The sequence below is a fragment of the Apodemus sylvaticus genome, chromosome 21, assembly GCF_947179515.1.
Source record: "Apodemus sylvaticus chromosome 21, mApoSyl1.1, whole genome shotgun sequence".
Taxonomy (NCBI): Eukaryota; Metazoa; Chordata; class Mammalia; order Rodentia; family Muridae; genus Apodemus; species Apodemus sylvaticus.
In genome coordinates this window covers 50,219,708-50,363,886 of record NC_067492.1, presented here as the reverse complement: position 1 = coordinate 50,363,886, position 144,179 = coordinate 50,219,708, and the positions used below count along the sequence as shown (strand labels likewise).

Genomic DNA, 144,179 nt, shown 5'->3' with positions numbered 1-144,179 from the left:
TGCTTGTTTTTTTTTTCCAAAAAGAGAGGGAGAAGACATGACATTGGATGGGTGGGGGATGGGGGATGCTGAAGATCTGGGAGAAGACGAGGGAGGGGAAATCTTTATTGGAATGTATCCTATGAAAGAAAAAAATATTTTCAATTAAAGAGAAAAGAAAAATGCTTCCAGACATTTATTTATCTTCTAGTGTGTAAATTTTAAGATTTCAGACAAGACTGGCTGGGGAGATCAATGCCTGATGAAGAGAGGCAGAGGGGGGAAAGATCGACAGGCAGAAGAGCTACGGTGGGGGTGGAGCTCTGTGCTCTCTTCTTCTAGTCCTGGGCCAAGAAGGTGCCTGGTATCCCCATGTTAGAGAGACTGCGCCCTAGCAACACTTGTACGATTGCGATTTCCTGTTTAATGTTTCTCTTACTGTAAAACTCAACTCTTCCTCTCCTAAATAATCCACCCAGCCCAACTGATGTTACTCATATACTCAGGGGTATGGGGCTGTCCACTGAAGTGAGGTCTACCAGGAGCCATACTCTTAGAAAAACACCCAGTCCAACTGATGTTACCCATATACTCAAGGGTATGGGCTGTCCACTGAAGTGAGGTCTACCGGGAGCCATACTCTTAGGAAAACACCCAGCCCAACTGATGTTACCCATATACTCAGGGGTATGGGGTTGTCCACTGAAGTGAGGTCTACCGGGAGGCATACTCTTAGGAAAACTTGATTTCTCCTCTCCCCTGAAGCCATCTATTTCTGACAGGTTTGGGAGCTCCTGTGAATAGCCAATGCAGCAAAGCAACATTGAAATCTGAAGCTGCAGAAACGTGCACTTCCTTTTGAATTTTCAAAATACATATTTGCGTACACCCTCATAAGTGTACACTAAGGTTGCGAAGCAGAGAGGCATAATTCCAAGAGAAAAATAAATACATTTATTAACCATCTAAATCCATACATCATTTTATGAAATGAAAGCAATCTTCGGAAGTTTCTGCTTCTCAGAGAGAGAGACCACTCAAACAAGCAGAGAGCCATTCAAGTTAGCCGACTTTGGAGGGACGTGGGCATTTGCATCCTTCTGTGTGGGATCCAAGGAAAACAGGCACACAGAGCAGCAACAACCGAGCCTAAAAACCCTGGACAGCAGCGGGACTTTTGGTCTCCTGTATCACTGTTCCCATGACCCAGCTCTCCTCACTGCACACTGCCCCCTCTTCCTATCTTGATTTTGCTAAAGCCTCTTTCCCCTGCATCCCACCACCTCAGTTTTGGCCAATCAGATTGCCATTAGGTCCAGTAGTTATTTTTATAACTTTCAATTCTTTATCTGTTTGGTTTGTTTAGTTTGCTCTACAACTATACTTTTTGTTTGTTTGTTTGTTTGGGTTTTTTTGTTTTTTAATATTTTTATTTTCTATATTCTTTGTTTACATTCCAAATGATTTCCTCTTTCCCCGGATCCCCCCTCCCCATATGTCCCATAAACCTTCTTTTCTCCATCCCTTACACATAAAATAAATAAATATCCCTTTACAACTATACTTTTATCATGGAAAAATACAAACATCAAACAAACAAAAAATGTAGTGTACGTGCCTCATAAGAAAGGTGAGTCAACTGGCCCGTAGCTTCCTTCTTTTCTTCATCTTAGTGCCTCAGAGAAAAGTAACAGAGTTTCTCTCTTATTCTTAAGCAATGAGTTCTGATCATGGCATCACTCGAGTGATTAAAAAAAGAAGGAAAGATAAATAAAACTATACCAGTTATCTATACCTCTTGGTTTTCGGGTTTCTCTTAGTTCCCTCTCATTTCTCCTCTTCTCTCACTCCCCTGTCCCTCCTCTCATGGCCTGATTTGGTCTACTGGCCATGTCTAGTCTGCCACTTTCTCTCCCTGCTCTGGACCCTTCCAGATGTTTCTGGCTGTGTTCTACCTGGTGTCTATAATAAAAACCTTCTCCTCAGCTCTGCCGTGGAGCAGTCAAGTCCTCATTTTCATCCCATCAGCAGTAAACACAGCATCAAATGGTTGCAGCGGGTTGTATTTACAAATTTATAGATAGTACATGTAACCATTATCACTAAGGAATAAGAGACCATGAATTTGAAAAGGACAAGAGGAGAGGGAGAGAAATGATGTAAATTCAGGGCCTTTTTCAGGCACAAGCAATGTACAGACAAGGCCGGGAAATGTCTAAGAGAGAACTTCTCCCCCCGCTTCATTTCTACTTTGAATAAACTTCACAGATGAGTCAAGTCTACCAATCTTAAATAAAAGCAAGGCAGGCTGCATGTGCCCTGCCAAAGAATCCACCAACAGAGTCGCATGATGTGGCATCCCATGGTGTCTGGATCACAGCTTAGGCTCTCTGAGTTTTGTTGCTGGTTTCCTGTCTCCTTCCTTGTTACTCTGTGGTTTCTGCCTCTTAAGAAAACACCAGGGCTTCAACTCATGTTGTGATTCTTTTTCAGTATGTGTGTTAGTTAGTTCTTGTCAGCTGGATACACACTAGCGACATGTGGGGGAGGAACACTTAACTGAGGAATAGCTTCTATCAGACTCAGCTGAGATTATGTCCATGGGACATTTTCCTGATTGATGGTTGATATGAAAGGACCTAGGCTATTGTGAGCAATGCCAACCCTTGGGTAGGTGGTTCTGGGTTTTAAAAAGGAAAACTGAGCAAGCCATGGGGTTGCCAATAAGCACCATTCCTCCATGGTCTCTGCTTCAGTTCCTGCCTCTAAATACCTGCCTTGTGTTCCTGCCTTGACTTCCCTTGAGGATGGACTCTGAGTTGGAAGATGGAATAAACCTCCTCCAAGTTGCTTTTGGTCAGCAAACTCCAATACTATGCTTCTGCAGTGTTGTTTCCTTTGATCCATAATCCCATTATTTCTGAAATTTCCTAGAAATTTAGAAATACTAAGTAAAGGAATGGGTTGGCATAGCCTATATTCTAGAGTGGTATACATGGCTTGTGGTACCTTGTCCCCAGCATGGGGATCTAGGTGCTCTGCTCTGTGGGCAGAGGGCAGGAAACAGCTGCATCCACTCTCCATAGCACTGTCTGAACTCAGGCTAGAGAATTTCTAGGGATTTTGCTCTTGAGCATTGATTGGTTTCCCTTGGACAGTAATTTCCACACCTGACAGATTCTCAGATTTAATACAAGATCTTGAGAAACTTGGTTCTAACCTTTCAAATTCTATTTCCCTAAGTTTGAGGAAAAGCTGGGTTTTGAGAACCTGGGTTTTACTATGAGTACTAAGGGAAATGTAAGATTTACTGTGGTTTGGGGACCACTGGGTTAGTTAATCTCTCCATTCTTGATTCTAAAATGGTGTTGGTGACTATTCTTTCTTCAAAGACCACAGCTCCCATTCACTGAACACTTGGACCACTATTTACAGGAAATACTAATTAATATAATAGCAAAGGAAAATGCTGAATGTTCAATCCTCCTTCTGGATACTAACTCCATGTTAGTAGATTTTAGATTGAGAAGCCCTCTTATAAAAAGGTCACTTTTTGTGATTTTTTTATTCGATATATTTTTTATTTACATTTCAAATGATTTCCCCTTTTCTGGCCCCCCCACACCCCGAAAGTCACATAAGCCCCCTTCCCTCCCCCTGTTCTCCAATCCACCCCTTCCCACTTCCCTGTTCTGGTTTTGCCCTATACTGCTACACTGAGTCTTTCCAGAACCAGGGGCCACTCCTCCGTTCTTCTTGTACCTCATTTGATGTATGGATTAGGTTTTGGGTATTCCAATTTTCTAGGCTAATATCCACTTATTAGTGAGTGCATATCATGATTAATCTTTTGAGACTGGGTTACCTCACTTAGTATGATATTCTCCAGCTCCATCCATTTGTCTACGAATTTCATGAATTCATTGTTTCTAATGGCTGAATAGTACTCCATTGTGTATATATACCACATTTTTTGCATCCATTTTTCTGTTGAGGGATACCTGGGTCCTTTCCAGCTTCTGGCTATTATAAATAGGGTTGCTATGAACATAGTGAAGCACGTATCCTTATTACATGCTGGGGAATACTCTGGGTATATGCCCAGGAGTGGTATAGCAGGGTCCTCCAGAAGTGTCGTGCCCAGTTTTCTGAGGAAACCCCAGACTGATTTCCAGAGTGGTTGTACTAATTTGCAACCCCACCAGCAGTGGAGGAGTATTCCTCTTTCTCCACATCCTCGCCATCTGCTGTCTCCTGAATTTTTAATCTTAGCCATTCTGACTGGTATAAGGTGAAATCTCAGGGTTGTTTTGATTTGCATTTCCCTAATGACTAATGAAGTTGAGCAATATACAGATTCAACGCAATACCCATCAAAATCCCAACTCAATTCTTCATAGAGTTAGAAAGAGAAATTCGCAAATTCATCTGGAATAACAAAAAACCCAGGATAGCTAAAATTATTCTCAACAACAAAAGAAATTCTGGGGGAATCAGTATCCCTGACCTCAAGCAATACTACAGAGCAATAGTGTTAAAAACTGCATGGTATTGGTACAGCGACAGGCAAGTGGATCAATGAAACAGGATTGAAGATCCAGAAATGAACCCACACACCTATGGCCACTTGATCCTCGACAAAGGAGCTGAAAACATCCAATGGAAAAAAGGTACCCTTTTCAACAAATGGTGCGGGTTCAACTGGAGGTCAGCATGCAGAAGAATGCGAATTGATCCATCCTTGTCTCCTCGTACTAAGCTCAACTCCAAATGGATCAAGGACCTACACATAAAGCCAGACACTCTGAAGCTAATAGAAAAGAAACTGGGGAAGACCCTTGAGGACATCAGTACAGGGGGAAAGTTCCTGCACAGAATACCAATAGTGTATGCTCTAAGATCAAGAATTGACAAATGGGACCTCATTAAATTACAAAGTTTCTGTAAGGCAAAGGACATCATCAAAAGGACAAATTGGCAACCAACAAATTTGGAAAAGATCTTCACCAACCCTACATCAGATAGAGGGCTAATATCCAATATATACAAAGAAATCAAGAAGTTAGACCCCAGAAAAACAAAAAACCCTATTAAAAATGGGGTACAGAGCTAAATAAAGAATTTTCACCCGAAGAATTTCGGATGGCTGAGAAGCATCTTAAACAGGTCACTTCTTAAACACTGAATTAACTTATTTGCAAAAAATGTCAACATTGTCTCAGGCAGCCTATTGAAACTCCTTCAAATAGCAGGTCTTTCCACAGGATTTGGAGGCTCCACCTCTGCACACTGTTTCATGTGGAGTAAATTCTCAACAAAGCTACTGATCGACAAAGGACTAGAAGAGGAAAGGTAAACTATAGAATACTCATGCCCCAGGCTGGAAAGATGGCTCAGCAGTTAAGAGAACTGAGTGCTCTTCCGAAGGTCCTGAATTCAAATCCCAGCAACCACACGGAGGCTCACATCTACCCTTAATGAGATCTGATGCCCTCTTCTGATGTGTCTGAAGACAGCTACAGTGCACTTACATATAATAAAAAATAAATAAATCTTAGGCTGGAGCCAGTGGGCCAGAGCGAGCAGAGGTCCTGAATTCAATTCCCAGCAACCAAATAATGGCTCACAACCATCTGTACAGCTACAGTGTACTCATATACATAAAATAAATAAATCTTTTTTTTAAAAAAAAAAAAAAGAATAATCATACCTTTGTTTCATTCATTGTTAGCAGCTTGGGTCAAGGGTTTGATAAAGAGGCCAGAACTAATTGTTCCAGTGAGTTCTTAGTATTCATCTTAGTTTTCAGTGTGTTTGATTAATCTATTCCTTCCAAAGAGAATAAAAAACTTTGTTCCCATGCCATATGATGGTGGAACAGAACTAGAACACGCCAGCATGGACTGTAGACGCCTCAACAATCTTTATAACTTCTTTTGTATTGCAGAGCTTCAAGATGGTGAAATGCATCTAGTTGATCAAATGCACCCGCAGGCAGTGCTGGTGAGCACCCAGAGATTAATGGGGCACAGATGCTTCTTTCCTCTCAGCATCTTCCTTCTCAAGCACACCTAAGTCAGATATTGCAAGCAACTAGGTGAATTTCTTTCCTGATCTAAGGAAAAGGAAAAGACTGTTTGTCAGAAGTTGATCTTTGTCTCGGGTGGATTAACCACAGCGGAGGTCAAGATGAATAAATCAATGTCCTCGTTACAGTTCAAGACGGAAAGAAAACAAAGGAAGTTAGAGGGAAGAAAGAGGAAGGAAGTGAGAGACTTTTCAAAAGAAAATACAGATGTTCTATGTGCCCCTTACTGTTACAATAAGACTTTGTCAAATGTCCAGTTGAACTGAGTGACGGTTGGTCTTAATCAACAACACACACTGTTCTGCTAACTCTGTAAAAGAGAAGAAACTGCCAAGGGGTCAGCCTTAAAAATTACTGTATTTACTATGAAAAGGAATATGCATTTTTAATGCCCATGTATTTTTAATGCTTGCACATACATGTTGCAAGTACTCATACATATGAATATTACATAGACACATTCATACAAGTTGCTTCGATTCTTGTTCTTTTCTATAGAAAAAATAGAAGTGTTCCAAATATTGTCCTTTGAAAAATTTCATGCTATTGTTCTTCAAAATAAACCAGCGCAATGATTTGCCAAGTTTTACAAAAGTCTCTGATTTAGGTTTAAAAAAAGAAAGACAAAACAACAACAACAACAACAGTTTCAATGTTGAATGCTCACAAAGTGCTTACAATATGCTAATAAGGATAGAAGCCTTGTTTTACGGGGCACCCCACGGATGCAGATGCTCACACTACTGGAAATGGGAAAACTGTTGCCACATGGTCAGTCACTTCATCTCTGACTATCCTGACCCATCAGTCCAGATTACTCATTCAAAAGATTGTCTAGTCTCAGTGCCCACTGATTTCAAATAAATGGAGGTGGAAATTTTTCTTTTCATAAAACTTCTAGCCTGGGTGTCTAGCTAGAGTGGTGATAAGAATCATATAAACACAGGGGGATGGAATTTAAGTTACCTTTATCTACGCCTGCTTTCATGTACAGTATGTGTGATAGACAGACACCAGTGTCTCATTACATGACCACCCACAGAACATTACCCAATGTGACATTCTTCAGGGGAAATTAGCAGAAATGTTTCACCACATCAGTCTCTTCCAAGAACAGTGATTCAATAACAGTACTTAAAAACTGACCAGATGCCCATGCAAGCTTCTCTTCTCTGGTGTTTTGACTGGAGGGCATAATAAATACCTCACATTCTAAGGCTTCTTCAGGCAGAATCTGGATACAAAAGGAGGCACATTTAAACAAAGAAATATACACCAAACATACACATACCATACATACACACACACACACTCATACACACCACATACACAAGCAAACACATACACACAATGCACTCAATCACATGCTGCCTAAGTGAGTTTAATGTACAGTTGGAATTCTCTTTTTTAAACTTTCTATTGACTCTTTGTGAGTTTCACATCATGCGCCCAGTCCCACTCCTCTCCCTGCCTCCTCATATCTGCCCTTCAACCTTGCAAGCCTCACCCCCCTCCCCGGGAAAATAACACACACGCAAACAAATAGCAAGAAGAAGAAGAAACCCAAAGCATAGGAAACATCTCAGTGGAAGCTGTAGCGTGTCACGGTGGCTCCCAAAGTGTGCCCCTCTGTCCACACATCTTCACTTGCAAATGTTCATTGGCATGAGTCACTGGTCTGGTTCGAGATCTCTGATGTCTGTGCCGCCATCAATACTGGATCCGCATCAGGACTCATCCTGGATATCCTGCTGTGTCCCTGTGCCACGGAGGTCCTGCAGCTTTGGATCAGCGGGACTGGCCCTTTCATGTGCACAAATGTCGCAGATTTGGTGTTGGACTGCTTCAGAGTCCTGGATATGGACCTGGGTGGTATCTGTGCTTCAAAATTCTCTCCTTATAAGCAGATAGCCATGCTTTCTCTTAGATTAGCCTGAAGATCCCTTAGTCATTATTGTACACAGTCATAGTCAGCGTTTAAGACTAGTTTTTCCTGTCCCTTAAATCAATAAGAAAATAATTCCCCAGAGTCACTGGATTTCGATGAAAAACTGAAGCTCTAGGCTAAAACTGGTCAAGAATAGAGTTAGCATTAGGAATTATAGAAAATTTAGTTTTTAATAACTTGGTGTTTCTCGGACAGTCGATGCATATAAATATGTCTTTATGTGCACTTCATTGTCATTGGATTCTCAGTGAACACCTGGCATACACTTTGATGCATTTGTTTTTTTCAGAAAAGCCAAACTGATCTGAGGGCTCACATTAGGCTGTGATGGCAGACATGAAAGATCATCTCCAATCCCCTTTGGTTTATTGTAGCAGGAGGGTAACTGCACCATCATTGTTTACCAATAGTGTCTGTAGAATTTGACAGTTTTAAGGAATTGGAAACAATAAGGGATAGAAAATAACAGGGAGGTTCTATAAAAAGAGTATAGAACAGCAGAGATTCAGGAGTCAGAATGAAGAGGGTTATGCAATGGATATGGATAGGGTATAGATCATGGATATTTTCAATGTGTGTGTGTGTGTGTGTGTGTAAGTGGTGTGTGTGTATGGTGTATGTGTGTGTATGTGTGGTATAGGTGTGTGTATATTTGGTATATATGTGTGTGAATGTATGTGTGTGCTGTATGTGTATGAGTGTATGTGTGGTTGTGTGTATGGTATTTGTGTGTGTGTATGTAGTATATGTACATATAGTATATGTATGTGGTGTGTGTAGTATATGTATGTGGGTATGTGTGTGTGTGTGTGTGTGTGTGTGTATATATATATATATATATATATATATATATATATTGTGTGTGTATATATATATATATGTGTGTGTGTGTATGTGTGTGTGTGTGTATCTGTGTGTGCTGTATATGTATGAGTGTATGTGTGGTTGTGTGTATGGTATTTGTGTGTGTGTATGTAGTATATGTACATATAGTATATGTGTGTGGTGTGTGTAGTATATGTATGTGGGTATGTGTGTGTGTGTGTGTATATATATATATATATATATATGTATATATATGTGCGTGTGTGTATCTGTGTGTACATGCATATATGTGTGGTATAGGTGTATGTATATGTCATATATGTGTGTGTGAATGTGTCTGTGTGGTACATGTGTGTATGAGTGTATGTGTGGTTGTGTGTATGGTGTATTGTGTGGGAGCTGTATGTGGTGTGTGTGTGTGTGTGTGTGTGGTATAGGTATGCGTGTATGTTGTATTTGTCTGTGTGAATGTATCTGTGTGGTGCAATTGTGTGTATGAGTGTATGTGTGGTTGGGTGTGTATGGTATATTATGTGGGGTGTGTGTGTGTGTGTGTGTGTGTTAGACAATGAGACTAAAACTGACACAGAGTCTCACATTTCCACATTTCTCAGCTGCTGTTATTTGTAAAGATCGGTAGAGCAGCCTATAGGAGACTGCACACTGATTATGCTTATAAGAACTATGGGAGCCTGGACAGCCTATTGTGTTGGATGAAGAGATGACATATACTCACCTCTCTAAATAAGCCTCTATGAACTCCATAGTCTATGGCTATCACCCATATGCTTTATCAGTTAGACTGGTTTTTGTTGTTGTTTTGGGTTTTTGTTTGTTTTTTAATTTTTTATTGAATATATTCTTCATTTACATTTCAACTGTTACACCCTTTCCCAGTTTCCCACCTCCCAGAAAACCCCCAAGCCATCACCCACCCCTTGCCTCCAAGAAGATGCCCCTTCACTCAACCCACTCCCACCTACCCCCGTCCATTTCCCCACTCTGGGGCATCTATCAAGCCTTCATAGGACCAAGGGTCTCTCCTCCTACTGGTGCTCGACAAGGCATTCCTCTGCCACACTATTGGCTGGAACCATGTGTACCCCTTGGTTGATGGCTCAGTCCCTGGGTGCCCTGGGGTGTCTGGGTGGCTGACATCATTATTCTTCCCATGGGGCTGCAACCTCTTCAGCTCCTCCAGTCCTCCCTCCAACTCCTCCATTGGGAACCCCGCACTCAGTCCAATGATTGGCTGCCAGCATCTGCCTCTGTATGTGTAAGGCTCTGGCAGGGCCCCTCCAGAGACAACCATAACAGGCTCCTTTCAGCATGCACTTCTTGTCATCTATAATAGTGTCAGGGTTTGGTGACTGTTTACAGGATGAATCCCCAAGTAGAAGAGTCTCTGGGTGGCCTTTCCTTCCGTCTTTGTTCCACACTTTGTCTCCATAATTGTTCCTGTGAGTATTTTGTTTCCTTTCTCAGAGGAACCAAAGCACCCCCACTTTGGTTTTCCTTCTTCTTGAGCTTCCTGTAGTCTGTGAATTGTAACTTGTTTATTTTGAGATTTGGGGCTAACATCCACTTATCAGTGAGTGCATACCATGTGTGTTGTTTTGTGATTGGGTTACCTCACTCAGGATGGCACTTTCTAGTTCCATCCATTTGCCTAAGAATTTCATGAATTCATTGGTTTTAATAACTGAATAGTACTTCATTGTGTATATACACCACATTTTCTGTATCCATTCCTCTGTTGAAGGACAGTTGGGTTCTTTCCAGCTTATGACTATTATAAATAAGGCTGCTATGAACATAGTGGAGCATGTGTCCTTATTACATGTTGGAGCATCATCTTGGTATTTGCCCAGCTGGATCCTCAGGTAGTACTATATCTAATTTTCTGAGGAACTGCCAAACTGATTTCCAGAATGGTTTTACCAGTTTGAAATCCATTTCTCCACATCCTTGCCAGCATCTGATGTCCCCTGTGTTTTTTCATCTTAACCATTCTGACTGGTTTGAGGTGGGATCTCAGGGTTATTTTGATTTGCATTTCCTTGATAACTAAGGATACTGAACATTTCTTTAGGTGCTTCAGAGTCATTTGAGTTTCCTCAGTTGAAAATTCTCTGTTTAGCTCTGTGCCCCATTTTTAATAGGGTTATTTGACTCTCTAGAGTCTAACTTCTTGAGTTCTTTGTATACACTGGATATTAGCCCTCTATTGGATGTAGCATTGGTAAAGATCTTTTCCCAATGTGTTGGTTGCTGTTTTGCCCTATTGACAGTGTCCTTTGCCTTACAGAAGCTTTGCAGTTTTATGAGGTCCCATTTGTCGATTCTTGTTCTTAGAGCATAAGCCATTGGTTATTTTCATTGTTAAAGGTGGAATTCTGTTTGTGTGGCTATCTTCTTTCGGGTTAGTTGAAAGAAGATTATTTTATTGCTTTTTCTAGGGTGTAGTTTCCCTCCTTGTGTTTATATTTTCTACTCATTATCCTTTGTAGAGCTGAGATTGTGGAAACATATTATGTAAATTTGATTATGTCATGGAATGTCTTGTTTTCTCTGTCTATAGTAATTGAGAGTTTTGCTGGGTATAGGAGCCTGGGCTGACATTTATGTTCTCTTAGGGTCTATATGACATCTGCCCAGGATCTTTTAGCTTTCATAGTTTCTGGTGAGAAATCTGGTATAATTTTGATAAGTCTGCCTTTATATGTTACTTGACCTTTTTCCCTTACTACTTTTAATATTCTTTCTTTGTTTAGTGTATTTGGTGTTTTGATTTTTATGTGACAGCAGGAATTTCTGTTCTGGTCCAGACTGTTTGGATTTCTGTAGGTTTCTTGTATGCTCATGGGCACCTCTATCTATAGGTTAGGGAAGTTTTCTTCTATAATTTTGCTGAAGATATGTACTAGCCCTTTAAGTTGTAAATCTTCACTCTCTTCTATGCCTGTAATCCTTAGGTTTGGTCTTCTCATTCTGTCCTTGATTTCCTGGATGGTTTGGATTATAAGCTTTTTGCATTTTGCATTTTCTTTGACTGTTGAGTCAATGTTCTCTATGGTATCTTCAGCACCTGAGATTCTTTTCTTCTGTCTCTTGTATTCTGTTGTTGATACTTGCATCTATGACTTCTGATTTCTTTCCAAGGTTTTCTATTTCCAGAGTTGTCTCCCTTTGTGATTTCTTTATTGTTTCTAATTCCATTTTTAGATCCCGGATAGTTTTGTTCAGTTCCTTCACTTGTTTGTTTGTGTTTTCCTGAAATTCTTTAAGGGATTTTTGTGTTTCCTCTTTAAGGGCTTCTACCTGTTGGCCCATGTTTTCCTGTATTTCTTTAAGGAAATTTTATGTTTCCTCTTTAAGGGCTTCTACCTGTTTACCATGTTCTCCTGTATTTTTTAAGGGAGTTGTTTATGTTCTTGAAGTCCTTTGTCAGCATCATGAGATGTGATTTTAAAGCCAGGTCTTGTTTTTCTGGTGTGTTGGGGTATCCAGGATTTGTTGTTGTGGGAGAACTGGGTTCTGATGGTGCCATGTTGCCTTTGTTTCTGTTGGTAATGTTCTTGCATTTGCCTTTTGCCATCTGATTGTCTCTGGTGTTAACTGGTCTTGCTGTGTCTGACTGTGGATTATCTGTCCTGCAAGCCTGTTTATCTGTACTCCTCGGATTCCAGTTCTCTGTGTGCACACAGGTATGTAGGCACTCCTGCGAGACCGGCTCTCCTGTGGTGGTGTTTGTGTATGTAGCTTTGTGGCCCAGGATCAGCCGTGCACTCTCAAGCCTCTCCACAGACCTGGGATGTTAGCTATCTCCCTATTCCACCTGGATATGGAGCACTGTGGCAGAAGATGGTCCCCAGCCAGAGACGGAAACCAGAAGGCTACAGCATGAAGGTTCCTCTGAGCAGCAGGGCTGGTCTTCCCTGTGCTTCCAGGCCTCTCTGCACTCCTGGGGAGGGACCAAATGCTCTGAGTGCAGCAGATTCTTTAAGATGTATCAGCAGACAGTGTCTTCACTCTGACAGACCCTGAAAGAGTCTGTCCCAGCAGAGAGGATAGGCAGCAGAAGGGGTGGAAGGAACGGAAGGAGAGTGGTATTCAGGAGGGTGTTTTTTGGTGGTTACTGGGTAGCGAGTCCAGCTGGACCCCCAGCAGCAGTTCTGGGCCTTCAGAGATGGGAGTGAGTTCTTCCCAAATGCCCTAAGTGCAGCTGCTTCTCTAGGATGTATCAGGAGATGGTGAGAGCTGGCAAGAGTCTGCCCCAGCAGAAAGGGCAGGCAGCAGAAAGGGCAGAAGGAATGGAAGGGTCTTTCTTTTTCTTTTTCTTTTCCTTTTTTCACTCAGGGTGAAAATGCAAGAGTATACAGGAGCTATAAAAGGCATTTTTTCATTATCCTTTTGGCCATTTGAACTAAAAAGTGATTGATAACCTCATGATACATTTTCTTTTAATTGGTGAAGCTGTTGTTACTCTTCTTGTTTGAATCTTAAACTCCACTGGGGGTAGGAGAATGCCAGCAGGAAAGTATTTTGGCCATGTGTTCAGAGTCGCTCCCTCCATGTGAGTTAAGTTGTCCCTAGAACAGGAGGTGCTGATAGAATAATTGTATTTATTCTTCCCACTTCATGATTTCTCTCTTATAAACATTGTTGTGCATTATTGGCCTCCATGTTCCTTTTTCTCATCTGATGTTTAACAAATATTTTTCTAATTGCCTGAAACAGTGTGGTCCAATAAAGTGAAATTGGCTTTGGCTTGAACTTGCCTGTCTGATCTCTTGCCAGGGGTTAGAGTCACCCATTTGAACTGACTTTCACTCTGTTTCTTGCTCTGTCTCTCTCTCTCCCTTTTATGTCCTTTTACACTCTTTCTCCTTGTATTCTCTCTCTTTCTCTCTCTCTCTCTCTCTCTCTCTCTCTCTCTCTCTCTCTCTCTCTCTCTCTCTCTCTCTCTTAATATGCAATCCACAAATCAATGCTTCAGATGTGTATAAACAGAACATGGCTTTAAGAGTCTCTCTCTCTCTCTGTCTATCATCCGTTTAGCTATGTGCCTATCCATGTTCCATCTAAATTCTTTAGGCACCTAAATCAACAGACCAGAGTTTCAACCCAAGTTGAAACTTGGGAGGAGGGGGTGCAACCAATGCTTAGAAAACAAGAGTGCTCAGCGTAACCCAGTTGTTTGCAGTCTGGAAACACTTTACACGCAATCTCCAGGAAAATAACCAAGTCAACAGTGCTGGTCTACCACAATGGAATGGAGATGCTGTGTGATCAGTTAGCTACGACCTGCAAATAGACACAGATTGCAAGCTATCAAAGGGAAACCAAACCTCCTCACTGTCCATCACAAGCTGAAGCTTTTAGAGGAAATGTACAGCCTCAGATGTGTGTTTCTCAACTCTGAAAAGAAGGTTAAAAGCTTCAAGGATCCTCTTCGTTTGGTGTAGTAAGCTCCTGAGTTTCCCATAATCCAGAGCAGCAACATTTATTTTAGCATCTACCCACTTTGACCACAGCCTCAGTCTTGGGAGACCTCATTCCTGTAGTTGCTTGAACTGTGTAGCATGCATACCCCAACCTCCCAGGGGTGGGCTTGTGGTTCCTTTGTCACGTTTCAAGCAATTGTTCTAGGAAGAGCCTGCCAAAATGGTTCCATTTCTATACATTCTACCACAATTCTACATGAAATTAAAATGTGTTTCTCTGGGCAGCAGCTTCTGTTTCCACTGGATATTTAATAAACACAATTGATTTGAAAATTCTCAACAAATTTCCATCCTTTCAAGAATGTTATAGAACCTGTTACACTTTCTTTACTCAGTCTGTAAGGACAGATAGCCATCCTCAACCTGCATCATAATCCAATCAGAAATGAGAGTGGCTTCAGAAAGGGGAGTGACTTCACTTCTTTTTCTTTTCCGTAGTGAAACTTCATCTTTGAGGAGTTGGCCATCATCAGGATCAATGAGAGAACTGTTTTGGTTTGGCCTAAAGCTATGATAACTATAGAATATACATTATTCAAGTTCTCATTGATTAAAGTTTGAGTCCCTCTGTTTTCCCCTGGGCCCTACATGTTTATTATTTTTGTGTTCTGGATTGGGATCACATTTCCAGATTAGGCTAAGGAGGTTGGATCAATGTTGTATTTAGACACTAAAGAGAAGGGGGAGGGAACTTATTTTGATGACAGCATGAGATGATCTGGGTCCTATGATTAAGATTAAAAAAAGAGTACAGAGCAACTATCAAATTTTGTTCAGTTGAAGCTAGATGGGGACATCGGGCTCAGCATCCAAGGCATTCATGTGTCTTTATGATGCTCTTAAACAAATAAATAAGCAAACAAACAAATTGGAAACTATGCTGTGGACAAAAGACCAGTGGGCAGAAATCATCCAGAGAGAATAAATTCCACATAAACTGCCCTCTGGCCACCCCTGTTTTTGATCTAAAAGCAAATAGCATTCTATTCTTCCTGTATCCATAAACTTACTAGAATATAGCAAAAGAATTCAATCACAGCTCATGTCATGCTTGTTCTAGCAAAGGAAAAAGACATTAAAAGCCAGTATAATTCTTGATTGATGCCACCAGTCTCCAGAGAGAGGAAGAAACAACCCAGGAATCATTAGATCAATTATAAGAAACCATAAAGTCTATTGAGAGGGGACAGAGTTCTGTAAATAAGAGAATTCTCCTTTATTCAATATATTGTTGACTAAAGTAATACTTAACACTTGCCTCTAAAAGGCATGATTGTTAATTAGTTTCCATCAAAAGCCCAGGAGGTCTACCCGTCTTATTGGTAGGAAGATCTGGAACAGTAATGGGATTCCATACTCAGCATTGCACAACAGATGCCTGGTACCCACTACTAACTGAGTACTTTGATACAAAACTTTAAAAGTAAATCTGAGTGATTATCAACTCTCACCCTGCTAATGGCTGGGATAATAATCCACTCTTACCAAGAAGTGAGAAAAACTTCTTCAAGGGTGAAGGGACAGTGGTATGGTAGGGTTGTAAATTAAAAAGACCAGAATAAAGAGCATCTAATGGATTATGCTAAAGCTGAGGGCAGGAGGGCCTGGTAGGAAGAGGAAGGAGCCTGGCCTACCTCCCCAGTCACGTGGCTGTCACCTGCATCTTAGTCTCACTGTGAGCTCCTTCTTCATCTGTGTCCCAATGTTGACTCCCCTAGTCCCCATCTGAGACTCTCCCTCCCTCCCTCTTCCTTCCCCTCTCCCCTCCTCAGAAGTCCCACCTCTCTTACCCAGCTATTGGCTGTTTAACTCTTCATTTAAATAATCAGAAAGTGATGGAAACAATGATTTACAAAGTACTGAGTGAGGAGATGCTTCATAAAACTGACAACACCAAGTTCTGGACTGCAACCAGATCTCTCAATACGGAAACCAGCATTTGAGTACACAGTGCACAAAAACAATGTGTGTGTGTGTGTGTTTACATACCACGACATGATAGGTGATATAGTAGGAATGGCTGTCTGTCTGGCTAGCTGACCAAGGAGTTCCAAGGATCTGCCTGCCTCTACCTCTTTAGCACTGAAATTGCTGTCTACCCGGCTTTGCTTCTTTTTTAAATTTTACATTCAATTACTTTATTTTATGCATATCAGTATTTTGTCTGTCTGTCTGTCTGTCTGCATGTGTACCACATGTGTGACTATTGTCCATAGAAGTCAGAAGTTAGAACTCCCCTTGAACTGGGGTTACCAGTGGTTGTTAGACACCATACAGGTGCTGAGAATCATGTAGTCACCAATGGCTGATCCACCATGCAGGTGCTGAGAGTCAAACAGAGAATAAGAAACAACTTCTAAGCATCTCTCCAGCCCCATGGCTTGGCTGCTGCTTCCCTGCTGCTGTTTCTTCTTCTTCTTCTTCTTCTTCTTCTTCTTCTTCTTCTTCTTCTTCTTCTTCTTCTTCTTCTTCTTCTTCTTCTTCTTCTTCTACTTCTTCTTCTTCTTCTTCTTCTTCTTCTTCTTCTTCTTCTTCTTCCTCTTCCTCTTCCTCTTCCTCTTCCTCTTCCTCTTCCTCTTCCTCTTCCTCTTCTCTCTTTCTCCTCTTCTCTCTTCTTCCTCCTCCTTCTCATTCTTCTGCACTGATTCCAGGGATCAAATTCAAGTTCTCACACTTGCAAGGCAAGAGTTTACCAAGTGAGCTGTCTCCTCAATGGTGCAGATATATCAACTTTATTGAGACAAGGCCAATTCCTTTATGGTCGCTAGTCTGTCAAAGTTCTAGATGCAGTGTGAAAGAAAATAAAAAAATCAACCAGATTTCTGTTTACCCTGCATTTCTCTGTTCTTCTGAAACTCTTGTTGCCCTAGAGGACAAGATAGTATTATCCTAGAGTTCAGCGTGTCAGCTGAGCTGTATGGAACTGGTGGGAGGGGCTTTAGTCCATTTCTCTGTTCCCTCAAAGCTCCTACTGGCCACTCCAAAGTCACACACAAATGTAAGGATGTTGCGCCTTTTCTTCAAATGTAACTTCAAGACTGATACCTCTCCCACGCCATTTTTTTTATCAGCTTTCCACTTCCTGATCTCTAGGTGTATGGGGGGAGGGGAGGAGCTTTTGGGCCCCAGGAGAAAAGATCCACTGAGTAACGGTGGAGGCACCTACTTCCTTGCAGATATCAGAGACGACCCAAGCGCAAACATTTAACATCCATTATATGTCTATACCAACCATTATTAGGTTGGCTGGAGGCACAAAAGCTTTCGTCCTTGAAAAACCTGCAGTGCAACCAACCTAGGGAGCGGGGGATATGTGAAGGGTAGATGGAGTAAGTAGAGGCTGGGTGGCACGTCTGCGTGCAGTAAGGACCGTGGAGGTAAGGCAGCCCCAGACTTAGATTAGGGTTCAATTCCTTAAGTGACAAGGAAGGAAGGCAGAAAGAGTAACAAGTCCAAGTGTGAAAAGAACCCCATAGCTGTGGCGTGGAGTTGACACTCAGCCTAGGAGCCAGGCAACACCTGGTTTCCATAGTTGCTACTTTGTTACTCTCTGAAATAAAGGAGAAGCGTGGAGGGGGGGAGGCGGCGGGGGGGGGGAGGAGGGAGAGTGGGGGAGGGGGCAGGGGGAGGAGCCGGGGCACTGATTAGCACTGATTAGATGGTTTTCTGTTATAAACCCAAATCTAAGAAAAACAACAGAAAAAGGAAAGAAAAAAAATAGAGGAACGACAGAAGGATTTTGCAGTTTCTGGTTGAATTACCCTAAGGATACTTATCATTTTCATACAAAGAACTATTAAAGAATCCGAGCCTTTAACAAATACTAATCCACTTTAAGTGCCACATGTCTAAGGAGAAAGGCTTTCCAATACCAGCGTTGCAGCTCTGAGGGGAATACCACAAAGTCACACCACCCAACAAACCTCACACAGATGTGCTGGGAGAGACAGTAGAGGGTGCCTACCTCTGCCCATGAGAAGCGGCAGGGGACTGAGCAGGAGGCAGGCTAATGTGGGGTTTCTTGAGTGTGGAGTAGAGATGGGTGAGATTTCAAGCCAAGCTCAGGGATTGGTGGAATTTCACGCTCAGGGGTTGGTGGGCTTTGGTGGGTTTCAAACCAGGAAGTGGCTTGGACCTTGTGCTCTACAGTAAGAACATTCTAGTATCTAGAGATGCGGCTCAGTGGTAGGGTATTTGTCTAGTACGTGTGAGGCGCTGGCTTCAATCCCTAGACCAGAAAGGAGAAAGAGCACGATACTACTGAAACCTTTTCTAAAAATCAAAGTAATTAATTTTTAAATTAAAATGATTTCTTTGCCATGTTTTTAAGTTAAATTCAAAAGTTAAACATAGGTTTCTGTCTTTTTTGTGACTGTAACAGTTAAAATGAAGCAAAGTAATCCAATATCTTAGGTCAATGGTCGATAAACTATGGCCTGCGAGGGACTATGACTTCTTGCCTGTTCTTGTCTTTGTGAGCTCAGGATTGTTGTCTTCATTTCAAAATTATTGAAATATGGAAATAGTGGTTTGTGATGTGTGAAAGTTACATTCACTTTAAATCCCTGAGTCCTACTCAAGGCTTTATGAACTTCCACTTGCCTAAGGTCGCTTCTGTTGTGTGTCAGAGTTGAGGTGTTAGAAAAGAGAATGTGTGGTGTGAACCCTAGAAACTGGATGATCTCCCTCAAAACAAAAAGCTTGGTCCCTGGCCTTAATTAAGAGGTTGTAATGCACCTCCATATGTAATGCACCTCCATAGAGTAGGTTCTTTAAAATAAAATTCCATGTTACCTTATTTTACATATATGGGTGTTTCCTGCACACTCATGTGTGTGTGTGTGTGTGTGTGTGTGTGTACCACATGTGTTTCTGACAGTTACAGAGCACAGAAGAGGACACTGAATCCCCTGGCACCGGAATTACAAGTGATTGTCACTTGTTTTACTTGTAGTTGAACCCATATCCTCTGCAAGAAGAATATGTGTCCTAAACTGCTGAGCCGCCTCTGTAGCACTGTATGTAGAGGAGGTTTTACACTTTGTATTTTTATCTACTCTGGTTGTGTTCTGAGTTTTCCCCTTCTCTCTACCTTTGAGGCACAGGGAGGTGAAATATAAAAATGAAATCTGTGGAGCAAACTCTGTAAACTGCGTTTTATTATCTGATAGATAATATCCCTTGTCATTGGACTAAAAAGTTGTGCTCTGAGTGTAAGGATGGGTATCCCTTTCTCTGGTTGTAGCAACATCTTGTAGAGAATGTTCTGGGTCGCTCATCAGTCTATTTGCATATAACTGTGGAGGGATGCCCATCTCTCCTATTTTTCTCTGAACCCTTAAGGTGCAGTAGATGGGATACAGCATGACTGGCCCCATGGGAAGCTCTGAGCACTTACACTTCTGTGCTTGTAATGAGAAAGAGCATTTGCTCCCCCTCTCCATTGCTGTTTACAAACTGTAGGAATAAAAAGACAACAGAATAAACAAAGCACCGTGTCCATATAAATCCTGATTAGGGTAAAATTGTCTGACTGGGAGTGCTTGTATAACCGCCATGGCTGCCAGCCAGTGAGGAAGACCTGACTGGGTCTTGGGTCTCGGGTCGTCAAAGTTGGGAAAAGCTTATTTGAACGTTTTCACAAAAGCTAGATGTACCCCCCGGACAGTCAAGATTCAGTTCGTGCATTTTCACTGTGTTTTGATGAACTTGCCCTCTAAAATCCTGAGGGGCTTTAAGGCTTTAGCGTGACCTGCATAGTGCACAGGGCATCTCTAGACAAATGATCCTTGAAGATCACAGAGCAGGGTTGCTCATCCTCAAGACTATTACTATTCTGGACCAGATCGTTGCTGTGTGGGCCTGCCAGAGAGCCTGGAAGATGTTTAGCACCAGCCCCCGCCTCTTCCCGGACTATAGAACTGTCTTTCTGAAGACACCTAAAAGGTAAACAGAGAACTAGATTCGGGGAGGGCGGCGGTGGTGGCTGCGGTAGCAGTGGCTGCTCCAGCTGAAGGGCCATCAGCGGTGGAACCAAGGCGACACAGGGTCCAGTTAGGCCCTGCGCCCACGACCACTGACCTTCGCTGACCAGCCGGGCGGCAAGCAGCTGCGGTTCTGCGGAGCCTTTCGCTGCACGGAAGCCACTTCAGAACTCAGCTTCCCGCCAGTCAGGAGAGACTCACCTCCATCTTGATTCCGGGCTCCAGAGATCGGTCAGACTGAGGTACACAAACATAATCCTAGGCCCAACACCGCAGGGTTCTGAGCCTGACGGGCGTTGGCCTGCACCCAGGCCCTGGGCTGTTCGAGTGGCCATCGGGGCGCCAACCCAGCCAGGAGGTTTTTTTTGCCCCGGCCGGCGCACGCGCCGCCATTTTGCCTACAGGAGCCAGAGTGCTCGGGAGGGCAGAGACTGCTAACAAGCGTAGCCTGAGGCTAACAAAACGGGGGTCTAGGCCCCAAAAGGCACAGGACTGACCCCAAGAACTGGGCGGCTTGGTGGGCCATCTGTGTGTCAACCCGCCCAGGAGGTTATTAGCACAACAGACTCTCCCGGTGCTTTCGGGGAGCGCGGACGCGCACGCCCGACCTCCGGGTCACCTGGCGGACCCAAATAACAGTCATAGCCCTAGGGGAACTTTGCTCGGACCTTGGCCTCCCAGGCGTTTGCCTGGACTCAGGGCCCGGGCGACAAGGCTAACCTAGTGTGCGCCAGCCCGGTTGGGGAAATCGGCTGCCCAGCGGAGTGAGCAGAACACAGGGGAGGTCACAGCAACATACACCTTCGGAGCTCCCTGGGGGTGCACACGGGTTCCATCTGGCCCACAGACACAATCTGGGGCAAGGCCTCAGGCAGAAGCCCTCAGGTCAACTCTCTCCGCTTCAGATCAGCCTGGGTGGCCGCCACATCTCCAGGTCCCTCAAGAGGCTAGTGGGGGCTTCTGGGCGGCCAGCTGGGAGAAGTCGGTGTGCTCCAATAAATCCTGCGGGCCCCAGCGGGAGCCTTCAGGTGCCTGCTTCGGGATCTGAACAGCCTGGACAGCAGCACCCTGTCTACAGGCAGTGCAGAGTGTAAGCTGTGCACCAGAGGCCAACGGGGAAGGGGCAGCTTGCACTGGTGAGTCCAGCACTGACAAGACCAAGTAACACCAGTGAGAGCTAGATGGCAAAAGGCAAACGCAGGAACGTCACTAACAGAAATCAAGGCAATATGGCAACATCTGAAGCAAATTCTCCTCTACCAGCAAGTCCTGGATACCCCATCACACCAGTAAAACAAGATTTGGATTTAAAATCACTGGTCATGATGCTGGTACAGGAACACATGAAGGACATTCAGGAGAAAATGGATCAAAAGTTAGAAGCCCTTGCAAGGGAAACACAAAAATCATTGAAAGAAATCCAGGACAATACAAAAGCCAACAAGGAGGAAATGCAAAAAACACTTAAAGAAATACAGGAGAACTTTGGTCAACAGGCTGAGGTCATGAAAGACGAAACACAAAAATCTCTTAAAGAAATACAGGAGAACTTTGGTCAACAGGCTGAGGTCATGAAAGAAAAAACACAAAAATCTCTTAAAGAATTACAGGAAAGCACAAACAAGCAAGTGAAGGAGCTAAGCAAAACCATCCAGGATCTAAAATCAGAAGTAGAAACAACTAAGAAAACTCAAAAGGAGACAACTTTGGAGATAGAAAGCCTTGGGAAGAAATCAGGGGACAGAGATGCAAATATCAACAACAGAATACAAGAAATAGAAGAAAGAATCTCAGATGCTGAAGATTCCATAGAAACCATGGACTCAACAGTTAAAGAAAATGCAAAATGCAAAAAGCTTGTAACCCAAAATATCCAGGAAATCCAGGACACAATGAGAAGACCAAACCTAAGGATTATAGGCATAGATGAGAGTGAAGATTTACAACTTAAAGGGCCAGCAAATATCTTCAATAAAATTATGGAAGAAAACTTCCCTAACCTAAAGAGAGAGATGCCCATGAATATACAAGAAGCCTACAGAACTCCAAACAGACTGGACCAGAACAGAAATACTTCCCGTCACATAATAATCAAAACACCAAATGTTCTAAACAAAGAAAGAATATTAAAGGCAGTAAGAGAAAAAGGCCAAGTAACATATAAAGGAAGACCTATCAGAATCACAGCAGACTTTTCACCTGAGACTATGAAGGCTAGAAGGTCCTGGGCAGATCTCATGCAGACTCTAAGAGAACACAAATGCCAACCAAAACTACTATATCCAGCAAAACTCTCAATCACCATAGATGGAGAAACTAAGATATTTCACGGCAAAACCAAGTTCACCCAATATCTATCCACAAACCCAGCCCTAAAAAGGATAATAGGAGGACAACACCAATACAAGGAGGGAAACTTCACCCTGAAAAAAGCAAGATAGTAACCTTTCATCAAACCCAAAAGAAGTTAAGCAATCAAATTTAAAAAATAACGTCAAAAATGATAGGAAGTAACAATCACTATTCCTTAATATCTCTTAACATCAATGGACTCACTGCCCCAATAAAAAGACACAGACTAACTGACTGGATACGTAAACAGGACCCTACATTTTGCTGCTTACAGGAAACACACCTCAGGGTCAAAGACAAACACTACCTTAGAGTAAAAGGCTGGAAGACAATTTTACAAGCAAATGGTCTCAGGAAACAAGCTGGAGTAGCCATTTTAATATCAGATAAAATTGACTTTCAACCCAAAGTCATCAAAAGAGACTCTGAGGGACACTTCTTGCTGGTCAAAGGAAAAATACAACAAGAAGAACTCTCAATCCTGAACATCTATGCTCCAAATGCAAGGGCACCCTCTTTCATAAAAGAAACTTTATTAAAACTCAAAGCACACATTGCACCTAACACAATAATTGTGGGTGACTTCAACACTGCACTTTCCTCAATGGACCGATCAGGAAAACAGAAACTAAACAAGGACACAATGAAACTAATTGAAGCTTTGGACCAATTAGATTTAACTGATATATATAGAACATTCTATCCTAAAACAAAAGAATATACCTTTTTTTCAGCACCTCATGGTACCTTCTCCAAAATCGACCATATAATTGGTCACAAGACAGACCTCAACAAATATAAGAAGATAGAACTAATCCCATGCCTCCTATCTGATCACTATGGAATAAAAGCGGTCTTCAATAGCAACAGAAACAACAGAAAACCCATATACACGTGGAAATTGAACAATACTCTGCTCAATGATACCTTGGTCAAGGAAGAAATAAAGAAAGAAATTAAAGACTTTTTAGAACACAATGAAAATGAAAACACAACATACCCAAATCTATGGGACACAATGAAAGCAGTGCTAAGAGGAAAACTCATAGCCCTGGGTGCCTCCAAAAAGAAAATGGAGAGAGCATACATTACCAACTTAATGACACACCTGAAAGCCCTAGAACAAAAAGAAGCTATTTCACCCAGGAGGAGTAGAAGGCAGGAAATCATCAAACTCAGGGCCGAAATCAATCAAGTAGAAACAAAGAGAACCATACAAAAAATCAACAAAACCAGGAGCTGGTTCTTTGAGAAAATCAACAAGATAGATAAACCCTTAGCCAGACTGACCAAAGGGCACAGAGAAAGTATCCAAATTAACAAACTTAGAAATGAAAAGGGAGATATAACAACGGAAACTGAGGAAATCCAAAAAATCATCAGATCCTACTACAAGAGCCTGTACTCAACACAACTGGAGAATCTGGAGGAAATGGACAATTTCCTTGACAGATACCAAATACCAAAATTAAATCAGGACCAACTAGACCATCTGAACAGTCCCATAAAGCCTAAAGAAATAGAAGGAGTCATAGAAAGTCTTCCAACCAAAAAAAGCACAGGACCAGATGGTTTCAGTGCAGAATTCTACCAGACCTTCAAAGAAGAGTTAACACCAATACTCTTCAAACTATTCCACAAAATAGAAACAGAAGGAACACTACCCAATTCCTTCTACGAAGCCACAATTACGCTGATACCAAAGCCACACAAAGATCCAACAAAGAAAGAGAACTTCAGACCAATTTCCCTTATGAACATCGATGCAAAAATACTCAATAAAATTCTTGCCAACCGAATCCAAGAACACATCAAAACGATCATCCACCATGATCAAGTAGGCTTTATCCCGGGAATGCAGGGTTGGTTCAATATACGGAAATCCATCAATACAATCCACTACATAAACAAACTCAAAGAACAAAACCACATGGTCATTTCATTGGATGCTGAAAAAGCATTTGACAAAATTCAGCATCCTTTCATGCTTAAAGTCTTGGAGAGAACAGGAATTCAAGGCCCATACCTAAACATAGTAAAAGCAATATACAGCAAACCGGTAGCCAGCATCAAACTAAACGGAGAGAAACTTGAAGCAATCCCACTGAAATCAGGGACCAGACAAGGCTGCCCCCTTTCTCCTTATCTTTTCAATATTGTACTTGAGGTACTAGCTCGGGCAATTCGACAACATAAGGAGGTCAAAGGGATACAAATTGGAAAGGAGGAAGTCAAACTATCATTATTTGCAGACGACATGATCGTCTACCTACGTGACCCAAAGAACTCCACTAGAGAGCTCCTACAGCTGATAAACAACTTCAGCAAAGTGGCAGGTTATAAAATCAACTCAAGCAAATCAGTGGCCTTCCTATACTCAAAGGATAAGCAGGCTGAGAAAGAAATTAGGGAAATGACCCCCTTCACAATAGCCACAAACAGTATAAAGTATCTTGGGGTGACTCTTACCAAACATGCGAAAGATCTGTATGACAAGAACTTCAAGACTCTGAAGAAGGAAATGGAAGAAGACCTCAAAAAATGGGAAAACCTCCCATGCTCATGGATCGGTAGAATCAATATAGTTAAAATGGCCATTTTGCCTAAAGCACTATACAGATTCAATGCAATACCCATCAAAATCCCAACTCAATTCTTCACAGAGTTAGAAAGAGCAATTATCAAATTCATCTGGAACAACAAAAAACCCAAGATAGCTAAAACTATTCTCAGCAACAAAAGAAAATCTGGGGGAATCAGTATCCCTGACCTCAAGCAATACTACAGAGCAATCGTGTTAAAAAAAACTGCATGGTATTGGTACAGTGACAGGCAGGAGGATCAATGGAACAGGATTGAAGATCCAGAAATGAACCCACACACCTATGGCCACTTGATCCTCGACAAAGAGGCTGAAAACATCCAATGGAAAAAAGATAGCCTTTTCAACAAATGGTGCTGGTTCAACTGGAGGTCAGCATGCAGAAGAATGCGAATTGATCCATCCTTGTCTCCTTGTACTAAGCTCAAATCCAAATGGATCAAGGACCTCCACATAAAGCCAGACACTCTGAAGCTAATAGAAAAGAAACCGGGGAAGACCCTTGAGGACATCGGTACAGGGAGAAAGTTTCTGAACAGAACACCAATAGCGTATGCTCTAAGAGCAAGAATTGACAAATGGGACCTCATAAAGTCACAGAGTTTCTGTAAGGCAAAGGACACCATCAAGAGGACAGATCGGCAACCAACAAATTGGGAAAAGATCTTCACCAATCCTACATCAGATAGAGGGCTAATATCCAATATATATAAAGAACTCAAGAAGTTAGACTCCAAAAACCGAACAACCCTATTAAAAAATGGGGTACAGAGTTAAACAAAGAATTCTCACCTGAAGAACTTTGGATGGCGGAGAAGCATCTTAAAAAATGCTCAACTTTATTAGTCATTAGGGAAATGCAAATCAAAACAACCCTAAGATTTCATCTTACACCAGTCAGAATGGCTAAGATTAAAAATTCAGGAGACAGCAGGTGTTGGAGAGGGTGTGGAGAAAGAGGAACACTCCTCCACTGCTGGTGGGGTTGCAAATTGGTACAACCACTCTGGAAATCAGTCTGGCGGTTCCTCCGAAAACTGGGCACCTCACTTCCAGAAGATCCTGCTATACCACTCCTGGGCATATACCCAGAGGATTCCCCACCATGTAATAAGGATACATGCTCTACTATGTTCATAGCAGCCCTATTTATAATTGCCAGATGCTGGAAAGAACCCAGGTATCCCTCAACAGAAGAATGGATACAAAAAATGTGGTATATCTACACAATGGAGTACTATTCAGCCATTAGAAACAATGAATTCATGAAATTCTTAGGCAAATGGATGGAGCTAGAGAACATCATACTAAGTGAGGTAACCCAGACTCAAAAGATGAATCATGGTATGCACTCACTAATAAGTGGTTATTAACCTAGAAAACTGGAATACCCAAAACATAATCCACACATCAAATGAAATACAAGAAGAAAGCAGGAGTGGTCCCTGGTTCTGGAAAGACTCAGTGAAACAGTATTTGGCAAAACCAGAACGGGGAACTGGGAAGGGGTGGGACGGAGGACAGGGGAAGAGAAGGGGGCTTACGGGACTTTCGGGGAGTGGGGAGGGGGCTAGAAAAGGGGAAATCATTTGAAATGTAAATAAATTATATCGAATAAAAAAAAAAGAATGAAAAAAAAAGTAAAAAAAAAAAGGTAAACAGAGTCATAAACAAATCCTTGTTGGGGACCAGGATTAATACATCTAGTATTATAATGTGAATAATGCATGTACTCACTTTATAAGCATGAGGGCCTGAGTTTGATTCCCCAGACCATGTTAATATTACAAGATAGGGGGCTATGGCACATGCTTGTAACCTCAGGGTAGGCAGAGAGAGGCAAGCATAGGTAGCCAACCTAGCTATTTGGTTCCAAGACAGAGACTTTGTCTGATAAAAAGGTCACTAACTCCTGAGAATCAACATGTCAGGTTGTCCTTTGACCTCCACTCACATGTAATCATACTTCTTTCATACATACATATCTGCATGCATGTGAGCATGCACACATGCATGCACAAAGTTGCTTCAGTTCTGCAAAATGAACACAAGGAGCTTTGAGAACTGTCAGTTTCAAAAGCACAACTAGAATAAAAGGACCCGGAATCTGAAGTGGGTATTTTTTTTCATTTTTAAAAATCTTACTACATTCTTTATTAAAATACAATTACTTTCCCTTTCTCCTTCAAGCCCCTTCCTTCAGCGTCACTTCCTCACTTTCAAGTTGATAGCCTCTTCTTCCATGATTATTATTATTGGTGTGTGTGTGTGTGTGTTTGTGTGTGTGTGTGTGCCGATAGCCTCTTCTTCCCTGATTATTATTGTTAGTGTGTGTGGTGTGTGCATGTGTGTGTGTGTTTGTGTGCATGCTACAAATATAAAGCAAATATCTAAAATAATGGCCCCTTCATCTGTTCCCAGCACTTGGCCTGGACCCCTGTGCTCTGTGCAATGGGTATTGATCTTGGGCTGCACCAGAGTGATGATGCACAGGGCTTATTATAGGAAATGTTTACAAGTTGCTGCTAAGTTCCCTCTCTGGAGCTTTTGATGTAGTCATATGAAATAGAAATAAGAATTCTGTTTACATTTTTTACAAGTCCCCAAGTGATGAGGTGATACTGGGAAGCCAGTGACCTGGACTGAACTGGTTCATATTTCAGTCTGAGCCAAGAAACGGAAGTTTCTGGAGCTTTGGTGGCAAGAGAGATGCACAGACGTAGACTGAGTTACTTGAGATGTTCCGTACTCTCGTTTGTATCCTCTTATTTTTTTTTCCATCGAAATTGGAATGAAGCAACAAGAATATGAAGCCTTTGCCTCTTTTATTCAGGATAGTTTAAAATACACATTCAGAAAATTTGTAATTTGTTTTGAAAAATGATTTGAGTTAAAGGATGTTAATTTAATTTGAAGGTCCTCAAATTTATTCTGGGAAAATTAACACTAATAGACTTATGATGAAATTAAGTCCCTTGTCTTGGTGTCCCTTCATGAACCTGTAGAGGTTCCAACTCAGAAAATAGTGAGTCCTTAGGAATGACGAGAAGGCATTTTAAATATGTGTTCAATGTAGCACTATTCTGTTTCGAATTTTTTTTGAGAATTATATCATAAGATCAAAAATATTTAAATTACAAAGGTAGTTTAATTTGACAGAACCATTTCTGAAACTTTGATAAACTAACCACCTTACTTTTATTTCTAGAAATAATAAATGAGTTTCTAGGGCACAGGCAGTCATAATGGAAGGCTTTTAGCTTGAGGGACTTACAGAGATCCAAAACCACGAGGACTCAGAAGGCAGAATGGCATAGTATACCTGACAGACAGAAATGCAACCTCTGCATAAGTGGGCTAATACCATGCACACAGTCAATGAAATCACCAAGAATCAATGCAGCATCTTCCAATGACATTTAAAAGATGACAATCACCCTACAAAAGAAGGCAGTGCAAAGCTATGTCCATATTGCAGGAGAGAGAGTCCTCCACTTCACATAATGGAGTAACTCACAGAGTTACTGTCATCAGGTGAAAAAACCCTGTAACTGTTGACTGTGCTCTCACAGTCCAACAGAGTCCAAAGGAGTCTCCATAACAAAGTGAATTAAGTCAACCACGTAACCAAACAAGAGCAAAAGAGACAACTTAACGCCAGATAAAAAGCAACCTGTGTTTCATGTGTGTGTGTGTGCTTGGTGTGTGGGGTGTGTGTGTGTGTGTGTATGTGTGTGTGTGTGTGTGCCTGGTGTGTGGGGTGTGTGTGTGTGTGTGTGTATGTGTGTGTGTGTGTGTGTGTGTGTGGTGCCTGGTGTGTGTGTGTGTGTGGTGTGTGTGTGTGTGTGTGTGTGTTGCATGAAGGGCCTGTGGTGGTTTGAATAGGAATGGCCCCTATAGACTCATGTGTTTGAATGCTTGATCCGTAAGGAGTGGCACTATTAGGAGGTGTGGCCTAGGAAGTATGTCAGTGTGTGGGTGGACTTTAGACTCCCCTGTGCTCAGCTATGCTTTGTGTAGCACCCAGTCTCCTTCTGAGGCTTTTGGATCAAGATACAGAGCTCTCCAGCATCATGTCTGCCTGCATGCTGTCGTGCTTCCTGCCATGATGATAATGGATTAAACCCCTGAAACTCTAAGGCTGCAAGGCAGGCCCAATGAAATGTTTTTATTTATAAAAGTTGCCACGGTCATGGTATCTCATCACAGTAATGAAATCCTAGATAAACCAAGGCCCAAACAACATAGCTTGGATCCTAGGAAGGCAGATGCCAAGACAGCCTTGGAGAGTAGAATGATCAGTGTGGTAGTTGATGTTGATTGGATTACTGTCTTGGAAATACCTAGATTAGTAAAGTATATTTCTGGGTATGTATATAAAGCATCTCCTGTGATGGCTAGATCATAAGGGCTCTGACCTAGTGAGTTCAATGAACATCTCAATGGATTTATAATGTGAGATAATCCCTCGGAAGTGGTTATGGTGGAAGATGGTGTCTAGCTAAAAGAATCAGGTCTCTTGGTGTATACTGGTGGCTGTCTTGCTTGTGTTTTTTACTGTATTCTCACTTTCCCAGGTTCCTGGGCACCATGTGAACAGCTAGCTCTCTCCTAATCATGAAGTACTATGCACTGCATGCCTCACCACCAGTCTTCTCTTCCAAAATACATGAGGCCAAACAACCAAGGAATGGATCCTCTGAAGTCATGAACCCAGCACATTTTCCCTCACTTTTAGTAGTTTGTTTTAGGCATTTGTTTAAAGCTATACAAAACTGGGCTAACACTGTCAAGCATATCATCTAAGTGGGAAGCTTTGACCTGGGACACTGCTACCAATGCTCTCCCAGAAATAATGGCACTAAGTGGGACTGTCTCAAAGAACATTTGGGTGCAGGACTTCCTGGAGAAGAAGTTAGGGATAAACCTGGATGTTCCTCAGGACATAAGGATGACAGGAAAGAAAAATCCATAGTTCACCAAATTCCTGATCTTAAATCTAGTGTTCCCTCTTGTGAATCGCCTGGCCTAGTTCTTAATTGTTGTCCCCTTTTCTTCAAATCAACATTATTATTTATTTCATATTGTAAACATCAATGAGTGTGTGGGAAGCCATTGTACTTGGGGTGGGAGTCAGCCTGACCTTTTGTACTCATGCTAACCCCAGCAGGAAGTGTGATTTTCCCACTTTCTAGTTGGGACAACTGCCTCTAGCCATGCCCTCATTTGTGAAATAGAAACAACAGAAACTTTGTACCAGAATATTTTAAAGGTAAAATGATGAACGAAAGTCTTGCTATGGCACCTAGCACAGACTCCGCACTGCTTTCTGAAAACTCGTACAACCATTTAAACATGAAAAATAAAAGAAGTCATCTGTCAGTTCATCTGTCCTGCTCCACTTATGTGTTTCATAGCTATTTATTGAGTCCCTCAAAATTCTTCAAGATGAACAAAAGCTATGAAAACAGAAAACACTATCTGTAAGTCAAAGAGATTCTAGAAACATGAAAAAACAAATGAGCAAACAAATGTAAGTAAAGTCTCAGCCACTAGGAGGCACGACTCAGCTACTCCATCATGACTCAGCTACTCCACCACTCAGTTACTAAGCTACTCAGTTACTCAGATACTCCACTACTCAGATACTCAACTACTGATACCTCGATACTCCACTACTGAACTACTCCACTACTCAGATACTCCACTACTCAGATACTCCACTACTCAGATACTCCACTACTCAGATACTCCACTACTCAGATACTCAACTACTAAAACCATCTGTTGGGAAGAGGCTCAAGATGAGTCTATGACATAAAGAAACTGCCAGTTCGGATACCACCCTTTATAATTGGTGTTGACAATGTACAGGTATAAAACAGAGCACCAAGGGAAAATCAATGTATGGCTATAAAGGTGAGATTTGTGGGTGAAGAAGTGGCTCGGCAGTCAAGAAGTTCTGTTCTCCTCACCCACATGGAGTAAACTCCAGTTCCAGGGGATCTGAGCTCTCTTCAAGCCTCTGCAGGCCCCTACGTGTGCACGGTACATCTAAAACTCAAGCAGGCACATGCTCATAAACATAAATACATCTTTTTAAGGTAATGTTTTAATTCGGTGAATATCTCTGTATGCACAGGGTATGAACATTGTGTAAGCAGAACACTCCACAACCTTCCTATTTTGGACTCTTCAGAACAAGCTCTGCTGAAATTATTTGGAATGAAGACTCCCCAGTAAACTTCTACTAATTTTATAACTCTGATGATGCTTAATCTAAGTTCATATCCAGGAACAGAGTGTAGAGGATTATTTTGTTCAGTCTCGTTTATGAGTTTTAGTTCTCAACATTGAAACACAAAAATAGAGCAAACATGTGTGGAATGGAGTGTGGAGGCTCTGTGATGTAGCAATGAGGTGTGGAACAAGCAGCCTTTCCCACAGGAAAACCTAAGTTGTCAGAGAAGTGTTCTGCTAGCACCTGCCCTGCCTAAGAATCTGCTTGTAGGATGCTCATGAGCAGATCAATAGTAAAATAACAGCAACAGCAATGACAGCAACAAAGAGCCCTTGTGGTTCCATGTGTGTTCTTTGGGTATATTCCTAGGAGTGGGATAGCTGATATTGAGTCCCAGGTTTCTGAGAAACCACCATACTGATTTCCAAAATGGTTGTACAAGATTGCACTCCCACCTTATGCAGTGGAAGTTTCTGGATATGGCAGGTGATGCAGACTTGTGTGTTGTTTTCCTGAGGCATGACCCGTGGGAGGACATGTGATATTTGGAGTGAGTATAAATAGGAATCGAGGATAGTGATGGTGTTTGTATAACTAGCTTTGCAATGCTTTTTTGTTCTTCACTGATCTTCATTCACTTTATTTAGAGAGGCACAGCAGAGACTTCTGCTTCTTTACTGATTCTGGTCATTCCTGCTGACTTGTGCCAATTCAACAGAGGCCTGGACATTTCTGCTGGATCGTGCCATCACTGCTGATTCTTGTTTGTTATCCTGACACTACTGAACTAGATTGCTGGTATCCTGACACATGGAAATGGAATCACCCCCAAATAACTACTTCTAAGCAGGTCTACATCCCCTTGTCCTATTTATCTTCTTTTCTTCCCTACCTTTGGACAGTGGGCTACAATGGGGTGGGCAAAGCATTTGTGAACCCACATTAAAAATAGATTTTGACAGCCAGGCGGTGGTGGCGTATGCCTGTAATCCCAGCACATGGGAGGCAGAGGCAGGTAAATTTCTGAGTTCGAGGCCAGCCTGGTCTACAGAGTTCCAGGACAGTCAGGGCTATACAGAGAAACCCTGTCTTGGAAAAAAAAATAGATTTTGAAAAATCTAAGCCTATGCACCAGCAATGTAGGAATGTTTTTCTTGTTCTACATTGTCACTAGCAAGAACTGTCACTTGCATTATTTTATTTTATTTTATTTATTTACATTGCAAATGATTTCCCCTTTTCTGGGTCCCCACTCCCTGCAAGTCTCATAAGCCCTCTTCCTTCCCCCTATTCTTCCATCCACCCCTTCCCACTTCCCTGTTCTGGAATTACTTGCATTTTTTAATTATCTATTTACTTTACATCTTGATCACAGCTTCCTCTCCCTCCTCTCCTCCAAGTCCCTCCCTCTCAGCTCTCCTTCCCCACCTGACTCCCTAGAACTCCCTTTCTTCTCAGCAAAGGAGAGGCCAGGCTTTCCATGGATATTAATCCACCTTGGCATCTCAAATTTCATTAGGACTAGAGCATCATCTTTTATTGTGGCTAGACAAAGCAGCCCAGTTAGGAAAAGGGGATCCAAAGGCCACAGAGTCAGAGACAGCTCCTGCTCCTCCTGTTGGGAGTCCTTCATGAAGACTCAGCTGCACGACTGATAGACATGTGCAGAGGGCCTGGATCCATCACATCTGTGCATGGTGGTTCATTCACTGTGATTCTGTCTTCTTGTGTTGTCCCTGACCTCTCTGGCTCCTTGAGTCCTTCTTCCTCTTCTTCTGCAGGATTCCCTAAGCTATGCCTAATGTTTGACTGTGGGTCTCTACATCTGCTTTCATGAGTTGCTGGCTAAAGCGTCACTGGTGACAGTTATGCTAGGTTCCTATCTGCCAGCAGAGCACAGTAACATTAAATTGGATGGAGACAAGTTCTCTCATGGCATGGGTCTCAAGCTGGGCCAGTCATTACTTGGCCATTCCCTCAATTTCTGTTCTATCTGCACCTCTAGTTGGCAGGACAAATAGTGGGTCTAAGGTCTTGTGATTGGGTTGGTGTCCCATTCCTCCATTGGAAGTTCGTTTCTGGTTGTGTCACTTTTAGTTTTTGATCTTAGCCACTATGACAGGTGTCAGATAGAATCTCATGGTCATTTTGATTTGCATTTCTCTGATTACTAAGGATGTTGAATATTTCTCTAAGTATTTCTCAGTCATTTGAGATTACTCCGTTGAGAATTTATTTTTAGATCCGTGCCCCATTTTTAATTGTATTATTTGGTTTGTTGATGTCTGGCTTCTTGGGTGCTTTATATATATTAGAAATTAACCCTCTGTCAGATGTTAAGGGTTAGTGAAAATCTTTTTCTGTACTGTAGGCTGAGGTTTTGAACTATTGTTGACCTTAGCACCTGTGCTATTAATGTTTTGATTAGGAAGTAGTCTCTTATGCCAATGCATTCAAAGGTATTTCCCACTTTCTTTTCTATCAGGTTCAGTGTATCGGGTTTTATGTTGAGATCTTTGATCCAACTGGACTTGAATTTTGTGCAGGGTAATAGGTATATGTCTGTTTGCTTCTTCTACATGCAGAAATCCTGTTAGGCCAGCACCATTTGTTGAAGATGCTTTCTTTTTCACATTGTATAATTTTGTTTTCTTTATCAAAAAAGCAGATATCCATAGTTATGTAAATTTACATCTTGGCCTTTGATCTTATTCTATTGATCTGGCATAAGGACACTTGCTAAACTCTCTTCATAAAAGCTTTATTCATAATAGTCAGAAACTGGGAAAAAAGCCAGGCAGTGGTGGTGCATGCCTTTAATTGCAGCCCTTGGGAGGCAGAGGCAGGCAGATTTCTGTGTTTGAAGCCAGCCTGGTCTAGAAAGTGAGTTCCAGGATAGCCAGGGCTATACAGAGAAACCCTGTCTCAAAAAATCAAAATCCAGGAAAAAAAAGAAAAAAGAAAAAAGAAAGAAAGAAAGAAAGAAAAAAGAAAGAAAGAAAGGAAGGAAGGAAGGAAGGAAGAGAGAGAAAGGAAGGAACAAAGAAAGAAAGAAAGAAAGAAAGAAAGAGAGAGAGAAAGAGAGAGAGAGAGAGAAAGAAAGAAAGAAAGGAAGGAAGGAAGGAAGGAAGGAAGAAAGAAAGAAAGAAAGAAAGAAAGAAAGAAAGAAAGAAAGAAAGAAAGAAAGAAAGAAAGAAAGAAAGAAAGAAAGAAAGAAAGAAAGAAAGAAAGAAAGAATCTGGAAAAAACCTAGGTGTCCCTCAACCAAAGAATGGATAAAGAAAATGTGATTCATTTACACAATGAAATATTACATATCTGTTGAAAAATAGCTATCCTGGGTTTTTTGTTATTCCAGATGAATTTGAGGATTGCTCTTTCTAACTCTGTGAAGAATTGAGTTGGGATTTTGATGGGTATTGCGTTGAATCTGTATATTGCTTTTGGCAAAATGGTCATTTTAACTATATTAATCCTGCCGATCCATGAGCATGGGAAGTTTTTCCATTTTTTGAGGTCTTCTTCCATTTCCTTCTTCAGAGTCTTGAAGTTCTTGTCATACAGATCTTTCACATGTTTGGTAAGAGTCACCCCAAGGTACTTTATACTGTTTGTGGCTATTGTGAAGGGGGTCATTTCCCTAATTTCTTTCTCAGCCTGCTTATCCTTTGAGTATAGGAAGGCTACTGATTTACTTGAGTTGATTTTATAACCTGTCACTTTCCTGAAGTTGTTTATTAGCTGTAGGAGTTCTCTAGTGGAGTTTTTTTTTTTTTTTTTTTTTTTTTTTTTTTGGTCACTTAGGTAGACTATCATATCATCTGCAAATAATGATAGTTTGATTCTTCCTTTCCAATTTGTATCCCTTTGACCTCCTTATGTTGTCTAATTGCCCGAGCTAGTACCTCAAGTACAATATTGAAAAGATAAGGAGAAAGGGGGCAGCCCTGTCTAGTCCCTGATTTTAGTGGGATTGCTTCAAGTTTCTCTCCATTAAGTTTGATGCTGGCTACCGGTTTGCTGTATATTGCTTTTACTATGTTTAGGTATGGGCCTTGAATTCCTGTTCTTTCCAAGACTTTAAGCATGAAAGGATGCTGAATTTTGTCAAATGCTTTTTCAGCATCCAAGGAAATGACCATGTGGTTTTGTTCTTTGAGTTTGTTTATGTAGTGGATTGCATTGATGGATTTCCATATATTGAACCAACCCTGCATCAAAGCCTACTTGATCATGGTACAATCCTCAAATTCATCTGGAATAACAAAAAACCCAGGATAGCTAAAACTATTCTCAACAATAAAAGAAATTCTGGGGGTATCAGTATCCCTGACCCCAAACAATACTACAGAGCAATAGTGTTAAAAACTGCATGGTATTGGTACAGTGACAGCAGGCGGATCAATGGAACAGGATTGAAGATCCAGAAATGAACCCACACACATATGGCCACTTGAGCCTCAACAAAGGGGCAGAAAACATCCAATGGAAAAAAGAAAGCCTTTTCAACAAATGGTGCTGGTTCAACTGGAGGTCAGCAAGCAAAAGAATGGGAATTGATCCATCCTTGTCTCCCTGTACTAAGCTCAACTCCAAATGGATCAAGGACCTACACATAAAGCCAGACACTCTGAAGCTAATAGAAAAGAAACTGGAGAAGACCCTTGAGGACATCGGTACAGGGGGAAAGTTCCTGAACAGAACACCAATAGCTTATGCTCTAAGATCAAGAATTGACAAATGGGACCTCATAAAATTACAAAGTTTCTGTAAGGCAAATGACACCATCAAAAGGGCAAACCAGCAACCAACAAATTGGGAAAAGATCTTCACCAACTCTACATCCTACAGAGGGCTAATATCTAATATATATAAAGAACTCAAGAAGTTAGACTCCAGAAAACCAAATAACCCTATTAAAAAATGGAGTACAGAGTTAAACAAAGAATTTTCACCTGAAGAACTTCGCACGGCGGAGAAGCATCTTAAAAAATGCTCAACTTCATTAGTCATTAGGGAAATGCAAATCAAAACAACCCTGAGATTTCACCTTACACCAGTCAGAATGGCTAAGATTAAAAATTCAGGAGACAGCAGATGTTGGCGAGAATGTGGAGAAAGAAGAACACTCCTCCACTGCTAGTGGGGTTGCAAATTGGTACAACCACTCTGGAAATCAGTCTGGTGGTTCCTCCAAAAACGGGGCACCTCACTTCCAGAAGATCCTGCTATACCACTCCTGGGCATATACCCAGAATATTCCCCAACATGTAATAAGGATACATGTTCCACTATGTTCATAGCAGCCCTATTTATAATTGCCAGAAGCTGGAAAGAACCCAGGTATCCCTCAACAGAAGAATTGATGCAAAAAATGTGGTATATATACACAATGGAGTACTATTCAGCCATTAGAAACAATGAATTCATGAAATTCTTAGGCAAATGGATGGAGCTAGAGAACATCATACTAAGTGAGGTAACCCAGACTCAAAAGATGAATCATGGTATGCACTCACTAATAAGTGGATATTAGCCTAGAAAACTGGAATACCCAAAACATAATCCACACATCAAATGAGGTACAAGAAGAATGGAGGAGTGGCCCCTTGTTCTGGAAAGACTCAGTGAAGCAGTATAGGCCAAAACCAGAACAGGGAAGTGGGAAGGGTTGAGTGGGAAAACAGGCGAAGGGAAGGGGGTTGATGGGATTTTCAGGGAGTGGGGGTCTAGAAAAGGGGAAATCATTTGAAATGTAAATAAAAAATATATCAAATTTTTAAAAAAAAGAAAAAAAGAAAAATAACATCATGAAATGCAAGCAAATGGATGAAACAGAAAAAAATTATCCTGAGTAAAGTAATTAGAACTAGAAAGAAAAACATGTTGTGTACTTATGTATAAGTGATATAGCTGTAAAATAAAGAATAACCATGCTACAATCCATAGACCCAGAAAAATTTAGGAACAAGAAGGGATTAAGGGAGCTTGTGTGAATCTCCCTGGGAAAATAGGAATAGGAGGGAACAGGTGAGGGGAGGATGGAGGGAGAGAGTACTCGAAGTGAAAACAGGAATTTGGGGGAGGGACATCTTAGGGACAATCTAGAAACCTAGTACAATGGAAACTCCCAGGAATCTGAGGGTGATCCTAGCTTAGACTCCTGGTAATGGGGGCTATTTAACCTGAACTAACTATCTTCTGTTACCAGGCAAGACTTCTAGTGGAGTGGCTGGGACACTAACACAACCACAAAACCTTAGATATATAATTTGTCCTGCCTACAAGATGTGCTGAGATAAAGGTGGCACATTAATTATGGGAGTGACCAATCAATGACTAGTTCAGCTTGAGATTCATGCCAACCATGACACTATCTAGAGGTCCAGGAACCAAAGGTCAGATAGCACAGAGACCTAGGATAAAACCAAACAAAATAGGAGGGGGGGTCATTAAAATGATTCTTAATGATATTCTTCTATGCTCATAGACAAGAGTCTAGAATAATTGTCATCAAAGAGGTTTCTACCAGCAACTGATCTAAACAGATGCAGAGACCTATGGCCAAAGGTTAGGTAGAATTTAAGGAATCCTGCCAAAGAGAGGGAGGGGGTTTGTAGGAACTAGGAGGGGTCAAGAACATCAAAGAAAATATACAGAATCAACTAACTAGGAATCATAGGGCTCACTGAAACTGAACTGACAATCAGGGACCCTGTATGGGTCTTATCTAGACCCTCTGCATATATGTTAAAGATGTATATTTTCATCTTTTTGTGGGGTCCTAACAGTTGGAGCAGGTGGCTGTCTCTGACTCTTTTGCCTACTTTGGTGTAGGCTGATATTTTTCAAAACCTACTTTAATAGAGGATTTTAAATGCTTCAATCTCCCTTACAGCCCACTGGCCAAAGACAAGGGAGGAAGACAAGGCTTAGACTCCTGGTAATGGGGGCTATTTAACCTGAACTAACTATCTTCTGTTACCAGGCAAGACTTCTAGTGGAGTGGCTGGGACACTAACACAACCACAAAACCTTAGACATATAATTTGTCCTGCCTACAAGATGTGCTGAGATAAAGGTGGCACATTAATTATGGGAGTGACCAATCAATGACTAGTCCAGCTTGAGATTCATGCCAACCATGACACTATCAAGAGGTCCAGGAACCAAAGGTCAGATAGCACAGAGACCTAGGATAAAACCAAACAAAATAGGAGGGGGGGTCATTAAAATGATTCTTAATGATATTCTTCTATGCTCATAGACAAGAGTCTAGAATAATTATCATCAAAGAGGACAATGAGGTGTGTGTCTGTTTAGAAATAGTTCTTTGGGGAGATTCTAATCTTCATTGCCAGCAGTCCAGTCCACTATCAAAACACCAAACACGAAACAGCAGCAGCAGCCCGATCTAGAAGAAACTAGGAGACTCCACTGATTGGCAGGAGTCCATGGAAGCTGCAAAAAGCAGTGGGAACACCAGAAGTTCTTTGGTGCATTTCTCTCTATGAAATCACAACAAGCAAACATCATAGAAGAAAGGACAGTGAACCAGTGCCAGAGTCATCCACTGTCTGTTGGGATATATATATATATATATATGTGTGTGTGTGTGTGTGTGTGTGTGTGTATGTATGTATATATATACTCTTTTCAAACATCGTGTGTCCTCTCTAGCATCCACTCCAACAAAACATCACATGCCCTTTCACCAGGCAGCTTCCAGAAAAGCAACATGTGTCTGCTTCAGCAAAACATCCTCTAATAAGACAGCTTTCAGGAAAAAAAATCACATGATACAACTGAGTCTCCAGTGAAACCAGAAATTTCCCCTGCACTTTGGGGACCGTTTTTTTTTCTCCTGTGTTGCCTTGTTCAATCTTACTATGAGGGGAGGTGCCTAGTCTTATTGTAACTTGACACTCCATGTTTGTTTGATATCCCTGAGAGATCTGACCTTTTCTGAAGAGAAACAGAAGAGTAGTGGATACAGATGAGGGGGGATAGGTCACTGAGGGGGCGGAGGAGAGAAGAAAAACTGTGTTCAGGATGTAATATATGAGAGAAAAACATAAAGAAAAGAAAAGAAAAGAAAAGAAACCCAAAGAAGTCAGTGTTTCTTTAATGTTTCAGACAATGTGTGCCTGGATTTGGGAAGTGAATCCTACTCCATTGCCTGATTCTCAAATGTCAGGAAAAAATGATGACTCTGGAGGAAGAGTGATTTTCTTATCTTCCTTGTTGTGTCCCATGTTAAACAAAGAGTTCCCACATATAATGTGACTCAGATTGCAGTTTTCATCGTAAAGAGTATCGTAGACCAGTGTGAGGACCAATGTGCAATTGACCTCGGTGGGGAGGAGTTTGTGCATTGATTATAAACTAATGATCTCAACTAGGAAATGTGTTTTTTTTTAATTTTTTTATTTGATATATTTTTTTATTTACATTTCAAATGATATCCCCTTTTCTGGCCCCCCACTGCCCAAAAGTCCCATAAACCCCCCTTCCCTTCCCCTGTTCTCCCACCCACCCCTTCCCACTTCTCTGTTCTGGTTTTGCCCTATACTGCTTCAATGAGTCTTTCCAGAACCAGGGGCCACTCCTCCGTTCTTCTTGTACCTCATTTGATGTGTGAATTATGTTTTGGGTATTCCAATTTTCTAGGTTAATATCCACTTATTAGTGAGTGCATACCATGACTGATCCTTTGAGACTGAGTTACCTCACTTAGTATGATGTTCTCCAGCTCCATCCATTTGCCTAAGAATTTCATGAATTCATTGTTTCTAATGGCTGGATAGTACTCTATTGTGTATATATACCACATTTTTTGCATCCATTCTTCCATTGAGGGATACCTGGGTTCTTTCCAGCATCTGGATATTATAAATAGGGCTGCTATGAACATAGTAGAGCATGTATCCTTATTATATGCTGGGAAATCCTCTGGGTCTATGCCCAGGAGTGGTATAGCAGGGTCCTCCGGAAGTGAGGTGTGTGTTTTAATGATGAACATGAAAAAAAAAGTCTGTAAGTGCATCTACCTATCAAGAAAACACGAAGGCATAAATTTGGTTTTTGTGCTTGGTCCATTGGGTCTACAACAAGCTGTTATATCACTAATCATTCAACCCTGGGTAAGAAAGTTTCACTTTCCAACTTTCAACAGCTGCTGAGATTTTTGAAAGCATTAAATGAGACAATATTTAAAAACACTAGATAAGTCGGCTGGAGAGCTGTCTCAGTTGTTATGATTAGCACTTACTGCTCTTGTGGAGGGCCCAAGCTCCCACACAGTAGTTTACAGTCTTCTATAACTAATTCCAGAGGACTTGATGCCATCGTCAGAATTCTGTTGACAAGAGGCATGGATGTGGTACACACACACACACACACACACACTCACACTCATATGCATATAAAGAGATGTAAAAATTTTAAATTATATAAGAAATATTTTTCACAGTAGTAGGCACTTACACATCCGTAAGAACAGAAATAATAGGTCGAGCAAAGCACTAAGCCAGACATGGTGGCTCATGCTAAGGCTGAGAAAAAAGGACCTCCACTAGTTCAAGTACAACCTGTGCTAATAGTAAGCTCCAAGATAGCCTAGCCTACAGAGTGACCTTGTTTCAAGAAAAAAGAGAAAGAATAGAGTGTTAGAAAAACATTATTATTAAAAATATCTCTAGCTTAACATTTAATCAGGAATATACAGACTTAATAGAGAAAAAAAAACACTGTCAGCATTTGTTTTGTTTAGCTTTGTGTCCCTAGAGACTAATAGAATGCTCAGAACCAATTACATGCTCAAACAAGTGAATTCTGAATGAATGAATTCTGAATGAATGAATGAATGAATGACCCCAGCTGGAAGAACCTCCTAATTTTGTAGCTGCATGTATCCACATAATACACAAATTACCCTAATTTGAGTCACAAAGCTTTAGGAAGCTAGTCTAGTCATTTAAAACTGGATTATTTCCTCAAAGGATCTTGTGAGGACCCTTAGTATTTAGAAATGGGGACCGGGATGATCAACACCTGACGGTTTTAAACCATTGCTCTGATGAGTGTCGCTCGAATGTAGGTTAAATGTGACTCAAGATTTCCCAGACACTCTATTTCCTTGTCAGCTGCTCAGTGGTGGGGGCATCATAAGAGAAAGCAAGCACCAGCCTTTCCAGTTATGTCACATGCTCAATCGCAGTAGGACACACACACACACACACACACACACACACACACACGCACGCACGCACGCACGCACGCACACACCTCCGGTTTGTGACTCCCAGGATACTGTGTCAGCCTTTACCTGTGTGGAGGGGTCTCAGCTCCCTGCTGAGCTTGTGTCTTGTCCTGCTATACAGTGTACACAGGGCATCAGTGGTCCTGTAGTCAGACTCCGGGGTTCTCTTCCACTTTTAACCTCATCTTGCATCAACGTGGAGGGCTCCAATTAACTTCAAAGACAGCCCAGTGTGTAGAAAACTGCTGATGATGCAGAACAAAATCTCACTGCTTATTTGAAGCTTGTCAGAACGTTAATGAGATGAGATTCTGATTAACACTATATAAAAATAGAAAACTGGTGTCAAGCTGCAGTCTCACACACACACACACACACACACATACACACCATGTTTTTCCATTGTTTGTCACACGCAAATTCACTCAAGGTATGCAAAGACAAATAAATGTGTCGTGGTGAGTTATCTCCTAGGTTTATTTACAGTGAACAACAGCACATGTTTGATAACCATTCTAGGGAAATAATTGGTAACTTTTCTTCTTGTTTCACATTCAAAACACATTTGTTTTCCATTATGAAATAGTTTGTAAAAGTTTATAAAATGCTCTGAACCAGAAATCTAGCTATAAGCCAATCGTGGCTTTGCCAGTGCTGTTTGATAAAGTGTTTCGTGGGCAACTTTACCTATTGTTTCCAGATAGTACGAGAAAAACAAAACAAAACAAAATAAAACAAAAACCTTCACTCTCATTTCCCACAAGGAAAACCAACATTCTCTGGAGGGAAGGGGGCAGAGTATTAGAAGACCTTTGACCTTGAGAGAAGTTGACAATGTTGACAGACAGCACCAAGCTTTGAGAATGACTTTTCTTAGATTATTCATCTTTTTAGCCAAAAGAGGATGGGTATGAATTAAGTCATAGATAAAATGATTCCAAGAAGAAAGTCAATGGGCCAGCCTGGTCTTCATTAGTCTACTGAGTGCGGACTTGATGGTGCCCAGGATGAGCCTGAGACACAATCATCCCTTGACCCTGAGATCCTTCTTGCCTGACTTGCCTCTGTAAGCTTTCTGTTGAATTTCAGATGAGGGGCTGAGGATCTTGTTTTGCAAACCTGGCCTCCAGACATTCCCACTATCCCTCAGTCTCTACCTAGCATACCCTGCCTTCAGCCCTGAACTTTCCAAACCACCATGTGCCCAGCTGCCCTTCCCCCCAGAGAGTTCTTCCTTTTTTTGCCTCACCATGTGTGTGTGTGTGTGTGTGTGTATGGATTTTTTCTTTATTTCCATTTCAAATATTATCCCCTTCTCAAATTTCCCCCTCCCAGTAATCCTTTTTCCCATCTTTTCTCCCCCTGCTTCTACGAGGGTATTCCTCCACCCACCCACGCCTGCCTCCCCGCCCATTCCCCTACACTGGGGTTACAAACCTTCAAAGGACCAAGAACCTATCCTCTCATTGATGCCTGACAAGGCTATCCTCTTCTTTATGTGCAACTGGAGCCATGTGTACTCCTTGGTTAGTGGCTTAGTCCCTGTGAGTTCTGGGGGTTCTGCTTGGTTGACATTGTTGGTCTCCCTATGGGATTGTAAATCCCTTCAACTCCTTCAGTCCTTTCTCTAAATCCTCCATTGGGGACCTGTGCTCAGTCCAGTGGTTGGTTTTGAGCCTCTGCCTCTGTATTTGTAAGGCTCTGGCAGGTCATCTCAGGAGACAGCCATCTTAGGCTCCCTTCAGCAAGCATTTGTTGGATTTGGTGACTGTATATGGGATGGATCCCAAGGTGAAACCATCTTAGGATGGCCTTTCCTTCACTCTCTGCTACATACATTGTCTCCATATTTGTTCTTGTATTGTGTTCCCCTTTCTAAGAAGGATCAAAGCACCCTCACTTTGGTCCTCTTTCTTCTTGCGCTTCATTGGTCTGTGAATTGTTTCTTGAGTATTCCAAGCTTTTGGGCTTATCAGTGAGTGCATACCATGTGTGTTCTTTTGTAATTAGGTTACCTCACTCAGGATGATATTTTCTAGTTCAGTCCATTTGCCTAAGAATTTCATGAATTCATTGTTTTTAGTAGCTGAGTAGTACTCCATTGTGTAATATACCACATTTTCTATATCCATTCTTTTGTTGAAGGACATCTGCATACTTTCCAGCATCTGACTATTATAAGAAGGCTGCTATGAACATAGTAGAACATTTGTCCTTGTTATATGTTGGAGAATCTTTTGGCTATATGCCCGGAAGTGGTATAGGTGGGACCTCAGGTAATACTATGTCCAATTTTCTGAGGAACCACCAGACTGATTTCCAGGATGGTTGTTCCAGCTTGCAATCCCACCAGCAATGGAAGAATGTTCCTTTCTCCACATCCTTGCTAGCTTCTGTTGTCACCTGAGTTTTTGATCTTAACCATTCTGACTGGTATAAGGTATAATCTCAGGGCTGTTTTGATTTTCATTTCCCTGATGACTAAGGATGTTGAACATTTCCTTAGGTGCTTCTCATCCATTTGGTATTCCTCAGTTGAGAATTCTTTATTTAGCTCTGTACTCTATTTTTAATAGGGTTATTTGATTCTCTAGAGTCTAACTTCTTAACTTCTTTATATATATTGGATATTAGCCCTCTATCAGATGTAGGATTGGTAAAGATTTTTTGCCCAAACTTTTAGTTGAAATTTTGTCCTATTGACTTTGCCTTACAGAAGCTATGCAATTTTATGGGGTCCCATTTGTCCATTCTTGTTCTTAGAGCAAAAGCCTTTGGTGTTCTATTCAGGAAATCTTCCCCTGTGCCCATGTGTTTGAGGTTCTTCCCTACTTTTCTTCTATTAATTTCAGTGTATTTGGTTTTATGTGGAGTTTCTTGATCCACTTGGACTTGAGCTTCCTACAAGGAGATAAGAATGGGTCAATTTGCATTTTTCTACAAACTGACCTCCAGTTGAAGTAGCACCATTTGTTTAAAATGCTGTATTTTTTCCCACTGGATGGTTTTAGCTCCTTTGTTGAAGATCAAGTAACCATAGATGTGTGAGTTCATTTCTGGGTCTTCAATTCTATTCTTCATGCCTGTCTCTGTACCAATATCATAATTTTTTATCACTATTGCTCTGTAGTACTACTTGAGGTCAGGAATGGTGATTCCCCCAAGAATTCTTTTATTGTTGAAAATAGTTTTCGCTATCCTGGGTTTTTTGTTATTCCAATGAATTTTCAAATTGCTCTTTCTAACTCTATGAAGAATTGAGTTGGAATTTTGATGGTGATTGCATTGAATCTGTAGACTGCTTTTGGCCAGATTGCCATTTTTACTATATTAATCCTGACAGTCCATGAGCATGGGAAATCTTTCCATCTTCTAAGGTCTTCTTTGATTTCTTTTTTCAGAGACTTGAAGTTCTTGTTGTATAGACCTTTCCCTTTCTTGGTTAGAGTCACACCAAGATATTTTATATTGTTTGTGACTATTGTGAAAGGTGTTGTTTCCCTAATTTCTTTCTCAGCCTGTTTATCCCTTGAGTATAGGAAGGCTACAGATTTGTTTGAGTTAATTTTATATCCAGCCACTTTGCTGAAGTTGTTTATCAGATTTAGGAGTTCTCTGGTGGAATTTTTGGGGTCACTTAAGTACTGTCATATCATCTGAAAATAGTGATATTTTGACTTCTTCCTTTTCAATTTGTATCCCTTTGACTTCCTTTTGTTGTCTAATTGCTCTGGCTAGAATTTCAAGAACCATTTTGAATAGATAGGAAGAGAGTGGGCAGCCTTGTCTAGTCCCTGATTTTAGTGGGATTGCTTCAAGTTTCTCTCCATTTAGTTTGATGCTGACTACTGTTTGACTATATGTATATGGTTTTTACTATGTTTAGGTATGAGCCTAGAATTCCTGATCTTTCAATGACTTTTAAAATGAAGGGATGCTGAATATTGTCAAATGTTTTTTTCAGCATCTAATGAAATGATCATGTGGTTTATATTTTTTAGTTTGTTTATGTAGGGATTATGTTGATGGATTTTTGTAGACTGAAGCATACCTGCATCCCTGGGATGAAGCCTACTTGATTACAGTGAATGATCATTTGGATGGGTTCTTGGATTCTGTTGGCAAGAATTTCATTGAGTATTTTTGCATCAATGTTAAAAGGGAAATTGGTCTGAAGTTCTCTTTCTTTGTTGGGTCTTTGTGTGGTTTAGGTATAACCATAATTGTAGTTTCATAGAACAAATTGGGTAGTATTCTTTCCATTTCTATTTTATGGAATAGTATGAAAAGTATTAGTATTAGGTCTTCTTTGAAGGTCTGATAAAATTCTGCACTAAACCCATCTGGTCCTGGGTTTTGTTTTGTTTTGTTTTGTTTTATTTTTCTGTTGGAAGACTATTAATGACTGCTTCTATTTCTTTAGGGGTTGTGGGACTGTTTGAATGTTTTATCTGATCCTGTTTTAAACTTGGTATTTGGTATCTGTCTAGAAAATTGTCCATTTCATGCAGATTTTCCAATTTTGTTGAGTATAAGCTTTTGTAGCAGGATCTGATGAGTTTTTGAATTTCCACAGTTTCTATTGTTATGTCTCCCTTTTCATTACTGAGTTTATTAATTTGGTTACTGTCTCTGTGCCCTCTGGTTAGTCTGGCTAAGGGTTTATCTATCATGTTGATTTTCTCAAAGAACCAGCTCCTGGTTTTGTTGATTTTTTGCATAGTTCTTGATCAATCATAGTTGATGATTTCCAGCAATCTATACCTCTTGGATGCACTTGCTTCTTCTTGTTCTAGAGCTTTCAGGTGTGCTGTCAAGCTGCTAATGTATTCTTTCTCCAGTTTCTTTTTGGAGGCACGCAGAGCTATGAGTTTTCCTCTTACTATTGCTTTCATCGTGTCCCATAAGTTTTAGTATGATGTGTCTTCATTTTCATTAAAATCTAAAAAGTCTTTAATTTCTTTCTTGATTTCTTCCTTGACCAAGTTTTCATTGAGTATAGCATTGTTCAGCATCCATGTGTATGTGGGATTTCCATTTGGGGGTGGTATTTAAAACCAGCCTTAGTCCATGGTGATCTGATAGTGTGCATGGGATTATTTCAATCTTCTTGTATCTATTGAGGCCTGTTTTGTGACTAATTATATGGTCAATTTTGGAGAAAGTACCTTGAGGTACAGAGAAGAAGATATACTCTTTTGCTTTAGGATGAAATGTTTTATAAATATCTGTTAGATCCACTTGGTTCATAACTTCTGTTGGTTTCACTGTGTCTCTGTTTAGTTTGTGTTTCCATGATCTGTCCATTGCTGAGAGTGAAGTGTTGAAGTCTCCCACTATTTTGTGTGGGGAATGATGTGTGCTTTGATCTTTAGTAAAGTTTCTTTTATGCACGTGGGTGCCCTTGCATTTGGAGCATAGATGTTCAGAATTGAGAATTCATCTTGGTAGATTTTTCCTTTAACTAGTATGAAGTGTCCTTCCTTATCTTTTTGATAACTTTTGTTTGAAAGTTGATTTCATTTGATATTAGAATGGCTACTCCTGCTTGCTTCTTGGGACCATTTGCTTGGAAAATAGTTTTCCAACCTTTTACTCTGAGGTAGTGTCTGTCTTTGTCACATACAGGTGCATTTCCTGTATGCAGCAAAATTCTGGGTCATGTTTATGTATACAGTTTGTTATACTATGCCTTTTTATTGGGGAATTGAGTCCATTAAAGTTAAGAGCTATTAAGGAAAAGTGATTGTTACTTCCTGTTATTGCTATTGTTGGAGGTAGAATTATGCTTGTGTTTATTGAAAAATGACTTTCTTGCTTTTTCTAGGGTGTAGTTTCCCTCCTTGTGTTGGTGTTTTCCATCTATTATCCTTTGAAGGGCTGGATTTGTGGAAAGATATTGTGTAAATTTGGTTTTGTCATGGAATATCTTGATTTCTCTGTCTACTGTAATTGAGAGTTTTGCTGAGCATTTGTGTTCTCTTGTGGTCTGTATGACATCTGCCCAGGATCTTATAGCTTTCATCATCTCAGGTGAGAAGTCTGGTGTAATTCTGATCAGTCTTCCTTTATATATTACTTGACCTTTTTCCCTTACGGCTTTTATTATCCTTTCTTTGTTTAGTGCTTTTTGGTGTTTTGATTATTGTATGACAGGAGGAATTTCTTTTCTGGTCCAGACTACTTGAAGTTCTGTTGGCTTCTTATATGTTCATGGGCCTCTCTTCCTTTAGAGAAGAGAAAATTAGTGAAGTTTTCTTCTATAATTTTGTTGAAGATATTTACTGTCCCTTTGAGTTGTAAACCTTCACTCTCTTCTCTACCTATTATCCTCAGGCTTGGTCTTCTCATTGTATCATGGATTTCCTGGATGTTTGGGGTTAGGAGCTTTTTGCTTTATGCATTTTCTTTGACTGTTGTGTTAATGTTTTCTGTGGTATCTTCTGCACCTGAGATTCTCTCTTCTCTCTCTCATATTTTGTTGGTGTTGTCTCCCTTAGTGATTTCTTTATTGTTTCTATTTCCATTTTTACATCTTGTTTGGTTTTGTTCATTTCCTTCACCTGTCTGAATGTGGTTCCCTGTAACTCTTTAAGGAATTTTTGTGTTTCCTCTTTAAGGGCTTCTACCTGTTTACCTTTAATCGCCTGTATTTCTTTAAGGGAACTATTTATGTCCTTCTTAAAGTCCTCTATCATTCTCATGAGAAGTGAGTTTAGATCTGAATCTTGTTTTTCAGGTGTGATGGTGTATCCTAGATTTGCTATAGTCCGAGAATTGGGTTCTGATGATGCCAAGTAACCTTGGTTTCTGTTGCTTATGTTCTTATGCTTGCCTCCCACTATCTGGTTATCTCTAGTGCTACCTGCCCTCGCTATATCTCACTGGAGCTTGTCCTTTCTGTGATCCTGGTTGTGTCAGAACTCCTTAGAGTCCAGCTGTTTCTGTGATCCTGTGACTCTGGGATCCTGGGATCCTGAGATCCTGCATGTGTCAGAACTCCTGGGAGTCAAGCTGCCTCTGAGACCCTGAGATCCTGGTGGGACCAAGCTCCTGGGATCCTGGGATCCTGGGATCCTGGGGGTGTTAGAGCACCTTGGAGTGGAACTTCCTCTGGGAAGTTCTGTTGTGGGACTGACTGTGGATTTCGTACCCAAGGTCTGCTCAGGGCATCTGCTCATGGCACCTGCTGAGACTAAAAGGAACTTGTGCCACTGCTCAGGTGTGGTTCCTGGGTCCCTATATCCTGCTCATCCCAGTTACTCTCGATGTTGGGACATATGTTGTGTCCTCCTCACCTCTAATCCTATGATTCTAGGCATATTGGAGTGCCTGGAAGTGGAACTTCCTCTGGGTGTTGTGACACTGGCTGCAGAGTTCATCCAGACTGGAAGGAACGCATGCCACTGGTTGAACAGAGTTCCTGGGTGCCTGGGTTCCCTTGGCTCACCATTTTAATCATCTCTGGTTGTGCTTTCTCAGTTCTTTTGCTGTGTGCTTGTGGTAGCCTGGTACCTCATGGTGTGAAGGCATGGTAGAGGAGGCTGTTCCCCCATGGTATCTGGAAAGTAAAGAACTAGAGGAAGACACTTCAATGATGCAGCCACAGTGACTGAACTTTCTCACAATAACCCCCACCTCTTAAAGGTATCTCTGCTTCATGCTAGCACCATAGTAGAGGTTCTTATCTATCCATACAGAGGCCTGTGGAGATCATTTCAGACTCAAACTATACTTATGGAAATTCGAAAGAAAACTATGTATAATTTAAGCCATTCACTCCACAGATTTACTAGTGGGCACATACCATGTTCAAGGTTCTCCAGGCAGAAGTTTGGAAAATGCACCCTCCCCTTCAGTTTCCATAACTAAATTAGGCAGGTCCTTTTTATCTTTTCAGCCTTAGCTCATTCTCATGCACCAGAACGTTGTGAAGGTTTCATTCCACCTAAGTTTCTTGCCACTCGATATACCTTAAATTTAATTTTTCTAGCATTTTCTTATTACAATATGGATGTGTTTTCCCTGCATACATGTCTGTGCACCACATGTATGTCTGGTGCCTTCAGAGGGCAGAAGAAAGTGTTGGATCCTCTGGAAGTAGTTACAGATGCTTGTCAGCAGACATGTGGCTGCTGGGAGGTAAAAGAGGTCAACTGAGGAGCCGGAGGTGCTCTCAACCCTCGGCCATCTCTCCAGGCTCTCTAGCACTTTATGTTATAGACTTTTTCCAACTCATTTTTACCATTTGATTTCTAAAGTCTTTCTAAATATCTGTCTCTCTTAGATAGCCTTTGGGCATAACAGGCTCAGTCTTGTGCAGGCCTTATGCAAATAGCAACAGCTGCTATGCATGGCCACTTATAATATAACTGAAACAGACACGTTAATATAAAAAAAAAAAAACAGACCTCAGAATAGGAAATATAATGCAGAAAAAGAGAAGCATTATATGAAGATACATGGGGTTAATCCATCAAAATAACGTAGCAAATACAAATGTATCCTTACTTGTGGAGCTTCAAAATATATAAAGGAGGAAGCTGGTGGAGTGGGAAAGAGTCAGTGATGAGCCTTTGTACTTATGTATGAACTGTAGCCATCTTCAGACACCAGTGATGAACTTTTAAAGATAGTTTAAGAATTCAACACTTTTCCCCATAGTTAATAGTACAGTTGAAAAATAAGAAATAATATTAAAGAAGTAAAAACAACAACCAAATTATCATTTCTGATTAGACAAAACCTTCCAAAACATGAAAGAGTTGAATATATGAACTTTTCAAGTAAATATGGGATATTTGCCAAGATAGAATACATGTGGGGTCATGAATTTAAAAAAAATGAGTCAAAAGGAAAATCTGAAAGTATATGAAGCTGCATAAATATATACCAGAATGTATAGCTGCTTCTAAAGCAGGATCACAGGGAAATTGGTACTATCAATCATTATTAGACCCCAAGTTAGTAATTGAGGCTGGAGACAGATCTCACTCAGGGCAGAAGTAATAAAAGAAGTACTAAAAATAGAGATGTGTGGATCAAAGAAATAGAAACAAAAGAAGTGACAACAATCAAACTAGTGATTTGGGAGAAAATTGTACATGCAGGAAACAAAGATGCATGGTATTAAAAGGCGCAATTAACCTTAAAATGGATAATGTACAATCTGTAATGGAAGACATGTTCAAGAATATCACAGAAGAACAGTATCTGCCACTACAAAAAGGATGCTAAGTGGAACAATAGTGAGCTACCACTATACAGCTGTCAGTGCAGCTAAAAACACTGGTACACTGTTTGGTGCAGAAGAACATGCCAAATCCTCACATACTGACAGTGAGAGCTAACCGACACAGCCATTCCATTCAACAGCTTCTCACAGCAAGAAAACATGCTTCACATATGGCCAAGGAATCATACCTCTACAGATCTTTTGAAAAGAAGTGAAATATTCTTGTTCAAATAAAAAAGTATATACGTACATCCATGCGGTTGTATTTATAAACACAGAAGTATAGAGATGATCCAAGAATGCTTCAGAGGATGAATGATCAATAATGGAGGAATTTTGAACAGTAGGAAGCCACTACGTGGAAGACAGAGTCTCTGAGGTGCAGTCTGCCATCCACTTACACAGCGTATTATCCAAAGGCTACACTGCTTGTCAGGAATCAGATTCATGGTTGCTATGGAATGAGGCAGGTGGGCATGACACAGAAGCGTAGGTGTGGAATATTGGGACTTGGAAGTGTGCTGTATCCTGGTTGTGGTAATAGTTCCACAAGCATGCGCATGTAATAAAATTCATAGAACTTGACAAAAGGGTCAATTTACATGTCAATTTTAAAATAGTTAAACAGTGAGCAATGAAATAAGATGCTAAAGAAACAATTTAAAAAAAACAGAAATAGGAATTAAATGCTTGCAACAAGCACAGAGGGCAGTCTACAGGAAGATCACAGACCTTCACACAATTTCTTCCTCTCCCGGTGAGCCTAGGAAACAGATTGTTCCAAAGTCCCAGCTGGGTGTGTATGTTAATCAGCAGGAGAAGGATTTCATTTGTTCAAACTATGGATGGCTGTGATGGATAGAGCATATTGCTTAGAGATTTTTTTCCCTCTAAAATGGCTTTTGGGACAAGTATAGATTGTTTTATATTAACCTCTGCGAGCTGCTTGTGTTCCTATGAGCATGGGGCTGGTGTTGGGCATGCATGCTCTGACGAGCTGAGGAGATGAAATGTGCTGTGGCTGTAAAGGTTCGAGGACACTTTCGAGAAGCCCCCCCTGGCTCTACACGCCACCTGCGTACTTGCTGTGGAAAGCCTCTGTTCCATCTTCATGCGCTTCCTCTCAGTGAGCCAACATTGCCCTGCTCCAATTTTAGACACTTGGAATGTACAGCTGAGAAGGCCACATCTTTGGGAGTATAAGACAGAGGGGTAGGACTGGGTAGTGAGACACTCAAAGCGCTGGTATTTGAGAAGGACAAAGGCAGTGGGCACCAGGATTGTTCAGTCTTCCTCTGGGAAAGGGCAAACCATACAGGAAACCAATACACAATATTAGGTTCCCGTCATAAACTCCAGTCCTTTCCTGAGACCTAGGACCCTCCTCCCCTATTGTGTGCCAAGGGAGCAAGCGCAGGAGAGTAGATGCTAAGAGCTAGGGAGGACATTGCTGCCCAGAATCCTCCCTGGAAGCATCTGGCTGATGATGGATACAGGACCCAAAATGCACCGGTTCAAAATCATGGTGAGTGGTGGCCTCAGCCCTATGGGCAGCTGCTTAGTTCCTGTCCCCAGTTCACATGTGACACAGCTTCTAACATGCACACAAGGATTCCCAAAGGAGCTATCCACAGGTCTGAGGATTAATTGATTAGCTGACGTTTTATTGAGGTGCTGATCATCAAACCCAGGACCTTGTATAACCTAAACAAATTCCCTACTTATCCTTAGCCTACCAAGACTTATATTTTCAAGATTTATTTTTGTAGTTAAGTGTGTATGTGTGTGACTGTGTGTGTGTGTGTGAGTGTGTGAGTGTGTGAGTGTGTGTGTGTGTGTGTATGTGTGTGTGTGTGTATGCATGTGCACCTCTCTGTGTATGTACATAAGTACAATTGCCCACTAAGAACAGGTGTGAGGGCATGGGATCCTCTGGAGCTGGAGCTACAATGGTTGGAAGCTGAACTTAAATCCTCTTCCAGATCTGGACTTGCTCTTGAACTGCTGGTCCATTTCTCCAGGCCCAGGGACTTAAAGTTTAAATGGAGATGCCTAGACCTTACTTGAGATGTGTTGAGTCAGACTACCTAGAGGTGAACTCTCAAGTCTACATGTCACAGTTTAGATTCCAGACAGTTCTCACACAACATAAATATGAAATTTTAGCCTCAAGGTGGTTCCTCAGAGTTTGTGACAAGCTAAATATCTAACATTCTCCTCCTCCTCCTCCTCCTCCTCCTCCTCCTCCTCCTCCTCCTCCTCCTCCTCCTCCCCTTCCTTCTCCTCCTCCCCTTCCTTCTCCTCCCCTTCCTTCTCCTCCCCTTCCTTCTCCTCCTCCCCCTTCCTTCTCCTCCTCCCCTTCCTCCCCTCCTCCCCTTCCTCCTTCTCCCCTTCCTTCTCCTACTCCTTCTCTTCCTTCTCCTCCTCCTCCCCTTCCTTCTCCTCCCCTTCCTTCTCTTCCTTCTCCACTTTTTCCTTCTCTTTCTCCCCTTCCTTTTCCCCACCCCTTCATCCTCTTTTTCTCCTATATCTTCTCTTTTCTGTCTTCTCCCTCCTCCTGTCTTTCTCTTTCTCTTCTCCCTCACCCACTTCCCCCATTATCACCATAATTACCAACATTATCTCTGCCAGAGAAATAAGAGGGGTGGGGAGTTTTTTGTTTTTTTTTTTTTTTTACAACTGGCTAATTTAGTTATGAGTCAAAGATTTTAAAAGAACTATGAAATATGATATTGCCCAGGCCCTCCCTCTAGCCTAATTAGGGATGAAAAATTATAGGATTGCATGTCCCCAAAGAGAACACCATCTCTATAATTAGGGATGCTGCCTCCAGCTCTGCCACCATGGGAGAACCGTTTATGCACAAAGGCACAGAGCAAACTTCTGTCGCAGTGAAGAAGGTCACAGCCATTACATGAATCTGATGAAATGTGTCTGTTAGCAAGAAGAGCAGAAATTATTCAATTTACATATATTTTATGTAAAGTCATTTCATAAATTAAGTTTCATTCTCAGAAAGCATTCTTTTGACATGTACATGTCTTCTAATCTAAAACTTCTGCTTAATATTTTGGATTGGGTGGATAGAAATAGTAATGATACTTTTTATTTTATTTTGTTTTGTTTTTATAAAACACTGTAAATGTTCTATTGTGAGTGACCCAGGTTATAAACTTTGACAATATTCATGGCAGTTTTACTACATCTTTTATTTTGTGCTTCACACTTTTTAATAGTTAAAATTATCCACAGTCCTGATAGGGAAAAAAAGCAATTAAAAAAGTACATCAATTCAACTCAGAAAGGGAGAAGGGTGGTATTATTCTTCTAGATATAAAGCTTTCGGAGATCAAGTTCAATATATAAAAATATGCAATCATCCCTGTGTTCCGCTTCTTCAGAGATCCAGTTCAGTGGAGAAAGCTTACCCACATCTCTTTATGTAAAAAGTAGGCCCAGTTTTTCCTTCAGGCCCCATGCATCTAGAACTAATGCTTAGACTCCAAATATAAATACCTTGGTCATGTAGCTAGGCTGTTCTCTGATTGGATCCTAACCTAAAATAGACCATTTACCTTAATCTACGATCTGCCACATGGCTGGTTACCTGTGCTTACGTACCATGCATCTCCTCACATGTTCCCGAGAAGATCTTCCCACACCTGGTAAAGAATTACAGAATTCTTTCTCTTTCCAGATGTCCCACCATCTATTTCCGGCCTAAGTCATAGACTTTTAGTTGATAGATGATACATCCATGCAATACACAAGATATTGTTTCTCCATCTTCCGCATCTTTTTAGTTTAAAATATATTTACTCACTGTGGAGAGATGGCACCAGGGTTAAGAACATACACTATGCTTACAGAGGACCTGAGTTCAGTTCTCAACATGTACCAGCTCACGACTACCAGCAACTCCTGGTCATCTGATGTGTCTGACCTCTATGCACAACCTCAGGTCTCATTCATGTACCCTAAAATATATACATAATTGAAATAAAAAGCCAGACCCTTAAAAATATTCTTTACATATCAGAAAATGATTGTAATAGAGAATGCTGGAGATACCCATGTTACGTTAACATTGCATCCTTATGATTATAACTGACATATGTATTAATTTTCTTTATATATTCCATAAGATAACCAATCAATAAATGATTTTAAAACATATTGAGTGACAGGTAAATTGACCCTTTACAACAACATCCTAATGTTCTGTGTACCTTCATTTTACGTGTAAGGATATTGGAGTTAACAGTTCATACAAACCCTTATATGTAGTTTGTAAAGCTGATGGAAATCAGGACCCCAAAGCCTTTAGACTTTCCAGAATGTTCTTGGCTCCTCAGTCACTGAGAGAATAATGCTGACATGAATAATGCTGCCCCACTGCCGAGGCTTGGATAGCTCATTTTAAAATAAATTCCAAGCTTCTTAAATAACTTTAAATCTGCATAGATTCTCATTGTTGAATATATATATTTAAAACTACTGCTTAAAACAAAGAATATGAAAGCAGGAAAGAGCTTCCCTCAGTCTTTACTAGTTTACTCTAAAACATACACTTTAAGAGAGAGAGAGAGAGAGAGAGAGAGAGAGAGAGAGAGAGAGAGAATTTCTCTACCTAAAATTTTAAATTTTTATACCATTTAAATTCTTTTCTTCTCTCTCCCTCGCCGCACCCTGCCCCCAGCTCCGGATAAATGTATATAGTAGGGCTGGGGTTGTACACTTCTGTAGGTTAAGAGAACAACTCGCAGGGACTGGTTCTCATTTCTACCATGTGGGTCCTGGGGATCAAACTCATCGCTGTTGGCTTTGGCAGCCTTTATCCACTGAGCCATTTCTCTAACCTCATTTCTTTAATTTTTGATTGTTTTTATTTCTTCTCAACTCTTTGCATGCAGTGGTTATGTGGGTTTAAAAGATTTATTTTTTATAAATTTTACTGCTTTTCACATGGAAGATAGTTTCCTTAATGGAAAATAATGAGCCCTTCGGAGATAAGCAGTGGTGAAAAGACCTGCCCCACCCACAGAGATAGATGAGCTAGATCAGAAGCACGGATGTCTAAGAGAAGATGAAGCAAAGTTGACATGCCACAAATAAGATGCTAGACAAATGGTTCAGAATGGTGGCCAGCCATTTAAATTTTCCTTTGTAATGGGAAAGCCAGATAATCTCAAACAACATGTCTCAGTGGACTGTTAAATGGCACTAGTTTCATGGTGTAGTGTGTGTGTGTGTGTGTGTGTGTGTGTTTACACAATGTGCTCCGGTATTCATTTCTCTTTTACTAACTGCGTTGGTGTGTCAATGGCCATGCAGGAAATCTGCCCCTTGTTTATATTGCTTTGCCTACAGAAAAGACAAAGAGACAGCATTCTTTCCCTCAATTTCATATTTTTCAGACTCTTTTTATGACTTCCCAAAAATTTATCTCCGCAAAGACTTTTAAGACTTCTGTCACTTCAAAGGAGTGGCCCCTTAGCCAATTTGACTCTTTACAAAAGTATAATTGGAAGAAGCAAAGTCAGACTATGCAGTCCCGTTTAATCTGGGGATGCTTTGACCACATTCATCCATTCCACGGTTCACTCTGGAGGAGAACCACAGCGGAACTCCAGTAGAAGAAAAGGAAAGGAAAGAACATGACATTTTTTATTAATCAAATCTTCATTAAAGCATTTTTTTGCTGCCCTCGGCTTCTATGCCAGGAACATCTCTTTTTCAAATACTCCTTGAAGAACTGTGTCCTGTTAGCCTCTTGATTCCCTGCTCATTTTTGTCTATCACTAAAATGAATAAGCCATCATATTTGCCATATTTCTGTGTGTTTGTACATCTACTTCTTTAAATTTTTTTCTTTATTTACTTTTGCAGTTGTCTCCTTTATCTTTTCTTGACCTTAAAAGCGTGAACTTAGAATTTTGCCTACAGATGGTATTCTCTTGAACCATTCCAGATTACATTTTTTAAAAGGAAAGAGAAAATGCATCTTATTTTTCAAAACAACAGAAATCAGTCAAGGAAAAAGCTACCCAGCTCCCTACAAGAGACTTTATTACCTTTAATCATTGGATTGCATCTTTATTCTAATCTCATTAGATAAATGTTAGGATAGAATCTAAACAAGAAGTCACATAGGGCCAAGTTGGTTGAAGCAAATATAACATGGTAAAACAGAATCACAATGGAATCCATAAGAATTCTAATTACACACACACACACACACACACACACACACACACACACACACTGTAGTCAGTTGTGGGAGTTTATATAATATAAATCCTGCCAGGTTTGTTCTTTTCAAGATGGATAATGTGTTAGCAATGTAGCTGAGGGAATCTGCACCATGTAAACCAAGAATTCAGAATGCAAACTGTTGGACCCACAGGATAGGTTTGTTTTATCTGAGCTTGGAAGAGAGGACCAAGGAAAACAAACCAATTTGCATCCAATCCAAATTATCAACTGGAGAGATTCTTCAACAGAATACTAGAAACAGATGTGGATGCCTTTGCTCTGTGACTTGAAGCCAGCTCATGAGCCCTTGCCATTTATCCCTTTATGATAAAACCTCAAGTTCCTATCCCCACCAGGAGAGAGGAAACCCCAAAGAAATGTGATCACAGTTGGCCCCACACTGTTTTCTGGAGATACTGCATGAGTTGCCCAGCTCTTGACTACGTATTTTTCACTAACAGTGTTTTTAGGATGGGATGTTGTCTCATTAGGGAATGCTTCATCTGAGTGCAGAAGGAGCCTGCTCTCTGAGAAAGGACTGATAAACCAGACTCCTTTTAGAAGAAAAGGGAGCTCTCCTAAAATAATGATTTTATGAACAAAAAGCAATTGTGTTTTCAGGTGACATGCTCTATTTTCTAGATTCTAACATGCTAAGTTTTGTGTCTTAGAAGCATGAGTTCAAATTTGGCTTTTTGGAAGCAATCAGAAACAATATTTGGCCTGCTCTCAAACTATGCTCTGGTTTTCTGCATCATTTTACCCCACGCAAAACTCAACACCATTTACACAACTGGAAACAGCTGCTATACAGCGAACTCAGGTTTGAGTACAGAAGATCATCAAACACTCTCAGTCCTTCATTGGTAGAAAACCAAAACTTCTCACTGATGTTCAAATGCAGGCAGGAAACTGTCGGAAACTCACAGAAATTGTGGGAGCTAGCCAACAGGTTCTACGATTCTTGATAAAAAAAAAAAGCCTCTTTGTTTTTTAGCAGCTATTTGCCTACTTGGGTGGGCCTTGCTCTGAAGATAAATTCATAGAGATACAATTGTTCCAAAAAGCACATAGGTTGAAGGTTTCAAATTGGTGCAAAATGTCCTAGATCCTTATGAACTTAAATACAGCCACAGATGGTCTGGTATGCAGGAGAGGGCTGTGCTTAAAAACACTAGAGGGTGGAATGGTCACTTTCAAACTATATGGAATCACTTTCAATGAGTTTCTTGGCATGCCTTTAGCAGAGAAACAGAGGAGGGAGGGGGAGAAGGAATGAGGCAGGGAGGGGGGAGAGAGGGAGAGAGATCATCTTTGAATAATAGATTTATGGAATATTAAACTTAAGATTACTTAAAGGGACACGCATGCACATGTGCATGGATGTGTATTAGGACCAAGAAGAAGTGTGTATGCATGTGCAAGGATGTGCATGGATGTGCATGAATGTGAATGGATGTGCATGGATGTGCATGTGCATGGATGTGTATGCATGTGCATGGATGTGCATGTGCATGGATGTGCTTTAGAACCAAAGAAGGAGAAAATGAGATTCTATCCTTACCAACCTATTTTACTCCAATGAATGGAACCAACAAGCATCTTCAATAAGATAGCAGAGAAATCAGTTTGATATTTGAAGGAGAAACAGTTGAAGAAAGGAAAGACAGAACAGTAGAAAGATGGCTTCCACCAGGGCTGACAAGTCACATTCCCTTGCAGAGGTCCAATCCTGAGACCAGCTGCCACAATTCCAGTTGGAAAATGCAAAACCATACTGCCATTGGTTTGAAACACACAGAGGTAAATGGAGATGCAGAGGAGCTGAGACTCCTTTATACAGCAAGGGCTTCACACCAGAGTCTTACTGTTCCACAGTATGCCCAAGGTTGCCTTAAATAGCTGCTGGGCTAAGGATTAAACTAAGCAAGCAGATTAAAAGTGAATATGGGGAACATGTTTCCTGTAGTCCTGCCAAAGCTCTGTAAAACCCAATAAAGAGAATGCTACTTAGCAAGTCTTGGAGGGAGGTTAGGTACATGTTTGTGTGTGAGTGTGCACATGTGTATATATGTGGATATGTGTACATGTTCATGTGTGTATCAGTGAGGGGGGGCAGATGAAAATTTGGGGTATCATCCATCCCCAGGAACTGTCCACCTTGTGTTTTGAGACAGGGTTTCTCAATAGGACAGGCAATTGCTGATTCTGTCACACTACCAACCCTGAGTTTTACCTGTCTTTGTCTCCTCACACCTGTCCCTTTCTCCATGGGTCCTGCCAACTGGACTCAGATCATCATGCTTGTGGGGCAAGTGTTTTTCTAGCCAAGCCACCTCTCAGCCCTCTTTCCCAGTCTCAGTGATGGACTCTTCACCCAAAGCTAGAAAACAGAAGAGATACACCCAACTCCAGAGAGTACACCAGTCCTCTGCTCAAGATTATTCCTGTGAGCACGCAGTCAATACCCATGGTTCTGCTTCTCAAAGTTTCAGTAAATGATGTATCTGGAGTCCTACATATCATAGCTACTCATTTCTGTTTCTTTCCTGTACATCTTCGGTATGCCTGATTTCCCTAACCTTAGGAAGCTGAAGGAAACTATAGTTTTAAAAGGAAAAAAAAAAGGAGGCTGGAGACATGAGTTGACATCATTTGTTGTTCTTGTAGAAGACCTGGGTTCAGTTCCCAGTACTCACATAGTGACTTATAACCATCTGTACCTCTAGTTCTAGGGCCTGTACCTCTAGTTCTAGGGCAGCATCTTCTGACCTCTGTGGGAAATGCACACACAGTATGCATGGAATACATGCAGGCAAATGCTCATGAACATGAAATAAAAATAAATTTTTAAATAGAAAGGAAGAGTGAATACTGAAAAAATGCTTCTTCCAAAACTATTCAGTGCCAGACATGGTGCCTCAGGCCTGTAATCCCATCTCTTGGAAGGCTACGTTAGGAATTTAGTGCCAGTCCTAGCTACATAAGATTCTGTTTCAATAAATAATTTACTAATTATGAGTTTGCTGAATATTCTTTACTTAAGTTGAACTTGTAGTCAGGACAGGCAGTTTGTAACAAGGACAAGGAAAGTAACAGTCCATCCTTGAAACATTGCAAATCCCAGCAGTTACCATGACGACATGTCTGCTGCAGTTTAGAGAAGTATCCTAAAAGGTGTACGTAGGTAAGCCCTTCTCTGATATAGCCATGTAGGATGATCAGCTCTAATGAGAGACAAGCAGGTCATGCATGTTCTGCTCTAGTGAGTGAAGTGACGCCATCACAACAGTGGGCTTCTTGTGACAGGAAAAGTTCAGATCTCTTTTTGTTCTCTCTCTCTCTCTCTCTCTCTCTCTCTCTCTCTCTCTCTCTCTCTCTCTGAATGTGTCTCTTTCTCTCTCTCCTCCCCTCTTCTCTTCTCCTCTTTTTCCCTCTCCTTCTCCCCACCCCTTTCTTCCCCTCCACCTCCCCCCCTGTGGTGAGGCCTACACTGCTGACTGGAACAGCTTGTTCTTTGGTAGCTGAGTGTGTACACAAATACACTGGAGAGGAAAGGTAAGACTACCAGATCACATGACCCTTTCACTGGATAGAATGCAGGATGGCAAGCACACCACTGTCCTAAACATGTTCACAGCAAGAAAAAATCCTTTGAAGGCTCACTAAGGTGAAGCCAAGGGGATAAACATCATGAGACTCTGAGAAAACTCAGCAGTCCCTTGTCCCAAATATCTTGCCCTTAGGGAGCAATGCAATATTTCATTTAGAAAACAGGAAAATAAGTTATTGTAGACTTTACTATTAGAGCTGGCAAGAAAAAATACTAATCTTTCACTTCATATTTTTTTGCCTTCAATTTCCTTCTCCATATATAAACATAATAGCAATTTCATGATCAGCCTCATAGATATGAGTCAAATAAAATGATATGTTATCACTATAAATGCATACCAATATTTAAATTAAGATGCAATGCTGATTATCATTTGTAGTTCGTGTATTGGAGTCCAGCTGTGATTCTGTGTTTTTCATTTCCTTCCTCTCAGGGTGTCCAGACACCACTGCATACTGGGCTTTATTTGGGGTGGGTTTGTGTACATACAGGTCTTTTTTTTTTTTCAGAGTAAACCAGGGCTATCTATATGAAGTTTGGAGAGTGGGAAGGGGCTCTTCTTAGGGTGAATTTTCATTGGCTGAGGCTTAAGTTGCTGGGATTACCTCATTTGCATGGAGAAGCCTTCCAGGAAGTTGAACCTGTAATTTCCCCAGGGATTGCATGACATCCCTCAGAGTGTGAGAAGAGGAAGCCCTGCTAAAAAAAAAAAAAAAAAAAAAAGGGAATCCTCCATTTTTCATCAAGCTCAGGAAAGCTGTCCAGACATGGCAGACTCTACCCTTAGTAGTGAGGTGCCACAGTCATCACTGTTGTGGGAACCAATGAACTGTGTACACTTGTGTTTAGTAGTGAAGGAAAGGATGATTGATGGAGAAAAGAAGAAGGGTGTGTGTTGGAGCCAAGGAATGGGTGTGTACTGTAGCCATGGGTAAGCGTGTGGCCTACAAACAAGGAAGAGAGTTGCTGGAGGCAAAGAGAAGACTTTATATTGTAGCAAGAAGAATGATGTAATGTATATATGGGTATAATGTATATATAGGTATAATGTAAGCAGGGAGAAATAGGTGCTCTTTAGGCAAAGAGCAGAGTGTATGATTTAGGCAAGAAGAAGGCTGTGTCCTGCAGACAAAAAGCAAAGCTTTGGCTAGTGGCAAGGAGAAAGATGTGTGCAATAGGCAAAGTGAAGTGTTTGCATGACCGGCAAGGAGAATGTGTACTGCAGTCAACTGGAAGTGTGTGTGGCAGGAAAAGAAAAGGCTGTGTGTTTGAAGCAAGGAGAATGGCATGTGCTGTAGCAAGCTCCAGTGTCACAGGACACAGTCATCTCCACCAGTAGTGGGAGTGAGGTTGGAATTCTTAACGGGGTAACATTTTTAGTTCAATTTCAATCTCAACGACCTCAAGGAATCTATGCAGCCTGGGAATGTTTGGGGAGTATTTACAGCCACAGAAGGAGGTGTAGTCTTCCACTGATAGAACCTCAAATGTGAAGACATAGAATAGAAATAAGAAGACCTTCAATGGAGGATACAGACAAGCTCAATTTTAGGAATCTTACAACTTAAAAAGAAGTAGAAGCTTCAATCTAGCCTCAAACATTTGAACTTGCCTTGAAAAGCAAGCAGCTATGACAGTTCTCATGCTGGAGTAGAAAGGACCAGCATGCTGAAGGTGATAGGCAGGCTGCTATCTAAGACCTGGGGTTCCTAACTTGAGTAGATGCTTGAGTTAGAAACCTGGGGAGATCTTGTTCAGGTTTCATTTTTAGATGATGGGGTAAGAAGTGTACCCGGAAACCATACACAGGAGGAGATCAACGCATCAGATGATCCAAGAATGTAGAGAGGATTTCAAAAGGAGTTTCAATGTGCTTCAAATCACTTAAGAATCATTTTAAATGTCAGGAGAAGTCCCACAGTTTTTTGAGAGACAAACTCCCCTTCTGAGGCTTATAAAATGGCTCAGCAGGTAAAGGCTCTTGCCTCCAGGCCTGGTGACCAGAGTGAAATCCCCCAGAGTCCACGCTGTCAAAGGAGAAACCAGCCTCACTCAACAAGTTGTCCTCTGGCCCCATGGACACCATGACATGGTATGCTTGCAGCCGCAAAATAAATCAATACATCAATATTTCTTAAGTTAAAATCCTCTTGTCTGTGCCTATCAACTAAACTAACAAGGCATTGATATTGGAATTCTTGGGTGTATTTTTGAAATAAATGTATTTTCTCAAATACTATTTATTTATTCTGATAAAATTCTAAAGGTGTTTTTAATATCTTTCCCACTAGATGATTATTTAGAATGCAGTGGATGAAGTCAAGGCTGGCTAATGATTTTTCTAAGTCATTTCACTGAATTGAATCAACTTTTCTTTCAGTTGAGGAGAACTAGCAGCCAGACCAGCAAAAGCTCAAAGCTGGGGTGAAGATCACCAAGTCCCTGTCCTAGGTCTGTTCACTAGCTGAAAAGTCACAAGTCTTCCTGTTAGTTTCCTTGTCCCAAACGTGATGCTGTGAATCAAGTTTCTTTTAAGGTTTCTCCTTACATCATAGGATTAACCAGGAGACTGAAAGTTGTCTTCAACTTTCCTGTTCTCCAAGTACCACTTCTAAGATCTGTGGTATTGTATGAACTCTCAGCACTAGGCAGTCATAGATAAACGTCTTCTGATGTTTCTGTTATAAACCTACTGTTTATAAGAGTCTTGGAATCAGGCTTTGATTTTTCACTTTTGTATGAGACTGTTTTTCAGACATTGAAGTCAACATTAGTCAGGAAATTTGAAAGTCCATGGAATTGGCTGCTCTGAATCAACTTAGTATAAAATTCCCTTGAATTTACAGTGACTAGAGTCAACAGAGAATGATACTGAGAGGCAGTGCAGTTTGTAAAGTCTCAATCCTGTAGAGCATGTGTGGCCAGAGTCCTTGTTTCCATGAATTCTCCTCAGAAAGTACTTTTCCATCACATAAACACATGTATATGTGAGCTAAATGCCTAGACAAGAGTACACAAATGTGCAGAAACTGAACACATTCTGTTTGTGAGACAGAGACAAGCAGGCAGAGAGGAAGGGAAGGAGGGAGGGGGAGGGACGGAGGGAGGGAGGGAGGGAGGGAGGGAGGGAGGGAGGGAGGGAGGGAGGGAGGGAAAGACAGAGAGAGTACCAGGTAGTCTTCTAGAGTACTTTATTCTTGGAGATCACAAACTAGCTAAACTATTGAATAGAGAAGGGCCTAAAAAGATGGCTTAGTCATTAAGAAAACTTACTGCTCTTGCAGAAGACATGAGTTCATTCCCAGCACCCACATCAGGAGGTTCACAACAACATGTTACTCAGCTCCAAAGGATCTGATGCCTCTGGCCACCATAGGTACCTGCACACACACACACACACACACACACACACACACACACACTCACACACACACACACATACACATCCACAAGCACACACCAATTTAAAATAATAAAGTAAATATTTAGAAAAAGTGAGTGAATGTGATCAAAGTATGGTTTCTTCTTATCAGAAAATATAGTGATTTTTGCATATTAAAGTTATCATATTATATTTGCGAGTCAGATATACCTAATCAATGACTTACATTATTGCTATAGAGAGGTTCATATGTTCCCCTCATGCAGATTCTTGAGACCATATCTAATGGCTTGTTGCATTCTGTTTTGTTTGTTTTTGATCTTGGAAAATAATTAACCTGCAATTGTGAAATTATTACTGATATCAGGCTGACTTAAAATGGTTTCCTCTGTTGCTGTTTGGTCCTTTCTTGTAGAAAGTTTGTCTAATGAAACGTGGCACTAAGTCCCTAACCTAGATAGACAGTTTATAGGAGCTCAAAGGAAACTATCTAACAGTTTACCACATTGCTCTCGTGAAGTAGGCTGCTGTTCTGAGCTATCTCATGGAAGCTAATAAGATTGATTTAATCAAATTCAGAAGAAAGAGCTGCAGATGCTTGCTGGAGACTGGAGAGCAGATTATGCTGACACAGTGAGTGGTTTGTGGCAGTCTGCACACTCAGGTGTGTTCCCAAGAATCTGAATGTGGGAAACAGATAAAACTCTCTATAGGAATAGGATAAGCCATTGATGAGGTATCTGACCCCGGAATGTGGTATAACTTTAATATTCTGAGTCACTGGCTGCCCATTCTCTTGGTAGCTGGGTGTCCCCAGATGCTCCAAGAGACCACCTCAACCTCAGAAAACCTTCCACACCAACACTAATGTGCCTCCCACTGTGATCAGCACATGCTCATTTCAAAGAAGGAAGGAAGTACCTAACAATTCCATATTTGTAAGATAACTATAAACTATCAATTAATCTTCCATCTCTTTCCAAACTCCTATATATATACCAAATATATATAGGTATCAAGTAAATGTGCTTTGAGGTTAATCCTAGGAACTTAGAAATACCAAATGCCATATGGGGGAAGCAGCTGTTTTCATCCCTCCACATGATAGAGATAATGAGCCCAAATGCTTTTGGAAAATCCACACAAATATCAAATTGAGCAAAACTTTATAAAATCTAGCCTATGATGCCATACAACATAGACACCATTGAGGAGGGAATCTGGAAAGAATTAAAGGTTGTTTCTCTGACCCCCTCCAAACACCTCCCTCCAGTAGACACTTGCCACTGGGGAGATGTGGTCCAAATCCATCAAGCTTCCTCCCTGTGAGGCAGGCATGCCTCATCAGCTCGTAACTGGAGCTCTGATAGGAACTTGTCAGTGCAGCAACTGGGAGGGTGAATGTGTGCAAAGCGGTATCTTGAGTATGTAGAGCGCTTCTTAATAATGATTGCATTACAAGGGCTCACTTCCCACATCTTGCAACAGAAAGATTTATGAAGCTGTGTGGTCATGCTTTGAAACTGATGTTTCCAATGAAGAATAATTTAATTTCCCAGGGAAAAAATCACACTGTGTGACCTAAAGACGTTTCTGTTTTGTCACAACAGCATTTAATTTGAGCTGAAATTAGCCAGGATTACACCATGTTCCTGGCAAACTCTGTGATACAAAAATATCACCATAGTAACATGTGTGTTCTATCAACAACCCTCCTGTCATATTTTAACTTCTCATTCTATCAATGGTTCTGAAATGGATGGAAAAATCATTTTGGAGAACCAACTTATTGCTGTAAGGCAATGGTTCTCAACCTTCCTAATACTGCGACCCTTTAATACCGTTCCTTATGCTGTGGTGACATAGCATAAAATTATTTTTGTTGCTACTTAACTGTAATTCTGCTACTGTTATGAATTGAAAGGTAAATATGTTTGGAAATGCCAAAAGGGTCACAACCCACCGTTTGAGAATCTCTGCTATAAGACATTTCTAAGGTCTTATATGACGTGTGAGCTTGGGCTTTCTCTTTAATATTTCCATTTACTCAAGGAAATAGTTGCTTGCTTATGAGGCCAAATCAGTTTCACGGATACAGTGAGGGCACCAAGAGCTGTTTTGTATGAGCACGCACTGCAATCCACTTTCTTTCACTATGACTTTCACCACCTTCTAAGAACATAAAAGTCCATTCCAAGGAATTCAGTCTCAACGGAGCACAGACAATTTTTCAAAGCTTGTTTCTTTCAGGTAAGAGTGACGGAAGCCCCGTACATCCATATTCTCAAAGAAGCTGCAGTTGAAGCAGAAATGTCTCTTGATTGTACATATGTCACTCTACAGTTGGCCCTTCAAGGTCTGAAGCAGTTCATTTCCTCCATTCATCAGCTGTGTTTGCTAAATGTTCATAGAAGCAGCACTGCACACAGGAATGGATTTGAAAACAGTAATTAAATTTAAAAAACTCCTCAAGTTGATGTATGGATGGTTACAGGGCAAAATGGAAGAGAGAAAAGTTGGAAGGGTACATTAATATTTTTGTGTCACTGGCTCTTAGACATTGTGTACTGGACAACTGAGTTGTGAAGGGGAAAAATCATTTGTTGGCTTTCCTGGAAAAAGACCCAAAGTTATATACAATGTTGAGTACAAGTGTTTGTATGCTGAGGGTAACGGATTATAATAGAAGATGCAACGTCAGGCCTCCATCAGCCAAGTACTTGCCTTTCAAGTACAAAGATCTGAATTCCATCCACAGAATCCACATTAAAAAGTTAGGCATGCTGATGTGTACATGTAATTCTACCCCGAGACAGATGATCCTGGGGCTCACTGGCCAGCCAGCTTAACCTACAAGGCAAGGTCCAAGCCAGAGAGAGGCACTGCCTTAAGAAGCCAAGGTGGACAGCTCCTCAGGAAGGAGATCCGAGGTTGCCTTTTGACCTTCAGTACATGCCCACACATGTGCACCAACACACGTGTATACTCACTCATGCATACTCAACCTAAAACTTGGCTAAGAATTAAAGCACACTCATCCAAACACATGACCTATTTTATAATGAGCATGTGCAAATGCTTTGGCGTTCCTGTATCTAGTAAGGTTCAGCTTGATGCCATTAGGAATGAAAAAAGCGCGTTTTGTATAAAAGAATCACATTTGATTAATCGCGTTCAGAGCAGATGAGCGATGAGCTCTTCAAAGCTGTTGCCCTATCTTTATGTCCTTGTCACTGTTGGTAGATTAATGACCCAGAAAGCAAAGCAGTACATTGACAGTCGTTTATTCTTCAGTTTGACTTGAACTCCTGAACCATATTGTGACTCCATGCTAGTGTTTTCTCTTGTAACAACATGCTTCATGTGTTCTGCTGGCCTTGCTTGAGATAATTTTTTGTTTGTTGCTCTGTTTGTTATCTTTCTGGTTACTTGTATATCATTCCACTAAGTTTATAGCAATGTGGACAGTGACCCATATATTATTTCCTTTAGTAGAATTCTTCTTTATCCTTTGCTAAACAGTCATTCAGAACTTGTGGGAAATTTTGATATGGAAACCATATTTTTTTCTTTATTTAAAACTGTGATGATAGAAAAACTTCATTAGGTATAGCCTTCATTTATTCACTAAATGTCTAATTAGTAGATTTGTTGCCATAAGTATTGGATGTGTCAGGGGATATAGACACTTGGCCCTGTGTGTGTGTGTGTGTGTGTGTGTGTGTGTGTGTGTGTATGTGTGTGTATGAGGTAGACTAGACACACAGAATATAACAAAGTATATCAATAGCCAGAGCACTAAAGAAAGAACAAGGACATAGTTTAGTTTGAAGATCTAGAAAAAAATTTCCCAGGAATTCCATGTGGTATTTGAAAGGGAGTGAAATTTGGGACAAAGAAAGTGGCTGTGATGGTAGCTGCTAAATATGTGGGTCTAAATGGTGTGTGCTGTGTAAGGTGTGATGTACATGTTATGTGTATCTATGTGGTATGTGTATTATATGTGGCTGGTATGTATAGTACAGTGGTTGAGTATGTATGTCTATATAGTGTGTATAATGGTGTATGTATAGAATGTGTAATGTGGTATATATCTGTGTTCATGTAGTATGTATATTGTGGTATACCTGTTGTGTGTATCTATGCAGTGTGTATAATGCAGTCAGTGTTTGTGTGTTATGTATGTGCATGTAGCATACATTATCTGCTTGTATGTACTGCAAATAATAGGAAGTATGTGTCTGTTATGTGCATGCATGTGTATGCTTCATAGTGTGTATGTGTTTGTCTACATTGGAGTAAATGACTCAATTAACTCTACACCATAGGACTTAGGGGAAAGCAATGAGATCAAGGAGATGAACAAGTATCAGTGAACAAGGACCTACAGGCTTTACTAGGAGGTTTGCAATTCATTCTGAGAGTGACATAGCATGACTAGGGAATCTCCAGAGACACGTATGTGTTTTGTCTCCAAAGCATACTTCTTCTGGCAACTTCATTATCATTGAGTCAGAGGAAAGCAAGAGTAGACACAAGAAATATCTGTGAAGAGAGCTGTTCAAGCAAGCTGTGGTGGAGGATTCATTGGGATCGTGTCAAAGAAGACAGAGAAAAATTGACAAAGTTGGGAGTATATTTTAGAAATAAGTCAACAGGATTTTGGGACCCATTGAATGCACAAGACTACTTCTGGATTGGTTATGATGAGGAGGAGTGTCCATGATGATCTCTCATTATCTCTGCTTCTTGGTGTTCACTGCTTTTGCAAGCCTTCCCCTAGTCTGACAGACATGGTCTACGCAATCAGTGGAATATGGCAGAAGAGATGGTACGTGATTCCTGAGGCAGGATTATAGAAGGCTTGTGCCTTACTGCTGTTCTCCTGGATTACTTCCTGCAGGAAAAGCATCACAGTGAAGGGTCTCACATGTCAGATCACTGAAGACTTCTACTAACAGCTCCAGCTAGGGACTGAGGTTCTTGAAAATTCCATGAGACTGACCAGTGTGGAAACCACATCTTCCCATTCTTTAAATCTTTATTTGCATTTCCCTAGTGATTAATGATGTAGAACATTTCTTACGGTGCTTTTCATCTGAAGTTCTTCAGGTGAAAATTCTTTGTTTAGCTCTGTACCCCATTTTTAATAGGGTTATTTGGTTCTCTGGGGTCTATCTTCTTGAGTTCTTTGTATATATTGGATATTAGCCCTCTGTCAGATTTAGGGTTGGTGAAGAGCCTTTCCCAATCTGTTGGTTGCCATTTTGTTCTTTTGACAGTGTCCTTTGCCTTACAGAATCTTTGTAATTTTATGAGGTCCCATTTGTCAATTCTTGATCTTAGAGCATAAGCTATTGGTGTTCTGTTCAGGAACTTTCCCCCTGTGCCCATGTCCTCAAGGGTCTTCCCCAGTTTCTTTTCTATTAGTTTCAGTGTGTCAGGTTTTATGTGGAGGTCCTTGATCCACTTGGATTTGAGCTTAATACAAGGAGATAAGAATGGATCAATTCACATTCTTCTGCATGCTGACCTCCAATTGAACCAGCACCAGTTGTTGAAAAAGCTATCTTTTTTCCACTGGATGTTTTCAGCTCCTTTGTCTAAGATCAAGTGACCATAGGTGTGTGGGTTCATTTCTTGGTCTTCAATACTATTCCATTGATCCACTTGCTGTCATTGTACCAATACCATGCAGGGTTTTTTTTTTTTTTTGATAAAACCTGCATGGTATTGGTACAATGACAAATCAAAACAACCCTGAGATTTCACCTCACATCAGTCAGAATGGCTAAGATTAAAAACTCAGGAGACAGCAGGTGTTGGCAAGGATGTGGAGAAAGAGGAACACTCCTCCACTGCTGGTGGGATTGCAAGATGGTACAACCACTTTGGAAATCAGTCTGGCGGTTCCTCAGAAAACTGGACATGACACTCCTGGAGGACCCTGCTATACCTCTCCTGGGCATATACCCAGAGGATTCCCCAGCATGCAATAAGGACACATGCTACACTATGTTCATAGCAGCCTTATTTATAATAGCCAGAAGCTGGAAAGAACCCAGATGTCCCTCAATGGAGGAATGGATACAGAAAATGTGGTATGTTTACACAATGGAATACTACTCAGCAATTAAAAACAATGAATTCATGAAATTCTTAGGCAAATGCTTGGGACTGGAAAATATCATCCTAAGTGAGGTAACCCAATCACAAAAGAATACACATGCAATGCAACACTGATAAGTGGATATTAATTAGCCCAGAAGCTCTGAATTCTCGAGACACAGTTAGCATATCAAATGATAGCCAAGAAGAGGGAAAGAGAGGGCCCTGTTCTGAAAAGAGTTAATCCAGTATTGTAGGGGAGAACCAGGACAGGGAAATGAGAGGGGGTGATTGGGAAATGGGCAGAGGGATGGGGTCTTATGAGACTGATGGCGAGGGGGAACCGGGAAAGGGGAAAGCATTAGGAATGTAAACAAAGAATACAGAAAATAAAAAAATAATAAATCTTTAAACACAGTGACCCAGATACTCAACTACAGTCTCATAAGTGAGGAGCTAGGCTCCACTGGGTTCTTTATGCACACAACAGTGTGATCAGAAACTGTTCTTTCAAGTCACTAAGTTTTGCCAGAATTGCAACAAATAAGCAATGGTTGCGTAACCAGTCATTAATCTTTTAAAAACCGAGGAAAGGATAGATTTGTAGGGAATGGTCAAGGGTTAAGATTTTTTTAATTCATATAAAATAAAGTTTTATGATGCTAATGACTCAAGGGCCTAGCATTACAGCCCCAGTCTCAAATTAATCTGTAACTGAAAATTAAGAAAATAAAAATTGTTCATAGGATTAGTATATCAGAATGCTTCTATATGTGTTCACAGTCTATAATGTTTATGTCCAGATAAGTACATCTATTCAAATAATTATTATTTCATCCTGATGAAACTTTCAAATTCTTTTTTTAGCTTGTTGAAATGTACAGGAGATAATTTTTGCCTATAATGTTTCTAGTTCGCTGTAGCAAACCAGACCTTCTTGGTCCTGTAAGACTTAGGTTTCCACATATGGAACTGAATGGTATGTATGTCCGCTGAAGTATACTAAAGTTGACAGCATGCAGAGAGCCAAATAAGTGAGTGTGTGACACAGGAAAGTGAACTAAGCTAGCGATGTGGGGTTTACAAACTCAGGGGTCCGTAATTTCTACCATATGAGTATACAGGAGAAAACTGAACATTCTAAGAGATAGTGTCTGGGAATACACCAGCTCATGTTTATCTGCATCACCTTCTGTGTCACCTCTGTCCTCTGAAACTAGTTACAGATAGTTATAAGCTACTGCCCTGTGGGAGTGGGAAATTAACCCAGGTTCTCTGACAGAACCTCTGTCTCATCTCTCCAGACCCCAATATAAATGGTTTAAATTCCAGAAGTTGCTTGGAAAATGTTTTAGATAAGCATAGGAAATATCTTTAAAGGATTAATTCTGAATACATAACAAGATATTATAAAGTAAAGCTTTTTTTTAGTCATTAAAAGACACCTAACAAAAATTACAGAAATGCCCAGGGAAGTACTTCATTCTTACTGAAAGTTATAGGACCAAAACCATGTCATTTGAAGACTTAACTTCAGCACAATTCTAAAACGTCTAGGCTGAATCAATGAGACACCTTGAACAGCAGGATTATAATTAATGTTGGGATTTGAAATTGCCAGAGAATAACTGTTTTCACTGTCTGTATTCTGATTATTTGGAAAATTAGGATTGAAAAGGTCAACTTTACATGTGTGCTGGATCAGACCTGAGTAAAGGTAGCCAAAGGAGTTTTCGCCCTGAAGCTTGTCTACCAGGCAGAGCTCGGTCTTGTTCTAACAGAGAACAAGAACGGTGTCTCAGTTGATAGAGTGCTTGCTCTGTGTAAATGATTCTCTGGGTTTGACACCCCCCCCCAGCACTAATAACTACAAATGTCATATTCAAATCAGAGGAAGCAACTAAGGACAAATGACTGGGATATAAAGCAAAGGCGAGAAGTGTCACTTGTTGAAACCCCTGTCACTTAGGGTTCTATTTGCAAGGAGGGGTTGAGATTAAAGGAACCGTGGATGGAAATAAGATAACCAGGAGAATCATCCACAGTCTCTAAACCATGGGGGTTCAGGATATACCCACATGCACACACAAGGATGGAAACATACAAGTGACTGTGGTCCCATTCCCTCGTGAGGGGCATGCATGCTCTCCTAAACCAAGTGACCCTCCACTAAGCCCAGTGTCCCAGGGTTGGCTTCCATTGGAACACTGAAATTTTCTGATCTTAGAAAATATACAGGCCATCAGCGGCAGAGACGTCCAGCAGAACTGAGACGACAGGGACCAGGCAGGTCCTGTGCCCATTACCACTGGCTACCATGGCGGAGTTGTAGGATTTTTACCACACTGAAGCCCCATTAGACCTCTGCCTCCTACCAGCCAGTTATGAGGGGCACTCTGCCATCTTGGCTCCGGGACACCAGAGAGATCTGACAGTGCTAGATATGCAGACATAGCCCGAGGCTAATATTGCTTGGGTCTAAACCTGTCAGGCTTTTGCCTGCATCCAGGGCCTGGGCAGCTCAGTGGGCCATCTGTGTGCCAACCCTGCCAGGAGGTCGTTTGCCCTGTAGGCTGCCCAGCACTTGCAGGGGTGTGTGCCGCCATCTTGGCTACCAGACGCCAGAGAGATCTAACAGACAAAGCCAGCTAGCAGACATAGCCTGAGGCTAACATAGCTTGGGTCTAAGCCTGTCAGGCTTTTGCCTACACCCAGGCCCAGGGCAGCTAGGCAGGCTGTTTGTGCACCAACCTGGTTGAGGGATCTTTTGCCCTGCACAGGTATCAGGACTCAGAAAAGGTCCCCGCAGCATCTGCCATCATCACTCACTGAAGGAGCAAACGGGCAACACCAGGTTCACAGAGACAACTTGGGGCAGGTCACACTAGGGCTCCAAGGGCACCCAAGAGGAGGGCATCACATCAGCAATCTGTGCCAGGGAAAACCCAGTCATCCAGAGGTGCTGAAATAACCTTACAGGCTCATAGGAGGTTCAAACACCAGCCAGTGACAACAAGACCAACTAACGCCAGAGATAACAAGATGGCAAAAGTCAAATGTAGGAATGTTACTAATAGAAATCTAGGCAATATGGCAGCGTCTGAACCCAATTCTCCAACAACAGAAAGTCCTGGATACCCCAACACACCAGAAAAAACAAGATTTGGATTTAAAATCACTGGTCATGATGCTGCTAGAGGAACATAAAAAGGACATAAATAAATCTCTTAAAGAAATACAGGGGAACATGAATAAGTTAGAAACCCTTATAATGGAAACCCAAAAATCACTTAAAGAAATTCAGGAGAATATGGGTCAACAGATAGAAGCCAGTAAAGAGGAAACACAAAAATCACTTAAAGAAATGGAGGAGAAATTGAGTCAACAGGCAGAAGTCATGAAAGAGGAAACAAAATTCTCTTAAAGAATTAAAGGAAAACACAAACAAACAAATGAAGGAACTGAGAAAACCCATCCTGGATCTAAAAACAGAAGTAGAAACAACTAAGAAATCACAAAGGGAGACAACTTTGGAGATAGAAAACCTTGGGAAGAAATCGGGGGCCATAGATGCAAATATCAACAAGAGAATACAAGAGATAGAAGAAAGAATCTGAGATGCTGAAGATACCATAGAAACCATTGACTCAACAGTCAAAGACAATGCAAAATGAAAAAGCTTGTAACCCAAAACATCCAGGAAATCCAGGACACAATGAGAAGACCAAACCTAAGGATGAGAGACATGGAAGAGACATGGAAGGACACTTCTTGCTGGTCAAAGGAAAAATCCACCAAGAAGAACTTTCAATTCTGAACATCTATGCTCCAAATGCAAGGGCACCCTCATTCATAAAAGAAACTTTACTAAAGCTCAAAGCACACATTGCACCTAACACAATAATTGTGGGTGACTTCAAAACTCCACTCTCCTCAATGGACCAATCAGGTAAACAGAAACTAAATAGGGACACAGTAAAACTAATTGAAGCTTTGAACCGACTGGATCTAACAGATATGTATAGAACATTTCATCCTAAGGCAAAAGAATATACCTTTTTCTCAGGACCCCATGGTACCTTCTCCAAAATCGACCATATAATTGGTCAAAAGACAGACCTCAACAATATAAGAAGATCAAGCTAATTCAGTGCTTCCTATTAGGTCACTATGGAGTAAGAGAGGTCTTCAGTAGCAACAAAAACAACAGAAAGCCTACATACACATGGAGGCTGAACTCTACTCAATGATACCTTGGCCAAAAAAGAAAGAAAGAAAGAAATCAAAGACTTTTTATAATTTAACGAAAATGAAGGCACAACATACCCAAATCTATGGGGCACAATGAAAGCAGTACTAAGAAGAAAACTCATAGACCTGAGTGTCTCCAAAAAGAAACAGGAGAGAGCATACACTAGCAGCTTAATGGCACATGTGAAACCTCTAATTCTTCAAAAAGAAGCTAGTTCTTCAAGGAGGAGTAGAAGACAGGAAATCATAAAACTCAGGGCTAAAATCAATCAAGTGGAAACAAAGAGAATCATACAAAGAATCAACAAAACCAGGAGCTGGTTCTTTGAGGAAATCAACAAGATAGATAAACCCTTAGCCAGACTAACCAAAGGACACAGAGAAAGTATCCAAATTAACAAAATTAGAAATGAAAAGGGGGCTATAAAAACAGAAACTGAGGAAATTCAAAAAATCATCAGATCCTACTACAAAAGCCTATACTCAACATAACTGGAGAATTTGGAGGAAATGGACAATTTCCTAGACAGATACCAAATACCAAAATTAAATCAGGATCAATTAGATCTCTAAACAGTCCCATAACCCCTAAAGAAATAGAAGGGGTCCATAGAAAGTCTTCCAACCAAAAAAAGCACAGGACCAGATAGTTTCAGTGCAGAATTCTATGAGACCTTCAAAGAAGACCTAACACCAATACTCTTCAAATTATTCCACAAAATAGAAACAGAAGAAATATTACCCTACTCCTTCTACGAAGCCACAATTACATTAATACCAAAACCACACAAAGATCCAACAAAGAAAGAGAACTTCAGACCAATTTCCCTTATGAACACCAATGCAAAAATACTAAATAAAATTCTTGCCAACCGAATTCAAGAACACATCAAAATGATCATTCGCCGTAATCAAGTAGGCTTCATCCCAGGGATGCTAGGATGGTTCAATATATGGAAATCCATCAATGCAATCCACTACATAAACAAACTCAAAGAAAAAAAAACACATGGACATTCTTTTGGATGCTGAAAAAGCATTTGACAAAAACTCAGCATCCTTTCATGCTTAAAGTCTTGGAAAGAACAGGAATTCAAGGCCCATACCTAAACATAGTAAAAGCAATATACAGCATGCAGTAGCCAACATCAAACTAAATGGAGAGAAACTTGAAGCAATCCCACTAAAATCAGGGACCAGACAAGGCTGCCCTCTCTCTCCATATCTTTTCAGTATCGTACTTGAGGTATTAGCTAGGGCAATTAGACAACATAAGGAGGTCAAAGGGATACAAATTGGAAAGGAAGAAGTCAAACTATCACTATTTGCAGATGATATGATAGTATACTTAAGTGACTCAAAAAAACTCCACCAGAGAACTTCTACAGCTGATAAACAACTTCAGCAAAGTGGCAGGTTATAAAATCAACTCAAGCAAATCAGTAGCCTTCCTATACTCAAAGGATAAGCAGGCTGAGAAAGAAATTAAGGAAATGACACCCTTCACAATTGCCACAAACAATATAATGTACCTTGGTGTGACTCTGACCAAACAAGTGAAAGATCTGTATGGCAAGAACTTCAAGTCTCTGAAGAAGGAAATGGAAGAAGACCTCGGAAAATTGAAAAATCTCCCATGCTCGTGGATTGGCAGGATTAATATAGTTAAAATGGCCATCTTGCCAAAAGCAATCTACAAATTCAATGCAATCCCCATCAAAATCCCAACTCAGTTCTTCATAGACTTAGAAAAGCAATTCTCAAATTCATCTGGAATAGCAAAAAACCCAGGGTAGCTAAAACTATTCTCAACAACAAAAGAAATTCTGGGGGAATCAGTATCCTGGACCTCAAGCAATACTACAAAGCAATAGTGTTAAAAACTGCATGGTATTGGCACAGTGACAGGAAGGCAGATCAATGGAATAGGATTGAAGATCTACAAATGAACCCACACACTTATGGGTGTCAAGTATGTCACTTGATCTTCGACAAAGGAGCTGAAAACATCCAGTGGAATAAAGATAGCCTTTTCAACAAATGGTGCTGGTTCAACTGGAAGTCAGCATGCAGAAGACTGTGAATTGATCCATCCTTATCTCCTTGTACTAAGCTCAACTCCAAGTGGATCAAGGACCTCCACATAAAACCAGACACACTGAAACTAATAGAAAAGAAACTGGGAAAGACCCTTGAGGACATGGGCACAGGGGAAAAGTTCCTGAACAGAACACCAATAGCTTATGCTCTAAGATCAAGAATTGACAAATAGGACCTCATAAAATTACAAAGTTTCTGTAAGGCAAAGGACACCATCAAAAGGACAAATCAGCAACCAACAGATTGGGAAAAGATCTTCACCAACCCTACATATGACAGAGGGCTACTATCCAATATATACAAAGAACTCAAGAAGTTAGACCCCAGAAAACCAAATAACCCTATTAAAAATGGGGTACAGAGCTAAACAAACAATTTTCACCTGAAGAAATTCAGATGGCTGAGAAGCATCTTAAAAAATGTTCAACATCATTAGTCATTAGGGAAATGCAAATCAAAACAACCCTTGAGATTTCCCCTCACACTAGTCAGAATGACTAAGGTCAAAAACTCAGGAGACAGCAGGTGCTGGCAAGGATGTGGAGAAAGAGGAACACTCCTCCACTGCTGGTGGGGTTGCAAATTGGTACAACCACTCTGGAAATCAGTCTGGTGGTTCCTCAGAAAACTGGGCACGTCACTTCCAGAGGACCCTGCCATACCACTCCTGGGCATATACCCAGAGGATTCCCCAGCATGTAATAAGGATACATGTTCCACTATGTTCATAGCAGCCCTATTTATAATAGCCAGAAGCTGGAAAGAACCCAGGTGTCCCTCAACGGAGGAATGGATACAATAGTTGTGGTATATACACACAATTGAGTACTATTCACCCATTAGAAACAATGAATTCATGAAATTCTTAGACAAATGGATGGAGCTGCAGAACATCATACTAAGTGAGGTAACCCAGTCTCAAAAGATCAATCATGGTATGCACTCACTGATAAGTGGATATTAGCCTAGAAACTTGGAATATCCAAGACATAATCCACATGTCAAATGATGTCCAAGAAGAACAGAGGAGTGGCCCCTGGTTCTGGAAAGGCTCAGTGCAGCAGGATAGGGCAATACCAGAACAGGGAAGTGGGAAGGGGTGGATGTGGGAACAGAGGGAGGGAAAAGGGTTTATGGGACTTTGGGGGAGTGGGGAGCCAGGAAAGGGGAAATCATTTGAAATGTAAATAAAAATATATCTAATAAAAAATATATATACAGTGTTTTTGAAAGAAGCAAAAAATAAAAGAGCTATAAATGTAGTTGTGACCGAAGAGACGTAATAAATAGCAAAAATGAAAAACAAACAAACAAACAAATAAAACAAAAATATCTCTGGCTTAATCTCAGAGTCTGTTGCTCTATCCGTGCAAAATCCCAAAGCAGTAACAAGTTCCTTCCTGTAGACCTCCACCATTGCTCCTTAAACTTCCAGAGCAAAATGCCAATGCACAAGACAACACAGTAATGTGTCAATTCTGAGGCCCACAATACAATTAAGCCCCAAAACTATCGGTGCAAAGTTCTTAATGTGTTTACAACACAGCTTCTCTTTCTTTGGCTGATGCATAAAGTACCCAGTGTAGACCAGGAAGATTAAGGTCATTTCAACACAAAAGAAACATACATTTAGGCACCTAAAGGCAAGCAAGGGAATATGTAAGTGTAAGTTCCCAAATCAGTAAAAGTTAAAAACATTGTTAAAGAATCTATTCCTGGGTCTTTAGCCTGTCTTCTGGATTATTTTTAGGCTTTATTATTGTTTTGTTTTTGTGTTTGTGTGTATGTGCACTCCTTACTCCACAGAGAAGAGAGTCCAACTTCACAGCAAGAGCAGAGCCTTGATACAAGTGAACCTTTTGTCTCTGTGGGCTATCTTGAGTATTTCTTAACTGACAGAAAACTAACATTCATATATCATATTTCATCCTCATACCAATCATCTGAGCTATATTCTATGATTCCTACTTTATAAATAAAAATCTGCCATATAGAAGCACATATACTTGATGTCATGATAAATGTGAACGAAGGCCAAAGTGCAGGTCTCTTTGACCCTGTCTGACCTATACCCTCAGCCACTTGGGCACAAAACTTTGCAGGAGAAATGAATGAATAAAGATACTGGAGTCCAATCATAATTTACCAAAATGATCTGTCTAGAACTCCAGACTAATCCCCAGTCTCTGGCTGTGTTGGCGAGGCCAGCATCAGGCAGGTGTGAACTGACCTAATAACAAATTAACTGAATTAACAATACTTAACCTTGAGATAGAGGGGCCAGTTGACCACAAATATGTGGAAATGGGAGAGAGAGAGAGAGAGAGAGAGAGAGAGAGAGAGAGAGAGAGAGAGAGAGAGAGAGAGAGAGAGAGAGAGAGACTAGGAACAGACAAGGTCTCCAGGATCACATTGAGTTCCCTCTCAGGATCCCAGAGAACAGGCTACATCCATCAGTTACTTCATAATGACCAAGGGACTAAATGTCTACTTACTGAAAGAACAGGAGAACTGTCTGCATCCTGGGTGGCGACAATATCACTCTCATAAAAGCAGCAGCCATAAAAATGTAGTCTGTGTAACAGAGCATCATGAGTGTTTTCCATGCATGAATTTGCCTTTAGTGGGACTGTAAGTTCTCAGGTAAGATAAGCTTCTGCAGACCCAAGGGAGCAAACCATCCTCACACACGGCTCTTGAGGAACCTGCCCTGGAAACCCAAGGCCCGAAATCAGTTTCCTTTTTCCATATTGTGGCCAACCTGTGCACCTCCGCACCTTAAGAGCATCTCCAAAGCCAAAAGACCCAATACCATTTTTGACAGTTCCCTTTGTAAAACCATAGCCATGCTCTTTTCAAAAGCATGCTACACCAAAGCTTTTGCTTTCTATACAGAGACAGCTAGTAAGATCGGCTGGAGCAGTGCATGCTAGCTGCTGACACAAGCCCTGCTTTCCTGGGCATGCTCAGGATTCATTGCCAGGGATTCACTCCAGGCTCACTTGTAGACAGGGCTTCAGAGACGCCAAGGCAGGTGGGGTTTGTGGACTAAGTCCATCTGACCACAAGCAATACCTGTAGTGGCTTCAGGGTCTCAGGGTGGGTGGCACTGGCAACAGGAGCCCTTTCAATCCACTGAGCTTATCACTGTGGTGTAGCAAGCACCAGAGCAGAGAGAGGGAATATCAGTTTAAGGAATGGAGGAGAGTGAAGGGTAGTCCCAGCCTACTGGCAGCATTTGCCAAAGACAAATGGCTGAACTGGACTGAGACAACTCACTCCTACAGTCTAATGAGCGTAGCAATTAACATATTGGAGTATCTCAGTCTCTCTCATGAGGAACAGGGGGACAGAGGTCTTGTCCTGAAGCACAGAGCTCTGTTAAGCACTGTTAACCTAGATCTGCTGCCAGACGTGTTGGAAAAAGGAATCTGAAGCAGCCGTTTGCCTCCGCCGAGTATTCAAGTCAGTGTTTGATGAAAGGATAGCCTAGTATTTCTTTCAAAGGCATTTGAAAATGTATAAATAAGCTGAATTTGGTTTGCAAGAAATCTTTGTGAACTTGAATTTCATTCGTGCCTAGAGGCTGACTTGGGCTGGATTTTACTCAGTCTTCTGTTGCGGTTTAAAAGAAAGATGGATCCCAACCAGTCATCTCTCCACACTGGGGCTTGACACCCACAGGAGGTACTGGAGTTGCAAAAGTCTATTTGGCTCTGAGGCAAACGACACTCCCCCAATACATAAAAGTTCGTGTTACGTGCACGAAGACCACTTTTCCATTAGTTGATCAGTGTTTTGTAAGTTTAAATTGTCTAAAAGGTTTAAATATGAAATATCAGTATATTTCTACCAGATGGGAATCTAAATTTATCTTTAAAGCCAGCTATACTGTTATAGGATCAAGCAGGCATCATTTTCCAGGGTCTGACAAACAGTTAGGGACCTTGCTTCGTCCCCTAGGTCAGTCCCATACGCATGGAGAGTCACTCCTCGGCCCCTTGGGCGTCAGTAGTGTTTGCCAGGCCCTGCCTTGTCTTCTGTCTGGGATCCAGGGAACAGTGTACTCACCGCGCTTGGTCCCCCGCCCTCCAGCCATCTCTAATCATCTACGGAATTAATTTCAGGCTCTTCCCACTTGTTCTCCTTGCCTGCCTGAAGCATCATGAATTTCCCGTGTGTCTTTGGCGCAGGTGGCCCACCTGGCTGCATCTTTACTCTTCTTCCTCCACTTTGGCATCCTGTGTCCACTGCCATGCAGCACACAGCCTCCCAGAAAGCTAATGCTTCCTTCCCCTCATCACTGATTTCCAAGAATGGACCTGGTTGATACAATTCAAGCTATTCCATTGTCACATGGGATTCAGAGACCGACAAGTAAGTAAAACCCAAAACACACACAAAGAAACAAAACAACTCTGTTACACATCAAATAATAGCTCAAAAATCCAGAATTAAACGTTTGGAGACAGATGGCTCAGCAGGTTAAAGCCCTTGCCAAGCAAACCCGACAATGCAAGTTTGACTCCTGGAACTCACCTGAAAAGCCAGAGGACGCAGTGTGCACAGTAACCCTAGCACTCCTGTGACAAAGTGCAAAGTGGAGACGGGAAACCTGCAGAAATCTGGATGTAGTGGCACATGTCTGTAGTCCTGGCACACCAACAATGTTTCAGGAAGTAGAAACAGAAAAATTAGCCTGAGAGGTGAAGGCCGGGAAGCCTGTGGTGTGCAGCTCGTTGGCAGAAACAAGAAAGGGGGAGACGTTGCCTCAGCAGGATGGAAAAAGTAAACTGACTTCTGAAAGTCATCCCCAGACTCTGTGCATGTGCACACCACACACACACACACACACACACCATGCACACACTCATACACACATGCACATATCACACATACACACACATACACACATGCACACACACTAAATAAACTTTTGATTAACTCATAACAATATCTGTAAAGGTCAATACTGATCTGAGTGAGATATATTCCTTGCTGATTGGAAAGACAGCAAGAAGACTCCACCATATATTTTTCCAAGCCTGCCCATAAGGAAAGTTTTGTGGAGAATTCAAAGGCATGTATATCTACATAACTTAGTTAGCCTTTGGTAAGATGGTACTTTTTACTTGTATAGTGCTGAGGAGTAAACTTTGAACTATTTGCTGAGCCTGAGAAAGCACAAGAAGTTGAACTGAAGTTTCAAATGAGATCTTGTAGAGTCGTTGCCCCATTCCCAGTTCTCTAAGTGGAGAAATCTTCCAAGGATTCAGCTGAGAAAACAAATAGTAAATAAGAAGACAGAAGGAGGGCTGGTGAGGTGGTTCAGTGGTTAAGAGCACTGACTTCCCTTCCAAAGGTCCTGAGTTCAAATCCCAGCAACTACATGGTGGCTCACAACCATCTCTAATGAGATCTGATGCCCTCTTCTGGTGTGTCTGAAGACTGCTACAGTGTAATTACACATAAATATAAATAAGTCTTTAAAAAAAAAAGGAGGAAGAGGAAGAAGAAGAGGAAGAGAAAGAGGAGGAAGAGAAGGAGGAAACTCGGTAGAGGAAGTGGGGCGTGAAGACAGAAAGTGTACCATTACAGACAGACTGGATGCTGGAACTATCAAAACAGAACAATGGCTTTTATCTTTTGGTTTGTTGCATATTTGATGGAATAATGTTTGAATGTTAAATACATACAAAACATATTCAAAGTTTCTCTTAAAACTATGAACTGTACCCCAGCACAGACAGTATTTCCCTACCCGGCTGGTCCCTGCCTCAGGCAGGGATGCAGCTCTTGAGCCTGGGAGAAGGCATGAGGCAGACAGAGCCAGCACTGTGTTTTGCCACTGCCTACCTTCTGTGTTTCCAAATACTTCAGCTTTCAGTAGACACTGATAAAATATTTCGGAGAAGACAAGATGAATCAAAGCAAATAATCATAACTTCTGCCCTGACTCTGGGGTCTCTGAAGAAGGACAAAAAAAAATCCCCAGGCAGAAGGAGACAGGAAGCATCACAGACAGGTCTGGTAGGCTGAAGCAGGCCTTCCAAATTCTCTGCCATCTTCCATGGAGGGAGGGAACACCTGTGCCCTCCCAGCCTGAATCTTCACATTTGGAGTTATTTTCAAACTCTAAGTAGTGGCTCCCATGCTGAGGAAGCCAAGCCTCATAGAAAGGGCATGAGGCTCATCCTGCAGTATGCTTCCTCTCCACATCATCCCCAGCCCAGGCCCCAGACAGAAGAGTGGACAAATCCTCACATGACTCTAGCCACACCCCTCTAGGACTCCCAGGGATGGGATCCCCTACTCCCTACAGCACCCAACACCATAGGACACCTACAAGTCTTTCTATGCCAGATCCTCAGCTCAACAATTTCTGAGATTTCTGTGGATTCAAAAGCACAACTCTCACCTTAGAAAGGGGAAGGTAGAAAGGGAGAGGGTTCAACCTGGCCTGGGTAGCGATGGCCTGGGAACACGGGTTTAGCTTAGCCCAAATCCCATGGTCCAAAGTAGAAGCAAATTTTATGAGTCTTCTACAGTAACCAAAGGAAGTCCCTGAGCATTATAATCATATAATATATAGTGTAACTAAGACCGAATACATTGATGGAGACAGTTGGGAGGTGGGGATCTCTGCCATAGGCCTGTATCTGACAGTACTTTCTGCTTTCTGCTTGGTTGGAAACTAGTGTAATGTTTGTACACTTCAAATGATTCACTAAATAGTTATGAAGATGTTTGGTCAGATATAAAAGTAGGTGATAAATACAAACTCAGGGGTCTGAGGGTACTCCTAAAATAATTTGTCTCTGGTCTTGCAACATTCTAATGCTCCACGATTGTTTGAGTTCTCATCAGATAATCGTTCTAGCAAAAGGACGTTGGAAGCACTGCTTCTTTCTGGGAACTTCTATTCACATTTCAGATGGCCATATACAGTGTCAAGGCTCCTAGGGCCAGAGTTAACACAGAGTTTCCTGTTTTCTATGATCCAGATTTCTCTACTAGATAACTATGTCTATAGTTAGCATCAAATAGAGAAGCAGTATGGCTTTCAGAGCCTGTGTGCCTGCAAAAGCATTTTTTGCCCAGGAGAAAAGTAGCCTTCAAACAATGGATTAATTTTTCCTATACCTATGAAAATATTATTGGACTGTCATCAAATTAATAAAACAACCTTGCTGGCACAGCCCTGTATGTGTCCTGAGATTCGGTCTCACTCATTGGCCAGCAAGTACTGTCGTACTGTCAAATGTCTTCAACGATCTACCAAATCTCCATCTCCTTGATCCAGACTTTGCACACAACTTGTCCCTACCTACTGCAACCCATCTTGGAAATTTCTCAACTAAAATCTCAACTCTCTCCTGGGCCATCCATGTTTTTATCTTTTGAGAACCTCCTTCTTCTTGTCTCCCAACTGCCCTGTGTATTCCTGGAACCCCTGGAAGACTCCTGTTCCTGTATCCAGATCTCATATCCAGCAAAGCAAAGTTAGCTCTTACTTTTTTACTACCTCCACTTCGTTCTTTCTCAAAGCCATTTTCTAACTTTTCTCATAAAGTATCATAACTCCTTATTGGTGTGCTCCTCAGGGTAAAATGTGCCCATCAAGCCTGGTGAGGTGGTTGCCAAAATGCAGGTCCTGGTGCATCCTGAAGCTTGCGTGTGTGTCCTAACAGTATTCTCCTATATTGACACAAATCCTAGAAATAGATCTGTTTGAGGCAATAGGACATGGCAAAGAGCATTAAAAATGCATAACCTTAACCACAAACCAGTAACTTCCAGATCAGTAACTTCCAGAAAAATATTTTAGTATTTTCCACTTGTCTGATGGATAAGACTCAGTGTCCCAAGTAGGGCATAAAAAAAAATGTATAACCTTCAGTAGAGATACTATTTCCACTCAAAGAAGACTAGGCTAACCCCTTGGGGAGACACATGCTTAGTAAACACCCAGAATCACTTCCCAGGCTTTTGAGAAGTTATCTGAGCCTGGCCAAGTTCCACTTGATTTGCAACTAAACACAAAGGCAAGAGAGAGGCCAGCCAGCAGTACCTTGAGAACAAAGATGGGCATTCCAGATAAGCCCTGTTGAGATTGCTAATACAGCATCATCATCTTAAGCCACTGGTTTGTTATATAAGATGAATACTATTCTAAGCCTTCTAAGAAACAATTAGAATGGATAACCATTCTAATAAGCAATTAGAGATGTTGATGACTTAGCCTGGTGGAATTAATTTCCCATCCCTGACCTGTTGCAAGCTGATGGGGCTTGGGGAGAGTCTCTGTTCCACACAGCCTCTCGGGAGCCTCCTTTCTTCTTGAGTTTCCTCTCTTTTCTCGTTCAGTAGAGTCCTGTTCATTTGTGTCGTAGACTAGATAGAAATGGCCTTGTACCCAGAATACACTTGTAGAATGGGTCTGACTGGTCATAAAGCTTCTGCTTTCTTCTGACTGGGATGTGGTAAAGGAGATTGGAACATACACTCCACCTGTGTGACCTGAAAAAGAAGTATGGGAGTGATTCACATTGGTTGAGAAAAATGGGTCTCTGTACCCAGTGCCAGACACGAAGCCTGAATTATGGGAAATCCCCTATAAACCTCAAAGCAGAGAAGAATGAAACAACTGGAAAGCTGTCACACCATTTAAGATAAAACTTAAGCTGTCTGTCTGTCGTCTGTCTGTCTGTCTGTCTGAGACATGATATAATACAGCCCCAGCTGGCCACAAATGCACATTACAGTTGCGGTTGAACTTGTACCCTGGTCCTCCTGTCTCAGTTTCTTGATTATAAACCAGTACCATCATAGCTGCTTCAAGACGCTTCAAGAAGGATGTTTGTGTCCCCCAGCTCAATTCTGATGCACTGAGTTTACAAGGCAGCACTCACAAATAGGAAAACCAACAAGTAATGGACCCTGCCTTGCTGCACTGGGTTCCCTAATACCAAGAGTGACATAACGGTTTTCATTAGTTTGGAATTTGTAAGACCATCCAATTTAGAAGGACAAACTAGAAATGTATTTCGTGTTCAGTGTCTGTTTCCTCCGGATAGTCTTCTCTCTCTCTCTCTCTCTCTCTCTCTCTCTCTCTCTCTCTCTCTCTGTATATGTATGCAGGTGAGTGTACACTCGTGTGTATGTATGTATGTATATATGTGTGTATGTATGTAATGCAGAGGTTAATGTCAGGACTCCTTTTCAGTCACTCTCTATCTCTTGTATCTCTATTCTTGTCTCTATCAGGGTCCCTCGCTCTACCTAGAGCTCACTGATTCAGGAAGGTGAGCTGACTAGTCCGTCCAGCTCCACAGAATGTGTAGTATGTGCTTCAATTTAATATCACACTATTGGTAGCTTGAGTACCTCGTATATTAAATATGTTGCAAGTTCTACAATTGAAAAATCTAAGCACTCTAGTCTGCCTTGCTCTGTGTGATATATAAGCATAGGGAACTGAAAAGCCAAGAGACTTGGTTTCTAGCCTTGATTTCTGTTATTTATCATGTGTATTTATTTAATTTAGTTTCCTATCAGCTACAAAAATCTGGAATCCTGAATTCCTTAACACCTGTGAAATATAGAAATTCCTTATTTTCCCTACCTGTTTGTCAAACTGATTAACTACAGATAAAGTTTTTATTTGAACTTCAGAGGTTAGTCCCCCTCATGGTTTCTTTGCAAAAGGGAAGTGTAAGAAAGCAGGCTTCCGGTTTCCTCTCTGGTTGACCATCATCCAGGGGGTGGGGAGCTGATAAGCTCTAGGCAGCAGTTTATGGTGAGTAGCACAGGCTTGATCATAAGGGGGACATTTGGCATCTGGAAGCCTTCTGCTGCTGCTTGACACCATCAATACTAATTTATTTAGCATAATTTAGATGTGTTCTCTCCACACAGGCTATTTCAAAATGTACAGAAGGGAGAACTTGAGTTCATGATAGAGTTCACTTATTAGTAAAATAAATTTTTATTGTTATTTTCCCCATTTTTTAAATATGTGTTTACATGGTATACATTTGATTCTGTGTGTGTTTTTGCATGTGGGTGGATGCCCACGTGTGAGGGCACCTGTGTGTCTATATTTACATGTGGAGACACACAGTCGACAAGGCTGATGTTAGGACTCATGCTCCATTGTTCTTCTGCCTTGTTCATTGAGGCAGAGTCGCTCAGTCAACCCCTGAGCTCAGTTTTACAGCTGGCCTTACAATCAGCAAGCTCTGGAGGTCCCTGTTCTGCCTTCCAAAGTGGAGACTGCAGGCAGGCTGCTTCTGAATCTGAGCCTCATTCCTCATGCTTGCAGAGCAAGCACCCTCACCACTGAACCCTGCATGTTTTATTTTTAGATTATTGATTTGACCTCTTAGGACTTTGGAGAAAGGAATGGCTAGGGAATATGTTTTGATGGAAAAGATGAGGCATGACATAGTCTGTTCATCGCACATCACGGCCATAAAGGACCACCAGTGAGCAGTAGCTGGGAAAGCAAAGACGCCAGGAGCCACAGGCTTCTGCACCATTCTAGAGAAACTAGAACACCTAGGACCCAGTTGGGCAGAGTGCTTATCGGCACGTATACGATGGAAGGAAGGTGGGGCTGTTGACTGGGAAGATGGCATATGCAGAAAAAATGAAAAGGGGAAACAGAGTGTGACAAAGTGTGAGTGGGGCCAATCAGACCTCATGTCCGTACAGCGATCTATGGCGTTGATCTTGGGCTTTCTCACTCCACCATGACTCCTGAGATCTCTCAGACAATATTTTCTCAGCTTAAGGTACACTATACCTCTACCATCAACTTCATCCAACAGAGAAGACCTATCCTGCACACTATGGCATGGTTTATGTGAAGTCTTTGCCATCACCTGGCCAGTCTGTTTTGGTCCAGTCTGTTTGGAGTTCTGTAGGCTTCTTGTATGTTCATGGGCATCTCCTTCTTTAGGTTAGGGAAGTTTTCTTCTACAATCTTGTTGACTAAAAATCTGTGCTCTCTTCTATACCTATAATCCTTAGGTTTGCTATTCTCATTGTATCTTGGAATTCCTAGATGTTTTGGTTATAAGCTTTTTGCATTTTGCATTTTCTTTCACTGTTGAGTCAATGTTTTCTATGGTATCGTCAGCATCTGATGTTCTTTATTCTCTCTCCTGTATTCTGTTGTTGATGTTTGCATCTATGACTCCTGAATTCTTTCCAAGGTTTTCTATCTCCAGAGTTGTCTCCCTTTGTGATTTCTTCTTTGTTTCTACTTCCACTTTTAGATCCTGGATGGTTTTATTCAGTTCCTTCACTTGATTGTTTGTGTGTTCCTGTAATTCTTCAAGGGATTTTTGTGTTTCTTCTTTAAGGGCTTCTGGCTATTGACCCATGATCTCCTGTATTTCTTTAAGTGATTTTTGTGTTTCCTCTTTAAGGGCTTTTACCTGTTGACTGGTTTTCCTGTATTTCTTTAAGGGAGTTATTTAAGTCCTTCTTGAAGCCCTCTATCAGCATCATGAGATACAATTTTAAATACAACTCTTGCTTTTCCAGTGTGTTGGGTATCCGGGACTTGCTGTGGTGGGAGAACTGGGTTCTGATGTTGTCAAGTAGCCTTGGTTTCTGTTGGTAGGGTTCTTGTGCTTGCCTTTCGCCATCTGGTTATCTCTGGTGCTAGTTGGTCTTGCTGTCTCTGGCTGGAGCTTGTCCCTCCTGTGGGCCTGTAAGCCTGTGTCTGTACTCCTGGGAGACCAACTCTCTTCTGTCAGGGTCTGTGCACAGAAGGCTGTGGAGTCGCCTGGCTCCCTGGTGCAAATGGCAGCCTCCTCCACTGATTGTATGGCTGGTGTGCTCCTAGCTGTTCCCCTCCAGAGAGAAGGTGGAGATCTCACCTCCATGCTCAGAAGTGAAAGTGCTGCTGGGAGATCACTCTCCCCTGGCAGGCCATGCACAGAAGGCTGTGGAGCTGCCCGGCTCCCTGGTGCCCACCTGACCACTCTGATGATTCGTTTCACACATTTGCTACTCAGAGCTGTTCGGAGGCTAGTAGTATTGCCCTCTCGTTTCCTCCCAGCTCGGTGCACTTCACAAAGAAGGACTACGGGCAGATTAACGATCCATTCTGCTTCTGTTAGTTCTCTCCTCTCTGGTTACTCTAACAGGGCCTGGGCAAATTTGAAAAGAAGAAATACGAACCAGCTTGAGGCAACACTGCCCAATTTGATCAAAACTAAATGCAACACTCGTGGGTTCAAGTTTGGTGGTCCAAAACCCTGGAATGTCTCACAGACATCTAACTCTCAATGCCAATGCTGCTTTATTTGGTTTGGGGTTTACTATCCCTTTATGTTAAATGGGAGTTAGAAAAATCTGCACAAAACACTCACTGTCTGTGTTCACTGATGCCTACATGCTAAGCAGCCAGGGTTATTGATGAATGAAAACACCACACAGGCAACAACATGGTCTTCAGGCACCTACCTCATGAACTCAGATAAAGCTAAGGGTGAATCACATCCGATCTTTATTTAGCATCCTACCGAGAACAAATTCTCCAAGGATCTGATTTGGAATCTGAGTTCACAGGAAACAGATACTCGCCCACAGAGTCCCAAGGAATACCTGTGTCCAGATCTTTTTTGGCATCAAGATATTTCTCTTTGAAGCTGGGCTAGCAGTTAAATTTAACACCATCCAGATCTTCTTAAGAAAGAGAGAAGAACTATGTGCTTTCTTTGACCTCTGGAGGAATATGACGATCATCCAGGAAGAAAGGACATTTTGTTCCAAGTCCAGATCTGCAAATTATATCGTTTTAATTCACTGAGACATATTCTTTTAATAAACCATTTTAAATATTTTGTTTGTTTAGCTCGTACAGCAAAATACAGTCTCATCAGTTAAGACATACTTCAAACTGCCCAGGCCGGGTAGAAACATTTCATTAATAACATGTGTTTACCATTGAGAGGAATGGGCTTCGTGTGCTAAGATTTTGTTTGTCAGTCAATCGTTGGAACCCTGCTGTTAATAGCATACAATGGTTTGTGGTTATGCCACAATTTAACCCAGGTTTAAAAATACAAACTAGAGCCCTGGTGGTCTAGAAGGAACAGGGAGTCAGAGAAGGAATCGCTCAACCTGCTCTGTGGGCTGCTGGCTTGGAATGCTTTACAAACTAATCAAATTTATTGACTATGATCCTGAGGGGAAACCCATGCCGGGACTCTCGTCTTGGTTGGACTGCAGTTTGGTGAGGTTCTGAGTGTCTGAAGGGAAAACAGAGCAACCATTTGGCATTTCTTTTTCCCAAAGACAAATTAGAAACAGATATCACAAAAGGAAGGGTTTTTTCTTGCAACAGTCTAATAAGAAAAATAGATTTTCCTCTATAGTTTTAATTCTACTGTACATTAAGAATAAGTAAACAGAATTGATATTGTACCACACAGCAGAGGCAGTGATAATTCTATTAGCACATAGTTTGAACACCAAGCAGTCTAGATGAGTCAGAAACAGAATTGGTTTTGCATTTATCAGTTTACGTTCCTATATCTGTATAAATGTCAACTGGTACTAAATGCTTAGATGTCAACCTACATGCTTACCAATGGATACAGTTATAACTGGAGGAAAAAAAATTGAGACAATTTATACATAAAACACTCTAAAAAATACAATAAAGCACAGCATCTACAGTGATGAGTAAAAAAAAATGTGTTTGTGTTTAATGAGCGCCTCAGTTTTACAGAAACATACCAAACCACAAAGAGTTACTGGAGGATATGTTTATGAAATCTCAGTCATGGAAATAACACCACGATTCTAAACATTTTTGAAATCATATATTGCATGTACTTAAAGCCAATTTTCCAGTTGCTTACAACTTATGCTTTTAAATATATACCTTAAAATAAAACAGACCATGTTTAGAGAAAATTTAAGCCATAAAAATTGCATTGGGCCATTGTGAGGTTATCTCTTTATTCATTTCTTGAGGAAGATTTGTGTTTTTACAACATTGCCATGAGTCAAATGTGATGGCACATGTTTGTAATCCCAATGCTTGGAAGGCAGAGACAGGAGAGTGAGTTCAAGACCAGTCTCTGCCACACAAGAAGTTTGAGGCCAGACTGGTCTATGTGAGACCTTGTCTCAAAGCAAACAAAGCAAACACCAGGATTTGTCGACTATTGATGACGTTTTTCATAGGAAAAGAAACATACCTAGTTAGAAGAATTTGCTACTAAATGATTCATTTTCCAAATTCTGAATACTTAGAGATGGATCATTATAATAAACAATAGCAGCCTGGCATGGTGGCACACATCTTTAATCCCAGGACTCAGAAGGCAGTGGCAATAAGGGTAATAGCAATAGCTGTTAAATTCATATCTTAAAATTTCAAAAAGAAGAGCTGGCATTCACTTACACCCAGAAGTATATTTGCATTGCTCTTCATGCATAACAAAGTACTAAGGACAATGAAGGCAAGAAAGGGAGAAATCGAGCCACCCAACTTCTAAGATGATTTCCAAAAGACACAGACACAGTGGCATTTCAATGGAGTTTTTGACAGCCAACAATACAAGACTTTGATGTTTTATTTTCACTCCTATATGGTTCCTACAGGTATTTCCCGTGGTATTTTTGTTTGTTACCAATAAGACTGGGTTAACTGGTAATCCCTTGTGTTGAGAACATAAAAAGGGTTCAGAGAGTCTTTAAAGAATCATACCTTTCTCCGGGAAGCAGAGGAAACAGCAAATCTGCAGGGAGAAAGGATGCCTCAAGCAGTTGTTGATCATTGACATCCAGGCTGAAGAAATAACTTCTAGAAACCATGTCCTCTGCTTCAACCCTTGCCAGACCACAGTACAGTCAGCCCTAATCCCAGCTCATAGTCGGTCTACTGTAAAACAACATTTTGAGGTTATAAAGTATTTAATTATATGACAAGAATACATTTTGTCTTATGAGGAAAATAATCATTTCAACAAATCAGTTCTGAGCCAAGATTTTAAAATACGCCTTATTTACAAGACTTCACATAGTAAATTCCAGTTCTCTAGAGAACGTAATCATTCGTTTATGTTACTGAACAGCAGAGAGTTTTAACTTACTTTTTTTTTTAGATATTATGTTAAACTGAGTCCTAGTATCAAATTCTAGTTGTGTCAATGGTATCTCATCTTCACTTTTTAAGATAAAAGTATCACTAGTCACACTAGTAGGTCTAAGAAGATTTGTGAGGTAAAGTTAAATCTTAAAACACTGCTTTTGCTGCTTCCTGTTTGTACTATTGGAAACTGGGCTTTGCTTTTTGAGTTGTGTGTTCTCAAAATGCTGACAGTTTGCTGAAGCCTGTGGCAGGACTGACTAGACACCAAAAGCTCTAAGGGGTTTTGCTGTTGTGACCATCCTTGCTGAGAAATTTGATAATTTAGATATTCACTTGGGAATGTCTGGTTGGTAATATTTTTTTTAATGAATCCTACTAGGGCTGATGGGATGGGTCAGCTGGCAAAGGTCTTTGCTGGCAAACATGACAACTTGACTCCAATCCCTGGTACTCTCGCAGTGAAAGAAGAACCACAGCTTTTGCATGTTGTTTTCTGATGTTGCATGTGTGTGATGCCCACACACACCCAGGATAAATGTAAATGAGTTCTTAATTACTTCTACCATTTCATGTAATAGTGCTGGGGCACTATTGGTTTTCAAATATTATTATTAGAAAGACAAAGCTAAAAGGCAAATGTAGTCACCAGGCTTCCAGAAGCAGTCTATGCAGTTCTATGCAGCTCTGTGCAGTTCTGCGCAGTTCTATGCAGTTCTGTAGTTTAGGAACCCCAAAGTTTCTTTCACTCATTAGATTAAATTGCTTTTGGAGCTCAGCACTGTATCATTCTTGGCTTGTAGCTTTGTCTAAGGTAAAAGAGCATATGTTCATGAAAATATATTAAGTGAATAAAACAAAGCACTAACATGGAAGATATCATGTGTGTATATGTATATGTATATCTCAAAAGAGTATTATCTAAAGAATATAAAGAACTATTAATCAAATCAACAAGAAAAAGGTACAGATACTCAAGAGAAATGGCTAAAGAGAGTTAAAAAGAGACTTCAGAAAGATGTCTGAGTCACTTCTTGTTTCTGGGATAAACACCACGACCAAAGTGACTTATGATGAAAGAATTTGATCAATGGTTCCAGAAAGAGAGTCACAGTGATGGGAGAGCCATGGCAGAGGGGACTAGAGGTGACATCTCAGCCACACAAAACAAGCAGAGAGCATGAACTACAAGTGAAGCAAGACTGTAAGTTCTCAACACCTACCTCAGTTCCTCCAGCAAGACTCCACCTCCTAAAGGTTCCAACCCCCCCCCAGGGCAATGCCACTCCCTGGGGACCAAGTGTTCATATACCTGAGCCTACGGGGAACATTTGTCATTCGAAGCACCACAATATGCAAATGAACAACAATAAATTCACATATTACCAAATTCATAAGTTGTGAAGAAAATACCAATTTAATCTAATCACATTATAGTATCACTATCCTCTAGAATGGTTAAAACAATCAAAACAAAACATTCTATGTACGAACAAAGCAGCTCAAGTCTTCACCCATTGTTAGTGGTGATGTTAACTGGCTCGGCCATCACAGAAAAAATTGTGGTGGCATCTAATATTCTTCTGATCTAGCTACCAGCACATATATTCTATAAAAATACCGTTTTGGCTTCACTAAAAGGCAACTAGAAAGTACTTAACAGAAAGAGCCATTTAACCTCAAGCCACACTGGCTATAATACAAATGTCTATGGGATAGAGTATCTAAACAAAGTGTGGGTGTATTTATTTAATGGAAGCAGTAAGAATGGATGGAGTACAAATATGTAAGACAGGGTAGAGCTTGCCAGCTAAATATTCAGTGTTAAGAAGCCAGATACAAATGCCTACCCACCATGTGATGCCATTCCAGACACATTATAAAAAGGAGTAGAACTAGGTTAGTGTGTTAGAAGTCTTGTTAGAGATTAATCTCATTAGAAAGGAGTATGGAATGGTTTCAATGGTATGTGGTAGGGTTGCTATTTTGCAGGTATACTATAGGTCTGTTTAGTTTGTGAAAAATCCATCAATGTTTGTACAAGATATGTAATCAATATGTATTTCATATGAACAGTTTTTAAAACATTTTTCTCTCTCCGGCCTGTATCATTTAGAAAAACATGCATTATATATCATCCGTACTCCAAAACAATAATTGTGAAAGATGAGTTTAATCACTGACTGCTATGGTTTGGAGTTAAAATGTTCACCATAGGCTTGTAAGTTTCAACACTTGGTCTCCAGCTGGTGGCGCTGTTCTGGGAAACTCTAGACCCTTTGGGCAGTATAGCCTACATACTGGTTGCTGGGCTGAAGGTTATGTCCATTACCGGTTCTGGCATAAGCACTCTTTCCTGGTCAGCAAGGATATGAAAAGCAGCAATCACATGTTACCACTGCAGTATGTGGCAAAGCATACATGTCCTGTTTTGTGAAGACACTCCTGTAGTCTTCATTTCCCTCTAAATTGATCAGATCTCCCTTGATACCATGAGTCAAACCGAATCTTGTTCTCTAAAATAGACTTTAATTGGACTCTTCCAACTTAATATGATCTTTCTCAAAGGTCCTGCTCCATCTGGGCAAAGATAAGTAATAAACCAGTGTGAGCTAAGGCATGGCTCTAGGTAGCTGCAAAGTCAATTGTTATTTAGCTTGACTGGAAAGCCTATGGGAAGTCTAGACAGTCCCGCTGTCCACTCACATGGCCTTTCTTACTGTATTAATATGGAAACCTAAGCTGCCTTGTCCTGCTCAGAACTTTCCTAATACCTTTCAAGTCCCAAGCTCCCCTCCCTTGGCACTTCTGATTCAATAAGTAGAAACCCATGCCTACCAATACAAAGCAACATTGTAATGATTTCTTTTTTAAAGAATATTTCAAACCTGAAAAATTAGAAAAAAAATGTAAAGTATCTTTGCTATGTCTCCTAGTCCAAAAAGATTGTAAACCTGACCCAAGATTTCCACCAAATATTCTAGGATTTCTCTTGCCCATTAAACAAATGTAAGTGAAACAGACATTTGAATAAATAAATCCTAAAGATACGTGGCACATATTTATTTATTTAACGTGCCAGTGTGCTGTGGCTTGAGACCATCCTCTGCCACAGGGCTCCATACCCAGGAAGCCGAGGGAGATGGCTAGAGTCCCAGGAGTGCGGACAGGCCTGGGAGTGCAGGAAGCCACCCAAAACCTTGAGGACACAAGAACCCAAGGGCAGCCTGGGATAGGAGTCTTCCAATTTTCATCTGTGCCTAGATCTGATCCTGAGCCACAAAGCTACATACACAAATACCACCATAAGAGAGCTGTTCTCCCAGGAGTGCCTACATACCTGGGTGTACAGGGAAGACCACTGCTTCTCTTCAAATTCCCAGCCCAAGAGGGACCTGCCCAGAGCCATCAGGACATAAGAACCAAGGATCAGCTGGGGACAGGATCCTTCTGGTTTCTGTCTGAACACCAGAGCTGGCCCTGTACCACAGCTCTACATACCTAAACCCCTACAAGAGAGAGCTGATCTCCCAGGAGTAGTGATACACAGGCTTACAGGACCAATAATCCACAATCAGAAGAAGCAAGACAAGCTACGACAAGAGATACCCAGATGGCAAAAAGCAAATATTACCAACAGAAACCAAGGTGACATGGCTTCATCTGAACTCAGTTCTCCCATAACAGTGAGCCCTGGTTACCCCAACACACTGGAAAACCAAGAATTAGATTTAAAATCACACCTCATGATGCTGATAGAGGACTTCAACAAAGACATAAATAGCTCCCTTAAAGAAATACAGGAGACTCGGCTTCCCGCCAGTCAGGAGAGACTCACCTCCATCTTGATTCCGGGCTCCAGAGATCGGACAGACTGAGGTACACAAACATAATCCTAGGCCCAACACCGCAGGGGTCTGAGCCTGACGGGCGTTGGCCTGCACCCAGGCCCTGGGCTGTTCGAGTGGCCATCGGGGCGCCAACCCAGCCAGGAGTTTTTTTTGCCCTGGCCGGCGCACAAGCCGCCATTTTGCCTACAGGACCCAGAGTGCTCGGGAGGGCAGAGACTGCTAACAAGCGTAGCCTGAGGCTAACAAAACGGGGGTCTAGGCCCCAAAAGGCACAGGACTGACCCCAAGAACTGGGCGGCTTGGTAGGCCATCTGTGTGTCAACCCGCCCAGGAGGTTATTAGCACAACAGACTCTCCCGGTGCTTTCAGGGAGCGCGGACACGTACGCCCGCCATCCGGGTCACCTGGCAGACCCAATTAACAGTCATAGCCCTAGGGGAACGTTGCTCGGACCTTGGCCTCCCAGGCTTTTGCCTGGACTCAGGGCCTGGGCGACAAGGCTAACCTAGTGTGCGCCAGCACGGTTGGGGAAATCGGCTGCCCAGCGGAGTGAGCGGAACACAGGGGAGGTCACAGCAACATACACCTTCGGAGCTCCCTGGGGGTGCACACGGGTTCCATCTGGTCCACAGACACAATCTGGGGCAAGGCCTCAGGCAGAAGCCCTCAGGTCAACTCTCTCCGCTTCAGATCAGCCTGGGCGGGCCGCACCACATCTCCAGGTCCCTCAAGAGGCTAGTGGGGGCTTCCGGGCGGCCAGCTGGGAGAAGTCGGTGTGCTCCAATAAATCCTGCGGGCCCGAGCGGGAGCCTTCAGGTGCCTGCTTCGGGATCTGAACAGCCTGGACAGCAGCACCCTGTCTACAGGCAGTGCAGGGTGTAAGCTGTGCACCAGAGGCCAACGGGGAAGGGGCAGCTTGCACTGGTGAGTCCAGCACTAACAAGACCAAGTAACACCAGTGAGAGCTAGATGGCAAAAGGCAAACGCAGGAACGTCACTAACAGAAATCAAGGCAATATGGCAACATCTGAACCCAATTCTCCTCTACCAGCATGTCCTGGATACCCCATCACACCAGTAAAACAAGATTTGGATTTAAAATCACTGGTCATGATGCTGGTACAGGAACACATGAAGAACATACATAAAGAAATTCAGGAGAAAATGGATCAAAAGTTAGAAGCCCTTGCAAGGGAAACACAAAAATCATTGAAAGAAATCCAGGAGAATACAAAAGCCAACAAGGAGGAAATGCAAAAAACACTTAAAGAAATACAGGAGAACTTTGGTCAACAGGCTGAGGTCATGAAAGACGAAACACAAAAATCTCTTAAAGAAATACAGGAGAACTTTGGTCAACAGGCTGAGGTCATGAAAGAAAAAACACAAAAATCTCTTAAAGAATTACAGGAAAGCACAAACAAGCAAGTGAAGGAGCTAAGCAAAACCATCCAGGATCTAAAATCAGAAGTAGAAACAACTAAGAAAACTCAAAAGGAGACAACTCTGGAGATAGAAAGCCTTGGGAAGAAATCAGGGGACAGAGATGCAAATATCAACAACAGAATGCAAGAAATAGAAGAAAGAATCTCAGATGCTGAAGATTCCATAGAAACCATGGACTCAACAGTTAAAGAAAATGCAAAATGCAAAAAGCTTGTAACCCAAAATATCCAGGAAATCCAGGACACAATGAGAAGACCAAACCTAAGGATTATAGGCATAGATGAGAGTGAAGATTTACAACTTAAAGGGCCAGCAAATATCTTCAATAAAATTATGGAAGAAAACTTCCCTAACCTAAAGAGAGAGATGCCCATGAATATACAAGAAGCCTACAGAACTCCAAACAGACTGGACCAGAACAGAAATACTTCCCGTCACATAATAATCAAAACACCAAATGTTCTAAACAAACAAAGAATATTAAAGGCAGTAAGAGAAAAAGGCCAAGTAACATATAAAGGAAGACCTATCAGAATCACAGCAGACTTTTCACCTGAGACTATGAAGGCTAGAAGGTCCTGGGCAGATCTCATGCAGACTCTAAGAGAACACAAATGCCAACCAAAACTACTATATCCAGCAAAACTCTCAATCACCATAGATGGAGAAACTAAGATATTTCACGACAAAACCAAGTTTACCCAATATCTATCCACAAACCCAGCCCTAAAAAGGATAATAGGAGGACAACACCAATACAAGGAGGGAAACTTCACCCTGAAAAAAGCAAGATAGTAACCTTTCATCAAACCCAAAAGAAGTTAAGCAATCAAATTTAAAAAATAACGTCAAAAATGATAGGAAGTAACAATCACTATTCCTTAATATCTCTTAACATCAATGGACTCAATGCCCCAATAAAAAGACACAGACTAACTGACTGGATACATAAACAGGACCCTACATTTTGCTGCTTACAGGAAACACACCTCAGGGTCAAAGACAAACACTACCTTAGAGTAAAAGGCTGGAAGACAATTTTACAAGCAAATGGTCTCAGGAAACAAGCTGGAGTAGCCATTTTAATATCAGATAAAATTGACTTTCAACCCAAAGTCATCAAAAGAGACTCTGAGGGACACTTCTTGCTGGTCAAAGGAAAAATACAACAAGAAGAACTCTCAATCCTGAACATCTATGCTCCAAATGCAAGGGCACCCTCTTTCATAAAAGAAACTTTATTAAAACTCAAAGCACACATTGCACCTAACACAATAATTGTGGGTGACTTCAACACTGCACTTTCCTCAATGGACCGATCAGGAAAACAGAAACTAAACAAGGACACAATGAAACTAATTGAAGCTTTGGACCAATTAGATTTAACTGATATATATAGAACATTCTATCCTAAAACAAAAGAATATACCTTTTTTTTCAGCACCTCATGGTACCTTCTCCAAAATCGACCATATAATTGGTCACAAGACAGACCTCAACAAATATAAGAAGATCGAACTAATCCCATGCCTCCTATCTGATCACTATGGAGTAAAAGTGGTCTTCAATAGCAACAGAAACAATAGAAAACCCACATACACGTGGAAATTGAACAATACTCTACTCAATGATACCTTGGTCAAGGAAGAAATAAAGAAAGAAATTAAAGACTTTTTAGAACACAATGAAAATGAAAACACAACATACCCAAATCTATGGGACACAATGAAAGCAGTGCTAAGAGGAAAACTCATAGCCCTGAGTGCCTCCAAAAAGAAAATGGAGAGAGCATACATTACCAACTTAATGACACACCTGAAAGCCCTAGAACAAAAAGAAGCTATTTCACCCAGGAGGAGTAGAAGGCAGGAAATCATCAAACTCAGGGCCGAAATCAATCAAGTAGAAACAAAAAGAACCATACAAAAAATCAACAAAACCAGGAGCTGGTTCTTTGAGAAAATCAACAAGATAGATAAACCCTTAGCCAGACTGACCAAAGGGCACAGAGAAAGTATCCAAATTAACAAACTTAGAAATGAAAAGGGAGACATAACAACGGAAACTGAGGAAATCCAAAAAATCATCAGATCCTACTACAAGAGCCTGTACTCAACACAACTGGAGAATCTGGAGGAAATGGACAATTTCCTTGACAGATACCAAATACCAAAATTAAATCAGGACCAACTAGACCATCTCAACTGTCCCATAAAGCCTAAAGAAATAGAAGGAGTCATAGAAAGTCTTCCAACCAAAAAAAGCACAGGACCAGATGGTTTCAGTGCAGAATTCTACCAGACCTTCAAAGAAGAGTTAACACCAATACTCTTCAAACTATTCCACAAAATAGAAACAGAAGGAACACTACCCAATTCCTTCTACGAAGCCACAGTTACGCTGATACCAAAGCCACACAAAGATCCAACAAAGAAAGAGAACTTCAGACCAATTTCCCTTATGAACATCGATGCAAAAATACTCAATAAAATTCTTGCCAACCGAATCCAAGAACACATCAAAACGATCATCCACCATGATCAAGTAGGCTTTATCCCGGGAATGCAGGGTTGGTTCAATATACGGAAATCCATCAATACAATCCACTACATAAACAAACTCAAAGAACAAAACCACATGGTCATTTCATTGGATGCTGAAAAAGCATTTGACAAAATTCAGCATCCTTTCATGCTTAAAGTCTTGGAGAGAACAGGAATTCAAGACCCATACCTAAACATAGTAAAAGCAATATACAGCAAACCGGTAGCCAGCATCAAACTAAATGGAGAGAAACTTGAAGCAATCCCACTGAAATCAGGGACCAGACAAGGCTGCCCCCTTTCTCCTTATCTTTTCAATATTGTACTTGAGGTACTAGCTCGGGCAATTCGACAACATAAGGAGGTCAAAGGGATACAAATTGGAAAGGAGGAAGTCAAACTATCATTATTTGCAGACGACATGATAGTCTACCTAAGTGACCCAAAAAACTCCACTAGAGAGCTCCTACAGCTGATAAACAACTTCAGCAAAGTGGCAGGTTATAAAATCAACTCAAGCAAATCAGTGGCCTTCCTATACTCAAAGGATAAGCAGGCTGAGAAAGAAATTAGGGAAATGACCCCCTTCACAATAGCCACAAACAGTATAAAGTATCTTGGGGTGACTCTTACCAAACATGTGAAAGATCTGTATGACAAGAACTTCAAGACTCTGAAGAAGGAAATGGAAGAAGACCTCAAAAAATGGGAAAACCTCCCATGCTCATGGATCGGTAGAATCAATATAGTTAAAATGGCCATTTTGCCTAAAGCACTATACAGATTCAATGCAATACCCATCAAAATCCCAACTCAATTCTTCACAGAGTTAGAAAGAGCAATTATCAAATTCATCTGGAACAATAAAAAACCCAGGATAGCTAAAACTATTCTCAGCAACAAAAGGAAATCTGGGGGAATCAGTATCCCTGACCTCAAGCAATACTACAGAGCAATAGTGTTAAAAACTGCATGGTATTGGTACAGTGACAGGCAGGAGGATCAATGGAACAGGATTGAAGATCCAGAAATGAACCCACACACCTATGGCCACTTGATCCTCGACAAAGAGGCTGAAAACATCCAATGGAAAAAAGATAGCCTTTTCAACAAATGGTGCTGGTTCAACTGGAGGTCAGCATGCAGAAGAATGCGAATTGATCCATCCTTGTCTCCTTGTACTAAGCTCAAATCCAAATGGATCAAGGACCTCCACATAAAGCCAGACACTCTGAAGCTAATAGAAAAGAAACTGGGGAAGACCCTTGAGGACATCGGTACAGGGACAAAGTTTCTGAACAGAACACCAATAGCGTATGCTCTAAGAGCAAGAATTGACAAATGGGACCTCATAAGGTTACAGAGTTTCTGTAAGGCAAAGGACACCATCAAGAGGACAGATCGGCAACCAATAAATTGGGAAAAGATCTTCACCAATCCTACATCAGATAGAGGGCTAATATCCAATATATATAAAGAACTCAAGAAGTTAGACTCCAGAAAACCGAACAACCCTACTAAAAAATGGGGTACAGAGTTAAACAAAGAATTCTCACCTGAAGAACTTCGGATGGCGGAGAAGCATCTTAAAAAATGCTCAACTTCATTAGTCATTAGGGAAATGCAAATCAAAACAACCCTAAGATTTCATCTTACACCAGTCAGAATGGCTAAGATTAAAAATTCAGGAGACAGCAGGTGTTGGAGAGGGTGCGGAGAAAGAGGAACACTCCTCCACTGCTGGTGGGGTTGCAAATTGGTGCAACCACTCTGGAAATCAGTCTGGCGGTTCCTCTGAAAACTGGGCACCTCACTTCCAGAAGATCCTGCTATACCACTCCTGGGCATATACCCAGAGGATTCCCCACCATGTAATAAGGATACATGCTCTACTATGTTCATAGCAGCCCTATTTATAATTGCCAGATGCTGGAAAGAACCCAGGTATCCCTCAACAGAAGAGTGGATGCAAAAAATGTGGTATATCTACACAATGGAGTACTATTCAGCCATTAGAAACAATGAATTCATGAAATTCTTAGGCAAATGGATGGAGCTAGAGAACATCATACTAAGTGAGGTAACCCAGACTCAAAAGGTGAATCATGGTATGCACTCACTAATAAGTGGTTATTAACCTAGAAAACTGGAATACCCAAAACATAATCCACACATCAAATGAGATACAAGAAGAAAGCAGGAGTGGTCCCTGGTTCTGGAAAGACTCAGTGAAACAGTATTTGGCAAAACCAGAACGGGGAACTGGGAAGGGGTGGGAGGGAGGACAGGGGAAGAGAAGGGGGCTTACGGGACTTTCGGGGAGTGGGGGGGGCTAGAAAAGGGGAAATCATTTGAAATGTAAATAAATTATATCGAATAAAAAAAATAACAGTAAAAAAAAAAAAAAGAAAAGAAATCTGACCATTGATTTTTAGCATAAGAATGGAAAGTAGGGTACACTTCTCTTAATTTTATTAGTTTCCTTTTTGTCTCCTTCTGCCTTAGCCTTTAGAAGAATGCATATTTGAATGTTGTATGATATTGATGTCTTTTTAGTAACCTAGAATTTTTTGCCTTCATCTTCATTCTGATGAGATCTGGGAAATGTTGCCTTGTAAAGAGTAAAAAAAAAAAAAAAAAAAAAAAAAAAAAGAAATACAGGAGAACATGGATAAACAGGTAGAAAAGCCCATAAAGAGGAACCATAAAAAAAAAATACCTTAAAGAATTACAGGAAAACGCAAACAAACAAGTGAAGGAACTGAACAAAACCATCCAGGATCTAAAAATGGATATAAAAAAAAATAAAGAAAACACAAAGGGAGAAAACTCAGTATATAGAAAACCTAGAAAAGAAATCTGGAGTCATAGATACAAGCATCAACAACAGAATACAAGAAATAAAAGAGAGAATCTCAGGTGCTGAAGATATCATAGAAAACATTGACTCAACAGTCAAAGAAAATGCAAAATGCAAAAAGCTTCTAGTCCAAAACATACAGGAAATCCAGGACACAATGAGAAGACCAAACCTAAGGATTACAAATATAGAAGAGAGCAAAGATTTCTAAATTAAAGGGCCAGTAAATATCTTCAACAAAATTATAGAAGAAAACGTTCCTAACCTAAAGAAAGAGATGTCCATAAACATACAAGAAGACTATAGAACTCCAAACAGACTGGACCAGAACAGAAATTCATCCCTTCACATAATGATCAAAACACCAAATGCACTACACAAAGAAAGAATATTAAAAGCAATAAGGGAAAAAGTCAAGTAACTTATAAAAGCAAACCTATCAGAATTACACCAGACTTCTCACCAGAGATTATGAAAGCTAGAAGATCCTGGGCAGATCTCATACAGACCCTAAGAGAACACAAATGCCAGCCCAGATTACTATACCCAGCAAAACTCTCGATCACCATATATGGAAAAACCAAGATATTCCATGATAAAACCAAATTTACACAATATCTTTCCACAAATCAGCCCTACAAAGGATAATAAATGGAAAACACCAATGTAAGGAAAGAAACTACACTCTAGGAAAAGCAAGAAATCACAAAGGGAGAAAACTCTGTATATAAAAATCAGTCTTCTTTCAGCAAACCCAAAAAAGATAGCCATACAAACACAGAAATAATATCAAAAATAAGAGGAAGCAATCACTATTCCTTAATGTCTCATAACATCAATGAACTCAATTCCCCAATAAAAAGACATAGACTAACATACTGGATACATAAACAGGACTCAGCATTTTACTGCATACAAAAACGCACCTCAGTGTCAAAGACAAACACTACCTCAGAGTAAAAGGCTGGAAAACAGTTTTCCAAGCAAATAGTCCCAGGAAACAAGCTGGAGTAGCCATTCTAACATCAGATAAAATCAACTTTCAACCAAAAGTCATCAAAAAAGATAAGGAAGGACACTTCATACTCATCAAAGGAAAAATATACCAAGAAGAATTCTCAATTCTGAACATCTATGCTCCAAATGCAAGGGCACCCATATTCATAAAAGAAACTTTACTAAAACTCAAAGCATACATTGAATATCACACAATAATTGTGGGGACTTCAACACCCCACTCTCATCAATGGACAGATCAGGAAAATACAAACTAAACAGAGACACAGTAAAACTAACAGAAGTTATGGACCAAATGAATTTAACAGATAGCTATAGAACATTTCATCCAAAATCAAAAGAATATACCTTCTTCTCTGCACCTCACAGTACCTTCTCCAAAATTGAGCACATACTCAGTCACGATATAGACCTCAGCAGATATAAGAAGACTGAAATAATCCCATGCTTCCTATCAGATCACTACGGATTAAGGCTGGTCTTCAATAGCAACAAAAACAACAGAAAGCCCACAAACACATGGAAGCTGAAAGATACTCTACTCAGTGATACCTTGGTCAACGAAGAAATAAGAAAAGAAATCAAAAACGTTTTAGAATTTAATGAAAATGAAGGCAAACATACCCAAATTTATGGGACACAATGAAAGCAGTACTGAGAGGAAAACTCATAGCTCCCAGTACCTCCAAAAAGAAACTGGAGAGAGCATACACTAGCAGCTTAACAGCAAACCTGAAAGCTCTAGAACAAAAAGAAGCTAATACACACAAGCGGAATAGAGAGCAGGAAATAGTCAAACTCAGGACTGAAATCAACCAAGCAGAAACAAAAAAAAAAAACTATACAAACAATCAACTATACCAGGAGCTGGTGATTTTTTTTGAATTTCATCAGATCCTACTACAAAAGCCTATACTCAACACAACTTGGAAATCTGAATGAAATGGACAGATAACAAATACCAAAAGGATCACATAGACCACCTAAAGAGTCCCATAACCCCTAAAGAAATAGGAACAGTCATTGAAAGTCTCCCAATCAGAAAAAGCACAGGACCAGATGGTTTAGAGCAGAATTCTACCAGACCTTCAAATAAGATCTAATACCAATAGTCTTGAAACTAGTCCAAAAAAAAAAAAAAAAGAAGAACACTAACCAATTCATTCTATGAAACCATGATTATGCTGACACCAAAATCACATAAAAATCCAACAAAGAAAGAGAACTTCAGACCAATTTCTCTTATGAATATCGATGCAAAACTAATCAATAAATTTTTTGCCAACTGAATCCAAGAACACATCAAAACGATTATTCACCATGATCAAGTAGGCTTCATCACAGGGATGCAGGGATGGTCCAATATATGGAAATTCATCACTGTAATTTACTATATAAACAAACCCAAAGAAAAAACACATAATTTTATTAGATGCTGAAAAAGCATTTGACAAAATTCAGCATCCCTTCATGTTAAAGGTCTTGGAAAGATCAAGAATTTAAGGCCCATACCTAAACATAGTAAAAGCAATATACAGCAAATCATTAGTCAACATCAAACTAAATGGAGAGAAACTTGAAGCAATCCCACTAAAATCAGGGACTAGACAAGGCTGCCATCTATTTAATATAGTACTTAAAGTTCTAGCTGGAGACAACAAAAGGAGGTCAAAGGGATACAAATTGGAAAGGAGGAAGTCAAAATATGACTATTTGCAGATGATATGATAGTATACTTAAGAGACTCCAAAATCTCCACCAGAGAACTCCTACAGCTGATAAACAACTTCAACAAAGTGGCATGATATAAAATTAACTCAAACAAATCAGTAGCCTTCCTCTACTCAAAGGATAAATAGACTGAGAAAGAAATTAGGGAAATGACACGTTTCACAATAGTCATAAGCCATATAAAGTATCTTGGTGTGACTCTAACCAAACAAGTAAAAGATCTGTATGATCTTTCAGTCTTCAAAGTCTAAAGATCTTCAAGTCTCTGAAGAAAGAAATCAACGAAGACCTCAGAAGATGGAATGATCTCCCATGCTGGTGGATTGGCAGGATTAATGTAGTAAAAATGGCCATCTTGCCAAAAGCAATCTACAGATTCAGTGCAATCCCCATTAAAATTTCAACTGAATTCTTCATAGAGTTAGAAAAAATAATTCTCAAATTCATCTGGAATAACATAAAACCTAGGATAGCTAAAACTAGTCTCACAATAAAAGAACTTCTGGGGGAATCAATATCCCAGGCCTCAAGCAGTACTATAGAGCAATAGTGATAAAAAACTACATGGTATTGGTACAGTGACAGGCAGGTAGATAAATGGAATAGAATTGAAGATCCAGAAATGAACCCACACACCTATGGTCACTTGATCTTTGACAAAAAGAGCTAAAACCATCCAGTGGGGAAAAGATAGCCTTTTCAAGAATTGGTGCTGGTTCAACTGGCGGTTATCATGCAGAAGTATGCAAATTAATCCATTCTTATCTCCTTGTACAAACCTCAAGTCCAAGTGGATCAAGGACCTCCACATAAAACCAGATACACTGAAACTAATAGAAAAGAAAGTGGGTAAGAGCCTTGAGCACATGGGCATAGGGGAAATTTTCCTGAACAGAACACCAATAGTTCATGCTCCAAGATCAAGAATTGACAAATGGGATCTCATAAAATTGCCAAGTTTCTTTGAGGCAAAGGACACTGTCAATAGGACAAACCAGCAACCAACAAATTGGGAAAAGATCTTTACCAACCCTACATCTGACAAAGGGCTAATATCTAATATATACAAAGAACTCAAGAAGGTAGACGCCAGAAAACCAAATAAGCCTATTTTTAAAAAAAATGGGGTACAGAGCTAAGCAAAGAATTCTCAACTGAGGAATTCCAAATGGCTGAGAAGCACCTAAAGAAATGTTCAACATCCTTAGTCACCAGGGAAATGCAAATCAAAACAACCCTGAGATTTCACTTCACACAAGTCAGAATGGCTAAGGACAAAAACTCAGGTGACAGCAGGTGCTGGTGAGGATGTGGAGAAAGAGGAACACTCCTCCACTGCTGGTGGGATTGCAAGCTGGTACAACTACTCTGGAAATCAATACATTTACACAATGGAGTATTTCTCAGCTATTAAAAACAATGAATTCATGAAATTCATAGGCAAATGGATGGAACTAGAAAATATCATCCTGAGTGAGGTAACCCAATCACAAAAGAACACACATGGTATGCACTCACTGATGAGCGGATGTTTAGCCCAAAAGCTCAGGGAATACCCAAGAAACAATTCACAGACCAAACAAAGCTCAAGAAAAAGGAAGACCAAAGTATGGATACTTTAGTCCTTCTTAGAAGGGGAGAACAAAACACCTGTGGGAGGAGATACAGAGGCAAAGTGTAGAGCCGAAACTGAAGGACAGGCCATCTAATATAAAAAAAGAAAGAGAAAAAAAGAAAAATACTATATCTAAAATACTATATCTATGTGTATATATATATATATATACATATATATATATATAAAACAATATGTATACCTATGTCTGCATCTAAATACATATGCATGTATGTATCATAAATATATATTACTATCTACCCTAAAAAAAATAAAGTGCTAGGGTTACACCTAAAGAGAGCAAGCGATTTTCCTTCCTAGAATGACGCAGATCTAGATTGAATCCTCAGAACATCTACTGCTAAGACTTCACCACACTAATTGTAGTTAGCCAGAGAAACCTGTGGGAAACTCATCTGCTGCTTGAAAGTCGTCTCAGAAGGGATCCTCCTGTTCATCATCATCAAGAGCTAGTCCCAGGACTGTCCTCCCACGCAGGAAGAAGACCCTGGGAGACACCACTGAAGGCCAAGCTATCACCTCCAACCATTACGGAACAGAAAGGGTGGGCTTACACAGAGTCATGGCCACCCGTGACAAACTGTCTTCCTTTACACTGTAGTGTTTGCACATTGGAAAACAGATGAGCAAACTCAAACTCGGCATTTCATAAATACAGTCACAAAGTATCGTGGGCAAAGGTAGAGGGTAGACACAAAGACAGAGCTAGTCTGATCTGACAGCCCATCCTACTGCCCCAGTGAGGAGGCTGATGAGGCAGTAAAACTAGTCAGGCTTCCTAAAAGGCCTCGTCTGACTCAGCCCACCTTGGATGCTGTGTTCACGCGTTAAAGGATTTGACTGGCAAAGGAGAAGTCCTTGGCCGCGAAAGTTTGAAAGCTGAACCTGGAACGTAGCATCTCTCTGCCTTACTCTGTCTTGCCAGTACGCATTCATGTCATTTAAGCTCTGATGTAGTAGTCACCATCTGTGCCATTGTAGGGGAAATGAAGTCGGAGGGACTTCATTTCACTTCTCAGACTAATCTTTACGGACCCTCTGCCTAATTTGTGGTTTGAATGTGACCGAGATGTTTCTGCATTCACGGTGCAGATATTTGGTCTGCTTTGGTGCAAATGTATGTCCAAAAGCCCGAGTATGACTTTGAATCTCGGCTTAGCCCACGCCCTAGTGTCTGACTTCCTCCTGTGTATTCTTTATACATGACTGAGAGTGGCCCCTTGTGGAATGTGTTTATAGCCATAGTTCATGAATGAGCTAGATAGATCTTCTCAATGTAGCCTCTAAAGAGCAACATCCTCGGGGCTCTTTCCTTCCCTGGGGCAGACTTTGGTTATTTTCCATCTGCCAGGAAACACACCTGCTCAAGCACATATTGCCACATTGTTAAACACGTTATGGGTGTCTGTATCACAAGCAACCTTGTAAATCCCTTCACAGGGTGAAGTGGTCTTATCCTTTGAGTGATATTCTGATAGGGATGTCCAGAACTTTTTGCACTTTATAATAGCTCCTCCATCCCAATTTGCAGCCACAGAACATCTTCCGTGATGTTTGGATCCACCTTTCCCACATCCAGGTCTCTGTACCACAGACTTCAAGAAGCATCTTAGTGACATTTCATGGAAACAGATTATCCAAGAGCATCCTTGTCGTGGTAACACTCGGAGCCATGACACTCGAAACTTTAAAAGAGCAGCAGAACATTTTGCCCTCTGATTCAGCAGAAACAAAAGTGAATCTGTTTCTTGGAGAACAACTCAGTTTTGGTAGCTGTAAAGCTGCAAAGCCTGCTGCTGCCTCTCCCAGGCTGGCCCTGACCGCTCCTCTTAAGCTCCGCCCCTTCTCTCTCAGCATCTTGCTTCAAGTCAATCCACCAGGCAAAGGAGCTTTCAGGAACATCTGTACTCTCTCATGCGGAAAGAGAAGCAGAGCAGACATCCTGCAGAAGGAAATACCAGTAAATAATAAAATACCAGGATCGACCTCTGTTGGGTGTCAACAGACGCCGCTCAGGGTTAAATGCGCAGAATCACAGATACAGCCCTATCCATGGAGCAAGCAATCGACGCTGTTGATGTTGCAGAAAACTGTATTGCTTTTCACATCTCCAAATGCCAGGCTCTGGTGTGCTGTGGAAGGGTCTGGATCGCATGGAGCAAGAGAAATGTAAACATTTGCAGCAACTTCTCTTTCCAAAAACACCTTGAAATTCCTCGCGAATCTTGGACTGTGTGCGGTTGAATAAGAAAGCATTATGCTTTTGATACCTAGTAAGCATTTAATAAGTATCTGAGACCATCAATGGCATTTGAAGTTAGAAACTTACCTGAGAAGCCACCTCACCTAGGCACAAAGTATCTTTCTAGAAGGTGGAAATAAAATTAGCCTCACAGTCACCAGGCAGAAGCTGAGGTACTGTCTTTGAAGCCATACACAACGCCTGTGCCCTGAGGTGTGCAGATTCTTTCAAATCTCGGCAGTCTAAATTCACCTAATCAGATGGAGTTACTGAAATACTCAACCCTTTGGTTTGTATTGTGTATGTTTATACTGAATGCAATACTAATTAATATTGACTGGTCAATAGTTGTTCTGAGTTTCTTCAGCATTTACAAAGAATATAATGAACAAATGTGTGCTAGTTATAAAATTCTTTTAATAAGATTTATCTTTTGTTACTTTTATTTATGTGTGTGTATCTTTGTGGGCTCATGTCATGTAAGGGCATACAGAGAAGTCATATGAGGACATCAGATCCCTTGCAACTAGAGTTACAGACATCTTGCTACTAGACCTCCACAGTGCTGGGAACGGGTCCTCTGGAAGGGCAGCAAATGTTCTTAACTGCTAAGCCATCTTTCCAGCCCACTATATAATTCTTATGTGAAAATCTAATCAGAAAAAAAACAAACCATTATTAATAATATAGACAAATTCGGGCTAATGAGATGGCTCAGTGGTTAAGAGCACTGGCTGCTTTTCCAGGGTACTGAATTCAATTCCCAGCAACCACATGGCGGCTCATAAAGGAATCTGATGCCTTCTCCTGGTATGCAGATGTACATGCATACAGAATAAATAAATATATAAATAAATGCATAAATAAAAAAAGAACATAAATTGAAATTATTTTTAAAAATAACAATATAGACAAAAAGCATCTGTTATTTATATTGTCCTTTTCTTATAATTATAAAGCTTTTTATTTTTTTATTTTGCTCAGTTAACCTTTCCTTTGTAAATTGTGAAGGAAGGGCAGGTGCATGTATCCCTAGGTACCCATGGAGTCTGGTCAGGGCATAGGTCCACCTAAGGTTGGAGTTACAGAGAGTTGTGTGACACCTGATACGCATGCTGTGAATGGAACTCTGGTCCGCTACAAAAGCGCTGTGCACTCTTAACAGCTGAGTCATCTCTCCACTCAGTTAATAGGTTGTTATTGTCATTGTCATGCATGAAATAGCTAGGTTCCCATTCCAAGATGTCCTTTAATGATCTGGGCCTCCTGACTCTTATGCAGAATCCTCCCATGCTGTATCAAGACTGATCACTAACAATGGCCTATGACAGGAATGACAGATATCACTCTCAAAAGTGATACAGAAACAACTGTGGCTTTCATACTGTATCCTGCAAGTCATCACTCATTCTGGGGGTACCGAGCTGGTGTGTTTTGAGGATCCCTGTGATAGGCTCCACATGGCACCATACAGGTTTTCAGTCAGCATCCAGAACCAGGAAACAGTCTCTCAGGCCCAGGTGAGAAGCCTTGAGAAGCTGTGGCCAGCTGGGGGTGGGGGGGAGGGGCAATGGCTGGAGAAGACTCTCCTGGACTTCAAAGCTGAGGAACCCAGGGAGATGATGTGTGGCTTTGTTTTGGTGATTCGTTCAGTGAAGAAAATAAACTAAAGAATTCACATTTTTAAAGATTTGACAAGAAAACTAATTTTCAAGGCTGATTGTATGTTGCTGCACGTGAGTGGTTGTTTTCCGCCTTCTTGTTGGACGTCCAGTGTGACGCCTTTCACTGCTACTCTATACATCTTTTATGCATTATATACATCAGTGCTAAGTTTCCTAGCTCCCTAATAGTGAAATTATTAAGTAAAATACTAACCTTGGGAATAATTTTGATATTCATTACCATATTTTATCAAGTTTTATTATAATGAGCAGTCATATTGAGTTAAAAGTCGATTGAGTCATGAAAGGCAGGTCTGAGCCTGATGGAAATATTCCTGTGTTAAAACTGAAGTCCGTGATGCCTCTGATTTTGGTATCCTATTATTTTAGGTACTAGTCTAGAAAATACATATTTCTTGGTATTCCATTGCTTGTTTGATACTATCTGATATTTGAGCCTACCTGTTGTCTACTCACTCTCTGTCCCTCTCTGTGCGCTGGCTTTCTGATTTGTTTCCATTTCAGAGAATAATTCTAATGCACTCCCAGACTGACGATCTGTAAGCCCAGGACTCACCGACTCATGTGCTATCTCATCTCTCCCTGGTGATACTCCACCCCTTCTCTACACACCCCATCCTTTCCTCACTCTCTGCTAGTGCTGACCAGGGTCACCAATCCCTACACTGCACTGTCTGCCTTCATGCTTTATCCATGTTTCTGGGTTGCCATAATGGATCTGTCCTTGGAAGGCCTTGCAATAATTTAATTTTGTCCCATTATAACTACTTACTGATATCTAATGCTTCCGTGATTATTTTACTGAACACTTCACTGAGTACTTTATGAACAAAAGACCATAATCTTCTCGTGATAAATGACTACAAATTATCACTGATGACAGTGCAGCCTGGCCTTCAGTGGAGCGTCTGTGGACAATGCCAACGAATCATCCAAAACGAAAGTCTGTCAGAACAAACTGTCAGAGTGGAGGGGAAACTCAGTCTGTCTCTTCTTTGACTGTTCTCTGACATCTCACGTAGTTGGGGGTTTAGAAATCTACCACTCCTCTAATGGCGTTCACTGGAGATGTGGACAGGCTGCAGAACTGGCAATAAACAATCATCAAGAGCAACAAGGAGACATAATCCGTTGAAGACAAGGCATCCTCCCGCTTCTCCAGCCCTTGCATACACTGGACCTTCAGCTGTTCAGAGGACAAGGATGGCTGTCACTGAACAAACATCAATGCTAATTGGTTTTCAGCCACTACACATATTTTTCATGGAGGAAAAAAATGTATACTGACTTAAAATTACCTTTTCAGCATCTGATAGAATTATATCAATTCTGGGTTATCAATGTTATTGCCTAAATTTCCCTCGGAAAGAACTAAATGCAGATAAGTACAAGAATGTATATTTTATAGACATTTATTGGAGTTTAGAATATTCAATAAAGCAGCCTTAACCAACAAATTGATTTTAAGAAAATTAAGTACATTTTAAAATAATACCTTCTGCTTGGAGTGGCGGTATACTCCTGCAATTATGACTTGGGAGATAGAGGCAGGAGGATCGGAATTCCAAAGGCTGTTCATCTTTGGATACATAGTGAGTCTGGGGCCAACCTGAACCCTGTCAGTCCCTGTCTCAAAACACAAAGTAAATAAATGAAAATACTTTCTCCAAAACTGAAAAACAAAGAGTGTGGACAAAGTCTCTGGGCACAAAGACAATTTCCAGAGTTCAAAAGAATAAATCTTTACATTGGAGATTGTTTCTATTTGGTCCAAAGAGATTTTTACTTGAAAAGACATTCAAAGAGCATATTAGAGTATGATTCCCATTTTGTTTGCCTCTTGTTATCTGAGCCCTCATTTTTCATCCTCTAAGTTAGCATAGAACATTCTTCGGGACAGCGCTGACATTCCTAACATACTTCCATAGAGGGCCTTTGGTTGAAACCCCTGCCAACATGATGGAGCAGTTTGTGAGCATTTTATTAAAAATATGATCCATTATTCTAGGTGTACACTATGTCTCATTATGTCATAGCACTCAAGTCTTTATAAACATTTTTGCATGCAACTCAATAATGCCTTATTCCACATAAAGATAACAGAGTTCTTTTTTTTTTTTTTTTTTTTTTGACAGTTTGAACAAACTCATAGCCAGAAGCAAAAACAGCCTGGTCTTCTATCGAGTTTTCGCATCTCAGTTTCTTTTCTTTTTTTTTTCTATATTCTTTGTTTACATTCCAAATGAATTTCCCTTTCCTTGATTTCCCCCTCCCCATAAGTCCCATAAGCCCTCTTCCCTCCTCCCTTTCTCCAATCAACCCCCTCCTACTTCTCTGTCCTGGCAATCCCCTATAATGCTGCATCAAGCCTTTCCAGGACCAGGGACCTCTCCTTCCTTCTTCTTGAGAATGACTTGATATGTGAATTGTGTCTTGGGTATTCAGAGCTTCTGGGCTAATATCCACTTATCAGTGACTGCATTCCATGTGCGTTCTTTTGTGGTTGGGTTACCTCACTTAGGATGATATTTTCCAGTTCTAACCATTTGCCTAAGAATTTCATGAATTCATTGTTTTTAATTGCTGAGTAGTATTCCATTGTGTAAATATACCACATTTTCTGTATCCATTCCCCCATTGAGGGACATCTGGGTTCTTTCCAGCTTCTGGCTATTATAAATAAGGCTGCTATGAACATAGTGGAGCATGTGTCCTTATTGCATGCCAGGGAATCCTCTGGGTCTATGTCCAGGAGTGGTATAGCAGGGTCATCTGGAAGTGTCATGCCCAGTTTTCTTAGGAACCCCCAGACTGATTTCCAGAGTGGTTGTACCATCTTACATTCCCACCAGCAGTGAAGGAGTGTTCCTCTTTCTCCACATACTCGCCAACACCTGCTGTCTCCTGAGTTTTTAATCTTAGCCATTCTGACTGGTGTGAGGTGAAATCTCAGGGTTGTTTAGATTTGCATTTCCCTGATGACTAAGGATGCTGAACATGTCTCAGTTTCTTCTCGTGGCTCTTTGTCTAGTCATTTGATATCAGATTGATTGGCAGCTGAGCTTGATTCTTTAAGGTGTCTTCTAAGACTTTGACCAAAGCTTAGTAGCCTATCCTGTGAAGAAACACCCATGCCTAGCATCAGCCGCGTTTAGTAATTCCTGCTTCTGTGACTCCTGGAATTTTAAACTGGGCTGCTATTTTCAGTGCCACTCAAGGATGTACTGAATTGTTTGCCCCAAGGCATTTATGTCTCTGGTTCTCATCCTATGGGGTCAGCTTTTTCTAGGAGTGACCTATGATTTATCTGCACAGCTTGAACATTTTGAATACATATAAGAAACTTTAAGAATATTCTACATTCCTTGGAGGTGAACCTTCAGCCCCCAAACAACTCTTTCTAGGTCTACTTCGTGGTGTGTGTTTAATTACAGACGTTTGTCCTTCAATAGAAACTACATGTTAAGATGGTTTTCCATTCTTTATTCTTTTATTAAAAATAGATTCTTACCTCATAAAAATACTACAATATACCTCAACCACACTTTCTCCCCCCTCTACTCCTCCTAGCTCCCCCCACCTTCCCTCTTCCCCAGATCCACTCCCCTTCCATTTCCTTTTCAGAAAAGATCACACCTCCAAGAAATCCCAGCCAAACAGGATAAAACAAGATACACTAAGACAGAGCAAGAGCCCTCATCTCAAGGCTGCCCAAGGCGAGCCAATAGGAGGAAAGGAGTCCCAAGAGCAGGCAAAAGAGTCAGAGAGGATATTTTCATCCTTAACAGTAATTAAGATCACATCTGTGTTCGGGCATTATTTCTCTTCCACCCCAACTCCTAACTCTCTGTCTCTTCTTCCCTCAAGGGCATCTCAGTGTCCAAATGAAGAAAAGTGGAAGCTTTCCTAAGTCCAAGTTCTTTGTTAACCACTGCCCACCCTGGGGGGAGGGAGGTACAAATGGTTACTCCCCCAAATTTGGCTTTACATTAACAAGTAGATTTCCTACATCAATTCTAGACCATCTATTCTCTTCAATGAAGTTTTTTTTAATAGTAGAAATAAGTACATCCAAAATATAGACTAAGAATAACACTAATATGACTCAGCACTTGACTTAACACCTTGTAGTTTACAAGTAATGCCCCCCATGTAATCTTACAGCCAATATCCATAGAAGAAAATGCACAAGTACCTCACGTTAAGATTCTTTCTTCATTCTCACCTGGGTCCCAGCTCCACTTTAGAAATGATGAAACCGAGATTCAAAGACTACCTTTGCCTAGCACATGGCTTTGAGATTCTAGCGAAGAACACAGAGACTCAAAGATCGCGATAAACCATCCCTTAAACTAACACATGCTCAGTTTTATCCCATAGCACACAATTAAAGCCATGCGTCATGTCCCATTTTACCAGGCACAGCTGTCATCGCAAAGCATGAGTGGAGAGACTCGTGTGTGTTTTTTTTTTCTTTTTTCTATCACCTCTTTATCCCTGGAGCTTCATTTTTAAAGGTCCTCCCTTATGTTTTTCCAGTATAGATAGTATAGATAGTGAACGTATCTCCCAGGGAGAGGAGTGGCTTGCTTCCTTCTCCAAAGTACTTTGGAGCACCTCAGTTAGGAAGTTCATCAATGCCTTTACTGCATTACCAAACAGACAAAATGCCCAATAACTCTGCTGGGTTTGAAAGTTGACAGGCTCTGAGATACCCAAAAGAGAACCGAGTCCTTCTTCCTGACCTGACAGGTAACACACACTTCTGCTTCTTCCTGCATTAGGCTGAAGGAGTAGAAGCGCAGACCTCGTATGACAGAAATCTGTACCTTTCCTGGTCTCCTCACATGTACAAAGGAGAATGAGGTGAGGTGTCATGGACGAGATAAGTGATCGTCGGGTGGGTCAATTTTTGTAATTGCTCTTTATAGATGAAATTTCATATACATACACACATCAGGTACATGTGTATATATTTGTATATGGACTCCATCAGTCAATGCACCTGTCCTCAGAACAGTAAAAAGTCCTCGCTTGCACTGGAAGCATAATGAGTAAAAATCAAAGAGTGTCTGAGATGTGGGCATCAATCACTTTATAAATGCAAGTGCAAATCTCAAATCCTATGAACTTGCAGAAAAGACCCAGCTTTCACATATACAGTCTTAAATAACAGAATTCTCACGTGTGTCTACGCTCCTTTATCCAAGCTCCTTTGTAGTAATAGTCTTAATTACGCCATTAACTACAATCTGTAGTCTTGCAATTAAATGCACTTTTCAGATGAATCATACAACAGTTTCTCAACATTTCAATCTCCCACAATGCAATGGAAAATGCGACTATCATTTACAATTTAATGAATAATTTGCTGACATAAGTACTTTCACTACAGCAAGGTACTACCTGAAATAAAATACTGGAAACACATACCTGACAGCACCTCATTGCTTTCGCTTCTTTCAGGGTTAGATTTTTTTTTTTTTTTTTTGCCCGCCTGTCTGATTTAACTTCAGGGAAAGGTGGAGAAAACCTATGGAAAGTAGGGACCTTGACTACTTCAAAGTTAACAGAGATCAAAGTCCAATCAAATCCATTGCATAAGGAGTAAGCTCAGCTGCAGAACCTGCCAGGTTAATGTTGGCTTGAAGGCTCTTAGTTTATGGCTTGTCAGAAAGGCTCAGCCTTGGACCTGTCAGCTATCTGAACACCGGGGATTTCTCACTGAGAAGACTTTCGGAAACCATGCAAACAAAGACTCACGGCAAAGTTCTCACAACCAGATAAGCACTTTAGTTGTTGGTAACTGAAGCGTTGACCACGGGAGAGGCCCACCATCTATCACATCTTTGCAATTTAACTCCTGATGAATACACACATTCTGCATGCTGCATCTTGGCTAAACATGACAACTTCAGTCTGAGGCATGAATTATCATTCTCCGGGATGTCAGTATGTTAAGAACATTGACATTAACAACTGTGTTTTTTCTATCTCCGTTTGAGTGGCCCTGTGAAGGAAGACAGTCTCTTGGAATGTTTTCAGAACCCAATTTAGATTTGTGATAATTTCTGCCTTTCCATAACTTTGGGTTAATGTGAAGTTTAAAAGGAGGAGGAGGAAGAGGAGGAAGAAGAGAAGGACAGAGAAGAAGAAGGAGGAGGAGGAGGCGGCAGCAATGCAGGAAAAGGGAGTACAGTCTGTTATTCAAAAGATGCATTGGGTGTTCTCGAAGGTTCTGCTTCACTTAAGCCCTCCTACCCCACACACATTGCCAGTAAAGGCAGGACGTTTTTTCCTTGAAATGGCCCATGCTATTTCGTTTGAATGGTGTGTGCTGCTGCTGGATGAACTGTGGTTCTGTCTCAACAACATTACTCAGAACTCACATTAAGCTAGTATCAGCCAACAAGCCCTTTGGTATCAGAGGAGGGAATAAATCACTTCTCCAGAAACACCCATCTGTTTTGAATAGTCCCGTGGATAGATGGCTGTCTGTTCAGGGAATATTAATATTGGGGAGGAAAGGGTGGGGGCGAAACTAAACCAAATAGTTTACTATGCTTTAAGTCTAAGCAGAAAGAGACGTTCCAGTAAATGCTTGAAACTGAAGCAGGAGAAGGCCAGAAACAGCCCTTGGCTAAAAAATAAAAAAATAATAAAAAATAAAAATTAAAAAAATAAAAGGAGAGGCCATTGATAATCCCTGTGACTTTAGTGACCTCTAGCGATCAAAACTGAGGACAAACTCATTGCACGCATTTTAATGTTTTGCTTTATAACTGTCCTTTATTCCTTTTAGTGTGTCTGTGTAATGTGTATTGTGTGAGTAGTGTGTGTGTGTATATGTGTATGTGTGTATGTGTGTGTATATGTGTATGTGTGAATGTGTGTGTATGTGTATGCATGTGTTGTGTGTGTAAAAGAGTGTATGTATTTGTGTGAATATGTATGAGTGTATGTATGTATGTGTGTGTTGTGTGAGAGTATATGTGTGAGTGTGTGTGAGTGTGTATGTATGTATGTGTATGGATGTATATGTTTCTTATACTCATGTGTGTGCAAGGATCAGAGAGGACTTTGGGGGCTGCTCTACCACTCTTTACCTTATTGACTTGAGATAGAATCTCTCTCTGAATCTAGAATTAGGGTGGCTGCCGGTCAGTCCTGTCTCTGCTTCCCTACCTTGTCCCCCAAGTACTGGAGCTACAAATGCACTGAGTCACCCCTGGCTTTGTCCACTGGTGCTAGGGATTAGAACTCAAGTCCTCATGCAACACATCAAGCACCCCATCCGCTAAGCCACTTCCCAATCGCTACTGTTCTTTCTCCTAACAAAGCAGCACTACTGAAATTTCTCTCTAGTGATAAAATCATAAACAAAGGGGGAACATGGCCCATGGCCTCGCAGCTGAGTCTCCATTGCCTTTGGCCCTGTTTTTGAGCGTTTGCATTCAGGCTTGCCACAGTGCATACCACCAGAGGCTAGTTCCCGAACCACACTGCCATAGCGGCGGATTTCCATCATCTTCCGGTGCCCTGCCGTTGTCTAGCCTTCTGCTGTGTTCCTCACCCTAGCTGCTTAACATTTCATCACGAGTTATTCATTTCTATCAGCGATTTAGGTGCTAATTCTTTTTTTTTTAATTTTCTATATTCTTTGTTTACATTTCAAATGATTTTCCCTTTCCTGGATCCCCCCTCCCCATAAGTCCCATAAGCCCTCTTCCCTCCTCCCGTTCTCCAATAAACCCCCTCCTACTTCTCTGTCCTGGTACTCCCTTACAATGCTGCATCAAGCCTTTCCAGGACCAGGGACCTCTCCTTCCTTCTTCTTGGGAATCATTTGATATGTGAGTTGTGTCTTGGGTATTCAGAGCTTCTGGGCTAATATCCACTTATCAGTGACGGCATTCCATGTGTGTTCTTTTGTGATTGGGTTACCTCACTTAGGATGATATTTTCCAGTTCCAAGCATTTTCCTAAGAATTTCATGAATTCATTGTTTTTAATTACTGAGTAGTATTCCACTGTGTAAATATACCACATTTTCTGTATCCATTCCTCCATTGAGGGACATCTGGGTTCTTTCCAGCTTCTGGCTATTATAAATAAGGCTGTTATGAACATAGTGTAGCATGTGTCCTTATTTCATGCCGGGAAATCCTCTGGGTCTATGCCCAGGAGTGGTATAGCAGGGTCCTCCAGAAGTGTCATGCCCAGTTTTCTGAGGAACCCCCAGACTGAATTCCAGAGTGGTTGTACCAACTTGCATTCCCACCAGTAGTGGAGGAGTGTTCCTCTTTCTCCACATTCTTTTCTTCATTTTAGGAGCTAAATCTCTTCCAGCATTGTGGCTTCATGGGTGCTGACTTGGGAATAAACTTTCCTCGCTGCGTAGGTATATGTCAAAGCATCTGTGTAGTTCTTATGCTTTTATATATCCATTTAAAATTAAACTTAATAGGCAAAAAGGAAACCATATCTAGCAACATGTAGCTGCTCCATTAATCTGCTTCAGATGATAAAAATGAACCACCTCTGTAATTAAAAGAAAATAATTAAAAAAATAAAATTTCTTGTTAAAAGTATAAGCTACATGGAATAGTACACACCTGTAACTCCAGCCCTCAGGAGGCTGAGGCTGGAGGAACACAAGTTTAAGACCAACCATTACTACCCAGAGGGGCCCTATCTCAAAAATTAAATGAAAATTCAAAAAGCACATCCATGGAGAATACACGTATTTTCAATGAATATTATCAAATTTCCAAATAAGTGAGAGAGAAATGTTTACCAAGATGCAATTTCGGTCTCTTCACCAGGGGTAGAGGGTGCGGCACTCTGCAGTCTAGGGCAGCCCATAAACAGAGCCCAGCTACAACTAGACATTCTTTGCCAGTGGCTTACAGAAGCAAATATAGCCAACACAAAGGCTGGGACTGGAACTCCAATCACGGGGTGCTTGCCTGACACGTGTGAGGGCTGGGCTCAACTCCAGCACTTCATATTGCAAATAATTGATGATGATGATGATGATGATGATGATGATGATGATGATGATGGCAGTGATGATGATGATGATGACGACGACAGTGATGATGATGACAAAGATGGCGGCGACCAACGACGATGATCATAATGCTGAAACAGAGGCTGTTGGGTAACAGCACCTGTTACCAATCCTAATGACATAAGTCTGATCTCCAAGATCCACATGGTAGAAGGAGAGAACTGAATTCTGCACATTGTCCTCTGACCTGCAAACTATGCTTTGTTGGTACATGTGAGTGCACACATGCACACGTACCCTCACTCGTGTATGTAACTCACACATACATATGAATGTGCACACACACAAATAAATCGATAAACAAAAGTAAAGAAAGGCGGCTGGAGAGCTGGCTCGGCGTTTAAGAGCTCTTGCTGCTCTTGCAGAGGACTGGAGTTTAGTTTCGAGCACCCACGTCCAACCAGGAGTGGAAAGGCTCACGGCTGCTTGTAACTTCATCTCCGGAGGATCCAAAGCCTCTGACTTCCGAGAACATCTGCATCATGTGTACTTACTGAGATATGGATACATATTTAAAAATAAAATAAACATATATTCAAAATATGGAAATAGGTAAGCTACACAGTACCCCTGTGTGTTAATTCAAGGTTATGCTGATTGGCGGGAGGAGATCACTACAGAGTTATCAGACCCCAGGGCATCTTTAACACATACAATACAGTTCCTACATCAGAACAAGAGAAAAGGGAGATTTTTGATGTGTTGTTTCAGAAGATAAGGTTTCACTATGTAGCCCAGGCTGAGTTCGAACTCCCCACTCTACCTCCCCTTCCTCTTAAGTATCACAACTACAGGAATATGCCAGCATCCCACCTAAATCCTCTATTGCTACTTTAAGCCCCCACCAACTGAAGGTTGCATGATGAGGGTGTTGACTGGAAGCTTGGTTTTCCATCGCTTGGGAGTTTACAGGACAAACACACCTGCCCTTTTCTTGTGTTATAGGACAAATAATACCGGGTAAAGCTTGCAAAGAAGGGGTGATGGGCAGAGAGGTGACAGCGTGGGAACTTCGCATTTACTAGATTAAGGTAACGCACTCAGAAGTGCTGTGTGTGTACAAATCGGGCCATATTGGAATGAACTAGATTTCTTTGTTGTACTGCATTGTATTCAAGAACACTCTGTGTTGCATCTTCCCAGGAGCATATGTCAATGCACCACAGGAATTGAGTGCTTTTTAAGAAACACTTTTATATATGCTTTCTTTCTTTGACGCCAATTGCAGAAAGTGGAAGATCAATCAGGTTTTCTGGTTTAAGCAGGTAGAAAGGTCAAAATGCTTGAGGGGTGGTGCAGTTCACAGGTGTTGTGTGTGCGGTACAAACACATTTGGTGAAAGGGAAGAACATGGGGCAAGCCAACCTGCCCCTTTCCCTCAAGGTACTCCCGGCCTCCCAAAAGCTACACACAGTCACTTCCCGGATGCTTTCCCAAGATGGAATAGGAACAATATGAACCAGTCCTCCACACCAAGTGAGGAACTACTTAATCTGTCTCCTCAGCCTCTTTCCCACAGCCTGAAGATGATCCAGATGCCACAGAGATGCCTCGTCCTGGCCGAGATCTGGGCTGTGTCTGTCCTACCTCACCTCTAATGCTCACGAGAGGCACAGGGTACCTTCAGTAGTGTTTGGTTAGCACGTTATGGTAACATGCAAAGTAAATCAGTATTGGCTAGGAGACATCAAAAACTAGGAAGTGAACAGCAAGAGGAGCTTAGAGGGTCCAAGAAGACAGTAGGCGTCTTCTGCCCAGGGCCTGGATAGGAAGAAGCAGCTCAAACCGTGTCCTGTGTTGGAAGCCCTCACTCCCCACGCCATGCGAGCTGCCCACAGATTTCCCTTTCAGCCCTGATTACTGAAGAAAGACTTTACCCAGCCAAGGTAATTTTTATTTTTAATGAATGATACACAAGATCAGTTGGAGACATTAATTTTTTTGGTTGAAGCTGGGCATTCTGCAGAGTCATTAAACAGATAAACAAAATATAAACAGAAAACTATGACACTGATATTGTGCTACTGAGATTGTCTTTTTATGGTGTATTTATGTTCATGCCACATGCTAGCCTCAGACCTGCAGCATTCCTCATGATTGTTATAGGACTCTTTTTATTAAATTATATCATCTAATGAGATATGAAACTAGTAACAAGAAAATCAGTTATTTGGAAATGGCTTTTTTTCCCCAGCATTTCTCATCTTTGTCTTCTAAGCAAAAGCATAAACTCACTTTAATCTCTTCTCCCTGCCTGCTATATCCAGGTTGTCGGCTTTCTGAAATGTCATTTTTCTGAGGGGAAAAATCCAACAAGCCTGGTGCTCTGGCTGAGCCACACATTTCTGTAGTGAGACTGCACCAAGCCAGAGAACAAGCCACCCCTTGATATGTCTTTAAGAGTGATAAGTAATTGAAACCCTTCTACACACAAACATAAATAACCGGTGAGCGGAGTGTGCCACAAGGGGGCAGCACAGCCGTGCAGCTCGCTGTGGGGATGGTGTGGCAAGCCTGGGGCATGCATTTAAGATTTTGCTCAACATCAAAGGCTTCTCTTGTCATTTGAAGCCATATTATCCTCTGTGGCCTCAGCCAATAGATCTCTAGAGTCTTTGTGTGTGTTCTGGAGTCTGACACTGCCAGGTTTCTTGGTCCCAAGTAAGTTGGCCCCAGACTCACTATGTTACAGTTCTCTAATTAGACACAAGCTTGTCATAATGAAGAGACTTTTGGTATCAAGCATCCCAAACCCACTTCACAGAAGCTTCTAAGGACACCAGGCTACTCACAGATAGCAGACAGGCTAGAGGTTGCAGTTTATTGCTGGAGGTTGTGACCATGCATCTGAGAACACCGTCATTGCTATAGTGTGACTTCATCTGAGAACACTGTCGTCACTATAGTGTGGTTTCTGACTTTCACTTCTCTGTTTCTTCAAAGGAAAGCAGACAGGCTTGGATTGTATGGGCTGCTTATATATGTGCTGAACAGCCAACCCCAGAAGTACTGGTCACATAATAAAGTGTATAACTCCTTGGGCTCCATCACTAAGCCTGAGGGAAAGTACTCCCAAATGGGAGACAGACGCTGGGCACAAAATGTCTTTCAGGAGGCTGCAACTGGAGCTAGAGAAGCCAGGCACTTCTTCGTTGCTATTACCAAGGCCATCCCACGCCTTCAGTTCCTATGGTGAGGCATAGAGATATCCTGAACCGTGCTCATCACTGAGAAGATAGCTTGTTCATGAGAGTAGCAGTCACTCTTGTTCATGCCACAGGCTGGTGATGTGTGGTGGTCACATGTCTACCCCACTCTAGATTAGTCTTCTAAGTACCAAGCCCAGTAATCCATCTCCATCCCACATCTTTCACGGATATGCTCCCAATTCTACGTGTCTGAAGGAAACTCACAGTCCTTCTCTACAAGTGTGATTGCTTCCTGAATTCCTAACTCTATAGTCAGGACCAATCATGCAACCTGGAAAAATTTGAGCCTAGCTTTTCTCCCTCCCCCTTAACCAACTCAACACCAGGTCATCCAATATGAAGTCTAAAGTTGTTTGATGAGTGCAGTCAACTCTACAATGGCTCCTTCAACTGAAACATTGGACTCCCTTCAGTTCCCACTAAGGTCTTTTTTACACTTTCCTCATCAAGTGTCATTTCTAATAATATGCCTCCTCCTTCTTGTGTGGGTCAAGTCTGCCCCACAAGCCTGACTCACAGACTGTGAGATGGAATCCGCATCCCGTATGAATGCCACGGTGTAAGGTGGCACTGACCACAGCTTCTATCCATGACTCTTATCACTGCCCGCTCCTCCATCTGTCCCAGCCACAGTGAGTCACCTTCACACCTCTGAATGGTACATAGCTGCCTTGGGCTCCAAGATAAGATACCCACCCAAAATCCCCTGTCCTGTGCTTCCCTGAACCAAGGACCTGTTCTTGTCATCTTGTGTTGTTTTTCCTGCAGCTACAGAGAATTTGAAATCATGTTTTGGGTTATGTGGTGTAATGGTCCAACTGACAGGCTGCCACGGTTTAGATCTTAGCTCTACCATATTCTGTGGTGATAGTCTATGAAATCATGATGAGCAATTAGTGTTAAGTAAGCATGGTTAGGAACCAATGCCTTTTCACTAATGTAATGTCCTTGTCAGAATGAAGAGTGATAGAGTCAACAGAAAACACACACACACACACACACACACACACACACACACACACACACGGGGCAGTAGAGAGAAAGAGAGGCTATAATTAGAGAGCAAACCCACTTTCTTGAGCTTATCTGGATCCCCAGGGCCTAAGGATGGGCTTACATCTGTTGCTATACTAAGCCAGCAGTTTCTGTCCCTCCCTCCCCCCCCCCACACACAAACTACAGTAAGAAAGGTAAATCAGAAAGCATGAGTATCTATAGTTTGAGAATTTAATGAAATGTGACTGACCCTTTGGGGCTAATTTTTAAGAAAAATTTGTCATTCAAACTGACTATCAGCTATTTGCCATTGATCATTTTGACACATAATAAAACTACTCCTCTGAAATTGGTAAATTGTAAAAATGCATGGAATAAGTATCTTCTGGAAGTGTCTTGCACTGGCACCATAGCCTGTGTGTGTGTGTGTGTGTGTGTGTGTGTGTGTGTGTGTGTGTGTGTGTTTCTGAGCTAAAAATACAGTATTAGAATCAGAGAACTCATTCCATAGGTTTCTAGCAGTCCTGACATAGTAGACATAGTAGGTATGCTTACTAGTGGTCATTAATAGCAAATGAAACATAATAACAAGGAAAGCATGGGAGGGAGGGGAGAAACACCTCCACACAGTTAACAGTCTGTTGCTCATGATTGGCATCCCAGGGGGGAGAAAGACAATACTCAAAAATATTTTAAAAAGTCCAATTTTTAACATGACTAAAAGTATCATCATATATATTTATGAAGCTAACAGATCTTCAAGGGAAATTACCTTCAGACAGATCACAATCTAAAGCAAAACAAAGGCTTGAAAACAGACACCAAAACCACATAGTATGGGAGTTTTGGATCCTCAGGGCCTAAGGATGGGCTTACATCTGTTGCTATACTAAGCCAGCAGTTTCTGTCCCTCCCTCCCCCCACACACACACAAACTACAGTAAGAAAGGTAAATCAGAAAGCATGAGGATCTATAGATTGCTCAGTGGTTAAGAGCACTTTCTCTCTTGCAGAAGACGCAGGTTTGGTTTGCAGCACCCACATCTGGAGGTTCATAACCTCCTGTAACTTTAGTTCCAGAGGTTTCTATGCCTTGTGGCTCCTGAGGTCCTATCAAAGTTTGCTTCCTGCTGCTATCCTAAACACTAAGACCAAAGGCAATTTTGGGAGGGGGAGATAGAAAGGGATAAAAGTGGGTTCATTTGGCTGGCCCATCCCAATTACAGTCTATTGTTGAGAGAAGTAGGGGCATCAACTCAGGCAGGAGCAGAACCCAGAGCTATGGAGCTATGGAGGAAATCTGCCTACTGTCTTCCTCTCTATGGTTCGACCTCTTGCTTTCATACAGCCTAGAACTACCTGCCCACCTGAAGAGGGTGGCACCACCTGAAGTGGGCTGGACCCTCCCATATCAGTCATTAATCAAGAAAATGCTCCCACACAATTACAGGCCAGTCCTCCATTGAATGTGGCCTAGGAACCACCAGATGTGGCTGCTGCAATTCTCAATAGAGATTCCCTCTTCCCAGATGACCATAACATGTGTCAAGCTGACAAAATCCTAACCAGCACAGACTCACAAATATACAAGAAATACAGTGAAAATAAAAACATGCAGTATCTTTGGTGGAGGAACAGCAAGACCAGGGATCAGCTTTTCAGCAGAAATTATAGAGGCCACAAAATAAGGTATGAACTGAAGTTTCCTTAAAAAGAAGTGAATGTGTCAAACATCTTACAAAATTGATTAAGATTGCAGAGATGGAATGTTACAGGCTGGGGTCCATTTACATCTCTCAAAGAAGCCCTGTACTGTCCACCTCTATGTGTGATATGACATTCTTGTGATTATTGGGTAAACCCTTTGGAGTAAGCAAGCACCCAGTGTACTGGCTAGTTTTGTGTGTCAACTTGACACAGGCTGGAGTTATCACAGAGAAAGGAGCTTCAGTTGGGGAAGTGCCTCCATGAGATCTGGTTGGGGGGCATTTTCTCAATTAGTGATTAAGTGGGGAGGGCCCCTTGTGGGTGGTACCACTTTTGGGGCTGGTGCTCTTGGGTTCTATAAGAGAGCAGGCTGAGCAAGCCAGGGGAAGCAAGCCAGTAAGAAACATCCCTCCATGGCCTCTGCATCAACTCCTGCTTCAATTCCTGACCTGCTTGAGTTCCAGTCCTGACTTCCTTTAGTGATGAACTGCAATGTGGAAGTGTAAACTCAATAAACCCTTTCCTCCCCAACTTGCTTCTTGGTCATGATGTTTGTGCAGGAATAGAAACCCTGACTAAGACACCCAGCTTCTGCTGGCCCAAAGATTTAGAATAAAATACCACCGAGGACTACAGCAAATTTCCCACTACAATGGAGGAAGGACTACAGCAGATTGCTAGAACCCACCCTCCTCATGTTTCTACCAACACATTGTACAAACGCCATGATTTATGACTTTGTTTTGTTACTACAAACAGATGAGATTGTTTCCACATTGGAATGTGGTATTTGTAGGTAACTAACATATGTGTTCCCAGGCTACAGTCATTCATATTTGGGTCTAAAATAAGCTATCTTTTATTCCCTTTGAGGTAAGAGATGTGTCTTTAACTTGACCAAAAAATACACTTTTAAAGTAACAAAAGAAAATCGTAAGGCATTTACAAATCTGTACAAAGTTAGAGTGTCCTTCAAAAGCTAAAGAAAAATACAAAGCATTTAAATCTATAAAATGAATAAATTCTTCACTGGATGTTATCACAAAACCTTTTTTTTTAAAATATAATGTTGGGGGGCTGGAGAGATGGTTCAGGGGTTAAGAGCACTGACTGCTCTTCCAGAGGTCCTGACTTCAATTACCAGCAACCACATGGTGGCTCACATCCATCTGTAATGGGATCTGATGTCCTCTTCTGCTGTGTCTGAAGAGAGCAATGGTGTACTCGTAAGCATAAAATAAATAAATCTTTTAAAAAATAATGTTGGGACTCTGGACAAAGAAAGAGGTAGACCTTTACCTCTTATTCTACTCTCTCAAATCCAACTCTCCATTCTTGTCTTAATTTCCATTCTTGTCTTAATTTCTGCAGGAGATCACCAGCCAAGGCCCCTCTTTCATCTCTGCCTTCTTCTCTAAAGAACTTCATAGATCTTCCCCTCTGGCCCTTTTCTTACCAGTCATTACTTTATCCCAACCCCCAACTCCAACAGGCAACTCTGACCAAGGAAACAAGTAAATTCACTGCAGATTGTTATCTAGCCAACCTCTCTCCTAAATCTAATTCACAGTCTCATCTCTAATGATGCAGAGACCACCTGGATGGCCCCCCCATTGGATCACACAGATCTTCCCGTCCAAAATTTTCTCCCTGGACACATAGCATTCTCTGGCCCCGTAGCCCCAGCAGGCACTGAGAACCCATAGGCCACTAATGCCAAGAAAGCAGGTAGGCTGACTATGAATCTTGACCTCTCCCTCCATCCTTCCAAACCCATCCACCATTTTTTTTACCTGAACAAAATTTTTATTTTATTTAAATTTATTTAAATTTCTAGAAGACTGTCCCATCCACCATTTCTATCCCTAGCTCCATAACAGACCTGCTGTGGCCTCAACTCACTCTCTGCCCCCGATCCTGATGGCTTATGAATTGGTAAGATTAATATAGTAAAAAATGGCCAACCCACCACAAGCAATCTACAAATTCAATGGAGTCCCCATTAATATCCCAACACAATTTTTCACAGATCTTGAAAGGATAATTCTCAGCTTCATATGGACACACACACACACACACACACACACAAACCAACAAACAAGCAATAACAACAATAAAAACTGAATAACAGGATAGCTAAAATAACCCTGAACAATACAAGAACTGTGTTAAGTAGCACCATCACTGATTTAAACTTTTACTCCAAACCTATAATAATAAAAACAGCATGGTGTTAGCACAGAAACAAACATATTGCCCAATGAAATCAAATTGAAGACCCAGACTTAATCTACACACCTATGGACACTTGATTTATAATTTTTTTAAAAAGCCAGAAATACACACTGGAGAACAAACAGCATCTACAACACATGAAGCTGATAATATTGGATATTTGCATGCTTAAGAATTCAAATAGATCCATGCTTATCACCCTGAATAAAATCCAACTCCATATGGATGCAAGGCCTCAACATAAAACCAAATACACCAATAGGAGAAAAAGCAGGGAATAACCTTGAATTCATTGGCACAGGAAAGGACTTTCCAAACACAACACCAATAGCACAGGCACTAACATCAACTATTAATAAATGGGACCTCATCAAACTAAGAAGCTTCAAGCCATCAGAATGGGGAAGGATTTAAATCAATTACACATGCAATAGAGGGCTAATATGCAAAATAAAGAACTCAAAAAAAAAACCCTGGATATCAAGAAAACAAATAAACCAATTAAAAATGAGGTCCATATCTAAACAGAGAATTCTCAAAGAGGAAACTCAAATGGTTGAGGAACACTTAAAGAGATGCTCAACAATCTTACTCAGCAGGAAAATGCAAATCAAGACTATTTTGAGACTTCATCTTATACCAGTCAGAATCATATAACCAAAAGCCACTTCATCCTATCATAGAGAAACTTGCTCAACCATGTTCATTGCTATGCTATTCATAATAGCCAGTAATGATCTAGGTTGGAATCAACCTAGTAATCTATGTTGGAAACAACCTAGATGTACCTCAAAAGAAGAATGGACAAAGAAAATGTAGTATATTTATACAATGAAGTATTACTTTGATGTATCTCAGACCTAGAAAGAAAAATATAGTATGTATTCAGTCATATGTGGATATTAGCTGTTAAGTCAGTAATAACTATTGTCAGTAATATTTAAATCCTGGCACAGTGTTCCTTCCCACTTTTGACTACTTATATTCCCAGATGAAACACACACACACACACACACACACACTTTATATTTGAATATGCCTTGAACATCACAATAGCTGGGTAACTGCCTATCCCCCAGGCTGTTAGAATCTACCTCCCACTAATAACTCTGAATTATTACTTACTAATATCTATGTTCCATCTTGGCTGCTCTTAACTCCAATTAGTCGGCCCTCTGGGCCACATTCTTCTGGCCCAGAGCTCAGGGCATTTCTCCTTGCTTCTCTATCCCATGGTGGCTCTTGTCTCTCTCCTGCACACTCTTCTAAGGAATGGTGGCTCTCTCCTCCCTGCTCCTTCCCCATGATCCCAAGTCTGGGAAACCTAAATCCTGCCTGTGTCTCTTCTCCTCAGGTATTGGTTGTTGGCATCTTTATCTACCAATCAGAATTAACTGGGGGCAGGTACCTTAGTGTCTTATGTTTGAGCTCTCTTGTGCAAACAGTTGGAGGGGGACAAAAATTATCATTAGAAAACAAGCAGCATTAGGCCAAACTCACTATAGATAACCAAGCTGTAATCCATAGAACCACAAAGATTAGGTATAGAGAACAGGACTTGTTGGGGGATGGCAGATAGATCTTATTAGGAAAGGGAAATAGAATATATAGTTATAGAAGGATGTGAGGGGCTGAAACAGGAAGATCATAGAGGGGCATAAGAGAAAGAAAGTGGGGAGAGACAGCTAAAACTAAAGGCCATTTGAGAGAAAGTCTGAACATCTAATACAGTAGACGCTTCCTAAAATGTATACACATAGGAAGGGAATCTAACAGAAATCACCTAATAATGGGAGAGCTAGAATCCCAGCTGGCCATCTTTTGTTACTAAAGGAAGCTTCCAATTCTGGGACTGTGTTACATCTAATTGAGTTGTTGGCCAAAGAGGTCCCATAGGAACTCTTAAACAACCCAGGCTGTTGCCAAGAAGATAGGGTTTTCCACAAACTGATGGCACAAACCAGAATCTGTTAATAAAGACAAGAGGTACATAACTCATTGTCCCTAAAGAAGTCAAGCCAGTGCCCATCTAGGGGCCTCACAGCTGTGTGTTAGCCTCTTGGTGTGGGAAGGTACATTGATTGCATACTACCAAAGGAGAAACATAAACACCAACCAAGCCATAAACACTCTATCTACTATACTATTCTGCCTGGAAGACACACTAGAGCAATGGTGGCTCATTGCTTGTGTGAGTAACCAGTCAATATCTGGTCTGACTTAAACTGAGTCTACAAGTTGAAACCCATACCCAACACTGCTTGAGTGACCACGAAACTGAGACTAGATAAACCAGGGATCTAGGATTAAGCCAAATACTACTGTTCTAAAAAGAAAACCAATTAAATGGCTCCTAATAACATTCTGCTACACTCGTAGATCAGTATCTTGCTCAGTCACCATCAAATGATCACACGGCAACAAACAGAGAGACCCACAGCCAGACCTTATGTTGAGTGAGAAATATCAGAACACTCATCCCTAAATGGGATTTCTCCATCAAATTCTTCCCCTAAGATTCAGGGATCCATGCACAAGAGAAGACAAAAAAAGAGTGTAAGAACCAGGGGGGGTAGAATACATCAAGAAAACAAAGCTCTCTAAATCAATATGACCGAATCTCATATAAACTCACAGAGACTGAGGCAGCATGCACAGGCGTATGCATGAGTCTCTCCATCAGGTCATCTGTGTATATATCATGGCTTCCAGTTTAATATTTTGATGGGGTTCCTGATTATGGGTACAAGTGGGTCTCTGATCTTGTGTCTTCTCTTGGACTCTTTTTCTTCTTTTCATTTGTCTTGTCCAACTACAATGTGTTAATGTTTATTTTATCATATCATACCATATATCATATCATATGTTCCTTAGAAGCCTGTTTGTTTTCTAATGAGGTACAAGAACGGATGTTTTCCAAACCAATCAAGCATTCCTCCTGAAGTGACTTTTACCTGGAAGTTGGTAAAAATCTTTGCTGATTATAAAACATCAATCCAGAGTGACTAAGAATACTAATAGAATGCTTGCTTTGAAAATAGAAAATAGCCAGGTGGTGGTGGTGGCAGGCGGCGGCTGTGGAGGTGGAGGCAGCGGCAGCAGTGGCAGCACAGGCCTTTAATCCCAGCACTTGGGAGGCAGAGGCAGGCGGATTTCTGAGTTCAAGGCCAGCCTGGTCTACAGAGTGAGTTCCAGGACAGCCAGGGCTACACAGAGAAGCCTGTCTTGAAAAAAAACGAAAAGAAAAAAAGAAAAGAAAAGAAAGAAAGAAAGAAAGGAAGGAAGGAAGGAAGGAAGGAAGGAAGGAAGGAAGGAAGGAAGGAAGAAAGAAAGAAAGAAAGAAAGAAAGAAAGAAAGAAAGAAAGAAAGAAAGAAAGAAAGAAAGAAAGAAAAGAAATGAAAAGAAAAGAAAAGAAAATAGAAAAAAAAAGCTTCTTAGTTGGAATCCTATTTGGAAAGGTTAAAGAAATATGGATATTTAAATGGTAGCCTGTGAAAACTATCTCCTTTCCTTATAAAGGAAAAAGCAATTTGAGGGATGTGCTGGATTCAAACACATTCAAAAGTTTGTTCAGGCAAAAATACTAAATGTCCTTTGACTAGCCAAGGAAGACTGATTTTATGTTTAGAATATGCTGTTAAGGGATCCCACCAGATATGACCACTCAGACATAGTTTATAGCCTTTTTTCCAGGTTAGTGTGACCACACTGAGGTATTTGGGGCCTAAGTGTAGCCCTGAGCATTTAGAACAAACTGTTTTAAAAGCGAAAACTACATTCTAGTATTATGTTCTGCAGTTGTAGGGACAGGCTTTGTACAAGGAAGCAGTTTAACAGAAGCTAAGACAAGCAGTTAGCTGAAAGGAGAAGTTTAAAGCAGAGCGTTTAACAGAAGCTAAGTTAGCTGGGGTATCTTGACCTCAAGTTTCTTAGAATAGAATTTGGAAAGATCAAGCTAAATTCTAGTTAAACTTAAAATGGGCTTAAATTCTTATTTGAAAAAAAAGGTATGTAAATTAATGATTAAGCTTTTTTCTTTACTAGCTAGGAAAAAGAATATCAAATTACAGGCAAAGAATGTAGGGAAAATGATTAAGTAGCTACAAATGAGGAAAGACAGGTCAGTAAAGAAACACAGTGAAGCCCGATGTTGATTCCTCAAAGTTACTGAGAATTATTAAAGAAGCTTGAGAGGAAATACCAATAATCAAACACAACACAGGAGGGATTTTACAGAAATGAAATGAATCTGACAAGTTAGATAAATGGAAAATGCCTTAAAACTCACACAAAAGAAGCCCAGAGATTAAAATATATTTTGTTAAAGAAAATTTAATCTGTAGATTGTAAGATCATTCATACTTAAAAAATCAAAACTTTTCTACAAACAAAACACTACACCTAAATTTTTTAAACAAAATAAAATATAATAAGATAAAGCAGAAACCATCATATGAAAGTTGGATAAAACAAGCCAATAAAAGAGTCCAAGAAAGTCAGAAGAATCAGAGACCCATTTGATCACACTGGGGAGTGCCCTAAAAATACTAAGCTGAAAGCTATAGTATATATGCAGGGGAACTGGTGTAGACCTGTGCAGGGGAACTGGTGTAGACCTGTACAGGGGAACTGGTGTAGACCTGTACAGGGGAACTGGTGTAAACCTGTGCAGGGGAACTGGTGTAGACTTGTGCAGGAAAACTGGTGTAGACCTGTGCAGGGGAACTAGTGTAGACTTGTGCAGGCCCTGTGCTTGTGTCTCGGTTGCTGTGAGTTCATATGAACTGTGCTTAGTTGATTTATATGACTTTGTTGTCCTCCATATTGTCTGTCTCCCCCACTTCCTCTACCTCCTCCTTTGCAAGGTTCCCTGAGCTCTGAAGGGAAGGATTTGATGGAGTCATCTCATTTAGAGATTATGTTGCTCTCTGTCTCTCTGTCTGTCTGTCTGTCTGTCTGTCTGTCTGTCTCTCTCTCTCTCTCTCTCTCTCTCTCTGTGTGTGTGTGTGTGTGTGTGTGTGTGTGTGTGTAATGTCTTGCTGTAGGTCTCTGTATTTATTCCCACATGTTGCAGAAGGAAGTCTCTCTTACAGTGGCTGAATAAGGCACTCTGTGTACAGCAGAATATTCTTTGGAGTCATTTTATTGTTACAATTTTTTTCAGACAAGTAGTATTTTTTTTTTTGCCTAGGGTCTCTGGGCTATCTAGCCTGCGGTGTCAAGTGTCTGGTTCCACTTCATGGAATGGGCCTTAACTCAAATCAGCCATTAGCTGGTTACTCCAACAAGATTTGCACCACCATTGCCCTAGAGTGTTTTGGTTGGGTTAATGTTTGGTTTTCTCTTTTGGTAGCCTTCAGAGTACCTTTACATATCATAGGCATTAAAACAGTTGTTCTCCACCTGTGGGTGGCAACCCCCTCAGCAACTGTGTAGCCAATATCCCACATATCAGATCATACAGTAGCAAAACAAGTTATTGAGTAACAATAAAATAATCTTGTGGCTGGGGGATCACCACACCATGAAGAACTGTATTGAAGGGTCACAGCGTTAGGAAGGTGAGAAGCAGAGACAGGGGGGCCTGCAGGAAGCTCCTCTCTACATCTCTTGTCAGCAGGCTTCAGACTGAGTTTATCCCAGCACCAAACAAAAAGTGAATTGAAGGAGATAAAGATATTTATGCCAGGCAGGGAGGCGCACGCCTATAATCATAGCACTTGGGAGGTGGGAGGAGAAGAAAGATCAGCCCTTCAAAGTCAGCTATATAACAATGTTGAGCTTGCCTGAGTTGCAACCTGTCAAAACCACAAAGGAGCAAAAACGAATCTTGCTTTTCCCTCTTAATACCCTGGTTTAAACGAAATATGCCTTCTTTTGGACAAAGACAAATAAATTAATCTTTAAAGAAATCGAACAGCTTCCTAGGGGAAGAAACAAGGACTATGTTGCAAACTTGTCCATTCCTTGGCTCTCGAGTCTAAAGAGTGTCATTCGCCCTTCCCCCTCTAACTGAGTCATTTTGAGTGTCATATGTGTATGACCATGTGTTTCCTTACATTTAAAAAAGCATTTGGGTAAAGAAAATAAAACTAGGAAGTAGGTCAAGCATACTGACCAAGCAGGTTGGACATGGTATAGGAACACAGAGCCAAGGTGCAAACTCCCACATCTCAACTTGTCTGCCCCCTTTCCTTGACCCTCCATGGAGAAAAACAACAACAACAAAAAAAAACATTAAAGTCTCGCCCTGCTGGTGAGTTCAGCAGGAACCACCAGCAGGAATCATCTGAAGCAGAGGGAGCTGGCAGATATTGGTAGGCAGAGGTGAATGACTAAAACAAGTAAGATAGGTGTCCGACAGAGGTCAGTGGTCCAAGCAGGTTTCCTCCTCTCCAACGTCGTAGCTCGTGTTTCTGCACGGCGCTGCAGTGGCTCGCCAGTACTGCTTAGAGAAAAGTAGCCAAGCACATACAAAACCAACAACCTGGTGGGATCTCTGTCCGACTGAATGTAGGTCTCAAACACGTTTGCTTTAATCTTCAGACGCTGGCTCAAAATTCTCAAAAAACAGTTATGTTTACCTGACACATTTGCGGGATGTAAGTCCTGGGTACGATCTGATGACACTCCTGAACAATGAAGACTAGAGAGGAAGAAGGAAAGATGTCACATTTCCTCCAGTTGCGCACATCAGCCACTAGAGGTCGCCACGTGGCTCCATTTCCACACACTCGGATTTCCAACCTGAGAAGCCACCAGGTTTTGCATTTCTTTAATTCGTAGAGTAGGACGCATCAAAGACACCAGAAAGAACCGCAGCTCTCTGTATTAGCTGGTGGTCAGTTCCCGCCCCGAAGCTTAATAAGGGCTGATTTTCAAAGACTTTCGAATCAAAGCTGCTCTCCTGTGTCTCTGCTGTGGTCCTGCTTCCTGCTCCGCCTCAGCGCTGCACACATTCCCTTCCTGTGCCTCACAGGAGTCTGGTTTTGTTTTCTAGCGTTCACTTTTGTTATTTGGGGATAGACTCACGCTCACTGAGTACGAGTGTTTTAAAGGAAACCCACTAACTGCTCTTGCAGCCACACGGACACTGCAGTTCTATTCGAATTCCAGTTTTCCTGGAATAAGTCTCCGACTCACATTTCTTTCATTAGTGTTTGAGCTGTCGCGAGCTTGACAGTTTTTCAAACCTCAGAGTTCGGCAAACGTTGAGTAAAGCTCTCAATGCATTCAATTCGTACACAAGAAGCCACTCTTTCCCCCACCCCCCTTTTTTATTATATATATTCATTTACATTTCAAATGTTGTCCCTTTCCTGGTCCCCCCACCCCCGCCCTGAAAATCCCATAAGCCATGTCCCCTCCCCCTGTTCCCCAATCAACCCTCTCCCACTTCCCTGTCCTGGTATTCCTCTACACTGCAGCTTTGAGCCTTTCCAGGACCAAGGGCCTCTCCTCCCTTTGGTGTCTAACAAGGCAATCTTCTGCTGCCTATGCGTCTGGAAACATGGGTAACTCCAAGTGTACTCTCTGGTTGATGGTTTTGTCCCTGGGAGCTCTGGGAATACTGGGTGGCTCATATTGTTTTTCCTCCTGTGGCGCTGCAAACCTCTTCAGCTCCTTGGGTCCTTTCTCTAGTTCCCCCATTAGGGACCCTGTGCTCAGTTCAATGGCTGGCTGAGAGTGTCCCCCTCTGTATTTGTCATGCACTAGCAGAGCTTCCCAGGTGACAACTATATCTGGTTCCGGCCAGCAAGCACTTGTGGGCATCAATAATAGTGTCTGGGTTTTGTAAGTGTATATGGGATGGATCCCTAGGAGGAGTAGTCTCTGGATGGCCTTTCCCTCAGACTGTGCTCAGAGGATTTCAAGAAGAAGCTACTTTCTTAACACATCACAGGGACCTCCGCATTAGAAACATTCCTATTCTCCAAGTCTAGCGCCTGCCCTGACCTCTGCAGTCTGTCTCTGTGTCCAGCTGAGCGGTCCCCACTGCTACCTCCTGGTGCTCACTTCATTTACATGAAGTCAACTGAACACAGCAGGCAATTCTTTGGAACAAAGATTTTAATTACACTCTGGTCCTCTCAGTTATGCAGACCTCTAGTTATCTTTATTAACAGACACTAAATAATTTTGCATCGTTTAAATGCCAGCCAGTGTGTATCAACGGATAGAGGCCAGGGAAAGGTGGGCCTGAGAGATAGCAGCGAGGCGGTCAGCCGGGTAAGGCTAACAGACACTCCCAGTATGAATGGGAGCACAGTCGCCGAGACAACAACAGGTGAGTGAATATTTTCACCTTGATGATATTTTATTCTCAATGCACTTATTTGAACTACAAATTGTCCCAGTGGTGGTTTTCTTACTTAACTGAACCAATGACTGAGTGGTATATTAAATTTCAGTCTGGCGGGTGAGTTTTATTAGAATTCAGCTAAGGACGTGAGTGGCATAGGGCAGCCCACCACCATTTGTGCCTGAATAGCAGTTCCCCAGTCAGAGAAATGCCTTTGATTCCCAGACTAGATAGCATTAAAATAATTGTATCAAGTATAAGTAATATCTTTCTATAAATAAACATGTTAGCTTGTGTGGGCTATGAAGAGACTTATTTCTAAGCTAAGGTTAGTAGTGAAGGTTAGGGTTGATTTATGCCCTTTCTTTTTCAAAACTAGTATAACCAGTTTCTCCTGCTGAGAGGAGACAGAACACTCAGTGAGCATGAAACTGTGAGAGGTTTCTCTTTGTGGAACTGTCACTACTGTTACTAAGAAAACAACAACAAAAACCCTAAGCAAACAAACACCTTTTAATTGGTTTAGGTGCTCTCTGGCTGGGCTGAATCTGAAGTAATATTTTATTAAAATAAATCCCATGTATTTTAAAGTAGCTTTACGTTTGGCCTCCTTCTCAGGCTATTTTAAGCGATGTTCTCTCAAGCACAGTGATTCTGTGTTAGACACACAAGGGCCCAGGCAGCTGGGTGAAGTGTATTTCATCCACAGGCATAGCTACGACCTGAGTAGGCTGCAGAGAACTGCTGAGCTTTCTGTAGGATACAGGGTGAGATCCAGACTCCCTGGCAGATGGGATGACTCAAGGGTTAAGAACAAGGGGGGCGGGGGACAAGGAGTGGTAGAAGTGAGTTCAAATCTAAAAGACTGGTATACCTGTGATAGGGCAAATCATTGGCCCTATCTTGGCCTCATCTGTAAAATGCAGGCACTGCTGGTACTGACCTCGTAGTAACAGCATAAGGGCTGAGCTAAGTATTAACACAACACAATGTGCTCATCCCAGCACCTTACACAGGTACATCTGTTTGTTGTAGATTAAGTATAAGAGTTATCGCATGTTAAGTATAAGACTTATCTTCATAAAAAGTATTGATATGTACCATTAAAATAGGTGTCTGCTATGGTAGCTGTGACAGAAAACAAAGCCGGGCACGTGACTGAATAGCACTCCATGATGTCTGTGTATCATCTGCCTCCATATCTCAGTCCTCATGACTAGGGCTGCGATCAGCAGGACGTGTGGATATTGGGTGTCTTTGGTGTGGTGATTCCATGTCCTTTCAATATATAACCACTGATAGAATGGCTGTGTAATATGTTTGGAGGCTCCACAATGGTATCACAGTGACTGCTGTAGTTCACACCCCAGCTGGGGAGCATGCTCTGGTCCCAGCACTCAGGCAGGTGGATCCCTGTGTGTCTGGTCTACATAGCAGGACCTGTCTCAAAGGAAACAGCTGGCAGGATAGTTTTATGTCTTAGAGTCCTGGTTGCCCTTGAGTTCTGTTCCCAGCACCTACAGGGTAGCTCACAACTGTCTGTAGCTCCAGTCTTAAAGCATCTGATGCCTCTTCGCGATGTCACCAGCACCAGGCACGCACAAGGTGCACACACAAGGTGCACATACACACATCCAGCAAAACACTCCTACCCATAAAACAAAAATAAATCTTTTAAAAATAGCTACTCCAACTGGAGTGAGACAGCAATTCCCTGGTGGTGAGTAGCATCCCTCCACACACCTGTGACCTCTTCTACATTTACAGGAAGTATCTTTTCACATCCTTTCTTTATGGTAAAGGATTGCCCTGTGTTTTGAGGAGTGTTCTGCATAGTAACCTTCTGCCAGACAAATAGTTGACAAATCTGATGCCACTCTGCAGGCTGCAGGAAGCACATTTAGAATAGGTTTCCTGCTTTTTCTTTACAGACAATTTTCGTACAACCACCCTCCATATACCTTCAACTGGACATTATCAAGAAGAGCATTCACCATCATTGTCAGGATCAGGTAGGACCTATGTTTTACATTAATTATTTCCATATGTAATGGCTGTGGGAGGCTCATTTTAACTAATTTCCCTCTTTTCTGTACAGATACTTCTCATGCGCCCATACCTGTGGTGGCTTCAACTGTAGGTTACTCACATCAGCATTCAGCAACAATGTCAGTACCAGGTAGGTTCTGTGGTTTTTGCATAATGGGTTTGTAACCATTAGTATTTTATCTGAATCCTTAGTAAGATGTATATGCGATGTCTTCTGGGGTCAATGAACTGACATTAAAAAAAAAAATCAAACAGACATTCCCATGGCCGCCTCTGGAATGGGCTCCTGAACTTCTGTCGCTGTGCGTTTTTACTAAGCAGAAATTTTTCTTCAAAGAGACTCAGTCACATTGTGCAGTGAAGAAATATTTAAAGGGCTTGAAAACAATCAAAATGAGCAAACAGAACCCCTGCTTCTCAGGACGCCTGTGTCGAGTGGAGCTTGTAGTACAGCAGAGGAAGACGCACAGTGCTGCTCACTGTGCTGAGGTCAATAAAACCAGCTTAGAGACCAGCTGAAGCTGACTCTCAGAGGACACAGCAGAGGAATGAGCTAGAAGTCACGGTAGACACATCAAACAGGGCTTGGTGGCAGTTTCTCCTCTTAGCTTTTCAGTGGGTTTGCCTCTAGTGTGAGATATGAACTCATTCTCAAGTCCCTAACTGCCTCACCTTCTGTAACTAAAAGTACCCAAAAAGTGGCTGAAAATAAAACCTCAGGCCACCCCTCTGTTTGAAGGCTGCTACATGACACAATGAGGTGATTGGTGTTTTGGCCAATGCCGAATTCATAGCCGTGAATGTCCCTCACCCCAAGTATCGCCTAGCTTCCGCTCAGTTTCCTTGCCCATGTGAACCTCAGCAGAAGTCTTCAAGAGGAGATCTGGCCTTTATCTCCCCTTCAGACATGTCCTGACACGTTTTAGATCGGGCTCAAGTTCAGCAGCTGGCCTGAACTTCCTCTAAGTTGTATAGAATAACGGCACTGGCCAATTTAAGCAATGAACTTGACAGAATTCAGGAAACCAACCCACTCAACTCAAGAAAGAAGAATTTAGCGCTTGGTAGTGTGTGTGGAAATAAATAAAGGGGGCTTTGCTCTCTTTCTTCCAGTAAGGGTGTAAAGTAAAATCTTCGTGAAATAGTGCTAGTAGTAGTGATGCTAGTAGTCCTTAGCATCACTTTGTCAATATTTCCAAGTGGTTTCCATGCAGGTAGCAATCATACATGCTCTGTGCTATTACCAACCCGTTGGCACTCTCTATCCAAGGCTACAAAGGCAGGCATCCTACTTCACAGAAACTATCTCCAAAGAGAATTGCCTTCTATTGGTTTTTTTTGTTCAACAGGGTTATGGTGTGTATTTAAACACTGCACATTTGTTCCAAGAAACTGAGACTTTGTAAGGAGCTTTTACTGAATCCTGACCCAAGCCCTACTTAATTTTTCTACCAGTTCTGTGCAGTCAGTATTCCATTTGCAGATGAAAATCAAACCGGGAGTTTAAAATGTTTTGAAAACTTACCTGAAGCCAGTGAGCAGAGACATTGGAATGCAAATCTAGACAGTTTCAATACAGTATCCTCACACTTAACCAATGTCCTACCACATCCCCCAAATAAACAGTCACTTCATTTTTTTATCAGCATGAAATGTGCCTGAGATAGCGTTCACCATTTTCCCACCTGAAGTGTTTGCTCCGCCCATAGTGCTGTGTATGGCTTCAGAATATTTCATTATTCCAAAAAGCATTCAGACCCATTATCAGTCTCTCCCTACTCCCATGCCCGTAGCACCACAGTAACTACTAATTTTCTTTCTGATATGAAGAAAACATACTTTAGCCTTTGCAGTGTGCATATCCAAGTTATTGAAAAATATGACTTTTCCTTCTGGATCTAAATCTTATGCCACTGGCCTTTATGTCTGTCCACTAGGGCAACAGCACACTCTAAACACTACAACTTTTCTTTGTGTTTCTGTTTTTATTTTGTTTGTCCATTTGTTTGTTTCTGTCATGAGTTTTGAACTTAGGGTTTGAATCTTCAGCCTGCATGCTTGAGCACTGTTTGGGCTGTTTGGATCTCTTAATTCCGTGGGTATTTCAAGACTGGTTTCCTATTGTTAAAACACTGAATGCACACACTTATTTAATGTGATTAACATTGATATGATGTATACACTATCCACAATCTCATTATACAGTGATGAAAGATGCAGAGACAACTGGCCAAAGTGCGCTTGGTTGGAGTTATTTGCATTTAAGTATTTCTACCACAGCCAATGAGCTCAATGCACTGGTTTTTGTGATGGTTTTCTTTCTCACACCCAACCTTATTCCAGGCTTGAGTCCTCCTTCCTCTTACGATGTGAATGTGTTCTGCTTTCTTTTTCCCATTAGCTGAAGCCTTTAGTGAAGGTTGGTTGTCTTCCTTGTGAGGACAGCTGTAAGCTGCCTCTAAACCCATAAGACAACACTGTTAACATTTTACCCTTTTGTAACGTGGATTATATATTTTAATCTCAGAGCAACTCTTTGATGTGGCCAGTCACGTCATGATTATATTCAATACTCAAAATAAAAAAGTTAAATTAATATACAAAACAAGACTAATACAGTGACCTATTTGAGGTCACCTGGACAATGGATGGTGATGCTAAGATTTGTAGCTTACCAGAAAAAAAAAATTACTGTACAAGTTCACCTTTTGTCTTCCTTCCTGAGCTAATCTTTTGGATGCAGATCTCAAAATCCTTCTGTCAGGCAACGAAACAGTGCTCCTGTTTTGCAAGGAAAAGAGAGCTGGCATAATGACAAAGCACATGCTCATTTATTTACGGGTAAATCAGAAGTAAACGCAATCATCTGTGGTTGCAAGTCAGGTGGACTATGTATTTTTTCTCAACCTGTCACAATTGAAGAAACCTGTTAAAATTTCCTATGACATTTTTGTCAGGTTTCACCCGGTTATTCCCAGCCCATGTTCAGTGGTTAGGAGCTATATTTACATAAGCATCATTTTGTAAGGTGTCTTTTGTGAAGATGGCCCTCCTCATCCTTTTCAAGTATGAGTGTTTGCTACCAAGCTTAACACCCAGAGTTCGATCCCCAGAATCTACATAGTGTGCCTTTTGAATATCACACATACACACACACTGTGGTACATTGCATGCCCCCCCACATACACACGTATAAATAAATAAATAAATAAATAAATAAATAAATAAATAAATAAATAAATAAATAAATAAATGTACAATATGTTGGACGCATAGGGTATATTCCCATTTATTTTCTCTCACATATGAAAAGCCATATAACCTATTCATTGCTACATTGCCATCCTTATGTCTTAATGGAATATATATGAGACAGATAAAGTCATACATGAACCAAATGGCCAGTGGCTTGTATGTGTCTTGAATAAACTTCAGGTGGTGTCTAGTGAGCTATCGATGCCCTCAGTTCTGTGGCAGTGAAGTGTTCGTAGAGGAGACAGCTAGGCAGAGCCATCTCAAAACATAACTGGAACACCATGACTCACTAGTGCAGGCATGTCTTGATTGCGTAATGGAACTGTCTCCGAGGATCTAAGAACCCTGATAACAGGGCCAAAGAGGCTCGTTAGAGAAATACATGGTTCAGAGAACTATACATAGCCTGTGGCCTGTGAACAACCTGCAACTTCAGAGCGGCCTTTATTGTTTTATGTGTTTAAGACAACAAGAAAAGGACATTCGGCAGTGGCATGTGAATGTCCTGTGAGCCCTTTCTGTCCATCTGTCCTGACCAGAGCACAGACATATCCCCTCCTTACACTTTCTTACCACCGTCTGCCTGCTTTTACACAAGAACAAACTAAATTGACAGGTCTTCACTAAAGGCAGTGTTAGTCAGTGATAAGGACTCCCCGTAAGGAGGGACAGCTTGTTGGTAAGAGGACTGCTTATCCAAAACATTCTTGGCTACAAGGATGGGTTCCCTCGCGCAGCTCTCTGGTCGTGCTTTTTATCCACCTACTTCTGCATGCTGTTGATAGTGGTTTTTATCCAGTGAGACTGTAATGTAGGATAAAGTCCACACTGTGTGGTACCCGCCTATCCCTGTAGCCTGTGCCTCCATTCCATCCCTTTCCTCTCCTGAACTATGATGGAACTACGTGGACACCTGTAGTGTCCACAAATTGTAATGATGTCTAGAATTCTAGCACATCTGTGATATTATTATTCTGTACCGAAACCTCCATGCAGTCCAAGTCTGGTGAAATACATTCACGCTGTCTGACTCTGTGCCTCTGCCGTGAGGACATCTGAAGCTGGGGCTGACAGGGGTTGCGTAAAATTGGCTTCTGCTGAGTTCTTGCTGATGCATCCAGTCACCCCATGTTTATTCCTTCTCTCAATTTCTGTTTTGCACAGATGGTGTCACACCCCATCCCATGGCCCCTACTGAAGTGACTGTTCCGTCCAGAGGCCCCTCTATCTCACCACGTGGTCCAGGTTTGTTATGCTTTCATCAGTTGCCCTAGAGTCTGTGTTGTGATGCAGATGAGATCTGACTGGTGACCTGGTGACTGTAGGGAAACTGACCAACACTGAGAAATGCAAGCTAAGTGGACAGGTTCCTGCTGTGCAGGACTCTTGATTTGGAATAGTGCATAGAAATAGCACTGAATCAGAGAAATTACTGTGAATCAAAAACAAAACAAAACAACAGCAACAACAAAACTACGAACATGCCTAAATGATAAATGTGACCATAAAATGGGGAGTGGGGTGAAAAATTAAGGGAGTGAACCAAAAAGCCATAGAGTTTGGAGTAAACCAAAGGAGCTCACCTGAGGTGACCCTGTTCTCCTACAGACCTCGAATGAACTGCCTAGTGGGACCTCCATGCCATTAATCTTAAAAGGAAGCCAGTCACACTTGCCCCACAGTGTTTCTCCACAGATTAAATAGAGGTAGGTAAGAGAGCAGGCCCAGTGCCACACAGACCCCAGTGCCTGAAAAATGATAGCCCGTAAGCCAAATTGGGTGTTGAGATAAGGGGCAGGCCTGTAGGACATTTGCTTATGTGATCTCTCTCCCTCCCTTCCCACTTCCAACCTCCCCCTTGTCTAGTTTTCTAGACTGAAGAACACAATTTCACAAAACCTGGTTCAAAGTAAGAAAGTTGATGCTCTGCTGTGGGTGGGGTTTAGGGAAAGTACTACAGATTTACAGTAGAGCCTGAGAAAGACTCAACAAGGCTTCAGGATCCTAAGTGAGATGGGATTATTGGGAAGGGTCTCCTGAGAAGACTGAAAGCAATAGCTTTCAAAAGCCAAGGAAGAAAAATTAGGCCAAGTGTGTAGAACTAATTATCACACTCATGGTGCTGATTAGCAGTCTCAACCTCAGCATGAAGCCAATGTGACAATGTCAACTGGGACACAGTTAGACCCTGTGTGGGCACACAGTGCTACATGACATATATTCTATGCTGCCTAGGGGACAGGGAACTTTTCATTTTCATGCATTAATTAATAGAGTCTAACAACAACTCAGAGACATAAAAGTTATAATTCTTATTTTCTCTGAAAATAAAAAAAAAAACTGTAAAGCACAGAGAAATTGAATCATGTGTTTAAGAACTCACATAAGTGGTAGGCATCCCCTAATTGAAGCCAAGGCCAACATGCTCAGCACCAAATAATGAAGAGACAAGCTTTGATGAACCTTTAATTTTTTTGGATATATTTTGC

At 41.2% G+C, this 144,179-nt stretch overlaps 1 protein-coding gene and 1 long non-coding RNA gene across 3 annotated transcripts in view; one reads left to right on the top strand and one right to left on the bottom strand.

Annotated features, from left to right (window-relative positions):
* Window positions 1-54,211: 54,211 nt before the first annotated feature.
* LOC127671766 (uncharacterized) lies at window positions 54,212-129,383 on the bottom strand. 2 transcript variants are annotated; one of them, XR_007974792.1, is made up of 5 exons: window positions 129,209-129,383; window positions 91,472-91,645; window positions 89,356-89,531; window positions 85,006-85,254; window positions 54,212-54,844 (listed from the first exon to the last, which is right to left on the bottom strand). It is a non-coding gene; the product is annotated as an uncharacterized LOC127671766 (long non-coding RNA). The 2 variants fall into 2 exon arrangements; XR_007974791.1 differs by lacking the exon at window positions 54,212-54,844 and having other exon boundaries at window positions 84,544-85,254.
* Window positions 129,384-136,253: 6,870 nt separating this feature from the next.
* Window positions 136,254-144,179, top strand: part of Gypa (glycophorin A (MNS blood group)) — a 14,626-nt gene continuing 6,700 nt past the window's right edge. Inside the window, exons 1-4 of the mRNA XM_052166302.1 lie at window positions 136,254-136,371; window positions 138,318-138,398; window positions 138,485-138,565; window positions 142,855-142,935. Coding sequence (XP_052022262.1) covers window positions 136,338-136,371; window positions 138,318-138,398; window positions 138,485-138,565; window positions 142,855-142,935 — 277 coding nt within the window. The 5' untranslated portion in view covers window positions 136,254-136,337. The remainder of the gene's footprint in view (window positions 136,372-138,317; window positions 138,399-138,484; window positions 138,566-142,854; window positions 142,936-144,179) is intronic.